Below are 144,179 nucleotides of genomic sequence, written 5' to 3' on the forward strand. Positions count from 1 at the left end.
TTCATGACCAGATTGAAAAAGATAAACAACCAGAAAATCAATTCAAATAAAAAGGATGCCCTGGGGGTGTTTCTCGAAACTGAAGAGGGAGAGTGTAAGTATCTTTTAGAAGGGTGGGGTAGGAACTGAAAAACACTCAAACCCAGAAATCTCCTCTTTCACAAAAAAAAAATCCCTAAGAAACATGAAGCAATCTAGTTCTTCAGACACCTATTTTGATTATACTCCAATGCACCATTATCTTAAAACTGGGTGTACTGGCCAACACTAAAACAAAGAAAAATCTCTATTTTCAGTTTTGCTCATAAATCCACAAGAAATTAAGCTCACAGGAAAAAGACTAATTTACATTTAGACCTCAGCATTTTACAGGAATACCACTTTGGTTTACTGGACTGTAAGTAAGATAAATTTTTTGGAACCTACATATCAATCTTCAACTCCAGAGAGGCACTACATGGAAATCTTTGTGCCAATCCTGATGGGAGCTCTTTTTTAGCTAAATGCAGGCCAGTATCTGCAATCTTGAAGATTAAGTATGACTTAACGGCACTGTTTTGCAGAGTAGACCATCTGTTTCTTTACACGGAATAGAAAAGAACAAAATTTCGAGTCACAAAGGAACAGGGATCACAAACCACAAAGGAAAATAAAGGACCACTCCTCAACATCAGAGATTCCACTGCAGATTATGTGGCCCTAATGAAGCCATATTTTTTCCCTTGAACCTTTACATCTAGGCCAGGAACCAGAGACCAGTGAAGAGGCTGGCAGTTTCATTTGGCAAGCATGGAGAAGAAGGGATTTCTTCACTGGGTAGATAAAATAATAATTTCAAAAATAGGTTTTAAAAAACCTCTCTCTCACATATCTACCCTATTTTCAAAAGAACTAGAAGAGAGACTGGGTTAGCCCTGGGTCAGCACCAACTCTAATGAGCACTGTCCCAGTAGTGCCACATCATTTTGCTGCAGCTGAGTGTCACAATGGGAAAAGCACAAGCCACACAATCAGGCCTGCAAAAATTGAAACAGCACACCATATAAAGGTAAAAGGGATGATTTAGAAATAACTTCTCTCTTTTAGCTATCAGCATCTTATATTTTGGGTGAACAAAGCATCATCACCATGCGGGACAGCAATCATTCCATCCCTGGAAGTCCTTCACTGCAGGTTACCAAAGCCAAAATACAAACTTTGAAATGAAAGATTTCATACACTACAGCCTAATACATATTTGATTTGCCACATTATGTTATTTCTCTTAGATATATTTTGAAAAAGCAGCAGACAGAAGAAGAGAGGATTTGTATGAGAAATTCCTTGATCTCTTTCTGTATCTTCTTCAAGTGACTTCCAAGGTTCCCCTATTTCCTAGCTCCCATTTCTTCTGACATAGTGCGTACATTAGGACCTCCTTACTCTCCTCTGTTCTGTCTTGTATCTCTCTCCCTCTTCCGGAGAGTTCACCAATTTTTGTCCATTATTTCTTCTCTTCCACAATTTTTAATGCTCCTAATTTTCCTCTTGCCATGGCTGGTTCTCCATTCTCTTCCACATGCCAGCACCTGCTCAAACATTAGCAGCCCCTTGGGATACTTCAGGAAACCCATCACTGCCTTCATGCAGAGGTTTACAGAGTTTGTGTACTCAGACAATAACCTTCCTGAGAAGCAGCACTAGTGAATATTGAAAAACTGGTGCTGGAAAAAAGTTCCCTTTTCTGAGACATCCCGTGCTACATTTGAGATGCCGGTGCCAACTTTGTAAATCAGCAATTACAACTATCAATTACTCCAATATCAGAAGAAAGATCATAAAGTCAAACACAGAATTCTGGAAACACCAGAATGAACATTTTTCATGAACCCTTATATCAACTCATGTGTACACAGCTGATCCTTTGCATTAGCACATTTTTTTCCACATCTGTATAATGTGAGACTCCTATACCTTTTTTTGCTTTTGAAGTAATGGCTATCAAAATCATGCTGCTATTGGGGATTATTGATAAAACCTCACAGTCCTCACAGAAGAATCAGAATTGTAACAAGCCCCTAAATTTCAGGACACTTTGAGAAAGCTGTCTTTTCCTCCACAGGTTTCTCATCAATAAAAGACATAAAAAGGGTCACCATTAGGAATAATGAGGAAGGGCACAGCATACTTACTTGAGGAAAAAAAACTGAATCTGTAATTTAAGATTATAGAACACATGTTCAATTTGATAAACCATTCATCAGAGACTTTTTAGAGACCAAGAATTCATACCAGGCACTGCCAACTTATTGTTCATGTCTAACGATGCTATGAAACAAACAAACAAACAATGACATGATCTTCAGAGAGGAATTTTATTGAAATGTGGTTGACTAGCAAAAAACTGCATGTCAAAGTTTTTTTAAAATAGCTTTTCAGTAACTTTCCTTTAATATTTTCATCTTCTTATTCTGAGGCTTTCAGTCAACTGGATTAAAAAACCCACAAAAACTTGTTCAGTTGATTGCGGTGTCAAGGGACTACCACACTTTGTACCTCAGCATGGTGGAGTTTAGCACAGTGACTTCAGCACTGGAGCCAATACACATAGTCAGTGTGAGAAAAGCTTTCACAAAGCCATGTCAATACAAGTTTTCTACTTCAGAAAAGGCCTCTGTTGCAATAACCCGCTGTCAAGCACAAGAGAGATAAGAGAGATGCAAGAGATACACAAACTAGACAGATGCTGCACTCAACCTAATATCATAAAAGGCTGATGAAGGGAATTTACCAGTACACCAGACAAACTCCTATCAGAGAATCAAGCTTTCCCTCCTCTTTTATAGGTGAGGAAGAATACACAGATTCTTCAGTCACAGCTCTTTATCCCACTCTTCCTATCACCTCCCAAATGTTCTGCATTCCAGCTTCACAGAACAGTAATATTTAGGTTTGTGGAGAATACTTTAGTTGCAATGGACAGCCTTTGTCAATGGTATGCAAAACTAGCAACTGGCATTACTGTTAAAAGGGTAGAAATTATTTTAGTAATGTGATAGCTATGACAAGCAAAGTAAGGCAGGAGTTGGGAGGCAGATCAGAACAACATCAACTCCGATAACAATCTGTTTCAAACCTGACCCTCATCAGTTGCTGACAAAATTCAATCCTTGCTGATGCCACAAGCCAGGTAAATAATCATCTAACAGAGCAACAGCTGCACTGGCAGGCATTTCAATTCAACTCTTGCAAGTATTTCAAGTCTTGCAAGTACAACTATTCCCAGAAAGAAGGCATCACTCCTGCAATCCACAGAACTATACATTCAGAGGAACAGGATGGTTCATATTGCAGATAAATAAGTAGCACTATCTGGTAACCCTCAGTTTAGGCATCTTTTAATTACCAGTTTTTAATCAATAGTGTCCCTTCTTGCCTAACTCTCTTGAGGGAGCTCTGAAAAAAAATGCAGTTTTGATATAGCCTCAATTTGCCTTTTGAATGCAAAGGTATTTTGACACTTTCTTTTCTTCCTTTTATAATTAGAAAAACTGGCTCACCAGTCCATGCCCACATCAGATGCCTCAGGAATGATGCTGACATGCTTGGTCTAACCCTGCACTTGATACGCTGAACTGCACTCAGATCCTAGCACTTCACATCCTTCTTTCACACCCTTACCAGATTATGAAATGACTATTTGGCCTGAATTTACATAGGAATTAGTAGGATATCATGGACTTCATTATCAGTAAGTGAGGGAATGGAAAAAGTGAGGGAATGTGGTGGAGTTCACTCTGTAAGCCAATTACTAACACAGATTCCCTAGGAACGACACCCTTTTATTAGATTCCCTCAGTTTAAGCAAATGCTTATCTACCACTCAAATGGCAAACAGCTGGAAAACCTTACATTTTTGGGACTAAGTGGTGTCCCTGTCTCTGACAGATGAGTAATAAATAAAGCAATCGTTACAGAGAATTGCTCTTACTCTGAGTCAACTGGTGAGTTTTGAACTTTACAAGGACCACAGCTTAACAGGGGAACAGAGCAGTTTCCCTGTAGGTTATTTTGCTTTTAGAACACATGTAGCTATAGCTCATATAATTAGCTGAAAGTTAGGAAAGGTCTTACTCCAGCTTTTTCCCAACATAAAATAATAAATACACAGTAGTAATCCAGCAGCATTTCTGCCATACACAGTCCCACCATTAGTTATTTTGTATTTGTTGCATTGATTGTACCAACCTGCTTTATTGCCTTGTGGAGAGAAAGCCACAGAAAAAATATCAAGTTAAATCTCAACACTTGTAAATACTAGAGAACCATAAAGGAATTGACATTAAACCTTGGGTGAAATCCTGGACTCACTGAATTATACAGAGATGCCAAGAGCTTTGATAAACACTGGTTTGGTTGAGTGTGTATGTACCATGATACAGAGTAAGTTTTATCATTACTGTTCTCTTCACGATTTTCCCCCCTGACAAATGCATGAGATGGATAGCTAGAATTTGTGCCTTTTGTGCCTTCTGAGGATAGCTAGAATTTGTGCCTTTTGAGTATTTTATTTTACAACATTAGGAATGTTTCAGTGTATGGTGTGTCTATATGTGAGCCCAGGTTTTTAGAAATTAATCACAGGAGCATTTTGACACCTACAGTATGCAACAGAGGCACTAGATATTGGATGTATCACACCTATTTAATTGGAGACAGCTGTAGGAGGTGACTAAGCACACAGATTCCACAAATCCAGGTGTTAAAGCTGGTTCTTATCCAACCATCTGTGTATATAAAAAGATGCTACAAGTTATTTATTTTGCAAAAAGAATACATTTAAAGTCAGGGAGAAGAAATCACTGAATGGTTAGGTATTCTGGTAAAAAAAAAATACTACAAATGGAACACTCAAGAAAGAGAAGGGAGACCTCTGAACATCATACCTGGTAATAAACAAGATGCACCAAACGGGTCTCCTCAGTATTTTCGCACACCAGTTCTCTATTTTTTATATCACCACCAAAAATGAACTGTTACAACTCTGCATCAAGATCTGAGGTTATGACAAACATAGCCTGAGTGTCCTGATGTCATCACAAGTAGAATCTCCTGAGGTTGAGGGTTACTGAGCTATGAATAACAAGAAGATCTAACACAATCATTCCACTCAGAAAGGAAGGACTCATCTGGCTGTTGTTACATGCTGGTTTTATTCCATCTCCTTCAAAAGTCAGTATCATGATACTCCATTGTCCAAGTGAAAAGAGTCTGGATGGATTTACCTTTAAGTTGACTATTGACTAAGCTTAGGTGTTCCCAGCCTTTGTTTTTCCTAAAATAAGCTATATAAAACACATTTGCTGTAACTAATTAAAAGAAAAGGAATTTGTTATGCAGTAGTCAAACTATTTGATAGTTTGAGCGGGGGTTTTTTCCAAGTATCTGCCGCATCCCATTCAATTCTTCCTGTAAATTTAAATCAGCTCAATATGATCTGGATGAATAGGAGGAAACAAAAAAAAGGAATGATGTTGAAGAGATCTGTTTTGAAAATTGCTAGGAAAAAATAGCTGTTGTCTTTTCAATATGATTTTAATAACCCATACCAGTTACCAAAACCAAAAAGACATTCCTATAGTCAGGGAGACAAAGGATTCATAGTTACAGTTTTTAATCTCAGCCTTACATCCTGAAAAGATAAATCCAAACTGAAGTGCAATATTCCCTGTCTCTCTTGTTTTTACTGCCTCATTATATGAGTTTATTTTCCACACATGTTGCTGTGTTTCTCAGATACCACAATGTTGACCAAAGATTTGCTCCAACTGCAGCACTTTCCTTGTATCTTTTGCATGTAGTAACAGTCAGCCTTGATCTGATGCTGATTTCTGAGGTCTGGAAGCTGTGGATAAGGATTTAACCACAAGAATATTTAGCACCTTCACTTCTATGGCATCTTTTCCCTGGGACCTTCCAATACCAGTTTAGCTATTGCTGCAGGGCATTAAAACCCAAGATTTTGGGTTTAAAGTTAGATAGAAAGATTTTTATCTTCCTACTGTCAAAAACTCTGGAAATTCTGGAAGATGTTCTAAAGCAAATTTGAAATGGATCAAGAAACAAGAAGGAAGAGAATGATAAGTTTCTTAGAGACAAATTGGACAAAATGGAGGATTTTTAAGTCACATTCATGACCCAGTGCCACAGTTGGGCAGTTAATTTACAGCAAGCCAGCCTGGAGATGAAGAAAGCATGGGTCCTTGTAGTCATGTTTTCATCTGAAAGAAGAAAAAGTAATTTCCTATGTAAGGAAAAAAGGAATAACCTTTATTGAGCTCTATTTTAATTGGAGACCCATGCACAATCTTTACAATCAGAAGCAAAAGTGCTTGCAATTAATTTCAACTTTTCGTTTTCAGCATGTGCACTGTAACAATGCTGTGGAAAACTCTTATCAACAGGAAGAAGGAAGCACCAATGCATGCATTAAGTATTAAAGGATGGCTTACATCATGTGCATATTACACATTTCCGTGTTTCCTGTGGTCCTGAAACCTGAACACATCACCAACGGAACAGAAAATCAAGCATTTTAGGTGGAAAATTTTTATACATTATTAAATATTTGCATGGGATTGTAACGCAAAGACCTAGGCATGCACTTTGTTAAACAGATCAAGAACCAAATGTCAATTAAAATAAATCTTCTCTAAACCTAAACCAATTCAACTTGAGAGATATATTAGTTATGCTTGATTTATCTGATGCATGTCAGACCATTCAGAGGCTTGGCAACACATGCAGAGAAGCCTGATGTACCCATGCACAGCAAGAAGGCATCCCTCCATTAAAAGATACAGAATTGGACTTGTTGCATAGCAAGACATAAAAATGTGTCATTAAGAAAACTGCAGCTAAAGCACAGTGAAAAGATATTATTCCATAATTACAAAATGCAAGGATATCCTTGTATTTTGAATGTTAGCAGCAATAATTAAAGAGTAAGTGCATTGTTCACAAACTAAAATTAGAGCTAGTGCCTTATCTAAGCCACTTTTCATTTATTCTTAACTACAAAAGTTTCCAGAGATCTGAAGTGACGTGCCACTTAAGAAAACTCACTCACAGCAAGTGATTTATTTTTTCAGAGCCAAGAGAAATACATGCCTATGCCTGGACCACGAATAGCTCCAGCTTTCTGGAACAGAAACCTCAGGTATGTATTTTTTCTCCTGGTACTAACTGTCAGAAACAATAAGTTCACAAGGAAAAAGAAAAATTAAAGCCAGTAAGGATCTGAAAGTGCAGGTTGTTATTTGGACATAAAAGACCCAGAATATTTACAAAAACATTTCTACTTGCATCCTATTTTGCTGAGTAAAACACAGATTACCTTTTATCCTTGATTGCTTTCTTTATAATACACAAGAGATAAGCCTTTTGAATACCACAAATTTTTTTCATTGCTATCATTCTGAATTCGGACTGTGGAATGGGTCAGAGAACATGCTGATAAAAATCCAGCAAATGCACTGCAAAAGCCACAACTGGGGTAAGTCACTTCAGTCCCCCCTCCTTGTCAGAATGGTGGCATGGGTTGACAAGACAGAAGTCAAACTGGAGATAGCTGTGATCACAGTTTACAAGAGTTAACTAGTGACAGCCACTTCTTTGTGTATCAGCTGTAGGTATGCACCCTTTGAAAGCCCTCAGCAGCACATCTTTCATATCAAAAAGGTGCATATACTGAGTGTCTTGCTAAAGTAGGAAAATGAGCTACAGAACACAGAAAACAGCCCAGTATGCTGAAATAGAGATAACAACAAGAAAAATCTATCAACTTTGGACTATGTGTGAAAATGGCTAAAATAGAATGCAAAGCAAGTGACAAACAGGACTGATCCATGTGAGTGCTGACAAGGAGGCTGTTGATGTTAGGGAAGGAAATTACTCATTCTCTCTGTGTACAGGAGAGGGTGAGTACTACAAGCTTGCCTGGTGCACCTTTTTGTTAATTTTGGATCAGTCCAGTGAAACACCCTGTTTATTTATGTCCCCCTCACCACAAGGTGGCACATACGTACTCCCTGGGATTTTTTAACTGCCTCTACAGTTCACTTGATTTTAAATTAAGAGGGAGGAAGGGAGTGGGGATGGGATAAAAGCATGGAATGATAAACTGCATTGTATTATCTGGCAGAAACTATTAAACATAAGTAAACTATTCTTAATAACTGGAATAATTCCAAACTTTCCTTGTTGATATTACTTACTAAAGGGACTCAGGTGTGCTCACATCAATAGTGGGGCAGTTAAAAAGAATAAAGAGCTACTGAAAACTTTGCTTCAGTGTGTTTTACAAATACACTCACCAGAAACTCAACAGGATTTAGGGGTGAAATGGAACATGGGCAGGCTGGTGTCAGAGAGGGAAACAGGTACACAAGAGCAGAAAACCAGGAGTATCCACTCATTATTTTCATCCTCTAGATTTTAAACCCGTTGCTTGGTGTGCAGTATTAGGGGTTTTCTTACATTGCAGACAGTTTTCATCCTCCCTTTGCAAGTTTCCAGAACTAACTACATATGCTAAAAAAGGCAGTTCCTTAGTAGCAAGTTTTCCTTAAAGCTGATAAAGGTTGCGTTTGAATGTCAGACTTTGAAACACCCAAATATATTTTCTCATTTTCACCTAGTGGCTGATAAAATAAAACCTCAATGCAGTGGTTCCTCTTTTCAAATCCATGGTATAAAAATATACCTCATAATCTCTAAGGGCTACAGCACACCCTTCTCCACAGCATGTAACAGATGCACGTTTCATATATCCTTCAGAAAGGCACTAAGCAGACTATGAATCCACCAAACTGCAGAAGAGATTTGAAAGCACACTGAGATAAGCATGTGAGTACAAAAGAGAGGAGGATGAATTTTTTAAGGACAGAAGAATACTGACCTAAACCAGAGCACAGAAACCCTAACCAGCATGTGAAGCGATTCTATCCACGCAGCACAAAATATACATTTTTAAAAAGAAGATTCTTGGAGATTTAAACCATAAAGTATGTACATAGCTCCCTCTGATGACCATTGGACACTATACAATGCAAGTCTCCTTTTACTTTTGTTCGTGCATTCAACTGACAGCTGACTGGTTAAATTCTAATTGCTTCCAAGTGAGGTCAGCAAAGGTATTTATCGAAAAGGACTGAACAGGCTCAACACACACATGCACGCGCACGCATAAGCACATACACACCATCTCTCCAGCCTGTTGATTTATGGAAACAATTATAATTCTGGTGGAGTCTTTCTGAGCTGAGAAAGTTTGTAGCTACAGTAGAGCGTCTCATGTTGCAAAAAGGAGACAACAGAAATGGAGTACTTGGGTATCCAGCTCTTATCAACAGGAACAAGTAAGTTATCTGTCCTTCACAAGATTATTCAACAGTTTCTAACAGCTAATAACTTACTTTTATTTCTATATGCTAGATGCTAAGAAAAGAATTAAGAAAACTATTTCTACTAATAATCTGAAAAGGGGAGGAATAAAAACACAGGGCTAAAGCCATGAGGTCTGTTTTGAAACATGAATTAGAGAAAAGTTGTATGATAGGTTGTGCTAATAGTAAATATATAGGTATGAAGTAATCAGGAGAATTGTATCATACATGAGAGTTGAAATGAATCAATAGGAGATTTTTGGAAGGACTGAAAACTGAAGAGCACTGTGTTTACAATCAGTGTAAATGTCTGGTTATGTAAAAAGTTGTATGAGAGATATCTATTGTATATGCATTAGCATGTTTTTAAAAATGAACTCAGCATGTCATGTATTTCTGTGTAGTACTTTTCATTAGTATAATGTATCCTTGCAGTTTGTAACAATTGAGCATAAAGACTTACACATGCACCTTTTCTCACAGATCTTTTACTTTCAGTGCAAGCAGCAAATTCAAGTAGTAAAGAAGGTCACAACAACAAAGGTTTTTATAACTTGTGTCTTTAAAGGATATTCTGACTGAAGAGATATTTAAGAAGCTCTTCTATTTCGCCATTAACTATTAAGGAATAACGATCAGAATTCTAGAAGAGGGAGCAATCTCACTTAAATGAATCTGTAACTCGTAAAGACAGAAGGCAGGTCGGTGACCTAAGAGCAACAGTCTACTTGAGATTTAATTTTCATTATGTTGTTCATGAACACCCAGAACACTGCACTATAATGCACAAATGGATACTGACATGGATCCTGCCAATTTTGCTCTACAGATCATACTTTTACATTATCTTTCTAATGGGCACTATATCTTTAGCTTGCAATGACATGACTCCAGAGCAAATGGCTACAAATGTGAACTGTTCCAGCCCTGAGCGACATACCAGAAGCTATGATTATATGGAAGGGGGGGATGTAAGAGTGAGAAGACTTTTCTGTCGAACTCAGTGGTATATGAGGATTGATAAACGAGGCAAAGTGAAAGGGACAAGAGAAGCAAACAACAACTACAGTAAGTACTATTTTTGCTTTTCCTAAGTTTCTGAAATTTACACATCATTGTTTACTATTCCTTGCTTTACCATAATTCCTAAAGAGTTTTGTATCATGTACTGACCATTGTGTAAAACAAGTTTTCCAATTAATCGTACAGCAGGACATTTGCTATTGATTTTGAAATGCGTCATTTTAAATACTGCATTGCAGATCTGTTAATGTATTAGTTACAGCTGGGAACTATTAGCAAACAGAGAGCCTATTTTAACAAGTGAACTAAGGTTATATCTACGAAAATGTATAGCCACCAACTCTCCTCATAAAATACTCCTGAAACATTAAACCACATTTATATAGAGCACAAACTACCTAAAAGTTTGGTGTGTTTGAGTTAACAATTAAAACATAGAAATACTAGAAAGTTCAATGGAAAGAATTATGTAAAGTCTCTTGCAAAATCTTTTAGATAGTTTGCCAAGCCAGGAACAAAATCTATTATAGTTTCTGCAGTTCATTATTACAATGATCATAATGCTGAAAAAATATTCTCCCCCTTTCTTCCAAAACCATGACTCATCTAGAGAGAATGGACATACAATATTTTATGGAGCTCTACCAAGTACAAATTCTGATCTGGAAAATTAATTGTTGTACTAATATGTATTTTCCACACAAATACCTATATAATATTTGATTAATATTTCAAGACATCAATTTTTACAGTCACTATTTTTGCCACTTTGTCTTTTGTGATGCTACAAATGCATTGTTTATTTAGAGAAACATGACATCTACTTGAAAAGGCATTACTTTATTAAGATGTAATGGGAAAATACATAGGATTATACTGCACATTTCAAAACAAAAGTATAACAAAAAGGGGCCAGGGACATGCTGGTCTAGTGTTTGGAGACAAATAAAAGGACAAATATATTTCCAAGAATGCTGCTTAAAAATGATTTAATTTGTTGTATATAATAGTGTGCTTTTTATAATAGCAGCAGCAAAAGAAATCCATAAATCAAACTTCAAGAACTGTTGGTGTGTCTCAGCCTTCAGCTGAAGCTGAGGGCTTGTGTTCTAACAGAGCAGCACTTTCGCGTGCTACGCGCCTGGCTAGTGGGCTTCATAATTTATTCCTTTGCCTCATGACTACATTAAGTGCTTGGCAACTTGTGTGGCTAAAACTGCATTGACTAATGTTACTGTTTCTTTTAAAATTTGTTTCCATATGTCTCCTTTCTTCCTACACTATTACATAGTGTAAAACCATATTCCTCTGAAAGACAACACATGGCCAGCAGCCAACTAAATTATTTGGTTCATGTTCAAGAAGACTCCCTTGGAGTTTCAGGAGGGCATTGCTACAATAGAGATCCATAGGACTAATTTTGAAGTGAAATGTTGTTCCCATTAAAAAAATCACTGTCAAACACGTTACTGATTGCTGAAACTGATTCTTCTGAATTAATGAAAATAAGTGAATAGTCACAATACCCATTTTTTTTCTGTTATTATTTACAAACACATTATGACAGCATCTAGAGCTAAGTAATTTTTTATACAGAGTTGCTTTTTAGTTCCATGACACTTAAGTAAAATTTTGTTAGTAATTTAGCATTATTTCAAATTCAAGCAGAGGTTCTCAGTTCTCTGAATTATCTCATTCTGCTTAAGCACATTAATGACACCTTTAAATATTCTGTAGTGAGCCCATTAGAGAACACCACATCCTCTTATGCCAATGATGTAGCCTCTTGCAGTTTCCTGAACACCTCATGATAATTTAGTCATGGTAACTAACTATCACAAATTATAGAAAGGCAAACTTGAGTCACTAAACCCTTACGTTTACATTGTAGTGGAAAAAAAACCCCAATCCTCTTTCTGGAAAATGCAATGAGTATGAGGAGAAAAACCAAATGGAATTGTAACGGTTATCTGGTAACTGATGTGCACTGTGATGAACTGTCTTTAAACTGGCAGAAGTATGTAGGAAGTTCCCACCCTCTTAACTTTAATACTCTAATTTATCTATTGCATCTTAAGGAATAACACCCAAATGCTTTTGTTACACAAGTAGGCAAATATAGACAAAGAGGACTAGAAAAATGTGAATACTGATAATCTGGATTTTGTGAGAAACGACAGAAATTAGTACTGTAGCAATATTACAGGAACACTTTGTCATACCCTTTGTACAACAAAAGATGTAAACAGCCTTTCTGAAGATGTGCCTATGGCTCTCTACTAAAATCAATAACCATAAAGAAAATTATACTATATGAGGGGCAAAAAGCAAAACAAACAAAAAACCCAGAAAAAATAATGCCCACCTGGACTAGTACACCTTCCCTAAGGAAAAAAAATTAACATTAGAAGTTTGAACAGGCTATTTTTATCCAGGTTCTTTGAAAAGCATAATTTTAAAACCATACAGATGAAAAGGACGTATTTCTGTGTGTTCAAACATTCTTGTTCCATGATTTCTTAAAGTTAGTAAAAGGTAAATCAAACCTGCTTCTTAGGATGGAATGTCAGAACTGCTGCAAACTAATCACATCGGCAGAGTGGACATGAAAAGTGTTGCTTCAAGAGGTTTCTTCTCATTTTATCCCAATTTTCCACTTACATAATAAATAAAAGGAATTATTTTCCCTTTTGAATTTGCTAATTTGTGCTACTAAAATAAAATGAGAACAAAATCATATTTTTACCTATCATAACTTAGCTTCATGAAGGAAGCTGTCCTGACAGTTTCGTAGATCAAGCGAGCTACTTCTTTTCAGCCCATGAGGTGTGAAGCACGAATATTGTGAAGAACAGTCTTCACACTGAGAAATGTCTGCAGAAGGATAACTTCCTCACAACTCTGGCAAGTGCCAAAATTCATAGAGGTTCTCTTACCAGTTGGGACTATAACTATAAGAACGCCAAGATGGTGAGGAATTAAGGTCTTTGTATTTCAAACTTCTCTACTTACAGAATAAATATATACAGATATACTGTGAAAGTAACAGCATAAATAGTGAAAGTGTTAAAATTTCTAAGGTTTTCAGTTAAAAGCCATTGTATTAAATGTGTGTGGATTCAAATTTCACATCAGAAATAAATACTGAACCAAATCTTAACTCACCAATTGTAAATAAGCATTTATTTACAATATTTATCAGGTTTTTATTTCTTAAAAACATTGGAATTTAATTGCTTAGTTACAGAAATACATGTGTGCTGTCTCAGTGCAAGCAAATTGCCAAATCCTGTTTACAACAGTGCTGACCTTGTTAGGTATCCAAAGAATATGGGTCTGTGCACATTTCAGAAAGCAGTAGAGCCTTCTGGTGGACATAAAGGTGATAACTCAAGAGTGAACTAATCAAATCAGAGGACAGTGATCTCCACTAAGTAGGGGAAATCAATTTGCACCTGACAGCTTTGCTTTCAATCTGAAAACTAAATGGCAGAGGGAGAACTGAGAGTCACCCACTGAAAAACTAAAGCAAGAATTAGGCAGGAGCCAAGAGGTTAGGTCACCCAGAAAAATCTGTCATTATTCATAAAAAAATTTCTCTTTTACAAAAACTTACTATAACTTGCTAAAACCTGAACCTTTTTAATGAAAAATAAATTCTGCATCTTGTTCAAGAAAAAGAATCTCAGTGTGCACACAAAATGCAGTTTTTGAATTCCTGATTGTGAAACGTGAGATTGACTGAACAAATCTTGGCGATAACAAGACAATTTGCTAACTCTTAATCTTTGATAGAAAAATTAATTACTCCTTATCAGTGTTTACTCTTGCCTTCATTTCAGTTTGCATTTCAGAATTTTGCCAGATTTAGTTAATTTTGTTCAGAAAAAAAGGCAGCAAAAATCAGAGTTTGTTTTGACTCTATCCAAGAGGATTTTTAACTATGACTGGATGATGCTTTAGGACTTTCCATGCTCTGTTGCCTTTGGAATCTCATTTTAAAGACTTCAAAGGGTCTCTTAGTTACTAGGAAAGCCTTCCCGGAACCTGAATCCTAACATGTCTGATCCTATCATATTCCATGTGTGCTCTAAACCCAGAAAGTGCCTATTTCCTCTTTTTTTTTCAGTGGGTAAAGCCAACCAAAGAAGAAGTAGAGAAAGTAGTCTAGTGTGATCATGACATAAAATGGCTGAAATCTTGATTAGAATTTTATCTTGGAAACCTATTTCTATTTTGACCAGAATTCAGCAAGTCAAAATTTTCAGCAATTTTAAATGAACTTCAACCCAGTTTTGCTCAACTATAAACCCTAACTGATGACAAAATACACTTCATACACATCTTAGTGGTTAAATATTCTAACTTGCTTAGAAATCAGAATTACTTCCACTAGCATTTTATATAAGCTTCTTAGCATAAAACAAATATAAGTATGGTGTGTTACTGTATAAATTTTATTTCTGTTGCTTAAATACATATTACATAGATGAGCCAAGAAGATTCAGCTCCTGAAAATCAGGTATTTCAACAAATATTGATGGACTAGATGCAGTTAAGGGTTATGCATGTTCCAGACAAACAGAAAGTCTGTCTCTGCAACTGCATTCTTGGTTTTTCAAGAGGTTGTGGTTCAGCCAACACTTTGGTGCCAGGAGAAGACAAACCTTCACTAACATGGAAGTGGTTTTGCTTCACATTAGTACTCTGCTAATCTTTCCAATTATAACAGAAAGATTTAATTCAAGTGGAAATATATACATATCCGCTCAAAACCTAACCCACAGCACCAAGGATGACTTTCTCTCCCACAGTAACTAACCAAACCCAACATACCAGACTGCCCTGTGCCTCTCCAGTTCTTTGTCTGGCACTGAGGGTACCCTCAAGCGTCAGTCAGCAGAGAGATCTATGCCTATCCCTCAGTCTATGCCTTATCACAAATCCCAGGGTTTCACCCTCAACAGCTGATGAAGATGGGTTTTAGCTAAGATGCAGATAACAGAAGCAGCTGAGTTATACCTGTCTTACAGCTTCTATTGAGTTTTTTGGTGAGCATAGCCTTTGGGGAGGTGAGAAGAAAGCAGGGTGTGAAGCCTTGAATGATTGCAGCAAGATTCTTCAGTCTCACCTATCAACATCCAGATCACTGCTCAACTGGCATAGTATAAGAGGGGTGCCACAGAACACAATTAAAACTGTTTACAACTTCTGAATTTACCTCCTGAATCTTCATCACCTTGTCTATTCTTAGGCATTTGCCAGCTGAAAAATATGTGTAAAGCCAGACGGTAGCAGCTTACACTCACTTTCTTCTCACTCTCATGAACAAAAATGATTGCATAAGCTCTGTGGGGGAAAACTCAAACCTCTGGCCTCAGGCCCAGGCAGCAGCTCCACAAGCTAACATACACCAACAGGGCTATGCCTGCCTGGGGGAGCTTCAAAACTGAGCTACCATTAGTCTCAGCAGTGAAAAAATCTGAGTCTGCACACACTGCCCTTACTGATTCCTTCCACCTTGATATACCCTTGTAGTTCAGCTGGGACTTGGCAGTTTCTCTCAATACTGAAATTTATTAGAAATGAGAAATAGTGCACTTTTATAGAACGATCAATCAAATTTAGCAGCCAACTGCAGAAGCAGTCACAGGATACATATAAAGATAAATTGCAGCTCCTTTTTCCCCACAGCTTTCTCCCCCACATTGTTTACAATTTCTGAATCTTCAAAAAATTCAGTGTTGTATCATTAAATATGTTATTGCTCCATCCTGAAGAAAATGTGCTGAAGTGGCCCTGACCTGAGACTCAAGAGACTTGAGGCTAATCCAAACTTCTAAGCAATTTGCTTACAGACTTTGGGAAAACTCTTAAAACTCTCTGTGCCTCTATGAAAAAGAATTATTCACCTCTTTGTAAAGAGCTTTAAAAAGTGTTAGCAAAAAACTTCCAAACCACAAAAGAATTGTGTGTTAATATTATAAACATTAAATAATTTGATAATAGAACATTAATTGTCTAACTGAAAATTAACTAGAATCCCTGAAGTCAATAGCCAGACAGAAAAACACAGAGTTCAGATGAATCTTAAAGAAGCAGCTTCCCTACAGGCAAAAAGAATTTGGTATAAAATTTAATTCCTTATACAGTCAGTCTTGCAAAATAAAGCCCAAATCCAGATATTCCCATTCACAGCTTCCCACTTTCTGTATTGTTTGAGTATCAAAAAGTGATTGTTTCAGATTTCTAGGATCCTGGAATACACAACAGAGTTGGCTTTCCTCCCCATCTTCCTTAAAGCTTAGGAAGACCAAGACATCCTAAACCATGTAATTACACTGTTCCACACAACAAGATCTATCAACTAGCAGTATATTTTGGAACACATTTCTCATCAAAACAGAGTAAGTTTAGGCAAATGTAGGCTGTTACTCTTCATGGGTGGCATACTGCTTTTGTTGCATAATTGACTGTCTATGACTATATTTGGCAACAGTATTTCAATTGTCTTGTTTGACCTTTGACATTATTTTTAAATCTGGATATGAAAGAAAGATCAAGTTAGCCTTCTGGTGCATGCAATTTAGAAACATTATTAATAAAATGTTAATAGTGAAAATTTTTATGGCAGTAACATAATAGAGGTTAACAATCATAGCACTGAATTGTCACACTTTAAAACTTTCATAACACATGACATCATTTATTCAACTGGAAAAAATTCTTTGTAACAATTGGCGTTGAAAAGTTAGAAGTGGATATTCAAGATGTGGCCCACAACTTCATGAAAAGACACCAAAGAAGCAATAAAAATACCAATGCAATCAATAGGCTCTTTTGACTATTATTTAGCTTTTAAAACAAAGAACAAAACCAGTTTGAAGTTATTAAAGGGTCTAGATACTCTATTCAAAACACTGAAATATTCCTTCTGCATCCAGTTTTTCAAAATTAAGCCCAGGCAGAATATGGATAGATCAACTCAAAACTATAAAGGGAAACAGCAAACATGACCATTCCATGGCACTGATAAACACAGTGACTTCAACAGGGATCAACACACACCACTCACGTCCACCTCTTCAATAATGACCCATTTTGAATACCCCCATAACCTGGGGGATTTTTCTTTTTAAGGTGTTTCTTAGCATTAGTACTTCCATTTTAGGTAAGCTGGCTTGCTTCCTTTTAAATGTGTCAGCAGACACTGGGAGGTGCTATAGACTATAAAAAGAAGGTGATCAGACTCGTCCTTGGCTATTTTGATACCTTGCGTTTTTAATATTTGTCTAACTAGAAAGTACTGTATTTCAAAGCAGAAAAAAAAAGCCCCAAAAAAGAAGCATATTTTCCTTAATAGCCTTGCTCATTTTATATGTTTTATTATTAACTTTAAATGTCACGTGGGGTTTGATATTTCAATCAAAAGTAAATGTTTACAGAAAAAAGAAGAAAACAGGAAGAACTTTATGACCATTAAAACACAGAAATTCTCTTAGATGAACTTTCTTTATATTATCTAGAGCTGAAAAAATATTAGTGGGAAAAAATAACCCCAATCAACATCAAATTTGGAAAAGGTTGTATGTGAATCTGCACTACAGTCTCTGAGCTGCTCAGGTGAACTGGTGCCATTGTTTAGTGGCCGTTTGTGTGCACAGCTGGAATGCAGTGGCAAATGTGGAGTTTTACATGCCAGGTGTGGGGAAATTCTCACTGCAAGAGCTTGCTGGCTTGCTGGGTTCTTGTATAACACATTCACAACATTATATGGTGATGATAGACTTGCCCTTTGAGTGTTCTGCACGAACTCTTAAGGGTGGCAATGTTCAGGCTCTCTAGCTAGTCACTAATCAGATGGATTTGGGAGAGAATGCTGATCTAGTCAAGGGAAGAAGGCAGCAAAGAGTGGAGTGATTCCATCCAGTGTTTGTGTAGGTCCTTGTGAAAACAAGAGCTGTACTCCCTGACTGAAACTCTGAAGTAAACCAGAAAGGATAACTGAATCCTGGAGAGTGCAGTCAGTACTAACACAATAGGAAACTGCAACTTTCACCAGCTTTCAAAAGCAACTTTAACTCCACCAAGCTAATTTATTTCCTTTGGAATAGCCCAGGCAGCTTGGGGACTGCACATAATGTGCAAGATGATACACAGAAATCCAAGCAGTTTCTGAGTGCTTATTGGTGACACTTTACAAGGATTTAGGGAACTAGCTATGTAAATCCATCACAGAGTGATTTAAATAATGGAACTTGCTTGATAGAGCTGCCTTACAACAAGGGAGATTTATGCTGTGGGAAAGACTGGCACCAGATCTCCCTCAGCAGCAGCCCTTTATGTTTGCTCATGGGAAAACTGCACCTGAGAAGTCCTGAAGTCATCACAGCCATGTCACTTCCCAATGCTACAGCAAAAAACTGTAATAGTACCTTTACATGAGGACAGGGACAAATACCTGCGTTCAGAGATTCATCCCTACTGAATTCCACACACAGCAGACGTGCCTGCATTAGTTCAGCACCATCTTAGCAATACCATACTAGAACATAGCACAAAAAGAATTCTCTGCCGTGTACATCTCTGACCACATCTGAACTACAAATGTGACAGAACTCACACAGCACTCTGCCTACAGACATTGCTACTAATCAAAAACAAAATTGTATACAAATACTTTCAAACTAACTGGTGACAAAATGCCACTCTTCCCATTTAAGTAAGGTCCACTCTTCTAACCAAACTTCTTACATCTTTCACTGAGCATGGAGATTCCACTCTATTTCTAACAAAGACTGAAAACCAAAACCAAATAAAAAGGTACATAATTCCCAGGGCAAGCAAGTTCTTTAGAGCACTCTAAATGACTGCAAACCAGTCATAAAACAAAGAAAGAAACTAATTTATGCCCAAATGATGATTCTAAAAAGCCAATTCATCCACTCAGAAAACAAAATACCTACCACACCAGGTAAGGGACAACATAAGAACTGTGGCGAAAACCCCAGCAGGAACTGGATGGAGAGCCTCTTCCCTGTAAGGAATCCCCTCCTAACTGCTGGCCAGCTACAAGGGCCTGCCTCTGCCCTCCTTCTTCTCATTAGTATGTAATCAGGTACACAGGGGCTTTGAGTCTCTTGCTCTGTTTTGCATCCTGCCACCCCATCAGTACTGGCACTGTTTCACAGAGCTGAGCATTTTCTCTGAGCATCTGCTTCAGCAACCAGAAAAGCTTTCTTATTGAGGCTGTGAAAGATAGTCTGGCATGTTCTTTGACCTTACTAACAGTGCAACAGCCACATATTTGGGTGAATTTGTGTTGGACTTTGTAGTAGATAGGAAGGAAATCAAATGTTACATTGACTTTGAGAGTAGCCTTAGGAGTCTGCTCAAATTATAAAGTAAATGGCAAGAGTCCTAGGCCACTTAGACTCATCCCTTTAAATGACTTTTAAATTGAGCAATGAAAATAACACAGCTATTAATAAAATCAAGCTTTTAGATTATTATACACCAATTTCAATCAGAATGTTTATATTAGCAAACTGGCACTCAGCCTCCTTTACCAAATATCAAGCTAAAATTACTGAGCATGCCTTCATTTCTGATTGCACCCTTATGTGACTTGGGAAATTCACTCTATATTACTGAAGAGAACTATCATGCAACAAAACTAAAGAAAAAAAATTACCACATCTTTCTAGGAAACTATTACCACATATTTCGCAGAAATCATGCTCTGTTGATTTTTTAGCTAAGTAATACAGTGTTTTGAATTTGAATTCCTCTAATTTAGTCATATTCTTCTAGGACACATTCTGATGAAAACTTCTGAAATGGCACTTTCATCCAGAGGGAACACTGGAAGCAAAACCAGTCTATACCAAAACCATAAAACTACTATTAGACCAAAAGGAGAATTTTCAATTTATTACATGCAAATTATTCAAATTATTACATGCAAGACAAACCCCGTTATTTTAGTTCGGTGATGAACAGCCTAACTCTGATCCAGGGAGATGATTTAAGAGAAACAAATGAGCAACAATGGCTATATCATTTAAGCAGAAAATGATCTAGTGATAAAAGACATATTTATCACAATTATAGTGAGAAATTATTGGAGAATTATTCAGAGCTGTTCAACATTTGAAATGGAATACACTTCTATGATTGTCAGAACAAGACTTTTTCTTCTTATATAACAAAATATTCCATTAGCACAAGTAGGTATCTGTACACTGTCCTTTTCACATAGGATCTGCAGACAACTCAGAGACAGTTCTCTAAACAGGCTGACAACTACTCAAGGGACACTTCAAGCTACCTTAAAAAAGGGCAACAGTTAAGCCTAAACCCCACAGCATATATAGGGGCTTACATTTCTACGTCACTTTAGGTGGTATCTACAAAAATGAGCAAGTTGCCACTGTTATGCAACTGTGTGAGACAAAAATAACAGAACCCATGTTTTCTGACTTTGTCTTAACCACTTGTAAGTGATAATCTTGATACATAAGATAAAGACATTTTTCTCCTGCTCGGGCTCAATTAAAATCATGACTCCCATTACGAAAATCTTTTTTCCCTTTCTTCCTCTTCACATTGCGGTTCACTCTTTTCCGTCCATGACATAATTTTGTTTAGGGTATCCTTATTCATGTATGAGGAAACAGAATAAATATTAGTTTTGTACAAGCTATTTCCTTAGCAGACTACCCAGATTCCAAAAGTGGTCACCTCTTTTAAGGTGATTTAGGAAAATGAAGAATATTTCTGTCTGCATACAGCACTGTAAATATTGAGGATTTTGGATCACAATTTATTATATTGTCTTGTTCTTACTTCAACAATGCAGTTCTGGGTGTTTTCAGCTGAACTGAGCTTAGCAAGGAGAATTGTTTGTTACAGTGCTCGTTTCCCAAGTTTACTCTCCAATGCCAGACCCGTCACAGCAGGATGGTTCCTTTCTTTGTTTTCCTCTTAAGAGCTATCTGGCAGCACCCCAAACTAGCCTCTGTCAGTGGATTCCTAAAGAATTCTGCATACAGCATCTCTTGTAATCACATGTGCTGCAATCTACATCACAGGTGGTATTGTACAAAAGAGTCGGATTTGAGCCCTGTCAGACCGTGCCATATTTGTTTCATTAATTTTGATTTCTATGTGGAAAAAAACAATTCCCTCTCTGTTTGCATGGTATTTGATTGATATAAATTCTCAACAACACAGAGATGTAATCAACATGAGAAAGTAATTGCTAAGAAGTACAGCACTAGCTCTTTCCAAAAAAAAATCAAAGTATGGCTTTTCTACTCATACTGACTGAAAACTATCACTGATGATCTAAATAGCTGCTGTTGAAAGTAAAGAATATTGCACAGCTGTGGATGAGTTAAGTTACTGACTAGTGGAAAAGCTATCTAACCCTGTGATTCATTAGGAAAAGTTTGCTCAAGAGTTGAAAGACCCATATTAGGAAAGAGACAAATACATGCCATTTGTAAAAGTCTGGCTCTCCTGAAATCAGTAAAAGTTTTGTTACTGATGCCTATCCATGGCTGAGGAGTTTATTTTAAAATATGGCAAATAATAACTACTGCTTCTCCAAATCCATGTGCTTTTACTTTAAGATACTGTTTCATAACATTGGTAAATAAATACTGGTCATAAAGGAAAATGAAATTCCTGTTCCACTATTAATCTCTTCCTGACTTTCACGTCAGAATGACTTCTCTATCTCACCAATATCTGTGTAGGAGTAACACTGCTATCACTATTTATTCTACTTAAGATATGGTCTGAAAAGCACAGGACATCAGAATATACCAATTTAGGATACTCAAAAAACAGCTGTCACTTTTCAAATATACGTGCAAATTTCTATTTACATATGAAAGATATAACTGGAAATTTATTCTACATTTTTCTGACCTATATTAAAATCACAGATTCACATTTCTATACTGACTAAAAACTGACAGCATTATTTATAGTGAATATATATTCAATAGCAGAAGTATAATTTCATTTTGTGAGATTTTTTTCCCACCATAGAACATTTGTATTTACATATGAATCAAGAATATATTAATACTCATGGGGGAATTAAGGTGGCAGAAAAAGACGGTTAAGAACACCAGAATTACTTCGTTTCATTTTGTGTGGTAAAAAACAACCCTCATCTCAGTAAACCTGGGTAGTGTTTCCCCAGCTCTTTGCTGCAATACAGCTGAAGTCACAGATATTTTATGCAAAGAAAGAAAAGGTTTCTTCACCACTTTAAGTGCTTGGAATAGCCATAATTGCTTCAGTCAGAGCAAAAAGCATAGCAAATCCTTTACTAAGAACAGGTTTTCTTTATACATTTTAGAACATACCACTACGGGCAGAGCCAAGCCCTGTGCTCTTTTAACTGTATAGACTTCAAGGCAGTTCAAAAACTTCCTGCTAAGTTCATTGTTATGGAGTCACTATTCTTTTATGTTGCAAACATTAGGAGAGAATAGTACCATAAGGAGTAGAAATGATCATAAATACAATGCAGACTCAAAAAAGGCTGTCAAACTGAGACAGCCAATCACAGAATTATGCAAGCTTAATGCAAATCCACCACAAAATAAAAATGTAAGAGCTGCAAGCCCTTTACTTGCACATGCAGCATCTGCTACCCAGTCCAGATTCTTATATTAAAACCCCACTAACAATTACCTGAGTCATCTAATTTTATAAACCTATGGAAGAAATCTCATTTTACTCCACTTCCTTAAAATGAACATTTTTCTTCCCTTCTTGAACAAGGTCCTTGTTCAAGCCCATTACTGAAATGTATGTTTTCAAATATCTACAACTCACAGACCAGCTGTTTGTCAGATTTTAAAGGGGTCCATATATTCTGCTACAGGTTGCTTATGTAGTATTTCTGTGGAGCTCATCAAACTTCCATGACAACACTATGAATAAGAACAAACTGTAGCAGAAAAAAATTGAAAAGTGGAACATTCTCAAAGGCTCCTGACAGAAGCTGTTCTCTAATGCTTGGATACTATGAAATCTGCCATTTGCTTCAAGGTCAACAGAAAAGTATGTCTTTACACTTATGCCAATGCACAGCACTGTTGTCTATCAAACAGGTTGGTTGATTATCATCAGCGATGGAAATTTGGAATTCTACCAATATAACAATATGGATGCCAGAATAAACCTGAATTTAGGTCATTAAATCCTTTAACAGACTGGTCACAGATATCTTTATTACAAACAGTCACTGTATAGTGATACAGCAGTCCCCATGTGCTTTGAGAGCTGAGAAAATGAAGTACTGCAGTTTGCAGGCACAGGAGAGCTCACATTCCCCCTTAGGGTGCTCAGGGCCATACAAAACTTTCCTTAGTTAAAAGGAAAGGTAAATGTAAATGTAAATGTAAATGTAAAGGCAAAGGCAAAGGCAAAGGCAAAGGCAAAGGCAAAGGCAAAGGCAAAGAAAGTGAAGTGGTTTCTACCATATTTTACATTTTTACATGCTCTGGTTAATTGAGAGAATACTTCATGTGGGGTTCTTGGTGATAATGCAAAGGAACACTGGGTAAGACAACAGGGCAGCTTTCTAACTTCATAGTTGCCATTTTTTATGTTCCCTCTATATATCTTTAGCTAATATAAGCTGATAATTTAATGAAAATAAATATAACTGTGCTGATTCACACATGGGGATATAAAAATTAGAACAAAAGCAATAGGAAACTGGATTATGTACAACCAACAATATACTAAAATGTGTTAATTAAAACATTTAAAGAAATACCATGTAATTTGGCTAATCCTATGCTCTATTAATTGTTCAGTACTTATTACTTATTCCATTACTTTTTTACATTAGCTATGACTGATAACTTCTTGTTATAATATAACATCATACTATTCTGTCACAACACACTGGAATGTGAGTACTAGAGCTCTGATTTCTACTTTCAGCGTACAATTAACTGTCACTGAAAAATCAGACCACTACTCCTATTTAAGGCAAATAAAGCAAACCACAGAAAGATGGTGGCCTCTAGAAACAGAATATGTTTACATTATTCTAGTTGAAATAGTTTTTTCACTGACTTCCTGATATTATGCACATGGACAAAAGTAAGAGTGTGCATGGATACTTTTATCACCAGATTCAAGATGGTAACTCTGCATCCTGGCATTTGCAGCCAAAACTGAAAAGAAGTCCAGATTTTCCAACTGGGCAATTGAGCTGAATTTAAAAAGGCAGATTAAAAAGTCACATAAATAAATACAGAATAAAAGAGAAGCTTGGCTGCAGCTCCTACAGTCTATTTGCTCTGGTAATAGCAACTCGTCCTGTAGCAGAGGAACAATTTTCTCCGCTGGTGCTGCTGTTTTTCTCAGTTTTGGTGTAGAATTGTAAAGCGAGACAAAAACTAAGGATAACAAGTGGATAACAATTACACATTTACAAATATCTGGTCATGTAAACAGAGAGGTTTCAAAGTGCAGTCTGTGTGTAATGGCAAATATTCTACTGATTTCCCTAAAATCAGGCTTCCAGTCAGGTTTAAATTTTAGATTGGTAAAAACAGGGTGCTTACTTGAAGGAAGGAAATTAATTACTTTAGGCAAAATTAAGACAAGGAATGACCTAAGCTATTTGAAAAAACAACAATAGTAGGATACTTGACACAAGTTTTGATCCATATACTGAGCAAGACAGGAGAAACATTTGCTACAAAATCCCAATTTATTTATCCGAATTGAATTAGATTATTAGATTGATTTTGATTTTAAGGGGGTTTTAATTTTCTCCTTCTGTTAGTTTATAATTTAGTCTCTGGTCTTATACGGATTTTGAAAGTTCAACTAAATCTAAATTATTTGTCAGCAGCAAACCAGAACGACTTGAGCGGCCATACATATAAATATATGTCCAGTAGTGTTTTGAAGGCAGGAGTGAGCCAGCTGGTTTCTATCAATTCCCACTCTGCGAGGCAGCAAGGGGTTAGTAGAATTTTCTTAGCAACTTCTTGCATTTTGTACCTTGGAAGGAGTTACGTAGTGCCTGCCCGTGTTCTTCTAGACACTGTAATTGATATATTTAGATATCCAGCTTCAGCTGTTCCTGCACAAAATAGCAGATCTGGTCTGGAAATGGAACTAAAATCTATGCAGTTGGTTGTGCTTGCCCTACATTTTACATAACTGCTGAGAGTGGGAAAGATGTCTCTCTTCAAGGGGGCTTGCAGTGTTTATGGCTGAAATGAGCTCTTAACTACATGAAACAAAATTTAACTTTCTAAAATTTCAAACCATTTAAAACTCTTTGCTTCTGCTCCATAGGCCACTCAGAATATCTTCAAGCTCTAGAATACTGCAGCCACCTCCTTTATTCTGCAACCACTTTCTGAGTTTTACTTATTTTAAAAAATTTTGGTTATTAGCTACTTCTGGGACCATTTTCACTGTTAAAAAGTGTTGTACTATATATTTGAACGGATAACACATTGCAGAATGTCATTATGATCAATCTACAGGAATTAATATTTGCTTTTAGTGATTTGTCTCAACTATGTATAATTTTAAGTTCTCCTCAAAGACCACAGGAAGGCAGTTCTTGATTCAGTTTGTCCCCAGAATATGGCTCTGCTCTTCCTCTTGTCAAGCCTGTTTCAGGAACCAGAAAAACTGCCACAGGAACAGTTGGAGACAATACACAGAACAAAACAGCAAGGCCTTGAGCTCAGGGAAAATTTCATATAAAAAGATCAGATTTTATGCTGGATTTATTTTTGCCCTGTTTAGCTGAATAAATCCAGTACCCCTTGCCATGTTATATTGAGGCTGATTTTGCAATTGCCTGCAGCCAGTTCATACAGGTGATATACAGGAAATGCACCTGGATTTTATGTTCCTCAGAACATAATTCAGATAATGAAATATTGTACATGGAAAAGGCATGTTAACATGCACTCCTTTTTTTCTTAGAAAAACAGAAGAAAAAGCCTTCTACAGAAATGACATGAATAATTTTATGTCGACTGCGATCATTAACTCAGGAAAGGAGCAAACACAGCTCATTACAAGATGAAAACACAAAATAGCCTAATAACGAAATCTTTTTTAAAAGATAAAGTAATCTATTTAAAGACTTTTGCATTATGGAAGAATTTGAAAAACAGGAGGCTGTGGTCTCATGTGGAATTTTCCAAGTTCAGATAATCAAAATAGCTGTAGACACTGAAACTGAGTCTGGGAAGTTTTCTGCCTTTAGTTGGATATATCTTATTTTGCTTTGAAGAGGTTAATAAGCAACATTTTAGATTTACTTTTGGTATTTTGAGTCTACATTCTGAAAGTCTGCAGAGCTTGAAAACATCATTTATTCTAGTAAAATTGGCACAAAATATTTAAATACTAGAAATAGCCTTCATCTGAGCTGTAGGGAAAGCATTTGTTGTACAAGTTCAACTCTAAAGTATTAAATCATTAATTTTATTACTGCTTGGAAACAATTACATTTTGTAAACAGTCATTCCACTCTTTTTTTTTCCATTTTTCATATCAGTAAATTATTAATGCTCTAATAAGAGATCACTTTTTCAGACTGAGGATTAAGACGTGAATTTTACATGACAGTATTAATTCTAAAAAATATTATTCTTCATTATAACCATATGTTTAGCTTCAGGGCAATTTTTATTGGAGGGAAATGTAGTTTCCTGCAAAAATGAGAAATGACTACATGCTGTCTAAGAGGCTGATCAAGAAAATATTTATTTAAAGCAGTGGAGATCAGCGAAGTAAAGACTTCTAATAAGTTTAATGAGACATTCCCAAGAGAAAGACTGCCTGGGGCAGCATGTTATTCAGTTGTTACCATGTACTGCTATTCACAAATCACACCTCTAAATTGAAAAACTCCATAACTTTGCAATCTACTTCAGTGAAAAATCTCACACCCTTTGGTTCTAAAGATCAAGTCAATAGAAATATTGGAAATAGAGTGGTCTGAATAGCTAATGGTCAACAGAGACATGCACAGAAGGCATCAATTTAGAGTCAGAACATTCTACACCAACTCTTACAATGCCACCATTTTCCATGAAGAATAAAGCATTTGACTTATAAAACTATCTCCTAACTCAGCAAAATTAACAGAGAGTTAACACAAAACTGAGGCAAAACAGGTTGTACAATAAGGAAAAACACTTGAAAATTTTAAGGTATTTCTCTTTAGCAATTATTAATTGCAATAGGGTCAATGAAATTCTCACTACAGTAATTAGGGGAGGTAGGATTTACAGAGTGCTGTAAACTGATGAGCGCTGCATTACATTTATTCATTATTATATTTATTATTGTTATTTGAAAAATGACTAAAAATAGGTATCATGGCTCTTAATATTTCCCATAGGATAACAAATTTGTAAAGTTTAAAGTAAAAAGGAATGTCTATTTCCAAGCATAGTTCAAACCACACTCTCCACTTTACACTATAGTATCAGCCATCCATGGTTGGAAGGGCAGATTATACAGCTGATGATGCATAAGAAACTGCGTAAATACTTCGAACAATGCAGACTTAAGAGTGGAACTCGGCTTACCCCTTCCTTTTCTGCAATAAAGGTAAACACCCACAAGTCCAAGTACACATGCAAAGAACAGATCTTGTAAGTAAAATAACAGCATTTCTAAACAGTCATTTTAGTTTCCCATTATTTAGTTCCATTATGACTATTCCCTGTATCTTCCCTCTCATTTTTGGTTCTTGTCTTGCCTTTTTTATACTGTTTTCACAGAGCTATCAAGTTAGCAGTTTCTTTCATAAACTTTGACATGACTCATATTCCATAACTAACTTATCTGTCAGCTGTTGAGTACCACCAGGATAATGGTTTATCATAAAATTGTTGCATCTAGCAATGCATGTATCAATTAGTTTGTATGACTGGAAAACAGTGGAGACATTTATGGATAAGGTAAGGCCAAATAAAGAAAATTTAAAATTATAATGTAATGGAGTACAAAAAATAATGGACTTCTGTTTAGCACTTAGTTGATTTTAATATAGTATGCCTCCTTTTTGGGCCTAGTGAAATGCAAAAGAGTAATTAAACATCAGCTACTTATACTTTATCAAACATTCTGTACAACTAAATCTTGTAAGCAAATCCTGCTGCTTGAGGATGCTGAACCCTGAGCTGCAGCAAGTCCCCAAGGAATACCTCTCTATCGTTCATCATGTTTCCTCAGACAACTACAATTTTTCCTGCTTGGAAATTACACACAAGACAAACCCAGGAGTTCTGAGCATTTCTCCATGATATCCAGATGTCTGGCATCTCACTGAAGCAGTAGCTTCAACTGTTCTGCTGAAAATCCTTGACAGATCCATTATTTCTGTTCAGATAATTTTTACAGCCATATTCATATTTAAAGTGCATCAGAGACTCTACACATGCACAACAAATGCACACACAGATACAGCAAAAAGCCCCTGAAGATCTTTTTTAGCCTTCTATGCTGTAAATAACAACACATTTGTGTTTATGAGATAAATCAAAATTCCGAGTATCACCAGGAGAAGACAGAAGAAAGTAATAGTGAATGTATGTACCAACTTGTTTTCTGTTAATTTATTCTTCATTAAAATCACATCCACAGAAAATTCCTGTGGATGAATCTCTTGCTTTATAACATATTGTAACATATTTTAACATATACCTGTACATTTATTTCTACTGAAAAAGCTTATGAACAGGAGTTCTGTGAGGCACCATCTAGGAAACTCCTTCATTCTCTTGCTAAGTACTCAATACAAATGCAAATTCTACTTTCTATCAATTTTAATTTAATAATAGGGAAAGGTAAAAATTAAGTCATATTACAAAATATCTTAAATCAAGACCTTTATTTGCAGTAAATTTTTTTCCTGTTAGTTTTTATATTTGAGAGAGAAAGAGCACACAAATTGTTTTACCTAAAAATGAACTTCACGATGCATCCATTTAAAAATATTAAGACTCCAAATAATTTAAATTGCACAAATATTTTACAATATAGGAACTATACTTAAAAAAAAAGACAAAAATATTTTCTAAAACAAATTACTTTCAAAACTATCCAATAAAGTATTCATTTCACTGATAAGATTCCTCTGGAAAAACATTTAAGTGTAATACACCAGCTATTTACTGTGCTGGCTTACCAAATGCACACATGTACCAATAACATCATGAAAGTCTTCCAAGACTGACCATGATGAACCACATTTTCTGGCTTTAACAGGCAAAAAAATTAACTTATTAAGTGCCAGAACAAAAGAACAAATTACATTACTTATCATTAAACAGCGTCTTCTAAGCAAAGACGAGATAATTTTCCTTGGCCTTTAATCATTTGCAAAGGTCATTTGAATTCATAAATACGTGCTCCAAATTCAATTAATGAGAAACACAAGTTAGTGAAATTTAGAAGTTACATTTTGTTTTGACTCATTTTCCATCCAAGTCTTTTCTGCCCCTCTGTCCCTATTTATGATTTCACATACTTTATTTTTAAAGACAATTCTGCTGAGGAAAGAGTGTTTCACAAACACATTCCTCTCAAGTGCTGAGCTGTCAGTGCCAGCCTCCCTACCCCTAAAGATCAGCAACAGACTGCTTTTTTTCGACTTCATTGCACAGAGAAATAAAGTGCTGTACGTATCATATGTGCTCCCACAACACATGTACCCGGCAGAAAAGTACTGGCATGAAATTGCTGTCAGCTTTCTCAAAAACGTAATGGATTCCTAAATGTCTCTTTGAATGCATGTCTACAGACACTGTGACTCTGGCAAACTGAGGAGCAGTGACCAGAAACCTCATGTGAGAGACATTGAGGGGATATCTGCAACATATGAAATGTCGGGAGACAGAGCCAGCTGACAGGGGACTGAACTCAATGTGTACTTCCCAGAATCTTCCTGAACAATCCTGCCATACTGGGGCAGGTCCCTAGAACACGAAAAGGGATGGCCCTCTGTGGTTCTGTTGCCCCTCCTCTTCCAAAAGCCCCCTGAGAGGTTATACCTGCCCGTGGGATCCTCAGACATGAGCAGCACTTACTGGATTCCTCACAGCTCTCAGGAGCCAGAGCTGCAATTGCTCTTTCAGTTTCTTAGCTGACAAATGAGTAAAGAGAACTGCCCAGAGTTGGCTAAATCACAATGCTCTTGCTACTTTGTTATAGATAAGATACTTTTATCAAAGGGTATTACGGGCAAACACAAAGAAACTGCCTATTCAACTATGCCTCCATACTGATGGAAATTACTTTAATATAGTCTGCAAACAGATTGTGTAACAATAAAAGCCAAGATCTGTTTTAACAAATACAATGTCAGTGTGCTGTAAAAGCAAAAAGGAGTCTAACAAATAAAAGGAAGATGAAAATGCTGATTTGAAAATATTGAATCAGAAAACACACTTAGTATCAGGAGATAAAACAAAATTATCAAATACTACTTGCCAGGAAAGAATTATCTCATGTGACAATGGTCAATTTTATAGCAATCATATAACTAGATGTCATTTTTCTGCACACATTTCCAGCCTGAGGTACTGTCCTGCCATTCAGGCTATGGTTATGGAATAAGTTCTACACATAAAAGTGTCTCCTTCTAAGCTTCTAAGTACTGAGGAACTGTCATTCTAGACCAGAATGCCAGGAAACTCACCTCATTAATGACATAAATTTTCTCCAAAACCTGATACATATTTCACCCACTGAAACTGTTATGTCAGCCTAAAGGCTTGTTTTGTTTATTTTTCTTTTTTTTTTTTTTTCTACTGGATATCAACTTGTGTTATTTAATTTGCACCAAGTGGTTCCAAAGTCTGCTGCCACCATCCACAGGCATCTTTTCTGAAGACAAACTATAGCCCATCTCTGCTGAGCGTCTTTTACATTCACCAGAGGAATTTCAGCTCCGTAGGAAACTTCATTCACTACAGGAATTTTAAGCTACATTTGATACACTGACCATACAACCATATAAAATTGTTTGGAATGTCATGCTGATTTTATAGGAAGTGCACTTGTTTTCAATTTTGGATGCCCATCTCTAAGTTGTTGTTTTTTTTTTTTTTTCTTTTCCTGGCTTTAATCTGATTTCTTTCCCAGTTACTTGTGGTATATTAAGTCTTCTCTTAAACCTCCTCCAAACTTCTCTGGGGATGCTTTAGATAAAGCAACTGAAGAACATAGCTTACATTTTAATTTTGAAATCAGGGATATTTAAGACCTTGTTGAAGCTTGGCCTTCTGAATTTCCCCTCATCAACATCTTAATAATTTAAGCATGCCTTTAAAGTAATTTTGGTTACTAGAGTATGAAAAAAGTATTTCAATGAAACAATTTATGTATAAGAATTTTCTCTTTCCCATCTCAGCTCGGTGACTTTTTTCTTTTCATGAATAGATATTGAAAGGATTAAACACCTTTACTTCGAAAGGAAGGACGTATGAATAGACCTTCTCATTTAAAACAAGGAAAGACACTGATGTCTCAACTGTGAATAAAGTAGAAAAACAAGTACCCCAAACCAAAATAAAGTAACTCCAACAAGTTAGTTACAACCTATTTCAGGCAAAAAGAGAAAAACTAAAAAAATAATGTAAAAATTGTAACAATAATGAAATTGCCAAAGGAAGGACAAAACCTTCTGGCATTTCCTTTTTTAAAGTAATAACATTTCTTACTACTGTAACTTCAGCCAACGTCAGCTTACTCAAGGAAATCTCAATTCCTATTAGCATGATTTGTTTTAAAAAGTAATTTTAAATCTTTCATTTTTTAAAATTCTTTATAAATAGAAAACTCAAACACAGACTTTTTTTAAAAACTCCCCTTAAGTTAATGGCCAGCAGAGGCAAAAGAACAAATGGATATAAGCTGTCACTGAAGAAATGCAGATTGCAAATTACTATGAAGTCTCTAGCCATTAAAATAAATCAAACTCTGGAACAGCCTTCGGCAGAAACACTAGGGGCAAAGAAATAACAACTCCAATTTAGTATTGGCAAAGTTTATGAAAAGAGAATTATCTGATGCAATTCCCAGGCTAGCAGAGCACTGGACTTGATGACCCAGAGATCCCTACCACTGTTGTGTTCTTTGTTAGGCTAAATGCAGATGTTCAACTGTTTGTTAGCCTCACTGTGGTTTTTCTAAAGTGAAATTTAAATGATAGTTAATATAATTTTTGTAAGCTTCGGTTACAAATTACCCTTTGTTAGAACTATTGCTAGGCCTGCAGAAGAGTGGAACTTGTCAAAGAATTCTAAAGGCTTTACTTAAAAAAAGCCAGCTTAGCATTATAGGGGAGTAGAGAAGTATAAACACTCTGAGCTGAACACCCAGCGGTGCACACACCATGAGAAGAGGGAACTGATCTGCTACAGAAAAAAGGATGAAAAATACACCCATATATTCTATGACTGATTCATCAGTAATATCAAGGAGAAAAGCAAAACAACATGAAGGAAAGCAAAGGACAAGAGGAGATTAAAATGTAGAGGAAAGGAGAAATATCATTTAATGCCTTTCTTAAAACCTTGACTAACGAAAAACTATTACCGTGAGGCTGTGAAAAGCCAATGCCAACTTGAAACGGAAAAAAAGGAAATGTTTTGTTGAAGAGGAAATTCAGGTGATAATCTAACACATGCCTCTCTCCCTCCTCCCTCACTTGTCTCCCCCATACTTAGCTCTTGCAATTTGCCTCAAGTTGGCTGCCTTTGAAAAACCCCATTTTGGAGGAGTCACAGTGCAGTTGCTATGGCAGAGTTCTGTCAGTGACTCAATATTGAAAGAAATAGCTCAAACTCAGATATATAACTCTAAACTACAGCTGAAGAAAACATTAATAATGTTTAAGCTTGAAAAAAACCTGGTGTTTCTTAATAACTTGCATAATCCCCCTGCCTTCACTTTTTTTTTAATATTAACAAAAGAATCTTTTTTATGTTGCAGGTAACTTAAATGTAACTGAAAAGTATTGCTGATGTGTATCAATGAGATGAAAATAAATCAGGTTATAGAAAACAACACTAAATGCTTTCTGGTTTTGCATAAAGAGGCTCTCAAGGCAGCCTTTAATGATTTTCAAATACACGTATCTTTACAGCTCCAATCAGTCTTAAAAGCACACAAAGGTCAAGCAAATACTTTATCTTATTTCAGACACTGTGGTCTGTTTTCTATCACTCACAAGTTCTAAGGTTTACACTCTTTCAAGGGGATGATACTGCTACACAAGACTTCAAAATAAAGGCTTTACACAAATTCTGTGAACCTTGATGGCTAACTACATATTCCAAATGAAACCCTGATCCTGATAAACTCTAAACGACACAGATTCTCTGAAAATAGAGGAATTACTTATACCGACATCACAACTTCAGTACCTACTTAAAAATTATCACCATACAATTTTAAAGTGACTCTATGCAGACATGATCACAGAGGGAATTTTTAAAGTCTAGACATTTCTTTACATGAATACACTTCAGTTTTCTGTTTTCCAAGAATAAATTTAACAAACATGGAAATATTACAGAATATTAGTTGAAGGAAACCTTCTGAGTGAACTGGAGAACAACCAACCATTTTACAGCCCTTGCTGTGTACCTTTGCAGGTATTCTAGAAATCCGAACGGTGGCAGTTGGAATAGTGGCAATCAAAGGAGTGGAAAGTGAATACTTTCTGGCAATGAACAAGTCAGGGCGACTCTATGGAAAGGTATGGATGCAAACTTCTCTTATGTGTACATCCCTACAATCTTAGAGGTATTTTGAGATGCAGCATTTGAATAGTTTTCTGTAAAACAGATTCCTAGCTAAGTAAAATGTATTCTGGACTTATTCCATGCATCCCATATTAGATTTTTATGTCCATGTAATGAATTCAATGATTAGGTCTTATATACTTCTTCAAAATGTGGAATACTAAGGGGGAATATACAAAGCTAGACTATTCAATACTCAGATTTCAGAGGCCAAATTCATTTATTAAAATTTACCTAATATTCAGGGTCTATAATGCCAATTCTTCTACCATCTTCCCTAATCTAAGTATTAAAAAAACCACTTGTACTTGCCTTACCATATTTTATTATTTACTCTCAACAGAAAGTCTGCAATGAGGACTGCAACTTCATTGAACTGATTGAAGAAAACCATTATAACACATATGCTTCTGCAAAGTGGACACACAAAGGGAAAGAGATGTTTGTTACACTAAACCACAAAGGGGTTCCAATGAAAGGTAAAAAAACAAAGAAAGAACACAGAGCATCCCACTTTCTTCCTCTGGCAATATCCTAATCACAAATGATCTATAAAGAACTAGTTCCAGCAGGAAGATTAATTTTAAGAAGACTGTTTGACAAGATACCAAGAGAGGCTGGAATACTACTGAGAAACTGAACAAGCTGGACTTGCGCATTTATGTTTATTTTTAAGAGACTACATGAAAAAGATTTGAAAATATACACAAAACCAGATTTACTAACTAAAAGTTGTAAAAAATTCTAAAGAGTTGTACAATCATTATCTTAGTCATTGTAACTGGGTAGTTTCTTAAATTAATTTACCCTGAAGAATAAGTCATTACTTGATTATCTGATAATATTTTATTTAAAAAAACTATCTGCTTCTTAAATATGGCTGCTATAATAATAATAAGCAGATGATAATGTTGTGTAAAATATGTCAGACTTTAAGGCTGCTGGAATGAGTTGTCAGATTATCAAGTCAATAGAAAATGTGGAGGCTGAGCAGTATTTTAAATACTTCCCCCAAGAAACTCATATCCTATACATAAACTATATGATCAAAAAATATAATCTTGTAAATTTTTATTGTTGTATTCAGATAAGAGAGTTAGTTTGGACAAATTAAGTTTACTCTAACACAAAATGTTCCTATCTATTAATGAAACAAATACCTAATGCTGCTCTAAAAGATGTTTCAAATAGTGTATGTAAAATAAAAATAGGAATAAATAATGTACTTCATCTCACTTTTCACAAATTAACATTTTATATAACAATGAAGCAAAAATTCAGACATATTAAGGTTTTTTATGTAACATATCCTATCTTTTGTATAATTCCTGTTAGGGCATACAGCTTTCAATATTGTTTTTCCATTCTTATACATGCTTTTTCTGTTGTTACAGCATTAAACTTTATTTTAAGTTGTATTTGAACTTTATTGTTTTAAGTTATTTAAATGTTATTTATAAAAAAAGATACTTATTAAGCTGCATCTGTTTCATATGCCTTTAATTCTAAAGGAATAACAAAATGGTCTGGCTAAGATGCATGAATTTTTTTCTGTGACCAGACACAAAGCCTAGTACACAACCTTCCTGCCAACATACATTGGATGGCAGACAAAAATGACAGCCTGCAGCAAATCACACAATGGACATCTCAAAAGAAACAATACAAAAATTTTAAAAATCTATGCCACATACTCTTGATAATTGAATTACTTGCATGCTCAGAGTTATGCCAGGTAAAAGAAGGTTACAGTTCCAGCAGGCATGGTAAATAATCCTAAAATGGTAGAACCTCCACTCACAGATACAGAAATATGGGCAAGCCTGCCTGACTAGTTTGAAACTACAGCTAAAATCACTGTGACCTGATGAAGAAAAGACATCCTAATTTTCTAGCTATGAAAGTACTCAACTAAGCCCTACTTGACTTATGCCTCATTTAATTCAGTTTCCCTACACTTTTTCTTGGGTTGTGATAACTGCACTTAGATAAAGATCACCAAAAACTAGCTAAAGCAGCGGCGTGACTGGGATAGAGTGATGTCAATTAAAAATTGTCTTAAATGTTTCAATGTGATGCATTGAATAACAAGTGTCTAGAGTCAACCATTTCTTCGTACAAAAAACGTTTTCATTTTAAGAGCACTCACAGAAAATGGGAACAATTTCCTTTGACAAATATTTACTTTTTAACAAAAAATCTTGTTTAACAAATAGTGCCATTTGAAAATCAATTCTGATATTTGCAAGTCAAAAATCAAAGAAGATATAAACAGATCCATGCAAAAAAATGGGTCAGTACAGCTCTATCAGTAAACCTTCACTGTGCTTTTGCTACTTTATTTATTACTTGTTCACTGAACACAACAGACTGTACTATAAAGGAAGCTTTTTTGCTGGAACATCCCTGCACTATTTTCTGTGAATATGTAAGAGTGAAACAAAGCTCACACTTATGATCAACATTAACACACTAGCAGAAGTTTCTATATCTAAACTAGGTTAGCATAAGCTTTGAAATGAAAATAACAAAACCCCATTAGGATTGTCTGTGCTTAAAAGCTTTACTGAAGTTTTAATTAAAATGTATGTATGCACGTTAATATATAAATATATATGTAAAAAATCTTAAAACCAGATGCAGACAGGCTCTTTTAAACAATCTTTTGATTCTGTAATTCAAGAACATAGAAATGCAATCAAACAAATCCTGAACCCAAATTGTATTTAGCCCTTACTGCTAAATGCTTTATATTATGAATCACAGTGTTACCACCATTTTCAGGTAAGCCAAGGCTGCTTTATCTTTTACAGCTGCCACAACTGAAGTGTGTTCTGTGAGGGAATTGTTCCCAGAAAGACACCTGACTGCAAATGCTGCAAATTCATCAGTACCACACTCATATGTCCTTACAACTGAGCAACTGTCAATGTATCTTTTATCTTAAAAAATCTATTCTCAAATACTGACTCAAAAAAAATCAGTTTAGCACTAAAATCAGAAAATAATAATCAGAAAAATTACAGTGATGATCTCCAGTAGCAAACTACTGCAAGACAAGTATAGTAAGAATCTATTAGATTTTAACAGCAATTCAGAAAGATGCCAGAAATCTTCACAAAAGCCTCTTACATCAATTACCTCACCATCCAAAACAATCATAGCACCAACACACAATATACCATGTCAGAGGGAAATATGTTTATACATAAAGAAACTGATACACACGTCTGGAAATGGCTCATTACTAACAGGTACAATACTAAAAGGTCAAGAAAACCCAAGCAAAAAGGGTTATAAAAGCCAACCTCAAGTGTAATTTCTTTGCCTTCCCTTCAGAGGCATTGGCTTTATTGGAGCTTTTTTCTGTTTCCCACTGACACTACACAGTGTGTCCAGACTGGGGCTCAGAAGGGAAACACAACTCCTGTGGTCAAAGCAGCACCTACAGCAGCCACTCCCATCTCACAGAAACTGCACATTACACAGCAGCTGAAACTTACTTAGTTATGTATTACTGCTGATAAACACTCTGGGACACAAATGAGCTAATCTCATCTGAGGAATCTCAGAGAAGACTGCAGCTCCATTCTTGGAGGGTTTTAAATTACAAAGCCTAGTACAAGCAGTGTGGGCCATAATTTGGCCAGGAGATTGGACAAGAGACCTACAGTACTACTCTTCCTATTCTAATGAGTCTAGGATTCCATAAGAAAGTAATTTTTCTTGAAACAATCCCTTCAAACAACTACACAAAACACATCTCCTTGTTAGGGAGATACTTACACATTTGTCTCATAACTTGTGAGTCTTTAAAGGTATGCAAAATGGTGTAAATACATTTCATACACAATAAAAATGACAATTGGACAATATCCATGACCTTTAAAATATATTATATGGTACAATACAGTCTCACTTTCAGTTCTGTTGCAGGTACCTTAAAACATGGCTCTGCATAGCATCTGTAATAATCACATTACTAAATGGTTCATCAACTGACTATTAAAATACACTTGCCTGTGTTTTAAATTACTTTTTGAAGAAAATATGTATATTCTCTTTTAATAAGCTGAAGCAAGATGTAAGTTGACATTAAATCAATAAAGGAATAAAAACATCAGTATTTCATTGCACTCAGTGACCAGTATCTGAGCAGTCTAAATATTTCAAAAATCTATGAAATCTGTCTTCTCACTACTAATTTTTCAAATACCATAATGATTTCATAACATTTCATATGTAGAAAAAGGAAGTGAAAGATTAGATAATTTTCCAGAAATTAGGAAAAGTCATAATCAGAGGTGAGATCCACACTTAGAAATATTTTTTTTTAACATTTAATAACCAAAAAAAGGAAGTACAATTGTTTACATCACTGGATGAGTTTTAAATGGTTACAGTTATTTAAATCACACATTTACTTAATACAGCGGAGAAGGGGAATTTACTAGCAGAAAAAGATGCTAGATTATCAGCTCTATGCTGATAATTTTGAAGATTAGGACTGTACTCAAAGCAGAAACTACGTGGGAAAAATATTCAAGGAGTTGCACAAGGTTTTTAACACGACATTTATACTAACTTTATAAATATTGCCCAAGCAAAATTTCTAAAAAAGCTTTTTAACACTGAAATTCATAAACCAGCAAAATTTAATTTAAAATATTTTGGGGTTGGGGGCTTAATATAGCATCAAAACTACCAAGTGTTAAGTCTTGAGCTCTGTAAATAACTTCACAATACCTGTCTGAGGAAAGCTAGCTTGTAAATCTTAAGCATTCCAGACACTGAAATTCCATAACTACTTACATTCGACGCCTAAAATGGGAGATTTTTTTTTCCATTCTGCCTGGAAGGCCAATCCTAGCTCACCAAGATAGATTGTTTCATTAGGGAAACACTTTTATTTAGAGGTCTGGCACTTGAAAAGATCAACCCAATACAGAAGGAAAAACAAAATTACTCACTTCAGATGAAATTACTTTCTCATGAAATTACTTTTACTTCAGTGCTAACCAGAAAAGCAGAGGAATTAGAATGAAGATGCATAAATTTGTCCCATAAGGGTTAGTGCCACAGAAGTTAGCCTGGCTCAGGTCTCTCTGCACCTCTCCCTCCAGGAATTTATACACAACGCTAAGTTTGCCCCTAAGCCTTCCATCCCCAGACTAAACAGTCCCAGCTCCCCATCCCTCCTCATGAGAGATGCAGCAGCCCCCAATCACCTCAGTGCCACTTCCCTGGGCTCTCTTCTGTGCATGTCTCTCCTGTACTAAGAGCCCAGAACTGAACACAGTACTCCAGGTATGGTGTCAGCAGCACTGAGTAGAACAGAAGATTCACCTCCCTTTGCTTCCAGCTAATCTAGTAATATCTTCACTGCCCCTAGAAATGTTCTTTATAATGTTATATCATATAATTTTAATCAGAATTCAGGACCAATTCCCTTTACAATTACAACTGGCTGTCCAAACATAAACACAATTCATTATTACCTTGGACAGCACCAGTTTTGATGGATAATAATTCAGTCCTCAGTTAGTGACTGCTGAGTTTTCAGGGTTCATTTATTGGCCTTTGAAACCTTGCTCTGCTACTGATTTCTTTTATAACTTTCAGCAAGCCACTTTCAATGTCCTATTTGATAAGAAAGACAAACAAGTTCGAGTCTGGTATGCACTGCTAAAACATTAAACATACATAAATTATCTAACTTATGAAATTACCTGACTAATCACACCAGGGCAGCAGAGGAGCTGCAGCTGTCTGTACCACATTCAAGTGACCTCTGCTGCTACCAGGACACCCCTGTGCCACAGGCAGACCAGTGTCTCTGCTCACCCCAGCTAACAGGGTGAGCTTGTTTATATCTTCTCGAGTTCCTCTGACGTTACTGCACAGTACAGAAAAATGGAATGAGACTGTGAGAGGAAGGGGAACATCTGAAAGCCATGGACACTCAATTGTTATGTAAGATACACTAATAGTTCAGCTAACTTGCCTAGGCACTTTATTCCTATTGATTTCACCAAAACCCAGGCACAAAAGTGGATTTGAACAAGTAACTAACTTCTCAGTGGCCATGAAAGAAAACAAGTGATTATTAAACAAATCTGTGAGCACCCTGAAAGCGTAAGGTAGATCACTACTGGAAGGGCTAAAATAGTAAGGCTTCTCCCTTTTATTTTAGTGTCACAGGAAAAAAAAGCCATTGTATCTTGGCACAAAACATCAAGATAACAGCTGTGGTGACTTCAAAATTATTGTCATTAAAACAGGCTCCCTGAGGTCAGAAGTGTTAATCAACAGCTGAGGTGATTTATTGATGCGGCTTCACAAATAATCACTTTCTACTTGTTTTCATATTCTTGTTTCTATATACTAGTAAAGTACCAAGCTCTAAAAGGAAATATGATTATACTGGAATGGAACCACTAGATTTTATAAAATCAGGCAAAAGTTTCCACTGAGTTTAGATTTTTGGGTTTAAAAAAATACCCAAACGTTCCTGTGTTTAAAAACACAGATACATTTCTGTTTCTAAACACTGTACTGCAAACTGAGCAACACACAAAAAAAGGATTCTGTAAACAAGAATTTCCTTTCAAGACTGTAACTTGATGAGACTTTCAATTTTAAAGAAACCACACTAATTGTACTCATAAAGAAACATTAAAGTAAAAAAGTAAAATTATTCAGGAAAGTTAACGGGCAATACACAATGACAGTGAAATAGTTCACTTTATTAAGTGAACTGTGCATAGGCAATCTATACAAAGATTCTATAAAGCCATACCCATTTGTAGACACTAAATCCCTCAGCTAGGTAATCAAGAGGAACCCTCCACCTTGCTTAGATAGCATCACAGAGCTCTTTCACATCCACATTACAAGAGAAAACTTTGTGGAAATCATGGCACATGACAGGACTCCTCCCATCCTCTGATGTGTCTGCAGTACCCCATTAATTCAGGATTTCTGAGTATAGCATGTCCCAAACCTCCTCTCCTTAACATTAACAGACACAAGAGACAGCCCACCATCTTCTCCTAAGCATTTAACCTAATTGTAGAGAAAACACATCAGAGTGGTGTCACTGAAAACTGGGAATGCAAACTTACAAGTTTTTGCTCAGTTATTTTCCTCTGAATTATATGCAACAAAAATAAGGTTTTCCTATCTTGGATGGGGAATGATCTAAATTCACAAAAAGCACATGAGCCCATGAAAACAAAACAAATGATGGGGGGAAAGAGGCAAGGATAGGAAAAGTTATAGTTACGGTTGGTGCAGACTGACAAAAGGGATTAAGAGAGCATTGGTTGCATAAAATTGTGGCTGTAGATGCTTGAAGGAAAACAGTAATTTCAGGAAGGGGGAAAAGAGAAGAAACTGGCTACCCTGAAGGAAAAAAATGCTGGAATCAGAAAGGGAGCAAGTTAGAAGCAACATCAACACAAGAAGGTCGAAGAAAAAAAGTTAAAATAGTGGCCACGAGAAAGAAGAAAAGGCTAGACTAAAAGAATAAAAATCAAGGTCTGATCTATCAGGACAGCGAAAACAAGAGGGTAAAAGAGGCTGCAATGCAAAACATACTGAAAATGGGATCCAGATACCAGAGAGGAGTGGAAAAAGAGTAGCTGCCATTAGTATAAGAAAACTGAGAAATCAAACCAAGATGGATTATCAGCAGCTCCTCTAAATGCTTTGTAATACTGTTCACAGCTTAATCAAATTGACTTATCAATATATTGGCAGGATATATGTTTAGAGTTGATCAAAATTCACATTTAATTTTTAATTGCTTTAACATTTTGGATTTGTCCAATATAAACTGAAAGTATTAGTAACACCTTATGTTGACAATTAAGATTTTGCAGTGTACCATAAGTTTCATTCCAAAGTCTATGGTCACATGGTTTATGCTGTTTAAAATATTTACAAGACTGACTGGCTGCTGCAGAACTGGCAGATGCACAAGCTTGTATTTTAGCAGTAGCATCTTTACTAGTATGAATTACTGTGGCAGCCTTAAGGCTTTTGAGATTCCATTTATTCCACACACATTTCCTTGGTTTTAGACCTAAATTTTTTTTTTAAAAAATTGATTTAGAAAAACGTTTCTGTGAATTTTGAAAAACACCCTATGAATATCCCCAAATGAAATTAAAATTGCTTTACTTCCTGTCTCATATGTGCAAGTTTTTATGCCACTGTCAACTTTAGGCATGAGATCCAAACCTGTTAACTGAAATAATTGCATTCATATACTTAAACAGTTTCTGCTATCTCCCTTCTGCTTCTGCTTGGGTTTGCACATGGGTGAATATCCTTACTTTGTGGTTGTTCCAGTTCTGGTAATTTAATACATTTGCATATGTTTTGTTGAGGTTGTGAATTACTCTCGCAGCAATACTTAATTTACTTTATTCAGTGGTTTTCAGTCTTCATTCCACTCAAATTTTACACTGCTCCCACACCATAAGTTTCATGCAGCCACAGACTCTGTGCCATAGCAGCGGTCTCCTAGAGTTCTGGGATTTTTTCTGCCCTGACTAAATTTCACTTAAATCCATCCATTATCTGTTTATAGTGGTTCCACATTACAGAGAACGCTGTGGGCTTACCCAGCTCTTCCAAGTTAAAGGCCCTTTAGGAGTTTGGAGCATGCATAACTTTGATGTATATAAACCTTCTCTAAATTAAATTTTTCAGGGTGATCTTTTTCTACATACAATTTTCTCTGTCTGTAACTAAAAAGAAAATTCTGCCCAACTTACAGTGACTGACACAGAGAAAGGTTTTGAGAAAATATTTCTGTATTTCACATTTACTTCAAAAACATTTTTTTTTTGCATTTGTCAATCAGTTTCAACATATAAGATAATGAAATCCACATTGTCATGAAATCTAAATAAATGAGCACTAAAGAAATCTGCTCTAAATCTAAGTTTTGGAATGGATATCAAATGACATATGCAATCTAAAAATCATAAACTTTTACTGTCAAAACATGCAGGTATTTAATGGTAATATAATACTACTTCCAATAGAAATTTCTAGGACCAGAAAATTTCTAGAAATTCAGTATAGTCTGAATTCTGTAAGACTATTTGTAAAAAGTGGCTCTTTTTTATAGAGAGATACCTTCAAGACCACCTAGAAACAGCTGCTTTTGCAAAAAACATTTTGAGATGTTTGATACAGTTTTGTTTTTCTTAAGGAGAAATAATGGATAGTTAGTTCAGATTCCTTTCCAGGGAACTGTTTTAAAATACCTATTCATATTTATATGCCTACAATCAGTATGAAGAAATCATCATAATTATTATTACTGAGCAGAAAAAGCCAGCTTTGACATCAGTATTTCTAGTACTGCATTTTTTATGTATGTATGCATGTATGGCATTACACACATAAGGCAACAGATAATAAAGGAAACAGAGTCTCACTGAAATGCACAACTGGTACCCTGGACAAAATATGCCTCAGGGAAAGGAAAAAAACTACCAGTACCTGATACCCACTGAAAAACTAAGTCTACCAATCCCTCCTGAAAGTCATCATCAAAATATTTAATAGATTCAGGAAATACTGCCCAAAAAGCAACGCAATGACTTGTGACAACCAATCAGGATAAACCTGACAAAATAACCATATCCAAGAAGTCTACTAAAAGGACTCCATACTGTAATTTTTTTAATTAATGTAAAAATATTGAAGTGAACTGTCACAATTGCAATAAACTTCTGTTAGAGAAAAAAAAGCTTCTGAAAATCACATCATTTAATAATTTCATTTTACTATTCACATATTATATAAGCCAAGAAAATTCCCTTTAATGACTGCCCATGATAATTTCCAGCTTTTCCTCACCAGTTCTGGTTGTTCTCTCTCTCAGGTACTTACATGCAAGTGCTTCCAGCTGTCTTCTGGAGCCAAAAGCTGCCAATCTGGATGCAGGTACATTGGCTTTTGTGTCACATTAATACTTTTATGTGCCAAAATGCAGCAGCTACCCATGTATCATCGAAAATGCTACTGGTACTCTTACCTGGGAAAAAGCATGTTTAGCATGTCTGGGAGCAAGAAGAAAATGAGCCACAAAATCTGCCATTCTGTCAAACAAGTGCTCTTGGTTAAGCTTCAAAGGGGAAAAAAATCAGGGCAAAGATATCTACATAAATTCAGATATGGCTGTGTGCAAAATAGTGATGCACAACACTGTCAAACTCACAGATATCTGAGGTGAGGCACTGCCAACACAAAGGAACAACACCGAAACATATATCCCTAAATTACTGCCCTCTCTTATTCCAACACATCATTCTTCTAAACATTTTAACAACTTCTAAGTGTTTAATCAGTCTTCAGTATATTGAAGTAGTTCCTGATTCAGAACAGCACTGAAAAACATGAATTATCTGAAGCATATGTTAAGTTTATCAGCCAACAATTAAGACAGAATCTAAGTGATGTCCTGAACCAAAGCCAGTGCACATAATCACAGCCTCCTGCCGCAGGAATACTTTCCTTCTCTTCTTAATAAAGAACATAGCCATCATCTGAGGTAACAGAACCCACACACTTTTGATTTATGCTCTTAACCTAAATATTCCAAACTCATACCTTTTATAAATTTTAGCACCATTACACAAAGTAAGCAAAGTAAAATAAACAGTCAATTTCATCTAAAAGTTTATTTTAAGCTTCATGATACGAACCTGCTAACTAAACTAATTCTTCATACGCTCAACTACAGCTCCTTGAAGTTCCTACAGCTAATGCAGTTGAGCTGCATGAGTAAAACACTTACATTTTTGTACTTGTGGGATATGCAGATTTTTTGTTTGATAATAACAGCTATAACAACACTTTAAATTAATTTATATGTTAAACTTCTGGAGAAACCATGACCACAAAGAATCCTGAAGCACTGCAATAGATTATTTTGAGAGAAACAGACTTCTCCAGACTTTGAGAACAATTTTCTATCAAAACAACAAAAAAATATTCAGTACAATGAATGCAGGGATTTAAAACTCCTAAAACCACAAAGCAAATCATAACTAGACAAAGGTAAAAAGTACCAGGATTTTAATTTGAAACACGATCCACAAGCACATAGGAACTTCTTTCAGCTTGCAGAAGTACTGCAGGAAAAAACTTGCAGGGGGAATGTTTAGGTTTTACTGAGAGAAACAAAAGCAGCTTCTTTGGGTATCTCAACATTAGGCTGTCAAAACACAGGGACTGATTTGCACTTGCCAGATACCTGCAAGTCTCTCAGCCTGTTACTGATTTTTCTTTTCAATTTTCAGTAAACCTAAGACTAAAAGTCTACACATTTAAAGTTTAAACCACAAAAATGTTCTTGTTTGATACAAAATTAGTAAGGCATCCAGTCACACCTGCTGTATTAAATCTATAACATAATTTAAAAATATGTAAGAACAGAAATATTATAAATAACTACCATTAAAAAGTAGATTTAGACACTGGACTAACAGGTTCTAGGAGACAAGCACTGATCCTAAATGTAGCATTTATCCACACGTTTTGTGGCAAGTGCTATCAACAGTTCAGTGTTCAGATACAGAGTTTATCAGGGCAGCTCAACCACCTGAATTTTATATCTGTCCTTCACTCTGCACAACTTGTTTTTATCAGCTTGACAGTATTTGGACTTGGACAAACAACAGGAATTAGGTTTCTTTCATTTATAAATGTGAAGCAGTCAAAATTCACTCAGAATATTTACAATATTCTTAAGCCTTATCGGCTAGTACCTATTTCAACACAGATTGTGAATTCAATCAGTAAAATAGTATTTGATGATAGGTTAATTTGCAAAATATAATAAAATAATTTTTATTAATAACAGCAACTTAATACGCAAAAAAGGTGAAAAATCGACATTTCAGAGAGATTGTTTTATGTTGGTGGTACCAATCTGGTGAATACTGGGAATCTGTTCCTCCTTACATATATTTCTGAACAAATATAATGCTACTGATTCTACAGCATAAAGGAAGTATTTTTTGATAGCTAATCATAAAATTTACAAATATTTTTGTAGTGAGAATTCAAATTTGTTTGTAAAATATGGTTTAATGGTTTTATGGCTTACTTATGGTTTAATTTATACTCTAAGTAGGTACACTTATTTAGTCTGCATTTTATTACACGATGCATTTACATGTGAAAGAGAAATATTAATGAAGGCATTACACATTTCCAATTCAAGCTGAAATTATAAAACAATGCAGAGCCTTGGCTCTTCACAGAGCCTTGAATTCTGACCCTACCCCACAGTGACCTTCCCAAGGAGAAAGCTACCCTGACCTAGCAGTCACCAACCTGCTCAGGAACAGGGATCACTGCCTGAAGCAGATCACAAAGACAGCAGAGTCATAGCTCAAAATCACCCCTCGTTTTTTCAACTGTTATTTAAAATCCTGAATTCAAAGGAAAAGACAGTGACTTCTCATTGGCCTTTTCCAAAGTATTTAAAGCCATAGCTAATTGCCATTGAAGTTGAGTAAAAAACCCCAGAATTTACACTTTTTATGGTGAAGTCAGTCATGGTATCTACACAGTGTTTGGAATTTCCATTACCCAATATATCTGAATTCATGCAATCTTACAAAAATTGAATTACTTAGTTTGCTCTCAGAGATTTTTTTTGACTTCCAAGTCAAACCATACCCATAAGAGAGAATGCTGTGTGCTTTTTTACATGCAAGCTAAAGAAATTCACCTCTACATTTCCACCATTTGACTCTTCAGTAACGTATTTGGGAACCTGAGAAATTTATAAATACTTGTTTCATAATTAATTCTATTTCACACATGAAACAAACAGTATTTCCAATTATGACAATTCACACTATGAACTGTGAATATATTTCAGATAAGGAACAAAGTTGTAAAACAGATACTTTAGGTGTCTATAAGATACTCTTAGAAATATAAAGAATCCGAAGTAGTTTTTCAAAATGGGCTTTTTTACCTCCTAAAAAAACATACAGAGATAGGTGTAATTCCATTTCTGTATCCAAGGAAAAAAAAAGAAAATTTGATTTTTCTTGTCTTACCCATAAAAAGAATTAAAAATATTTAATACTCTGCTTTCCACACCTCGTGTCTCAATCAGAGCTCCCTCTGTAGTAATTTACTCAGTAAAAATGTCTTAAAAATTTAGGCAGGTTTGGCAAGAAGTAGGGGCTGGACTGATTATTTTTTGATTAAAAGCTCCAAACAGGCAAAGCCCTTACATATATCTGGATCTACACCTAAATGTGTCTACACACAAGGCTTAACACACTGTACAGGCCCCCTGCATCACTGGAATGATTGGAAGGGTTAAAAGTTACCATTTTAAGCTCATCTTTCCTTTATTAACACCACGATCTGTGGAGAACAGGCTTGCATAGAGTTTTCCCTGCACTTTGTTTAGGCCTAAACAAAATGATTCTAAAAGCCAGGCAGACCTTAGTTTATCAGGTTTTTTCAAATTATGAACTTGACACTTCACACTCACAGACAGAGGGAAAGCTGTAAACACTGATCTGGCCAATGCCTGTCATATGCTCTGTTCAAGGGCAGTAAGATGTTCCCCTAGATACACAGGGCCACACTAGCATGAGAAGACCTTTTGAGCACATTTCTGTGCTTCAGTGACATGTGTTTATTGTCTTCTCCAAGTCTGAGTGTGGTCTGATGTGCATACAGATATTTACATACAACACTAAAGGAATAATCCTTTTGTAACTTACCCACCAAAAAGTAAATGTCATTAACAGACACAACTCAGCCACTCCTTCTGCGACCAGTACACTGTAAAACCAGCTTGTTCTGAAAATTATAGAAATGTAAATATTAAATTAGGTAATCTGTGAAATTAATTTTGCATAAGGAATTGCAATGCAAGTATAAATGCATTCTACATCCAAGAATCTCTAATTCTGGCAACATTGCACAGACTGTGCTTTCCTCCTCTCTCATGTACTGCATTCAGGGAGGATTACATCATCTCAAAGAGCCAGAAAAACAGAAATAGACCAGGGAGGCCCATTACAGCAGACACAGAGTAATTAAAAAGACTATAACTTTTTAGTTAGAGAAGGAGATAACTCAAGAAAAAAGGGTCATTATGTTTCTAAAGAGACAAATAAAATCATGTGCAATTTAAGTTCTCGGAAAGGCCAGTAATGCCTTCCATCTGTTGAGAACGGCCTTGGAAGCACAGGAGGAAACTGATCCTTGATCTAGCAAAGAATTTAAATTAGCAGCTTAAATGTTTGAGCAAATTGTTGGAACCAAAGGTAGTTGTTTGGCCTTGATCATCAAATTGATCACTTCACTGAAATAACTCAGTAAGCATTAAAACAGAGTAATCAGTGTGTTTTTAAGCACCCTGGTACTGCTGAAGGATATTGACATGCTCAATTTTAATAGCAAGGCAGCAAGACAAATTATGTCTTTAAAAAAGTAAATCAGTGAAATGTGATTGACTGCACTGAAACTATTAACACACACATGCTCATTCTGTGATGCTGTGATTTCTGGGTAAAATGGTTAAGTAACGCCAACTTTAAAATGTAAAAAATTCAATACTTTGTTTTGATATTATCCTAAATTTAGGTGCTTCTATTTTTATGTCAGGTTCTTCCTCCTAGATATCTACTATTAAAAAAAAAAATATTTTATAATGAAATGTTCCACATCTTTTCAAGCATTTTTTGTTTCTTTGTTCCAGTGGGGAAAAAGTTCTGGTTCAAAGCTCAAAAGAGCAAATTTTCTGGTTTAAAATATTTGAGCGAATTAATACTTGCAAATAATGTAGGCAGGTCAAAAGGAATGTCCTACTACTTCCAAAACGAATGTCATTCTGACAAATCACTGGTAACCACATTATACTGAATTCTTCAACAAACCAGAAAGGCATATGTTGTCAAAGATTTCCCTAGCAGTCCCGCTAGTGTAAGAAAAGAGAGAAAGGTAAAATCAGAACCAACTATTCCCCTTTTCATCCTCATCAGAATCTTCTGCCTCAGGTTCAGGACTTTCTCTTACGTTATTAATTGCATGGCCTGATGAAATCTCTTAAACAAAGCTTGATTCAGGATCATCACTCAAGCAAGGTTCCGACCAAAGAAAATTGCTGTACAGCTCACAGGCATTTTCCTCCATGGTGTAAGTGTAAGAAAAACCAGCAGAGTCTGCTCTCTTAAAGGCGTGTCATTTCTACAAAGCTCTTTTGCAGTGCCCAAGAGTCTTGGAAATACAACCTGCACTCAAACTCAATTCTCAATATTTACATTCCTAATCCACAAAATACTATTTCATATCCTTAGATGTTAAGAAACATACTAAATACATGAAAGACTTGTAAAGGCACTGAATCACAAAGACAGAACTTCCACTTCCAACTCACTACCTCCACAATATTACACTACTATTATTCATGCACTTCTAAAATGCACACTGAAGAAAAAAATGACAAATCTGCCACTATTCTCAGGTATTCAGTATTTTGTTTACAAGCTGGAAGCTCTGTGAAGGTTGCAGATTAGCCGAAATTCACCCTAAAGGCTGAATATTGGGTAAATGCTACAATGGAGCAGCATCCTCAACCACGCCAAGGAATGCCACGGAAGAGATCCCATATTCCCTTTAGAGAGAGATGCAAAACAAGCAGAGAGGAATGCGGCAGCACAGTTCCTCCAGCCAATAAATATGCTCTAAGGATACTACTGCGTGCGGAGAAAATATACAGAGTAAAGAAAAAAAATAAAACTTCGGATCGCTCTTTCCTGGAGTTCTGATGGGAGTCAAAGCGGCAGCCTCACACCTCAGCGCCTCCCAGGCAGTGCCGCCTCACGGAGAGGGCAGCGCTGGGCAGGGGACGCAGGGCAGGAAACACCTGGCGTGGGCCCAGCTGGGCACGGCGGGATTCTCCCCCTGCCTAGGTAGCTGGAAGTGGTTTCTGGCCAGTTTTTTGTGACCCAAAGCAGGGAAGAGCCGATGCGGGGCGTGAGGCGCCCAGACCAACACAAACGCCTGAGGGAGAGAGAGGCGGCTCGCAGGAGCCGCGCTCAGCCCCGGGCTGTTTCCGTTCCCCGCCTCCCCGCGGCGGCCGAGCCCCGCACTTTCGTTCCGGGGCCTGCGAGGGCCGCGCGGGAGCCGCGCCGGGCGGCGGGTGAGGAGCGGGCGGTGCGGGGGGGCCGGAGCCGGGCGAGGAGCGGCTGAGGAGCTCCCGCCCCAGCGCGGCGGTGGCGGCAGGAGAGAGGAAACAGCGCGGCTCGGGATCACCGAGGGGCCGCGCTGTGCGCGGAGCGGGCTCGGCGGCCCGCGGTCGGAAGCGGCTTTGCGCCCTCGGGGGCCGCGGTGCGCTGCGGCGGCGGGACGAGGTCGTTCAGACACGGCAGAACCGCGCTGTTATTGGGGGGCAGAGGCAGCGGCCCAGGGAGCGCCCTGCGCTGTCCGCCCGCAGAAGCTGCAAGCGCTGCGCGCCGAGGCGGCCTGCGCTCCCCCCGCTGGGCTGATAGCAGCGAGCGGCGGCACGGAGCGGGGCTCTGGCCCCCATGAGCTGTACACGGCCCCCCGAGATGCACCGGCCGACGTGCTGAGTTGCCCTAGAATTGCGGCTGGAGTGTGGAGGGTACCCTCCGCCGGCAGCGATTTACCAGGGGTTCGGAGATGAGGTGCAGATGGAATTGTTGTTTAGTCTTAAAAATATCTGTCTGAAATGAGATTTGGATCTTGAAATTCTAGCCGGTCATTTTCTGAAGTGTACTGTACTGTAGGTCTAGTGCTGCAGCGTGGGCACAGCTATTATTTTGGGGCCACAGCGTATCCCTGTCAGCATGGATAATAAAAATGCTTCAGGGTGTCACCGTTGAGCGCCACAGAGTGTAAGACATTACACTGAAAAGAATCAGTTTGCAGGCTGGGAATGCATGTCCAATTCCAGGGCCTCTCGCCCTCTGCTTCTTGAGGAAACCTGATAATAGCACAGGTTACTCTGAGATGTAAAGTATACTGGCTTTATCTCAGAGAAACTTGAAAGGAAATTGCACTAGAAAATATTAGATTTTGTGTTTATTTGAGTGGACTTCCCTGACCTTTCAAAAGTTAGACCTTGGCAGAGACAGAGGGGAAGGTATCATAGCATGCATGAGTATTTAATTTTACCAGAAAATAACAATTTTTTCTGGGATTGATTTTAATTTGGTGTTGGAAACTTAGCTTAGTTTTTTGGTTTTGTTACTTTCCAATTACATTACACTTGATTTTATTTAAACGCTTCATTTTGGATTACATTTCAGGACTTACTGTTTGTTTGTTTTTGTTAAACATGACTTTGCTACATGATTTTATAAGTGTGATCCTTGACATGAAAAAGTAAGTTAAATTAGTTGAAAGTAAATTCTGAGAATAACCTCTTTCATTGCATGTGATGCAGCACAAAGTGCCAAAGGCAGTTTATAACTACTGCAGGCTGTGCAGGCTCCTGGCTGGGGGCTGCTTTGGGGATGAGAGAGCGCCCCGAGGCATCAGTGAGAGGGGGTTGTGACAGCACAGCAGCACTTATTCTGTCTGCCCCGGGGTGGGCATATGGTCATGTTTCTCATGCCTTGCTACATGATGAAAATTCTGTGCCAGCTGCAGAGGGTGAGACAACAGCTCTCCCGAAGAAAGCCTGACAAATATCCATCGATGGTACTAAATAAACACAAAGTTGTGGAAGTCTAGACTGGGTCAGCACTTCCTATATGGAACATGAGGCACCAAAGCCCTTTATAGCTGTTACTTTGCAGCCTCAAGCTCTTCTGGAAAATTTCTTCTGTTTCACAAAGCTCTGTCCAAAAGGAATTTCATTCAGGTTATTTGGTTGGCCCACACGCAATAAATTTTAGGATAGAGATCTAAATTAGCACAATAAACTTTTCACTTACAAATTTCTATCCTGTAGGCATATAATTCTGTGTCAGTGGTCATGTTGGAGACTAATGGGATTGCTCATCCAGGTAAACACTGCTTACCAGTGTTTCCATAAAATTTTAGGCACAGATCTTAACAGAGAAGTATAGACTTCTGCAGGACTTAAATGAGTGGATAGTGAATGTGCATTAAGGATGCAGATCTCAAGTTCTTTCCAGCTGTTTATCTCATACTTTCCCTGAAATCTCTTGAATCTGATTATTTTATTATTCTTTCTGTTGTAGGAAATACCTTCTTTAATGAGATGATTTTGTTGCATGGGATAATACAGAATATTTTCCAGTCAATTAGTTCATAAAATAACATTTTGTCTGTTTCAGCTAACCATGTCTTTAAATTCATCTCCATTTTTAAACGAAGAAAATGCTCAAGGAGCAAAAAGAAATACTGAGTGCTTGGAAAGCCTACTGCAGACTCCATCATCGATTCAAGATAATCCACTTCAACAATTACAGTTAGCATCCCAGGAAGTACTGGAAAAGGCAAAAAAGAGTGGGAGATCAAAATGCCCCCGATGCAATAGTTCAAGGATGTTTTATTGTTATACATGCTTTGTTCCTGTTGAAACTGTCCCTACCAAAGAAATTCCAACTGTGAAGGTTAGTATTGCTTAATGATTTTTTATAATATCTTTGGGGGTTTAGTTACTGTGGACAGAGAATAGTCTGTCTGCAGCCATTTCTTTTTCTGACTCATTTTTTACAGACATTCATTTTGAACACAGCTATAAGTATGAATAAACTACAGTTATATAAAATTACTGTTCTTACTTGAGGAATTACATGTACAAACACTGAAAATGTTCCAATCCTCGCATAAACATTTATTTATCTTCTAGATGAGAATATAGGCTGAAGTCACTCAGCTTCTCATGCAACTGTGTTTCCACTTAGTTGTTGAAAGTTTCTTTATGGTGCTTTTGCACATTCTTCAGTTTCTAATAACTCTGGCCAGAAAACTTTATATTGTGAACAAAAAATTTGTCCAAAACCAAGGGTGAATTTTACATAAAATGTGACCTAAAAGACATTCCTATATGTCATGGTTCTATAATTCAGATAACTGCTGTTAAAATATAAATAGTGTAATGCCTTTCAGCTGAGTTACCTGGGGAAACTATCAGAGAGGACTGAGACATTTTGCAAAATTAGTTAGGATCTAAGATGCATTTTGAAGACAGTGGAGTTTGAAAGCATCATAAAAATACTTTAGAAGTACTTTTGAAATTTGACCTAATAAACTGAGGTATATTTTCATTGAAATAGTCATTTTCACAGTTGAGTCAATACCTAATAGAGATAAGTATTCATATTTAGAACTATTATATTGCTCAAATTAAGAGCACATCCAGCTTACCTTATTGATTCTATTTCTGGAGATTTTACCACACTACTCCTGGCAGCATTCCAAAGTGCATCACTGCTTATTTAGCTATTTGCATGAATTGAATGTAGTAGGTGCTTCTTCTAACTTGTCTCTAGTTTAGTTCTAAACCTAAAAAAAAAATCATCACATACATTTTAATTACACACCCATAGGAATTTTTTACAAATTTTGAATAAGTTCTTGTTTGTTTCTAATAGATAAGTTTCTAAGTAAGTTCTAATAAGTTCTTGTAAGGTTCTAATAGATGTTTGTAAATATGATGATAAATACTGCTTTTTTTTTCTTTTACTGTAGTTACCTTTGAAGATTGACATTATTAAACACCCAAACGAAACCGACGGCAAAAGCACTGCTGTGCACGCTAAGCTCCTGGCACCTGATGATGTTACAATTTATAAATACCCTTGCATTCCAGAGTATGAAGAGAAGAGACACGAAGTAAGAGATTTTCCAGAGATAGCCAGGCTTTACCCTGGGGAGGTGCAGCTTCCTCCTGCAGTGGTAGGGCCCTGTTCCACTAGTGCAGTCCATCCTGTGCTCTCTCAAAGATTGGCTCTGGAAACACACAGTTCTGGACTGTAACCTTTTCTCCAAAGCTGAGAAAGACTGCAGCACTATTTAACCACCTTGAATTTTCTATGTTCATCTCCTCACATAATGGAGAATTCGATTTACTGTGTATCTGAAGAAATATTTTGCCTATAAATGAAAGTATTCAACTTGGAGCACGTTAAACAGCAGTTGAATATTGTGCTCATATTAGTAGCTGCAATATTTAAACCTCCTTAAGATTTTTAACATTGACAGAGGAAAACAACTAAAATTCAAGTCTTGTCTCTCATGGCACAGAGCACAAAAAAAGTGAGTTATGAACTTGGGTGTATATGTTCATTTAAATGGTAAGCTTTACTTTTTGGCCCTCCTGCCCCATATACTGCAGTGACAAGTGACATTTGACCTAACTTCCTCAGGGCTGACACCAGTGTCTTGGCTGAAAGATCTTTTTATACAGAAGAGTTAGAGTTGGTAGTAGAGGCATGGAAGTAACATTAATTAAAAATCTCTGTTAAGGATCTCAATTCATTAACATGTTTTCAACATGGATTTAACACTGTATTGGACAATAGAATATTTTTAAGAGATACTATTTCATCTTGTCCTGATTTAAATGTTTATAGACAGGGTAGAAAATGTCTGTTTAATATTAGATTTTATTGACACTCATCTCTTTGTTTTCTTCATTCAGATAGCGCTTATATTTCCTGGCCCCAATTCAGTTTCAGTAAAAGATATTGCTTTCCATCTCCAAAAGTACACCAAGAAAGACGTCTGTTCCAGTGATGATGACTGTTCCAGAGAGCCAGTTCTTAAACAAGCAAAATTAGAACCTGAAGCAGAAAAAAATCCAAATGAATGCATCTCAAGCAGCAGGAGTGAAGGCACTAGACTGAAAAAAATAATATTTATTGACAGTACCTGGAATCAAACTAACAAGATAATAACTGATGAACGACTTCAAGGTAAAAAAATACAAGTTGATATTGAGACATTATTGCTGCAGAAATGATTAGGGGACTGTCTGTAGGGGATAGGTCTGTAACAGACCTGAGCACAATGTAAGCTTGTATGTACCCCTGTCTCTGAGTGCGTATATGAAGGATTCAGCAGCCTGTTCCAGGGCTGTGAAATACTTCCTGAGCCAGACTCCATTACTTTTCATGTCGTATAATTTATTTTCCAAAAAGATAATACTAGTACTAAGAAAGCATTTACATTTATTTGTCTCACTTCTCTGTTGGAGCAAATTTCCTCAGTCTCAGAGAATGGGAGCTGTCATGTTAGACAGTAGAACAGTAGTTAGAATGGCCTCTGAAGGAAGCCAGGAAGATTTTTTTGCAGGTGGCTGTCTGCTTTCCAGAAATCACTGGACCATTTGTGTACGTTTGTGGCAAACAGGCCCCAAGAAGGTAAATTAGGATTTAGGAGGTTCAGCCCAGGTTTGTCATGGCTTGGGTTCTCTTTCTCCTCAAGTTGTTAATGGACATTTCCATGATCTCACTACTCCAGTAGTGAGATCATTCCCAAAAAGAGAATGGCTGCTTGCCTTCCACACCCTTCCAACTCTGAGAGCAGAAATTGGTAATTCTGCAAAAAGTTTTTGTCTTAGGTTCTTTACAAGAAGTTTACATTTAAGCATTCTAATTAAAACCACAAAAGACAAAACAATTTAGCAATAGCATTCCATTTCCTTTGAGATGAACAGGAGTTTGAAAATACTTTCATTAGTGCAAAAAGTGCACTTAGCTGGGAGGCAGGTTGTCGAGTTTATATGCAATATACTAATATATACATACACATATACACTACTACTGCTTCACACTGGATCCTACAAGGAATTTCACAGACTTTCTTACATAGAAGATGGATGTTGCCTCGCTGTCTAGTCAGTTTATTAAAGAATTCCACATGTTAGTATGATGTATTGGCTAATTAAAATCCTGTTATAAGTATTTAGTTTAACACAAAACATGCTCTATCAGCTACATTGAAGTATTACTGTAAAGATTAGAGGAAGTGCACGTTGCATGTTAATGTAAGGCATTTGAAACTTATTTTAAGAGGACAAATTCAAGGAAAATAACAGGCAGCCAGGGGAACTGAAAATTTCCATTGAAGCCTAGTGCATATGTTAGTCAAAAAGTCTTAATTGGTGTTACTTTGGAGCTCCTGAATAGTTTCCAGTTTCCCCATGACAGTGCTGATTTGGTGTACTTCTCTCTCCTTTCTAGAGCCAATCTCAGTTCCAGCTGTTTTCCAGCTGTTTTGCAGCTCCCTGGGTTCCTGAGTTTCAGGATTGCTGTGAGGTTTAATAGTGTCATGCAAGTCAGTTTCTAGTATGGGAGAATTTTACCCATCCACACATTGGTTATAACAGCCTGTGCATGTATTGCTTTCCTTACTGCTTGTCATAAAGAACATAAATTGTATTAATACCCCTTTTAGAGATTGCAGTTTTCACTTCCAAGATGAATGGGGCAGAGTTTCCTTAGGCATAAACTGATGACATTTTTATGTTGTACATACATGAAAAATAGAGAACTGTTTTCATTTTTCAGTTAGATTGCAAATGAAGTCATCATCCAACAAAATATCCATCATATGTTAAAGTTCAAAAAGGAGTGTTCATAATTCCAAATAAAAAGTAATTGCCATACTTATTAAGATTAAGTTACAAGAAATATTGAATGAAAACATTAATGAAGCCAAGAAAATGTAAAGAAAAGCAAGAAAAGCCTTGTGTTTTGTAAGCTTATATTTATATAGACAGTAAATCTAGTAAATTTTGCTGCAAGAGAAAGCAAATGAGTACATCAATCTTAAAATAAGCTGAGAGAACTTGGACAAAAAATAGTTCTCTATCTTGGAAAAGTGTTAATATATCTTTAGAAAACAAAATGAAATCAGGTAAAGACAAGAAATACATGAGAGTTGGTAATGTCTAGGATTGATTACTTCATTAAAAGTGATCCCTAGATCAGAAAACAAACAGTTGAATCTAATGTTAATGATGACTTTCTCACGTTAGTGATGGAACTTATTGGCAACATCACCATGATTGTTAAAGAAACTGATTGCTTTGGGTCTTTTTCTCTGTAAGTTTGAACTGCTTTGTATCAGCCAAATATTTTATTAGCTTGTTCATTAGCATTATGGGGTTTCATATGAACGGTGAGTATTTGTAAGCAAACATTGCCTTTGGCTGTATACAGATCCGGTACAGATGAAACATGCTCAGTGAACTTTTATCCTTAACCCCCTCTGGTTTTTGGGGTTTTTTATGAAGGGTCCTAAAGTCTTTTGTCTGAAAGTAACTGATACTGCACTTGTGGTAAGCTCAGTAGTGTCCGTGGTCCTGCCTTCAGTGAACTTTTGTTTGTATTCAAACCACAACTACGTGGGAGTTTATGTTGGAGAATCATCCCTGAGATTTACTTCACTGCTTTTAGGGTGAAAGCACTGTGGATTTGTTGGAAGCTTTCATTTTGGTTGGGCCTGAGAATTCAAGTGTTGGAAACTTGAGGGCAACAAGCTTAATGCAGTTTCCTACTGCTATTTTAAGTTTCACATGTGTAGGATTATTAGAGGTAAGAATTAGACCGTGTATGCTATTTTGAGGTTTTGGTTCAGAAATGTCAATAATAACATTTAAATGCAGGGACTCTCCTGTTCAGTTTTTTTTTTTAATGCTGTAATTGAGATTTCTTCTACAATGCAGGATACCATACTTTACTAACTGCAAAGCAAACAACTGAATCCCTCTTGCAATTACACTGAAAGAATTAAACACAGTTTGTAGGCTAAAAGTGTACAATTACAAGTGCTGGGCTCCAGCCTGAATTTGGACCTTTCTGAAACTACCCTGTCCATAACTTCCAAGCAATTCTTAGACCATACTGGTTTTTGTACTGTTACCTGCATTAAACTGCCCCATGAGACAGAGTATCAGATTGTGATAGAAAAAGATAACTTTACAATCTGCTTCTGATATTGTTGACAGGTGGGTACCCTGTTCTTCATGATCCAAGTGCCCATCCTGTTTACAAAGTGGTAACACACTGAGTTGGTTTCAGTTTTGAATAGTTTGTGCATCTTAGGAAACATAAAAACTAAGATACCTGTTTAAAATTCATCTGAATAATAAAATAGTTACAGGGACTACAAGTAGATTAAAGATTGTTTTTCTGCCATACGGACACCAAATTCCCTCTTTCATCTTAAGTGGGAATGCTTTTAGTATCTAATAAACTTAATTACAAGATGCTGTCATACTTAGTCCTGAGTAATTTCAGTGACATTTCAGTTACTTAACAAGCATAAGTTAAAAGTTCCTGGCTCTTGCAAATAGTCCTCTCTTCAGCAACACTAATAGTCTAAAGGATTCTGTTTTACTTGAAAAGTATTAACTTTGCAAAAGATGAAATAATAATTTTCTGAACACATGAGTCTTGGCAGGTGTGGGTTTCACTCTTGCCGTGTGAAGCGACTCTGCAGTTTACTGAGGGGCTGTGTGGCTGTTTGAATGAAAGGATAACTTGTAATTGACTGCAGATTTGAAGGTTGTAACCTAGGACTTACAGCACTTCATCAAATTCCAAAGTGGTCCAAAAAGGATGATAAAATTATTGTCTCAGTTTTACAGATGAAAAGTGTAGGTACTGGAAGAAAAATTATTTTCATGCAGGCACCGAGCAGGCTAGCAGCAAAGCAGAAAACAAAACTAAAGTCTTGGTGCTAAAGTCTTGTTTGACATTCTGGCCACCAATCTACATTGTCTAATCTAGGTCATCGTTTTTCCTTACAGGGTTACTGCAAATTGAATTGAAGACAAGGAAAACTTGCTTTTGGCGTCATCAGAAGGGAAAACCAGATACATACCTTTCCACAATAGAAGCAATTTATTATTTCCTTGTGGACTATCATCAGGAGATTTTGAAAGAGAGCTACAAAGGACAATATGATAATCTGCTTTTTTTCTTTTCATTTATGTATACATTGATTAAAGATGCCAAGTGTTGTGCAGGAAAAGAGTAAGCTGTCTGTTGGTGCATGACACTACTTTTTTTTCTAATAATAAACTGCACAAACATAACTAAGATTTTTTTTTTGGAAATAGACTGTACTTTAAATAATGTCCAGAAGTGAGCTGCAGACCTCCTCCTGCACGCTTGAGGTTGTAGAACTTCTCACATGAGCAGTCTTATTAGAGTTACTTATTTGAAAACAGTTACATTTTCCTAAATATTGCTGTACTTCTACCTACAGGCCTGATGTGCTCACTGTGATGAGCACATTTCCTGAGATGGGAGTGGAGGACCTGACCCCTGTTGCCATAAGGAGTGATCTCTTTTGACTGTAAGAAGGAATTAGCATACTGGCTTTTCATTGTTACTAATACTTATGTCACATGTTTTCTTTGTGGTTTACACAGCAATACTGATTTTGCCTTCATGGCATCAAAGGCTTACTGAATGAGCAGATGGTTGCCATAGAGCAATAGTAGCAATAGAGAATGAAAGAGCACATTAATTGAATATGAATTATATACTTTCAAGTTTAATTCTGGAAGACTCTTCTAGTATTAAAAAAAGTGGTCTCTTTAAACACTGTTATACAATGTATGATTTCTGTAGTACCATTCATGTACTCTTATATTAGGATTATTCTCAACTTCTTGGGTAATTTTAGACTTCTTCAAACAAATTTAGTTAAGTGTTTATTACTGTTACATAGCATTATTTGGGGGAGCACTGACTTAACAAATGTCACTATGGCGTATTGTAGGCACCACAAATGGTGGTTCTGACCACAATATTTCTGACAAGGCTTCCTCAAACTAGGCAGGCTGGGAATCTGCTTTGTTTTTCCTTTTGCAGTAATGGGGCAGATTAGAACAGTCTAAGTAAGACTTTGTGCTGATGGGAGTTTTGTCATAGCTGTAAGTGCTGCTGTCAGAGTCATCATGTGTGAATGTAGTTTTGCCAAGCTACACCAGCACAGCCAGTGCTGGCAGAGGTAATACACCTGAGCTTTAGAGCAGAGTTATATGAATATATTTTAGGTCAAACATTGATAAACGTTATATTCCTAAGATAGAAAAAATGTTTCATTAGAGCTACAATATAAGATGGATAAATATTTCTAAATATTCCTAGAAATTTGTTACTTAAGACAAAATATGTCTTGTCAAAGTGACAGACTGAAAAATTACAATAGATTATTTTTTAAACAAAACATCCAAGTTTTTGTTCTCACTTGTAGCATACTCTCTAGGAGGGCACTCACACACCCTGGTGAACATCGAAATAATCTCTTGGAAAATACTTCAAGAAAACGTTTTTATACTTACACAGCAGTCTATACAGGCTCAAATAGCTGGTTTGTACTGCGTTTTTAATAGTGAAAAAAACCTGCATTTCAAGGTGAAATCTTAATATTGCTTCAAACACAAGATAAAAATACACTCTCTTACATCATATCTCATATTGGTGTGCTTATCTGCACAGGCACAGATAAAAATGCATTTCAGGGGACAACAAAAATATATCCCCATTTGCAGAACAAAATGCTGGTTAAGTTATAAAGTTATGAAATGTGCATGAACTATAACAGCACCACAGGAAACACAGGCTTGAAGTCAGAATGGAAAAGATAATTTTTATATCTACCTATATATTGAGTTCATATGCCAAGCAATGAGAAAAATCAGCAGTCGTGTCTCAGTGCTATTGAAACAACACTGCCTACTCGTTTGGTTCTTATTGCTATTGAGAGGTTATTTTGGCTTTTTAAAATGATTAATGTTATTTCCTTTGGTATGAATTTTGATAGTCTTTTGACATTTCCATCTGTTCTTGTATTTCTTAAACAAAGATTGTTGTGTTTTTTTTTTTTAAATCACAGAAGTATAATAGCTTGAGAAGGAAACTTTCACCCACTTTAAACAAACAAAAATAAAATTAACCCACTGACCTAATGTTTTACAAGAACCAGAGAGAAAAATCTGGGGGGAGATGGGGAGTTACTTCCAAGACACATTTCCCTGAAAACATGTTTTTTATTTAAGAAGCAGAGGTCAGATAAAAGCTTGTATAAGCTGTTCTTCGTTACTTTTGGAAAATAGTTTCATAAGGTGAAAAATTGTTTCCAAATTTAAGTTTTGTGTATCTCACTTTATTTGAACAATGGGAATTAAGAACCTTTTCCAAAAGAAAATTAGTTTTACTTCACAGAAGTTAATGTACAGAAAGGATTTTACTTCTGGCGAAGTGGGTTCAGATTCTTTTTCTTCCAGTGCGTCCTCAGTGTAATGCAAGAGTCATTTGTTACACCAAGGACAAAGGCACACCTAATATCTGTAATTCTTTGCTATCTGTTGCTGCTCCTCTGATAGCCTTTTATGGGGGCAGGAGGGAGGTTTTTGTCACTTCTGCTGCAAATCTGTCCTGTCTGAGCAGCAGATGTAGTTGCCCTTTCTCTCATATGTATAAAAATATTTACATCCTCTATTTAATTTGGATGTTGTTATAAGAAGCCGAACCAAGTCATCCATCTCACACTGAAAGCATCTTAGTACAACTGATACATTTCCCCAGCTTTGAGACTAAAGAAAAATTTTGTTCCACTAAATGAAAGCAATCAAGTGGTTAATCCTTTCAAGTGCAATTAGCAGCACTGACCTCCCTGTTCTTTAAATTGAGGGTCATGGGGAGGTAAAGGCCAGTTCTGGGCCTTTTCTTTCATATCAGAATACCCCTTCACTATCTCTTCTGTTTCCAAAAACATCAGAGACCAAGAGAGAAAAACAGGCTTCTGCTTCCATTAGCAGTAACTTAAACAGCCATAAGTTAAAGGGGGAGGAAAAGGAAGAGCAGCTCTATCTCCTCTCACAACAGGAGACATCTGGCCTCCTGTGGGGAGGCCCCAGATAACAAAGAACCTGTCAGTGCAAACCTCCACGATGTGTTCAGAGAACCATTTTACCTGCAGTCTGGCTCATTCATTTCCTGCCACTGAAGCCATCTGCTTTTGCTTATTGTGGGTATTTTTGTTCTTTGTTTGGCCAGGAGCATGAAGTGGCTTCACTTCAGCATGCCTGTAAGCTTGGTCAGAGGGAGTATTTAATCCTTTTCTCAAAATGAATAAGAGATGGAGCTGCTGCAAAAAACAATTCCTTTCCTGGAAGGTAGCAGAAATGTCATCCAAGCCGAGGTTGAATAAAGGGTCATGACAGAGCATGGGGTAAAGATACATTGAGATTGAAAAGAGATGCCAACTTGGAATCTACAGCACAACCTCCCAAAGCACTTGTAATCTTACCTGATTTAAATCCTTTGCTACTGCTTCTTGCAATTTTTGAGTCCATCTGGTTTTCCACATAGTGTTCCTCAGGCTTAACTGCAGCATGATACAGGGATCTGTTCTTACCTTGCCCTTGCAATGTGTTTCAGTACTTTGCCTGAATGCTCTAAAAATCAGTCTACATAAATGATGGTTATAGCTTACTTGTACAAAATGTAATGTGATATGAAAATCCATCCTACTTACCTCTACCTTCAAAAGTGCCAAAAGAAGGGATGGAGGGAAAGTTCTATTATTCCCATCATTTACTGTAACACAGTTAATAAACTTCCAGGTGCCATTAACTTGTGTCTCAGAATATTCTGCCTTTAACAAAAGTTAATGGCGATTGCAGCACATTTCCAACAGGAAAACTTTCTCACTAGGATCAAAATATGTGGCAGTTAAAACTCCTGATCTACTGATACCAGAATGTGAGGTCACCTACTAAGGTACTGAAGGACTCAACATAGTTCCTAAACTGTTATTCCTAGTCTTGAGGGACACCATTTTAGTAAAATTCTAATGCTGTCATTGAGAATGTTAATTGTGACTGATCAAACTTAGTAATACCAACATTAAAAGGAAGTGTTTATATGAACAATCTACCACATTCTTCCTGTTTGCTTGTTGGGAAAGGCAACACGTAGCTGCCGTTTTACGGATTCAGAAGAGAAATGAGATGTTGTCGAATTTAGAAGTAGTCTATCACATAAAACTACTCATAGTGGAGTGATTTCTTCACCCTATCTGCCAGAAATAAATTCAAATAATTCTGAAGTTCCAGAGTAAGAGGTGGGAACTAGTTCTCTAATGCAAAACAGACAGCAGACTGTATTTTCACCTCATGGAAAGTGGAAATTTTTGTCTAGCTTTAGCAATACTGGTGCGGTTGCCACATGATTTTACTGCTGACTTCTCAGACCACTGGTGTTGCAATAGGATGTTTAGAAACATACCACAGAAGAGTGAACAGAAGAGAATGTGCTCCACCAACATACCCCAGACTGACTCCTGCTCCTCCTCTGATCCTGTGTACTGTGCTTCCCTTACTTGTAAAAGTAATTTCTGCCTCTGCATAAAGTGTCTATCCATGAAACTGGGCCCATAAGCCAGTTTAACTGGCATGAAATCTAAAAGCTTTAGTACAATTTCTGAAATTATTTGGAGATGGATACTAATGAACTGGAGAGAATCAAACTCCTTTAGATTTAAAAAAGCATCCTTTTGTCTTTCCTGCAGAAGAAAAATACGTTCCAGCAAAAGAAGCTTGTTCAAGCTGAAACTCAGCCTTCATTTAATTTCCAAATGTTAAATAAAAATTCTGTATTTCAAGAACATCATAATGTTTTATTCCTTTCAAAAATTATTTTTGAGGCTTCAGTTTCATGACTAAATTGTTTGCCAAATGCAGCATGATTTTCAGCTGACCTGAAACTGCATTTTCTAGTGATTAGTTGATGCAGCTGAAACACGCAGTATAGTTTTTCTGTTTGCAGGTTTCCTTTGGGCAGAATTAATGCTACAGTCTTTTTCTTTTTTCATGTTTACAGCAGACAAGGAAGCAACTTGATACAGCTTCCATTGTCAGAAACATCACATAACACACCTCAGTCTACTTGAGGCAGTTGTATCACGTTACTTCCTCTTTTAACCTCACATGTGTCTGAGTGTGGTGTGGAGTATTGGCTTTGCTCTGCATACCTGAGTTAGTTAAGAATATAAAAGTGCTTGCATTCTATTCTATTGTGACTGTGTTGGAAAAAAATTTAATATAGAAAGCTTTACATTACCAAAAGTTTCCTCTTTTCTTTGAAAATGGCTTACTTTTTCCAGAAAACTGGTTTAAAACCAATGCCTGAAGCAGCTGCCAGGGAATTGGCCAAAAAAATTATAGTGTCAAACTCCTGAATGCAGAATGCTCTCTAAGGTAGGCATGGCTGAGCTGATTCTGCTCATTCTAAAAGAATTCATTGAAAAAGGAATGGAGGAAGAAACAAAAAAAAAGCTTGAATTTTTTGAAGCCCACGAAAACACAGTAGATTCAAACAATCAAGGTAACATGCAATGCTTCAGCTGTTCCACCATATGGATGGTCTGATGGCAATGGCCAGGATTTGGTTTTCTAGGCCTCTGCAAAGTTCTGCCCTCTCTATATAGGCAGTGGTCATTTTCGGCTACACATGTGCCTATGTATATTTATCTTTGAGGCATTGATTTAGAAAATACATTTCTAGTTTATATTTCTGTATGTTGGGACTTTTCTTGTAAGAAATTAATATATCATAACTAACTCTGTACTAAACTCTGTCATTGTCTTTCAGTACCTTGTTTTGTTTTCCAAAGTTCCAGCGTTGGCATGCTACCGATAACAGAATTGGGATCTTCCTGTGCTGCTGAATTTACTGTGTCATTTGCACCAGTGACCAGAGCCAAGTCTGTATCTCAGACAAAAAGGAAATATATTACAAAATGTGTTATTATAAAAGGAAAAGCCACTGCTTCAAGTTATCAAGACAACACCAAAGCACATTAATCAAGCATACAATAAATGATGACAGTTTGTTGTTTCATCTGAATGAAAAAATTAAATCCATCTGTTGGTGTTCAAACCTAGAATCCAATCTTGGCAGTTCCATGTGCTAATGAAAACTATTGAAAAAATTTCATGCATTCTCTATGCAAGATATCATAAAAATAAATACTCCTAAGACTTAGGAGGCAGAGTTACGCAAGGCCGCGGTGAGGTCACTACACAGAGCACATGGTGGGATCGAGGATGACGTGCATTATGTTATACCACATAGAGTATTTCAACACTGCTCACTTACAGGCCAAACCTCCAGTATCTGTTCTGATCAGCTCCTCAGTTCCATGGCTCTGCATGCAAGAAGCACTCCATTTACACCCAATCCATTGTAGCACCAGGAATGAACTTTTTAGTTATTTAAGAGATTCTACCACTTTAAAATTGCTTGTAATTCCTACAACCTCGAACCATGCTGGTCATGAAACGTATATTTCTAGAGTAACACTATTGATAAAAATACAGGGTTTACTTTAGAGCTTTAGCACTAGCAGTATCAAATAGATTTCCCTTGTCCTCCTCATGCTTATTGAATCCTAGGGAACTCTTGTGAAATACCTGCAGAAGCAGCACTACTCTGTCTGCCCAACATACTTACCCATGTGCCTACCAATTTTTTTTTTTTCCAAAGTTGTTCACAGTTTGCCCAGTAAAGTCAAGCTTAACTGCCCATACATTTGTTCAGTCTCCTTGAGTCTGTATTAAAATCAGTACCCTGTTAGAGCTTCCATTTCTTCTGACCTTTCCAACTGACAGGGCTGGCTATGCTTCCCAGGAGCACGGCAACCTGAGAAGAATGGAAGAATGCTCGGCTGTACCATTTTTCTATCTTCTGCAAGAGTCCTCCAAGTGACTGAGGAGCATAAGCCAAAGGAATTTAGTGTACTGTTACATGGAGAGCAACATGGTCTAGGGCAACCATAGGTCTACTTTGAGCATAGAAGGGAATAAAAGCAGTCTAATACAAAAACGTCTGATTTCCCTACTGTTTCAAGTTCCAAAGTCCATGCAAATGTAATGTCAAAAAACTTAAAGCTTCGAATACATCAATGCAAGCAGATTATCCTCATTGACAGCAATGAAGATACACCTATTTCAGATGTTTATGAAACAGATACATAATCTTGTCTTTCCAAGTCAGAGTTTAGAGGATAAACAGTGAGTCAAACATTTTAAGATTGTCAACATTTTAAGATTGTCAGCTGAAAACATTTGACATTGAGCCTTCTAGAAGCAGTAAATCCAAGATCCCATGGTACTAAACTTAGCTTGTAAATCTTCCTTTATGATCTGTCTCCTGCATAGTTGCTTAGAATGAAGTCAATCTAGATTGACACCCATCCATTAAAGCTGGGTCCAGCGGGGCAAAGCAGTTCTCAACCAGATAAAGCAGTGAAGAATTTTGTGAGGGAAATACAGTGTGTGCAAGGTGATACAAAGATCTGAAAAGATGCTGTTTAAATGACCACATCCCCACCTGTCAGTGGCCTACATAGTCTCTAGTTTAATAGTAGACAGCCTCAGAAGGAAGTGAAAGGCAGAGATACTATAGAGCCATCTTTGCCTTTCCTCCTAATGCTGCGGCTCATATGCATCTCCGGAGGCATTATCACAGCTCTTACAGCCTTCCTTACTTATGCAGTGTTGAATATGTTAGGAAATACTTGCCATCCTTACAAACTTAGGACTTATACAAAAAAAAAAAGAATCCAAAAGAGACCATTAAGTGAGTGAAAATTAAAACCACAAATCATTTACACCCTAAACATTGAAAATTTTATGTGCATATTTTTAACAATGCAGCATTCCACTTGGAATTCACAATTTTATTACAAGCCCCTGACCCTTTTAAAAATAATTTTTTTTAATCTTCAGGGGAAGAGTATATCAACATTTCTAAACATTTCTATTTTTATCAAAATTTCCAAGACTGAATGTTTTGAGTGTTTTCTGCTGGATTTTTTTCATGGGACTATACCAAATGAACTGCACTTAACATTACTTTCTACATCAGCCTGCTTTGCTGGGGGAGGCACTTTGGCAATTCTCTTCCTTTTTTCCACATCCCTCTCCTCTCAGAGGCCCATCATCGTGATGACCCATTCATTTGGCTACAGGCTGCATGCAGCTGCCTCTGAAAGAAGCCAACTGTATTCTTGGGTCAGCTGGAGAAGTCAGCTTCATTCCAGCTGTAGGGATGTACAGCCCCTCCAACGCCTGTGACTTAGGGCACAGAAGACACAGGCTTCCCCTTGGGCTTCAGCAGAGGTGCAGAACATTTCAGCTGGCTACATAGCAGCTGCTCAATTGCTTCAGGCAATTCAGTGTACAAAAATTATTATATTTAAGGATTTTCTGCTACATATTTGGAACCATTGTCTTTTGTTCATATGCCTTCATAGGCATTTGTAATTTTTTATAATGAAAGAGGGATGATTAGCTGGCACATTTCAACTTAGTGGCTTATACTGTGCTGTAGATGGGATGCATGAAAACAATGTTTCCTGATTTCCATTAATATTTTCCATGTTATGCTACAGAAATTAAACTGTCCTGAAATGCCATGACACAAGCTTTTTTGTTATTGTTGCAATTGAAAATGGATGTTGGCCAAAGCTTGCCATTCTTAGAGAAATCTCAGACTGAGTAGCTGATTACCCTGCCTAAATCTTGGCAGTACTGGGTTACCCATTTTTAGGAAAAGCAAGTTTGGGAGGGTTTTTTTAATGAGAATTAACAGAATGAGGGAGGCCCAGTAAAGTAACATCAGTGACCTCATCACACATATCTTTGTTATAAACCACTACTATTCAAAGGGTAAAAAACCAAAACCATTTAGGTTTGTGTCCAGTTCTTTGTATTTCCACTATCCCCAGTCCTGCACTGAAGGCCTTCATTATTTTTTAAGATGAGGAAAACTTCCAGAAGAGTTCACAGACATCGAGTGAGTCATTAAGGTCTAATCACAAAGAACAGGATTGACTTACATGGGAGGTGGAATACACATCAACTGCAAAACCTCAAAATTTCATGATCTGACAGATTGCATAAACTTGATGAAAGTCTTGGGGGCTTGATGAACCCTTTTGCCTTATGCTGTATTACAGAAGAATGAGCACTGTAGTACTATTAAGATGTAGGCTCTGAAGCTGACTAATAGTTGTAAAGGTCTGTATCTATGGGCAAAACCCAGAAAGGAATGACTGCTAACATCAGATGAGATACAGATGACATATAAGGAGAGAAGAGGTATTTAACAATTTTAATATTTGGATTACAAGTTTGAATTGGGTAGATGCAAAGGAAGCGGGAACAAGACTTTGACATGATTAATATGAAGTGAACAGTGAAATATTCAATGTTACTCAAGACGTGAGGTAGCTTGGAAAGCCTGCTGTTGAGTAATTTGAACAGCAAATATCTGAACTCTCACCCAGGGTAACAACAGAATCAGGCTCCTCTATCTCTTCAATAACTTGGTCTAAGCCAGCTTCAGTGCAAGTTCCAACAATTTTCATAGGTTTCCTTCCTGCTGTAGATGCTATGCCATATCCACCCAAAACTGACATTTGGCAAAGATCAAACCCAAATGTGAATATATTAAATGAGTATATTGGTCAAAACTACAGTTCCAAGTCCATTAAAAGAATCCCAAAATAAATAGTTCATTTGTTCATTTGCTGTAAGTTCCCATGTAGTTTGTTTGGGAAGTCAGATTGCATTATTTTTCAGCTCATTAAAGTTTACTTTAACAAGCTGTGAAGCTGATACAGAAATAGTTCAACAGTTTAATATTACATTGCCTTTTTTTTTTTTAAAGCTTCAGGATCCCACTTGGCATAACAATTACATTTCAAACAGATTTTCAGATATGCTTTGGAGAAAACTTTGTTTTTCAGACATTTTAAAATTATTTCTTTTCTCCTCCTTTTAAATTATTTCTCTTCACCTTAACATTTTTCCCTAGTGAAACAAAGATGTTCTTTGTTTCAATAACATTTCCCATCTTGCATGTTATGAAACAGCACATTTCGCACTTCCTCAAGGCCAGTTGCTGGGTGAGATCTTTCAGTGAAGGCTATTCAGTGTTTTATAAAATATTAACTTACATGGCTGGTTTCACAAGTAAATCACATTGCTGTTCTTGTTTTTTCTAGTTGTCTTTAAAATTCAGTTGCCAGATTTAGTGTACTAGGAACTGTTTACATAGAGCAGGGCTAGAACTCATGCAAAAATGTGCAAGTTCTCTTATAGCATAAAATCACCACTTCAACCAGAAGGAATCTACTCTCTCAAAGCCACTGGTTTGTACTCCATGCCAACATGTGAGTGCCAGTCATGACCCAGGGTGTGACCAGCCAGAACTGAACTGATGGCACATTCACACTGTTCAGTGAAGTGCCATGTGGAAGTGCTTGAGCTCTGGGTAAAGGAGCTACTAAAAAGCAGGGTAAAAATGAGGAGGAGCTCTCCTAGTGCATATATACTGTTTGCAATCCTTCAGTTGGCTGGGTATCTCTACAGTGTTACACATCATGCAACCCAGACATACTTTGGTTTCTTTGCTGTCATTCGCATTTTAGGAGTTTTTTTGCCAAATTTTAATTCTAGAAAACCCACCAGACATATATATCCATTTGTCATAACTTCATTATTTATACTACCAATATGAGCAAAATTCTGTCACAGAGCCAGTCCAGTCATCCGATCTCCTGCAACATCTTATTTGTAAAAGTTTCCTAAGTAGATGCCTTTGTCTTTTTTCACACAGAAAAGAGGACAAACTAGTGGAATTTCCTTACCACACACACAATGCACAACAGGATAGCTCCATCCAGAGGAGCCAATCAAGACATCCACAACTGTCAAGACTCATGTCAAGAAAAGCTTCTGCACACAAGGCTCAGCCAGAGTGACTGTTTGATATTCTAGTAACAGGCATAGCTGCTCTACCTACAGCTGTCAGCCCCTGCAATCTAGTATGCACCACATAAGGGAAATAAAAATTGAACTAATATTTCAAGAAATGATATCATTCCTAAAATATTTACTAAGTGAAATAAAAGCAAATAAAAATTCATTTAATCACCCAGTTAGCAGAAGATTGTTACCTATGACCTCTATTGGGTTTGGTCATGTAAGCAAATATGCCTTTAGAATTTTTGCTCAAAGATTTTACAGGCATAATAGGAGCTGAAATAATTTGTTACTTTGCAGGACAAGACCCTTACTCACTTATTTCTTTCCAAAACCAGTCCAGAGTTAAAGCAATGGCTAAGATTACATATACATCTGACTAGATAAACATCCTCAGCTTATTTTACAGCATTTGCTGCTGGCTAGAAAGTTTTGGATCTCTGCAGTGTGGTTAGTGGAATTCTACGAGGTCTTGCAGCCTTTTTAAGGAATTTCCATAGGGCTAGATAAACATTCTGCAGAGTGCTTTGTTGATTCCTCATAGTTTATGCCAATTTTTTCCGTTGACATGCAAGACTCCCTTGTGGAGAGTACTCAGCAAGTGCTGGATGTGCATGCAAAAATCATACATTTGCAATGAAACAGTTCAAGTATTGCCCTCTGGAGACCAGAACTGAAAAGAATCCTGTAACCCCAAGAGAGGGTACTGAGCCAGGGGTGCAGCTTGGACCCAATGCAAAAATTGATCATATAGCCATGGATGCTGCCAGCAAGGCAGCTAGTGGTGCCCAAGGAAGAAATGGTGCTGAGTTCAGCACCCCTGGAAGGGAGCATGGCTGCTCTAATGCTGTATTGCCTTTAGCACTAAAATATTTTTAATGCCAAAGCACTGGAAATTAAGACAAGGTACAGTACAGAATAAAAATATCTAAGATATTGGTCTTCTTGGTGATTAGTTAAGCTGAAGAAAAGATCCACCAATTTCAGGTAGAAGACAAAAAGTTATGAATTCTTTCTGAAGTAATTCTCAGAAATTGAAGTGCTCCACTCCTTTTCCTGTCACAGTCTGTGACTCCTTCTATCAGCCTTGTTAATTATGAGAAAACAAAAGCAGTTTGATATGATTTCTTTGTAATATCAAATAGAACATCAGTTACACAAAACATGAACTTTGAATAACTGTATAACTTCACAGTAGGAAATAATTGCTACTTAGGGACCTAAAAGATCTCTTTCTACAATTCCTCTAGCCAACAATTGTTCACATGAGTCTCTTAGGAATAAAGCTCTATGGAATCTAAGTCAGATTCTTAGTTAAACACCGTTTTGCAAATCTAGAAAAAAAATCCTTGAGACCAGCATCTCTCCTAATCGACACAACCCCTTTTTCCTTGTATTCCAGTCCTACCAAATTTGTTAAGCTAAATTGTGTAAGACTGCTTCTCTTGTAAAGGGCCTTAGATAATTATGCCCTCCTCCTAGGAACCAATTGGATTTTGAGGAAAACAGAAAAGGGCCTCTAGTGAACTGCATTCTAAATTTCATATGACAGACTACAGTAGAGTACCCAGCAATTTTACAAGAGTCACTAAAGAAGCACTGAAACGACAACCCAATACAGTGCCCAGATTTGCCACAATCTTGAGAACACTGGCAGAAAGGTGAACATTCAATTCCACACTTGTCAGTTCATGTAAGAGTTGCTGCTGCCAAACCAACCAGACTGTGAAATACAGCTACAGGCTGAGGAAGGTCAGAGATTTCAATTCATTTTGCAATGGTAAGACCTGCAAAATTAAATTATTTAGATCCAAAATAAAATATTACATTGTGTTTTCATACTCAAAACATAAACAGACAATTGAGCAAGAAAGGACTGTTTACTTATGTTGTTTTCCTCTTCATACAATGAATTAGAAATATAATAGTTATAGGAAATTTTAACCTAATTTAAGTCTTTTCCAAAAATACATTGCTAGAACATTTTGGGATGACAGCTTGTAAGAAACAGAGCCAGAGCAGCTCCTTTGAAGCCACTGTTTCTCATGGATGGGAGAGAGTTGTGTGGATGTACCCGCCAGAGTTTCCAAACACATTTTGCCTACAGAGAATCAAGGCAAGCAAAACAGCTCTGGATGCTTTAGAAGACTGCCACAATCTAAGTGACAAACTGGTAGACTAGTGCCTTCCCCTCTTCTCTCTTACCAAATTTCAGGCTCAACTTGTGAGAATTTCTATTGGCCTCCATAGTATTGGATACAAAATCCTCCTTAACTAAACAGCATTAAAACTAACTTTAAATTTTCAAATGTTTCTTTTCCCATAAATTTATTTTAATTTAGAACAACTGAGGAAGCTGGCAAATTGTTTCATGTAAGACAACAAATGGGAAGTTCCAAAAACACCGAACTAGATTGTTGCTTTTTCAAATACCAATTTTTCATTGGTGAACAATTAACAATCTTTGATTTGAACAAAACAAACTTTTTATCAGCAATTAAGATCTTTTGCCCCTCAGAGGCAAGTGCCACCTTTACGAATTCATGTCTTCATACTATATATTTTTGTTTCTTCTCAAAGAACAGTAATTAATCAATAACAAGGATGCTGTGGATTGAGCACATGGACCTTACAAGAACTGCACATGCCCATTGTGCCACCCAGAGCCACGCCCAGAACTTCTGCTGAAGATTTCAGCGCTTCCACTGCTGCTTGCTGCTGAAGTTTTGACACCTCAATGGTACCAGGGGTATTCCCAGGTCCAAGAGTGTTCTGAGTAGACAGCCCTGCCATCCCTCCTGCACAGCACACAACTGAGCTCAAATACATTAGGTGAAAAAAAAAAAATCAAAGGAAAAAAAATTCAACTATGTAGAATTTATATACTTTAAACTATTTTATAATTGCCAGGAGGACTGAGAACAAATAGTTTGTCTTTAAAGATGAAAGATTTCTTCTTTGCTTGTTATTGTGAGTGAATATCCGTTTTTGATTATTAGACTTCTGCACACTCCTCTCAACATTTTCTGGTTTCTGTATTTTTTATGACACTAATTCAGCGAGCAACTATGAAACTAATTAGCATCCCAGCAATTCAGCTCCAGGATCCATTGACATATATTTGAGTACATGTTTTCAATTATCATCAACACTGATGTATTGTTTTCTAATATTAGTTTAAAATGCCTCAATTACTGCCTTAGTCTTTACGGTTTTCAGGCTTATTTCTTAATACTTTGCCCTTATAGAAAAATCCTTAGCACATTAGTTCAAGTTGAAAGATGAAAAAAATACCTTTACTAGATTAGCCCTGCCCTGCCCTGCATGCATTTAAAAATGTTGCCCATTATATTCTTCATGGGTAGAATATTTATATTTTATCAAGGTAAATATGAAGTTCTGATTCTCTCACATTTTGATTTCAGATATTTTGATATTAGAAATTCTCTAAAATTCCTACATGACCTCATTTAGTAAACATGCAGTCATCCTTTTGATATTTGAAGAGCACATGGTGAAAATTTTAAATAAAAAACTGTCCTTTAACCTACATCACTGAAGGATTTGAAAGTATGATCCAAAACAATATAGTTAGAAAAATCCATGATGCTCAAATTGTAACCATTCAGCAACATTCTTGGAACATTTGCAAAGGCCAAAGACCATGTGTTGGCTGGTATCTGCAAGAAATATTTATGGGCTTTTCAGGAGTCTAAGCCCAAAGGCTTCAAGCTGAGAGAAGGGAAACTGTCACATAAGGATAGGAACAATCCTGAGATGGAGCAGGTTTATAGATACTGTACTCTGAGGAAATCTGGGGTTAAACAGAGTAGCTGTATGACTGTATTGCCCTGGCTTTTACTATGGCCTGTGGAAAGGATGCAACACAAATTTCCCAGAACACCTCTCAAGTATCATTTGTAAGACAACTGAAAAAAGTTACCTTTTACACCTTATGTAACCTTCTGACAAGTCCCACGACATCCATTAGATTTTTTTCTAGTGATGGTACCATTTGAAAAACTTTAAAGAATTAATGAAATTCAACACTTCATTTCTTCCAGAATAAGTGCTGAACAATTTTCTAAGATGTTGGGAGCCTTAAGGGCAGGTAAAAAACAGTTCAGGTCTGATTACTGTCAGATTGTTGTCTTCCCAAAATACTTCCTTTCTCTGTATTAGTAAAGATGAATGCCAGATATGTTCTACCTGTAATAAGAAATATCTCAGTTTTAATAAGTTTTGAACATGTGCATCTGGATATGGATTAAAAAATACAAAATAAATGCATGAGGGGATGGATTTAAAAATAGCAAATAAAGGTAAATATGGTCTCCTGATAAACTCTAAAGTAGCTAGAGATTGGTACCTGAGCAAATGAATTAAATTCCTTGATGAGTACTGCTGCTTTTGTAACTGACCAAATATTATGGAATTGGAAATGCAAAGCTGTTTTCTCTTGAATGAAACAGCACAGTCAAAGGAATATGCTCAAATAAGGAGTGTAGAAAACAAAAAGGCTATAAAATTGTTTCCCTGGCCCTAGGGATACCAGATTCCATGGTCTAATGAAGAAGGATGACAAATATTTGCCCATATAAGTGAATGGCTTTCCTAGAGGGCCGTTTTTCAAGAGGGCCTGATTCTGCACACACGCCTTGTTCCTCACTGCTTGTAGCACTAATATTCCACTCAGGATCCAGCTCTTTACTTGCTCATATTACTCATTTTATTAGCCAAGACCACCCTGGTAGCTTTGGGTTACTTAGCTATTGAACAAATTCTACCTTTATTTTATTTTGAGAGCTACAGATCTTCATGCTAGATTATGTTATCTAATTTATCTGCTTTTCCCAGTCTTGTGTTTTGAAAACTACCCCATAATCTCTTTAATATGTCAATAGTCTTCCATATTCCAATAAACAGAACCCATACTGCTGCTGTAAGCTTTATCTATTCCATAGGCTTCCCAACTCTTTCTTTTCTGTGGTTGCAGACTTTGTCTCTACATGCAGTTTTGGGGAGTATTTTAGAGAAATGCTAAAATGAAGTTTCTTGACTTTAATCACTGAAAATACTAAATTGTGATTCAGGGTCTCTTTTTTCACCACAAATTATGACTCAGAAACCAGCTAGTTAGCTTATAAAAATCTGTTACATTGGCTCAAATAACAGACAGGTAAGTGTGGAGTGCTAATCAGCATGACAAACCCATCCTCAGATGTAAGATTTAACCTAGTGGCTTCATCAACTGATGAAACACTCTCCCTTATTTGGGAGATGTATTCTTTTTTGGACTAATCAGGCAGAAAAGAGCTGGTCCTATGCAGAGGGAAAAGCAAAGGATACAGATAGACTTACCTGAGGTTGCATCAAAATTTATCATCACTTCTCACTATTCCATAAATTCTATTAAACTTTTTCTTCTTTTGTCATCACTCACAAAATTATGTATATTTACTGTAGAGACAATGGGTATAAACATGAAGTTGATGCTTATGTTGGCATTCCTATATGATTATTATACAATCCTTTGGTTGCCAGTAGATCTTTGTGCATGAATATGCATCATGAATTTAAAGTAAATCTGAAAAAAAAATCAATGCCAGAAGTAAAAGTTTTGAGGCAGGAACTAAAATTGTAATTTCATTTGTAATTAATTTTGGAGAAGTCATTAACCTAGTTTTGATTTCCTATAGGTCCCTTTTAATGAAATTGAACTCAAATCTGTCATAGTGAAGCACATGAGAGAAGAAGGCAGCAGACAGTACACTTGGGAATAATAAATACATTTTCTGGTATGAAAGGCAAAGGAAGGCCAGGTGTGACTCCCTGGGTAGTGTGATAACCACTATTCCAAGCGAGAATAAATCTGCTCACAATTTGATTTTTAAAAGGATTGAGAGAAAGAAGCATCAGTACTAAAATACCTGCCAAACCTATAAAGAAAAAAACTATGCACTTAGAGTAAAAAAACACTTTTCTTTATTAAAATAAAAACAGGCGTAGAACCCAAACCCTTCTTCCACAGAAGTTGTCACCGACACCCATGATAGCAGAAGGCATTTCCTCCTCACGCTTTTGCATGCATAACTTGTGTACATTGTTTTTGCCAGAAAGCTAATTTTGGAATAAAAGACTCTTGGCCAATGTGACAAAAAAGTGTGTACCCCAGGATTCAGCAGATGCACATGGGACTGCCAAACTAAATTTATGAAATAAAAAATATTCCATTTGGGCAAATATGGAGAAATTGTTCACAAAAAAACTACAAAATCAAATATGTCATAAATTCCCCAGTGGCTTTTCACAACCTTTACTGCATTAGTAGAAATAAAGACCACAGTGTAGCATCTGAACGTTGTTAAAAGATGCAGACCACACAAACAGTTCAACAACACTTCCTTGGGAGAAAATATTATTGCTTCCAGTACTAGTCTCTTTGACCATATGTGTTAGTGGTTTAAGGAAATGTTTTTCCCTCTTTAGGAAAAGACCAGATCATTTCATTAATCCAAGATAATATGATATTCTACTTGGAGCCATATTTTGTCATCGCACAAGGTTTCGTTAAATATACCCAAGTAAGCTCTGAGCAAATCATTGTGCAGAATTAATTTTTCTGATCAAGACAAAGCCTAAAATAGCAAGATATTCCAATCTCACTCTTAGAAATGACAGTTTAATTTTCACTTGTACTGTCATTTAAGTTTTTAACAAAAACTTTAAAATATATACACAAAATTGCCCACTGTTAATCTAAGAGAATAGATTTTCAAACAAGGTTGATACTGTGGACAAAACATGGAAAGTCCATGACCCTAAGAGAAGACAGTAAGGGAGGACTTTCAGCTGCTGTACAAAGTTTGGTTAAGGAGTGAGTGAAACAGACTTCCTTCTCTGCTTTCCCCCTTTAAAATCAACTTTTCATAGTTCCAGAATTTGCCTTTCTTGAACTAATAGGTATTTCTACTGTTACTCATTCAACTTGAACAGGAGTCTTGAAGGTAGTGAACCCTTGAAGAGCTGGGCTATACATATCCTTTCCTGTTATCATTTGCATTATTCTTTCATTCCATCATTATTTTTAATGTAAAGCGCAAACCAGTCTTGTTTATGAGAAGAATACTCTTGAACATAATCAAAACCTTGCTATATGATTCATTTATCCATTCCATACATATATTTCAGCACAGATAATGACATCTGGAGTTATGCAGTATACACAGGCCCTGATCCAAAAGCTTTTGAGAACAGCCTACATTCATTTCAATTGGCCCTGGGTTGGGTTCCTAGCCTATACTATACTGGCTCTTTATTTCATACATAATTAATATCAGAGTAAATTTATTGGTAACAAAAGGCATATGGTGATTCACCAAGGACCCTAAAAAGTGAATTTTTAGCCTTTAATTTAATTGAAAAGCAACAGGACACATTAGCAAACCTGACTTACCACTGTCTGTGGCTTTTCAAGGTTAGTCCACATTATCTTTCAGAAGCTCTCTTGATTTTTACATAATTATTCTTAGCATGGCTCATCATCAAAATGCCAACTGATAACAAGAAATATAGATAAATTCTTTTGTACCTCTTACGTAAATTCCAATTATGTTCATTATTTTCCTAGATTATAAGGATATGACTCTTCCTGATCTTGTGCTAATCTTTTTTTTTTTTTTTTTAATAGAAAAGAGTGCTGCCCCTGGAAAAGGTGATTGAAATAACGCTTCACACCTACCTGTTGCAGAAAAATAATCATGATGGGTTCCTATTGTATCTTACCTTTCTTTATATGATGGGCTGGCTGTTTCAGCAAAGTTCTGTCATGATGATTTATTTGTCCTTCTGAAACCAGTGTATGAGTAAATAGAATGGGATTTGGCCTTTACCTTTTATTGATTACTATAACCCTTGATCTGCAAAATACTACCAACCACTAAATGCAGACAGTTGTAAAAAACAATTTTTTTGTGTTTCTACTAATCCAGTCTTGGCCTGATATATATTTTAGATGTTATACACTTACCACTGAAGGAAGAAGAACAAAAATCAAACAAAAAATTCAAGAAAAACTCAAAGCAAACACAAAAGAAAGCACAGAAAACAAGCATTAAGAAAGATAACATACCTAAATCTGAGACTGTGTTCCTTAAGAGCTTAACGTGAATATGCTTCTCTTTGAAAACACTTCCTTAGCTGAAAAGTACTTCCAGTCTGCCAATACCTAGATGTTTTCTATGTCTGTACTTTGCTTTAATGCTACCTGCAGGCAAATATGGATTCCTGTCAATCTTCAATTCACCCTAACTACAGAAATTAATTTTTCTTCTTAAGTACATCCAAAATAAACTTGACTGAAAAAGAAACAGTTTATCTCAAGAAACATCTTGCATACAAAAAAATTGCAGTCAGCCCACAAGTAATATCAGTTTTTACAGACCTTAAGGCTGTCTCCTAATTTAACTGTATATTTAGTTCCTTTTCTCCTCCAAAAGAAGAGGCTGAAGGCTATAGGAAGGCATGAGGGCTGCTGTTACTACAATGGAGACTACACAGGGTATAGTTAATGATGTCATATCAGGGTCGAAACATTGGATATTCTCAGGCTAAACCCCTGGTTGTTTCAGCAGAAAACCACTGTATCTTTAGCAATGCTCCACCTCTCCTGACCTTGGGACAAAGATGTAGTGTCACCAGACCATTTGGCCTTTGAAGTACTTGCACTACTTGAAGTCCTTTTGTTGTGCATCACACACACAGCTCACCTATTCCTAGTTATCAGCTCCTGTGTTCAATACGTGCTCATTTGTGTCCATAAACTCTAGCACTTGAAGTTCAATTGCTAAGGCAGAGCTCAGTAGCCCAGGAGATGGGCTGATTCTCAAAACACATCCTTTTAAAACACGAGTTCAAAGGACAGAAGTAATTTTAGAGTATCGACATTTTTATAAGTATTTTTGCCCCATATTTTACTGCTTGAAACCAGCAAGAAATTCCCCTCCCAACATTATCATGTAGACATTGAATGATAACATTTCCTCAGAATGACTAAACTCCCTAACAAAATCACTGCTTTCAGACAACACATTTTATATGTTTTTTATCAAAAATGTTTTAGTGTTGAAACTTACCTTTATTGCCCAAATTCCTCTAATGACATGATCAATAGCTTTATAATCTAAATCGTCCTTTTGTTCAAAGTGAAAATATTCTTTCTCAGGAGAAACAGCTTTAATAATTTCAAGATGTTGTTGGAAAAAAGGCTACTGGCTTGAGTAGCCATTCTACTTGGCAAGTCCTTGTAACCAGTGTTCACCACACCCTGATGAGAAAGCAAAATAAATAGTTGTCAAAGCTTTCATGTGTTGGAAACTTTTCACATGCCCTCCACAGATCTGATGCCTGCTTTATACATGCTTGTAAATCAAATTTGCATATTACTACAGACATGAGTTACTTTCTTTTACAAGTTAAGTTTTCTGTATAAAACTAATAGCTTACTCTGATGCATGACCAAAGAAATTCAGCAATTTTGTCAGGAAGCCAGAGATTAAATGAGCTGAGAGGCCAGTCAGGGAACTGGTTACAAAACCATATGGTGCTTATTTTTGAGAATAAGAAATCAAGTACTTCTTCACATGAAAAAACACCTCATGATTGTCTGATAAGAATCACATTGCACAATGTGTTTCACAGATTAACTGCACTCTAGACAATCCCAAGGAAGAAGATAGTGATACCTTCAAAACTTAAATTCCTTGCAAGTACATCTGGATTAATATCATGTCTCTAATATCCCTTAGTGTTATTATGAAAGCATAACATTAAAAAAACTCCAAACAAATCCTAATGCCGTGCCCTGAAAACAATTTACATTGAATTCTGACCTTGGACACCGTACCCTAAGATTTTGTTTCTTTCTATCATTACACCATTCCAGGATAGCCATCTGGACACTAAACTCGCCAGTTTATCTCATATCAGGACACACATGTTGGCTTCTAAACACATCCTGGAGTAAATCAACATTCTAATGAAGTATGGCAGCCCCAGAAGTCATCAATACAAGGGAGAATTGAAATTCTGTAGCTGGCTCTCCAGAACAGGCCATTGCAGGGATCTACTACCTGGGGGAAAGCGGCAGCAAGAATTCTGCTTCACAGCCCACAGCCCAGGTTGGTTCCTGGTGAGACTTATCCTTCTTGGGTGAATTCACAAATACTGAAATAACAGCAGCATTTTAAACTGCTTCAGCTAATGGGTCTTCACAAACATATAGCTGCATCTTTATATCATCTTACCATTATACACTGCCCGACTTTGCTTTTCCATATCACACTGGAATTTAGTCCTGATCTGAAAATTATATTATTTTAATGGTAATCCCATAAAATCTGCCATTAATATTAAAAACTATTCTATACCACTACTTTAAAATTGTGAAAATAGGCAAATCTCTTAATTGGTTTTTCTTTTGCTATATCTCAAATTGAACACTCAAAATTCTTGTTAATGAAGGATTAGTTTAAAAGCATTTATGGATGTCATTGTTTAAAAGGATGTTCCCATGCTTATAAAAGTAACAGTGCATAAAACAGACAGAATTATCTCTGACTAATATTCCAATTTGTGGTTTTATTACTTATGAAAGACTTTGCTTTATTACCCCATAACACTTTTAAGGACTCCCTGACAGACTTGCAGTGACTTCAAGGAAAGACAATCTTTATTACTGCAATGTTGACTACTTTTTAATTTGTTAGAGCAAAACTGATGTTATTTGTATTTTCCCTGCACATCAGTTGTTTCTAAATGCTAGTGTATAATCTTCACCTGAAAAATGTCAAATTCTGCAGGACGAGTAATTTCTACTTACTCCTAAGCCACAGCTCCATTTAATTACTGATCATTATTTCACTGACTCCATCATACTCCTACTGCTTAGAATTGAAGATTTCTTCCCCAATTTCACATTTAAGAAAGCAAACCAAACAAGTTTAATAACTTTTATTAGAAATGGTAACTCTTACTACTAGAGAGGGTAAATAGGGAGGTATATCGTACACATGGGTGCTTTCAGAAGTAAATATAAGAAATTAATTACTTTGAGATGGAATTGAAAATTACTAGGAAATCATTAGCAAAGCAAATACTCTAAATCACTGATTAAAAACAGGTAAAACAATCATGAAGCCATTACTTACAAATAGTTTTTAGTAAATACCTAGATACATGCATATTTCACTAAGCATTTTATGCTAATGGGGACATATGTTTGAGCTCTCCCATGCCATAAGCAGAATCTTACCTGCAATAGGATCTGAACTAAGACAAATACTACTTTTAAACTCTGTACCAGGCAAATCATCCGTGGTACATGAGGGCCTAATCTGTTCATGTGTGAGCAGTGCCTGTGCCATCCAGCCTCCAGCTGGCTCCAAAACCCACAGAAACAGCCTCTCACCCTCCAAAAGCTGCCAGCCCAGCACAGGGCACCCCTCCTCACACATGTCAGCTCCTAAGGCAGGAGATGGGAAGAGATACAGAGGGACACATGTGGAGACAGGCAGCTGGTGAGGTGCTCCTGGAAGCCTGCACTGCCTATCCAAGGGAGTTCTCCAGGTGAGGAACAGGAGCCCAGGGGTGACTCATGCTGGGGTAGGGACAGCCATGAGGGCTGGGGGTCAAAAAACTGCACACAACCCCACATTCAAAGGGACTGGGATGGATTGAGTATAATATGCAGGGAAAACAGAGGAAGGTTGAGTCTAGGAAGGAAGGGGGAAGATGATGCTTTTCTTAAATTGGACCTGGGAGGCAGCATATTTTAAATGATGTTCTCTTTTTCTGGATATTTAAATCAATAATTTGAATTTTGCGTTAATTATCAATGAATTAACTGCAATTTCTGGTAGCCTCATGACAGAAAGGAACCTTAAAGATTGTTTTGAATGACAATGTTTTGCTTCAGTGCAAAACAAAGCAGAACTTAAACTAGAATGTTTTATAAAGTGTTAACAGTGTTCTAGATTCTAAGCCTTATTTTCTTACTCCACCTGGTATCAAATCCCCTGACAGCAATTTCCATTGCTTTGGCAGCTACTGCTGCAGTCAGCCCCACAACGCCACCACCAATTATCAGCATCTAGAGAGATCAAACAGAGACTGAAGTGCATTCTATGTTCACTTATTCCATCACATGCTGTGTCTGCAATATGCCTTATCTTCAAAAGCACTTGAACCTTAAAGAGCATCAGAGGCTAAAAATTGTTAAGTACTTCAGAGAAATAAAAAAGAAAAAATCTTATCTCAACAATACAACATTGTTAAACAGCTGGTTTGGTCTATAAGAGCAGGTGGTCATCTGTACAAAAGGTACCAGATGTAGAAAATAAAAGAAAAAAGTTAGAAAAAATAAGTTAAACGAGACATGAGTAAAGGCACTTTTTCTGTTCCACAGGACATAGACCTTAACTCAAACTTTGGTATCAAGAAATGCTAACATTATTTGTCTAGTTATGCAAGGGCTTTCCTTTACTCAGCTCTTCTCAGCTATGAATTCTGACAGGTATGCTGCAGCAGAAATCAAAGGGCAGGGCTCAGTCTCAGAATGAAGAAATAGACTGGTATAAGGTCCTTTAAAAAACAGAACATGCTTCTGATGCAGGATGTGACAATGTATTTTTTTACACTGAAAATAACTGATCAAGCATTTGCCAAAAATAAATAAAAAATGCAAGGCTGAACTTAAATGTACACAATGCACTCACTACAAATTTCAATTGCCCTTGGCTGCACTGTATTAAGGCAGGTGAGAGCAAACAGAAGTCCTTGATGTTGGTGTCCTGCCTAAGCAGAAGCAGGTCAAATAAAATGTCTTTTTTGGGCCCATCCTGGGAAGAATCTAGTCATGAGCCCTTGAGGAAGTCTTCAAAGGTTCTGATCAAGTAAATTCTGCATTCAGAAATGCTCAAATGCATTTGAATCAACTTTTAGAGGATGGCTTAAATAAGACAGTACATTATGGCAAACCCAAATAAAATCCTACGGAATCAAATGCTATTAGGTGTCTCTTGGAAAGGTCATGTAGGAGAGCTGATCTGCCTTGTTACATTAGTAATCTATCTTTACAGTACAAAATTTTATTTTTTAAATGCAACTGTACTTTCACAGGAGAAACTTGTTCTGCTGTCCCTATCTGACCACTAAAATCCCTGCCAAAGTCATTAGATACCAGCACTACTGATTTGTACCTATAACAAGCAAACAAATATCATTGTAGATAAGTTGTGATACCATCAGATAAAATAACATTGAGGATGACACTCCCTAGGGTTCAGACACAACTTAGAGAACCAGAACCAAACCCATAAACCAAATCAATTAGATAATTGATAGAAGTCTCTCAACAATAGCATAATGAACATCTTAAAGTAATAAATTTTCAAACAATACATTCAAAAGTAATTAAAATTTATACCAGTGGCTTGAAACTTAATAGTTTGTTGGAGGACAAATGCTGGAAAAAATGTATATCAAAAGTAGTGGCTCATAGCATAAGGTGCTTCTTGAGACTGCAGTATTTGAATTATTTTTTACCTCTGTGGATCAGCTGACAAGCCTGCACTTCACTACCAGCCCACTTGCCTATAACATGGACAGTGCAGAGGGCTGCTCATAGCTATTTCAGGAATTTACAGCACAGATCCCCTTGGTAAAGTAGGGCACTGATGAGCATATACTTTACATGAACTGGAAAATAGGTCCAACATTTCAGCTCCCTTCAAAAGAAAATATGTTTGAAACAGAGACTCCCTGCATTGTTAAATTGTACAAGAATGCTTAAGTAGCATGCATCTCTCCCACTAAGTTACTGCTCAAAAATACTTTCAATTTATTGTTCCTCATTCAAAGAAGTAGAGGTAGCCCAAAACTATTCACTAAAAGGATGTTTTGTGTGAACTTTGTGTTCACTTGGACCCCACTAGAATATACCTTTGTTACAGGCTTTTTTTAGATGTTTCCAACATCTAATACTTGTAGGATGTTTCTTTGCAGTTTTTGTTGGGTTTTTTTACTCATTGTGGAATTAAGAAAATAATTACTGATTCCTTCAAAAGAGTTATGTAGGTATGTAGTAATTTGAACGAGAGCTGCAGCTGTTTTGTGCTTGTTCTGTCAACAAAAGATTTTCAAACCAGATAACTATGGGTTTCTCAGTCCTTTATGGTATTTGGCCTAAAGGCCAAGCAACTTCAAGACTTCACTTAAGAAAATGGAACAATTTGGAAATCCAGTTTATACTTTGGAAATCCATCTTTATACTATTCTTTCTTTAAACCCTTTTCTCCTTTCAAAGCTTAAAACTCAAACCAAAGTGGGCAAGGAAATAAAATCCTCTTTATCCCAAAGGAGTAACAGATACAAAACCAATTAAATATCAATGATCTAAATGCTGAAGCAAGGTGCACCCAGGGCAACTCTCCTGATTCCTTGGTTACAGACAGCAGAGAATTTAGTCCACTGTCAGTACTGCAGGAGAAGACAGGCAGTCATTCTGGGAATTCCTATACAACTCTAGAAAATTAACATTTTGTAGCTGAAGGTATGTAATAATTTTTCCTTACTGAACTTAGTAACAAAATTTTTACTAGCTTTACTGAAGTGAAATTTCACACAGCGGAAGGAAATGAAAGACTGGCAAAAACAAGAGTTGCTAATATCCAAGCTGAGCCAGAGCAAGACAGCCATTGTATACACATGCTTTCTGTACTAGAGAAAAAAACTGTTTTTCTTCTGTGGGTACCATCTGATTCAGTGTCATAGCCATATAACTGAGGTAATAATTTATTTTGGTACACAGGCAAATAAAAGGATAAATGTTAAAACCAAATATTTTAAGAGAAGTTGGTATTAAAAAAAAAAAATCAACATTGTTTAAGGCCCTGTGTTAGAACATTGGAGGGAAATCAGAGAGTTTGACACTAGGTTAATTAGATTTAAATAGTTTCAGGGAGAGAGAGAGAATGTGCAACAGGAAAATACTATTCATCTTTGTAGCCAGATTGCTTAAATTTACCAGAGCTGTCATCGAGACCTTTTAGAGACTAGTTGCATGATTTTGTTTATGATTCTGTAAAGAGAAACAGTATTGACTGCTGACATTTATCACGGCTTGTAATTTTTCCTCCCCTTAACTTCACTGTGGTTTACTACATGGAAAGCAATTTGTTTTGCTTCATCTTCTTCATCAAGAAAAAGAATACCCCTTTTAAGAAGATAAGATGCAAGTGAAGCCCCCAACCTAGATCATGAGGCTCTTTCAATTGCAAACACCCCACAATCTCCCTTCAAGATGGAAAAAAATAATGGTAGATTGTTTCCTATGATTTACTGAAAGTGAGGAGGGCCAGACCAGGGAGGATACATAATAGACACCTCCTTCCATCCACTTGCAAGCAGATGGGTCACAGAAAACTGCTTTGCACCGTTGTGCTGATCTGGCCAGGGTCAGAATTGGCGCTTAGACAAAGGGGTCACTGCCACCATCTGCACAGAGCTGGCTCCATCTGAACCCAAGTGAAGTTTTTCATTGGGATGATGTGAGGAAAACCAGAAAACCAAAAACATCAGACCAGACGTAACTTATTCTTAAAGCTCATCAAAATCTAAGGAAAGTTTTTCATAAAAGTATAGATGTTTAGCAATTTAACACTAAAAGTTAAGCTCATTGTTTATGGATTCTCAAGCCACTCAAAGTATCCTGGACAGTTTTTGTGTAAATAAAAATACCGGGAAACAGTTCTTGTTGTTTTACATATACACACACACACACTCAGCAGAGTGGCCCAGGGAAGAGCTCAAACATCCTCCTTGCTATGAAAGGGCACTTAAAAAACTTTTCCTTTATACAGAGAGCAGAAGATAAATGCATAAAATTACTTTGCTACAGCCTGTTATGCATGATGTGGAACACAGAGGACTACATTCAGTCTTATCTCCACAGTGCAATGCTATCTCATACACAGTGATATGAAAAACTCTTTTCAGAGGATTTATGGATACTACAGTGGCAAGGCAGCAAGTGGCAGGGAAAATGCCTTGTTTAATGAAGCAGTTATGTGTTGGATACCTTTACAAAATTGATTCTGCTTCAGATGAACTGGTTCAAATTTTAAACCATTTCAATATGCAGCCTATGTACATAAATAATTGGTTCAGTATTCAAACTAGTTGTTTGTGTTTGGCAGTTTTTTTAAAGAATTCCTTATAGAAATCTAACTGCCTTTGAAATCAGTTCCAAATCTGAATTATTTCAAAATGTGTCTTATATTGAATGACAACTGCTCTTGACTATTGTTTGGCCACTAATGCAACATGATACTACATGGGGAGCCAGAATTCAGAACCAGCAGGGAGAATTTTGCACCTTTAGTTGTCAGAGGCAGCCGTTTTGGGAAGGTAACAAATTCTTTTACCAAATTCATACTGTCCCTGGGGCAAGGCCTCAAAATAAACACAGTAGCTTCAAAGACAGTATTACTGTCAGCTCCAGGCTGCAGACAGTCCTGTTTGCATGTTGTGATCAGTTCGCACTTCCCATTGCAAACAATCTTAGATTACAGCCCTATTTATGTGAGAGATTATTTTGGAAAAATAATAAAAAGTGGTATGTTAAAGCTATGCCAAATATAAGACACATTTATCATGCTGTCAATGGAATTTTTTACCATATGTCTCAATGGATTTACTAAAATTAGTTTTGTTTTATACCTATAATAGCTATAGGTCTTAGGCCATATATAACGTATTTCACAAAAAGAAAGACTGTTGTTCAAGCAGCAGGAAAAAACCCAAAACACATGACATATGTGCCCTAAAAATAAGGAAAGCTCAACTTTTTGGGAAAGGAGTCAAAACCACTTTTGTGAAAAGGTGAAGCTAGAAAATGAGGGAATATCCCTAAAACTCAAATTGCTATAGTTTCTAAACTGATGATCATATTTAGTTGACACAAATTAGTCTTCAGAATAAATATGGTTACGTTATTCACAAATTACAAACTTATCTTTAATTATATATAGTTTTCAAACATTTATTGTTACCCTGGCTTGTCTGCATTGTTCAGCAGAGAATTTTGCTTTTTGTCAACTTATGTTCCACTTTCCATATTAGTTGATGTTTTAGCAAGGACTAGACACGAGGAGGACAGTGCTACCAACTTCCTACCATGACATTTCTTTGGTAAATCCCACACTATAGGTGTTCACTATTAAGTTATTCTAGTGAACACCTCTAAAACAGAATATATAACTAAATACAAAGGCTTTCTTCCAGTCCAGATCATATAAATTTAGTTTTATTTACTTTCAAAGGCCCAAATTTCAACATCCAATGGATGTCTGCAGACAGGATTTCTCTGAAGTTTGAAAATTCCATCCATATATCCAATCCAGTAAAGTTTTATGCACTTATATTATTCTTAAAGAGGTGTAATCACTGGTTGACCTCAGTGGGATGGTTAGCGTGAGAGAAGGTGGCAGGATTGGGCCCCAAGTTTTCATAAATAACACAGAATATCTCCAGATGAACATTCCACTGTTAGTTTTTATAGTGCCTTCCACAGCCAGCCCACATGGTCTCTCACACACATTCCTACATGCCAGAACAATAACAAATTAAAGTTTGGTTTATAAAAGGGCCTTGGCTCAGATGCTGCTTATACAAGTTTGCATGCTGTTTACTCTGAAAAAGGTGTGGAACTGACCACAATGAGGTGACAACCTCAATTCCACTCACACATGAGGTGAGAAAACCAATAACAAAACTGCAGGATTAGGAAAGGACACTTTGTTTCTCCTGGCTTGAATGTGAATAAAGTGCATTTTATTAAGAAAGAAATGAAGCCTCTCTCTGAAGCAGATGAAGGAACATCTCTCTTCCTCCTTAGTACACATATGCATACAAACTTATATATATATGTAAATATATGTGTCTGATTGTACACACATATCCCTACTACACATGATGATCCACAGAAGGAGGAGTCCTAGATTACTATTGTCCGACCTTGAAGTCAGTATTAATTTGGTAAAAGAATTTGTTACCTTCAGGGAAACTGGATTTTAAAGCATTACACTCCCTCTCTGCTTTCAAAACACAGTTCGAGTGATTGAAGGGCACATTCTGCTTCCCTGAACTATTTCAATTTACCTGCCTGCCTTGATACTCCAGAATACCCTTAAAATCCAGTGCTGTCTGTTAAAATAGTAGGCACAGAGAATAAGGAAAATACCTTGGAAGTTGACTCTGTTTCATCTAAGTACTATTTCTGTCCAATTCAACATGAATGTTCTCACAAATATCAAAGGGACCTGACATTTAGCCCCAATTAGAACAATTTTTAAAAGGGAAACAAATATTTCACCACACCCACATAACTTCAAAGGGTTTTCTGTAATGCTTTTTAAAAAATTATATACAACCAAATGCATGATTGCAGACATCATAAAACTTGGTTGTCCCCCTAATTAACTGGGGATACCCCAAGCTACATTAATTACTAGCAGAGATGCAAAAACTGAAGTATGTTTGCTTAAACGTACAGTCAGTTCAATGCCAGAAAACATTCTACAAGAGATTACACAGACCAAGCAGATACATGTGGCAGGGACATTTCTATTAGAAACACTCTAAACAAAGCCATTTAGTACAGAGTACATTTTGCTTAAAAGATATACACATGGCATTAGAGCAAAACTGGGAACAACTATAAGAACTTTAATTGCCTGAAAAAAATAACTGCCAGTATTTATAATTCTACAAAGAAAAGTGTCATAATGAGTTCACTGGAAAAAAAAAAAAATCTCAGTTCTATCCTGCACGTGTGCACATGATATTTTCTGGCCATTAAGGCAGCAAAAACTAGAAGAAAACATTTTTTACAGTACTTTTTTTGTGAAGTACTACAGAAAGCTGGAAGGTTGTTTTTTACAATTCTGAGACGATACATAATCAACATCATTAAAGAAAGAAAAAGTGCTTCAGATACACAAGTAATAGCTCTCTCCTATCTTTGGGGAGAGAGGCAATAATTCCTCACTCTCAGCAATTACAATGCACTTGCAGTATCTCAGCTGCTTGGTTAATGAGTAGCAGGTAAAGTAAAGCAAAATCTCCCTCTAATCTCTGCCCATTTGCTGTAGGAAGGAAAGAAATAAATGCAGAATACCTCTGATGCGAGTTCTAAGTAACGCAAAGGAGAAGCAAAAAGATTCTGCAAGTGCTTAACCTATATCCTGTTCTACCCCATAGGGTTAATGGAATTATACAAGTCTAAGAAACAACAGATTTAACTCACGGTAATTTTTGTATTCTAGATTCTTCTAAGGTCAGACAGAAAGGCACTGTTCTCATTTTATTTATTAATCCCAAAGAACATTCTAATATTTTGCACACTGGTTGCACAATATAGGAAGAATTGGTTTTCAGCACTAGCCTTGAATCTGTAGTCACTTCTATACGTCATCTCTATCAGCTTCCATTCTTTGATATTATGAGAGCATTACAGACAAGCATCTGGTCTTTGAATTTAAATTCCAGTTTTATATTGGGAAGGGTATTTTCATTTATATTCCAAATTTAAAAATGCTTAATCCTCAGATCTCTTGCACAACCTATCACTGCTTCAATACCGTGCAAGTCACAAACACTACAGCCCAAAAGTGAAATGCTATTCTAGACATTTGTGCAGAATAGACCACATTGATTACAAAAACACCTTAAACCTACTATTTCTGTTAATCCAGTTCTTTCCATAGCCTTTTTGGGGGAAAGAAAAGGTCATTTTTTTTATTATCTCTATATATGCAAAAGCAGTAAAAGTTCTGGCAGACCTAGAATCAACAGGATCCAAATCTCCATTAGAATTTTTTGAAAATTGGCAGACTGTAGCTTGAGACCAAGCCTGTGAAACATATTTTCAGACTCATACTTCTCCCCTCAAGTAAACTTGTCATTGTAACACCTTTATTCACAGCCTAAACCTGTGTACATTTCTAAGCTCACTAATGTAGCAACTCTCAAAAGAAAGAAAAAAAAGAAGAAAAAAAAAGATTCTTAGATTCTTCAGAACCATAAATCAACAGCCTAAAACCAAAACAACTCATTCTAAGCCCAAAGACAGGCTGTAATCAAGCCAGAATGGGATCTGAAGCTGAATGTTACTGCTTTCTCTTATATTCTCTTTGTTTCCATTACAAAGCTAGAGATTATTTCAAGTTTTTGCTAATGAAACACAGCATTGTCTAAATCTGGAGCTTCATGAGCTCCCATGAGAACCTTTCACTTGCAAACTTACCTATTTTAGGCCTGACCCTCCTTTGAGCCCTCCTTTACCAGATGGTCCAAGTTACATCGGGTATTATTAGGTACAATAGACTACAGTCACCACATCCAGTTAATGAGCTGATTAAAAAATAACATATTTTGAATGCTTGCCTAAGATAATTAACATTAGCATAGAGTAAATTTAAGTCCTCCATTTGTAGAACAGAAAGAATAATTACAGGAAACTTTGCTACAGCATTTGAAGAATTCAGATACATTTCTTCCTTCTATGGTTTTAACTAGGATGTGAAATAGGTAATTAATTACATTCTTTTGGGTGCCATAAGCAAAACCACAGGAATACTTCTGAATTTCATGATCTTGGAAAGTTCTAGTTATGTAAATAATTTTGAATAATATCATGCTTTATGTCTTAAAACAAATTTAAAAGTCATTGAGAAGGTGAGTGAGTAAACTCTTTAGTGTACATGTATAAAGTTAGTTACAATCATGCTCCTTCCTGCAGGTCAGTAAACTCATTAGTTACATGTATTTTCTGAATACATGTGCTATGTCCATTAAGAAAGGACAGATAATTGTAAATTACTGAAAATCATTTGTACAAATATTTTGGTTTAAAAGCTTCTTTAGCTGCTTCCCATGCAGTATGCATCCCATATAATTCACCATATTGCTGAACTTAAACATTTGGTTTTAGGAGATTTTGCTTTCTGCATCTATATTCATTCTCCTAGTAATAACAGCACTAGTTTTATTGCTTCATACCACACAGATCATGGACTCTGCATTCAACCTAATAATTTATAGTACTTCCTTTCTGACACAGTATCTGTTGGACACTTAAACATTTAAAATCCCCACACATCCAAGTCTAACCATCTCCAGAAAATTAAGAATTTTCCACAGCTCTTCTCAGACTCAGTATAGTTGGCAGCAATTTAAACTACATCCTTATGTCTTCTTATATTCTCAAGGAACTCCAACAGCTTTGTTTGGGACAAAAATATTTATAAAATACACACATAGCCCACTCTAGGTCAAAGTTTCCTGGATAAAGCAATATATTTTGCAATAAGACATTAGACCCTTTTAAAAATAGCAGATATTCAGTGTTAGCAGCTATTCAGTTAACACACTTGTGTTATTTGTCCATAGCTGTTCACAGAATATACTAACAGTTTTCCAGGAATGCAGGAAAAGATAGCCCTTCATTGAGGAGTTAATAGCAAAAAACAGCACAGCACAAAAAGACTTGTGAGGGAAGATGGGGGCAAGGCATTTTTAAAGCATATTTCCTTTCTAGCTGAACAGTGGCATTCAACAATTTACCAACATAATCTTCAGGGACTTGCTATTGCTCTCAGAGGAAAGGCAAATGTATTTGAGGAATATGATGAGGCACAGACCATTTTAAACTCATTTCCATACAGGTGGAGTATACAGCAAGAAAAGGCACCATCTTTTCAATCACAACAGTCGATGAAGTCTAGTCTAAACATGGAAGCATTACGAGAATGAAATGCTTTTGCAGTCTGCTTTAGAGAAGGGTTGGCATCTCTTGCTGTTTGTTGGGTTTTGGGGGTTTTTTAATTTGTTTGCAGGGCTGTCACTATCTGCAAAGCAAGGTATTTAAAGGCCTCATTTGAGAGCAGAAATTATTGTGATAAGACTTAGGAAAAGTGTTTAGACTTACAGGTACTCACACAATTGGCCCTGGCTGCAGGCTCTTGTTTGTGTATTTACTCTGCCTTTCACAAGTCTGCTATGGATAACAGTGCAGAATGCTGCTCATCTAGGTTAACTATGCCTATAATAGTCTAACTAAAAAAACCAGCATACACACATGTACCCAAAAGCACACACACTTAACACCACACTGTTGTACAGGTCTAACTCATTCAGTTCTAAGAATAGGAATTGCCCTTAAATGATATTCCTCACGTGATTCATTACACTTTTGTCTCTAAGGCTTCCCTACCATAGGAAGTCTTTTAGCTTTGTCATTTTATTTTATTCTTTAATATTCCCTAAGCACTTCAAATGAAAAGAAGTGATTAAATATGCCTTCATGGCAACACAATTCCCATATTCTATTGATTTCTCTTTGTTTTCTCTAATTTTTCATTGAAATCTTCAAAGAAGGTCCCTAAGGAAACAATGGCTTATTAATTATTGTTTGGCTTATTCTTACAAGAACAGTAATTTAGATTATTTTATTATGTTCCAGACAATGATTGCCTAACCAGATAATGTAAGCAAAGTAAAGTAAACTGGAAACTGAGTTTAATTACAAAAACAATTGCTTGGATTGCATTTGTGGTTGAGAAATACCAATTAATTCAGTTCACAGTGCAGGGATGATTATTGCAATATCACAGTGATAAACAAGTAATGCAGAAAAAAGCTTTCACCAAGGAGTAAATTGTGCAATTGAAAAGAGTTTGTAAATAGGTGCTGTAGTATCTCTGCAGAGACTCCTAATCTTGGGTTTATTTGCCACAAGACTGTGGCAGATAAAAAGATTACAGAGGCCAAATGAGTGTTTTAACTTACAGCAGATACATTGTTCACCAGGAAATAGTGACATTTGGAAAAGACAGACACACATAGTCTTACCCTGTTCTTATTGGCATCACAGTGATAAATCTGTGTCAGAGCCATTATTTCAGCCCAACATACCTGAAAGATGATCTTCTGGAACCACATACACAAGTCTTAAAGGCAGCATGAATCACTCTTGGCATAAAAAGTAGGCACTTTAGAACTCATAGCTTGTGTTCATAGAAGTAGATGCAGATAAATCAGTTTCATACCATTCAGAAAAATGCATTCCAGTAGCTATAAATTGTTTAGCATCATGAAATATATTTGGTAGATTGTAAGTAGATTTTAAGAGATTGTGTGGGGTTGTTTACTTTACCAATTTCCAGTACAGTACATTTATTACTGCTCCTGAAAGACTCAACCTGAAACCATGAGGAAGGCAAGATGGGACAGACAGTCTGAGAAGGAACATCCTCTAAAATGTTTGTTCTGTTTTCAACTCCACTAATGACCACACATTTCAATTCATTCCACTGACTGCTTAATTACATAAACAAGCCTACTGGACCTGATGTGATGCATCCCAAAGTCCTGAAAGAATTGGCTGGTGTAGTTGAGAAGAATTTCTCCATCATATTTGAAGTCAAGGCCATCAGGCAAAGACCCAGTAAAAGTGGGATTATCTCACCCATTTTAAAAGAGAATAATAAGGATCCCCATGGGAGCTACCAGCCAGTCAGCCTCATCTCAGTGCCCAGCCACATTAAGGAACAATCCTCCTGCAAGTTATGTCACCACTTAGGTCAGAGTCTGCAGTGAGAAGACAAAGGACAACTGATTTAAAGTGAATGGAGATAGACTGAGATTGGCTCTAAGGAAGAAACACTTCAGTGAGACACTAGAACAGGTTGCTCAGAGAAGCTGTGGATGCCTCATCCCTGGAAGTGCTCAAGGTCAGGTTGAGTAACCTGATCTGGCCTATAGAAGGGGGCTGGACTGGAAGATCTTTAAAGAATAATTCCAATTCAAATAATTTTATGCTTCATTAGCTAAAAAAAAAAGCTCTGTGGATCAGCAATGTTTGTGAAAGCACATGTATACACTCATGCTTATCAGGGAGATTCATGACTTCATTTTGACCTCATTAGGAGTCCAAACACATTAAGCATCCAATCCAACTGGTCTTTGAGTAAATAAAGAATTTCTTATAAATTCTTACAAATAGCATGCTTAGTGAATTCATCTTACATTTATTTGTCACAAAACACTGACTCTACTTTGATATCAAGTTCCTACAATTGTGACTGATGTCTACATTTCTCTGGAGTTTTGTAGGATTTATTTACTTTGAAATGTAATCTTTCTGTTGTTTCAGGTAGTTTCCTTAACCACCACCAGTATATTAACTTACTGTGGAAAAAAATGAGCACAAATTTTCTAAACTCTCTATAAGTTTCCCTTTAATGTCAGTTTCATCATTTATTTCATGTGTTCCACTGAACAGGAAAACATCTGAATGAGCTTCAGGGCTGATAGCCTACAGAAATCATAAGAGTAGTCTCTGTCAAAAATAGAATTAGTAGTTTTCTTTTACTTTGGACTAGGCTCCCTAATTCTAAAAGCCCTCAACTCATTCTCTGAAGACACAGTTCTGCTATATTTTTAAATAAGCTTACCTAACCTCTTTTTTTCCACAAAAAAAAATCATGTGTTACCACTCCAGTTTCCATGTAAGCAGTCTAGTGAATCCAGCAGCACCTTTCATCTAAAGCCTACCCACATTTTTCTCTCAAGACATGCACAGCTACATTAGGATATTACTTTGCTATCAAATGGATTGCTTGCATGTCTTTTGTATATGGCAACACAGTGTAAGAAAACAGTGTCAATGAGCCAGATTAGATGTCAGAAAGTGCTCAGCCTGTAAAGAAGATGATGATCAATCCTTCCTATTGCAATCAGTTCCTAGTCAGTTAATGTTAATGTGCCATTAGGAAAAGATATTTTTATATATATATAAAAGACTTTTTAAAAAAAGAGAAGCCACTGGTAAAGCAATAGTGTTCAAGTCATTTTATTCTTCACCTAACCTGACAGCTGTTTTGATCACTTGCAAAAGTCTTCTCTTGTAAAAATAAAGAGCTTACTGACATTTGAGGTTTTAGCTTTACTCATCCATCCTCTTCCTGCAGCCTGAGACGTTGACGTGACATTAATCCTGAGCAGCTGCTTCATACCACAAAAGGAATTTGTTATGGAATTATTTTAAAAGCGCAAGTAGCCAATTAATAACCAAATGTATAATTTCAGAAAAACTTTACCAATCGCTTGAATTTTTTCCTTATATAGTCTCATTAATTTTGATGAAAATTTTAATCTGCAGAAAGGGCCAAGTGATTTATCTGACTTTATTTCTTACATGTGAAGACACTTTACAAAATAAACAGCTGAAAAAAATTGGGTTTTTTCCTGTCAAAGTCAATGTTTCAGATTTCTGTCACTACTAGAACAACTCAGTATCTCTATTGTTCCCTTAAGTAAATTATCAGTACTAGTGGTGTTCTGCATGGTTCTCAATAACCCTGAGGATAAACGTGACTTACTGACATACATATTCCTTCCAGATGTTATGTTTCCCATAATACTCTTGATAAGAAAAAGCATAAGAGATCTTACTCAGCTGGATTTTACCAATGTCTTTAAATATGAACAAAGCGGGAAAAAAAATTGTTAACTATGTCTTGTTTACAGTAAATTGTGTTTAACACTAGCAGATAAGATGCTTTTCACCCCCTACATCTCATACAGGCCAAAAAGGTCTCCAGTAATGCCTGTACTGTATCCATTTATCACAGAACAGGAGAAAACAGGGCAATAAAGTTATATTGTCATCAAAAAACTTTAAGAAAAATTGTCCATAAGTGAATTAAGTGTCAAAGCAAGAAGATCCGAACATGAGCAGCAGTTTCTTCTCTTGCACAGACCTTCAGAACAATGTGCAGCTGCAATCATCAGCTAGCAGCACAGCTTACAGAATGGTCAGTGTATTCAGTGACCCCATTTAAGCAGTTACAGGGGCTCTCTCTCACTCCAGTTGATATTGCATAGTCTTGTCCGCAGCAATTACCTCTAAGTCTCTGCAAAGAGCCCTAGCCCAAGCTAGCTGTGTGATGGGAAACAGTCTGAATCCAAGATGTAAAACTAATCCCCCAAGTGCCCAAAGCTGATGTAACAACATATCTGCTGGCCTCAAATATTCACTCAAACAAAAGTTGCAAGTTTTCATGGATTCAAAGTCCTTAATGTTTCCTGAATAAAAATGCTTATAGAGCAAGCATAAAAAAAAAGTAAGAAACCTAGGTAGTCTCTAAAAAAGCATGAGATATCAAGACAGCTCTTTAGTAGAATTACAGAATTACTTACTGGATATCTTCTATGGTAGATGTAGTTTAGATAGGGGCAGTAATTTTGTCATGGCTTATCTACACACCCCTTGCAACCACACAGACAATCCCTGGGATTTACCATTAAAGCACAACATATGGTTCTCTTTTCTTTTTAAGTATGAGGCAGAAGTGTATAACACATGAAAACAGTATGTCTCAACAAACTGGGAAAATGAAGGAGATCATTAAGTGTAGTAAGTACAGTCAGATACATCTATGTTTTCAAAACAGAAAAAGAAACAATAACTATTTAACTTCCACAACACTTGTACTCAAATATTTAGATTGCCTAACTCATTCTTCAGACTTCCAGTAACATCTAGGTATCTAAAGAGTACAAGTCACCGTTTTGCTCACTTATAGACTTAAAAACCAGAAACAAACCTGAGTAGAGATAACAGAGCAGAAACACAGCAGTGTAAAAGCAAAATTTTTGTGGAAGAAAACATAAGAACTTGCATATTTTCAAACAGCAATGCCTGCCAGGAATCTCCAAGAGCCTCTGGAGGTATTTGAACTGGGCTGTCAGTCACTGGCCAAGGCTGCTTCCATTCCTTCCTAGCCACTGATGCCAACTCCTATGTGTACACCTGCAAGCCAAGAGAGGAAACTTACTTCTACAGAACAGCTGAAAACCAGATGTCAGGGTATTAAGCTACTGCATAGACAGTTTCAGACAATAGATATAATTACTGTCAATGGAAAGCATTATCTTAGATTTCAGGAAATTTGAAATAAGGGCCAGAATGTTCATCAAAGTTCACATCAACACTTGCCTTTGCGACTCAGTTTGTACAGTCCCTCTCATCCCACAAGGGATTGTTAAGAAGCAACCTATGCAAAATAATTTATTGCTGTGATTACTTTTTATCTAAGCCACTGTCTCTTCCTTTCCTTACACATCCTGTTTAAATCCCCTTTGCATTGTTTCTTCTTCCCACCAAAACAGATAAGAAAATGCAACCTGACTTGATACTAATTATAACACTTTCCAGACCCAGGTGGCCATAGCAAAACATAAAATACAACTGTTACAGAACAATCCATTCCTTGAATATTTTGTGGAGGCCTATTGTGCTATTTCTCTTGCTTTAACAATATGCTGTTGGAGTTTAAGGTTCTGACAAGTTTATAGGGCAAAGCTAGTAGGAGCAAGATGAAATAATGTAAGCAAACAACTCAGGCCATTTTTCATCATGAAGTCATCTTATATAATTTTAAGAATGCCCATCAATTATTTAGAAAGTTACATTTTACTGCGTAGTCTCATGTAGCTATTGTTCTATAAATAGGATATGACAGTTAAATAACCAGCAGTTACAAATATTAACTGAGTGTAAATCATTTCTATGCTTAATAGTGTCTGATATTCTAATCCCACCACACTGTGTTCTTAGTATGAACATCAGTCAGCTGAGAAATTTTACAGGCTATCAAAACATAATGACTAATCCAATAGTCCCCTGCTTTCCTGAAACATTAATTCTGAGCTGCTTGCATGCAATCAAGTGAGCCCTAATACAGATATCTTGTACTACATTCTGAGGCTCATGTTGCCCCTGAACAGTAGAAGTTCTATCAGGTCCAGCATTGAGGTTCAACTCACAGTGGGTAAAATAACTACATCTTTATGCAACAAGCTTGGATTATTTTTTTCTTCCTAAGACACAGGCATGAGTAAAATAAAGCCATGAAAGAAACCCCAGCTAATAGCAAAAGATGCACCATTTCTGACCCCCCCAAAAAAAAAAATCTCCTTAAAGAACAAGAAAAGTTAAGCCTTTAGGATGGCAGTTGGAAGGACTTGATGCAGTATTCAATAAATGAATTAAAAGGATGTCCAGGATAGCAGGCAAGAACTCTGCTCATATTCTCTGTTGCTACATGGGCTGTACCTACACTAGAACAATGGGTGGTAAATAAAATGGGCAATAGCAACAGTTGTCAGCTCCCCCATTTGAGAAACACAGCAATAGGTTCAAGTCATTCATAGTCCATTATTTATGTTTAATGCGAACATTTGTAACAGTAACCACACATTTTAGGAAAATAATAATAATTTCGTAGATTTTGTGGGAGCTATAATTTACCATGATTTTAAAATGTGACCAAAATTTAAAGAAAAACAAAACGCCATCAAGAAAAAAAAAAACACCCCATCAAGAGCTAGTAAACAAATAAAACACACATCTTTCTGAGACACAGAGACTGGAGGAAGCTGCACAAGGAATTTGGAATGGTTGTCCTCTTCCTTTGCTCTTTCCTAAGCACCTGCTCTTGGTCACTGCCGAAGACAGGACCTTGGATTAGACATTGGTTTGACTCAGTTTAAGTTCACCCCACACAAACTAATTAATTTCTTTGTCAAAGGTCCCTTCAAGTGCCAAATATAAAGGTCAATCTGAGTAGTAGTACTCTTCCATAAAAGGAAGAGTAATTCTTTAAATTAAAATGCAATAGGTCTGTTATAAATACAAATTCATTAATAAATCACAATTTGTATTGACATTTTAAATTCTAAATTTGCCCTTACTTTTGATCATGCTGATGTCATTAGTCTATCTCCTGTTGCCAAAGTAACTTCTTTCCTGTTTCCTAATCAGCTGTTTTTAAAGGATTGACTCAACAGCCAGGCACGCTTTAAGACAGACAGTCAAGTTCAAAGAATTTTCTCCAAATCAGCCTCAATAGCAAGAGCTTGAAAACTTTTGGTAAGTCAGTTGGTTTTGTAACTATTATAAAACAATATGATGTTGATCACTCCTGGAATTTAATACGTAGGATATCTTTTTTTGTAAAAAATTCAAATTTTAAGCAGCGGAATCCTATTCAACATTATAAATTGTCCTCTTGTGTGTACATAGACATATATAGCATATATTGTCTCAACACAAGCAAGATTATAAAACACATTTTCTTCAGTGGTAACTGATTTCACTTTTACCTACTAAATGCCAAAAAGAAAACAACTCCCTTAACTTGGCTACTAGAGAAAAACATTCTGTTTTCCAGCTGACTCTGAGGATTAAAGAGTAAACAAAGACTTACTAAATTGAACTATCAACTCAATAGGCCTTTAGTACAGGAATGTGTTTCTCTGACTCAGTATTTGGAAGAATGTCCTGTTGTAACTTCTGAAGTTATCATTACATAACCTCCAGCAATCCTCTGTAGGATTTGTATCTAATGTTACAGCTAAACACAGAGAATGTGGCCAGAAACACAAGTTCTGTAGCCCTGCATATATATCACATGACTTAATTTATCCTAAAAAAGGATTACATCAAAATATCAAGAGCAAATTTTCTGAAAGGAAAAACTAGGAATACCAGAAGTCCTGAAATGCTGTAAATCACAGGATATGGCAGTGAAACATGAAGAAAAACAGTCAGAAGTGAGGAAAGCATGCACTGCAGAATGAAGAGTCAGAACAGGCCGAGAGTAAAACTGCCATCTTCTAATGCAGCTACATCCTCATGAATGAAGCCCAGAGCCCTATCAATTAAAAAAAAAATTAAAATTTAGATTTTTTGTGAAAGAGTTCAAACATAAAAGGAGCAGAGACTTGTTCTTACAAGAGGAACCAAATTTTCTAATCAAATCAAATTGCTTTGGCATGCTCATAAAATGCTGGTGTTTAGAAAATCCACTAGGAGGTAACAGTGACATTAATCTGACATAGTAACGATTTTAAGCACAAGATCTGTTCTTAAGAAAAATGAGGGAAAAAGTTGTACTACATGTGCTTACTTAAACTCCAGTTAATTTGCCTTGGTCCTGTGTGGCTGCTCCCACAAAAGCACTGAATAGCAGCAATGGCACATTTTAATAGGAATGGAAAGAATTGTGTGAAACATTTTTGACTACATGACCCTCTTCAGCAAAATTTATTTTAAAAAGCTGTACAGAATACCATTTTGTTTCTTTTCATTAAAAATTTAGGATTAAAGCAGTTCTGAGGAAAAAAAAACAAAACAAAACAAAAAAACCCTGTCTTTCCTGAAACAGAGCACACAATGGCATTGGGAATGGAAGTACAAGGCAGGACAAACCTACTTACCAGACCATAATCATTAACTGCTAAGGGATTTATTAAATACCAATGACAGACTTGTAACAAAATGAGCTCTGGTTTCACTTTTGCATTTTTTCCACAAAGTGACTGAGAATTAAAGTTCTTAATTTTGTCAAAATGGGTATTTATTTTTTTCCTGAAAGGAAGCAAAAGAAGGCAAGGATGGAAGATGGCCACTTGACAATAACTATTAGGTGTCATCAGAAAGTCTGTCAGCAGATTCTTCTTGCTTTTAACTTTTTTCCTTTTTTAAATTTTAGTATTAGAAATTTTTTTTGGCCTGGAATGCCTTTGGTTTTGCTTTCTAAATATTTTGTGGAAGTTTAAATTTATGTCTGAGATAAAGCTGTTCAGAAGAAATGTTTTAAAACTAAAAGCTAATCTCATTGTTGGGGTGTGTGTTGTATGAAAATCCTGGAGTGCTCTCTAAGTAGGAAAGGAATAGGAAAGGAGAAAATTAGAAGTAGAAGTAAGGACTGTAAAACAAGCACTGAGCTTGTTTGATAACCTTTTGAGGCTATTACACTCATTTTTGTCCAGGAAATTTTCTCTCTCAACACCAAGGAAACACTGCTAAGTTATTAAACTGCCCACCAAAATCATACTGGCACTACTCCAAATTAAAGTGTTACTTAGAAGCCCTTCTTGGATAGAACACTATTACAGACAGGACATGCATACAGAGGGATTTTAAATAAGTTTTTCTAGATGTCATAATTCCCATGGCATGACAGTAGCTTACAAGTGTTTTGGCATGACACCTTTGCCAAACTACTCTGTAGGCAATAGAGTAGATTACAGCTGTAGGGCACATCTGAGTGTGCTCATGTGTCTCCCGAGGGAGATAATCAAATTAAATCGGTATCTTTTTACCCCCCTTTGCACCTTTAGTAACTATACTACTGAAATAATTAACAGGTGTTACCAATACCCATTATTTGATTTTAACTGGTTTTATTCTAGAAATTATTTCCGTTTACTTTCTTAAATCTTGATACAGATTTAAAGGAAACTAGTCTCAGACTATCCAACTTATAAAATGGCCACAACACATGGCAGATGCTATCTTCACTGATGAGTTCTTGATGCTTTGTTCCAAAAACTTATACATGTTTCAGAAGGTTGTTCAGGCAACAATGAAAAGAAGGCAGTAGCACCAAGGCTGAACGGGGGCAGCAGCAGTGGCCAGGATCCCCAAAGGAGCGGCTGCGCGCTCCCGGGCCCTCCGGGAGCCCCCAGAGGAGCGGGTGCGCGCTCCCGCCCCGCGGTGCCGGGCCCTCCGGGAGCCCCTAGAGGAGCGGGTGCGCGCTCCCGCCCCGCGGTGCCGGGCCCTCCGGGAGCCCCCAGAGGAGCGGGTGCGCGCTCCCGCCCCGCGGTGCCGGGCCCTGCAGCGCTCGGGGGCTCCGCAGCGCGGGCGCGCCCCAGGCCCGGCGCTGCCGCTCCCGCGCGCCCCCTGCGGGCCGAGCCGGGCACTGCAGAGCGCGGGGCAGCGCTCACGGGCACACCGGGCACGGCCCGGGCGGCAGCGGGGACAGGGCCACCCCTGCGTGCGAAGGACAAGTCGGACACGCCTCGAGACACAACGGGCACCAAAGGAGGAAAACATTAAAGAATGTTCACGTATTTCCAGTCCTGAATTCGAGAGCTGATAAGATCGTAGTTATAGTTATAGTGATCTCACACTCTAGGAAGATGCAATGTCACTAAGATGTAGCATTCACTAATAACAAGTTTGAGATGGATATTTCAGAATGTAGAATCCATCTTTGTGGTAACTCTAACAGTGGAATATACTTTCAAGAGAAAAAGAACAATTTTATGTTGTTCTTACCTAATTCTGAACATCTTTTTCAAAGGTGTTAAAATAGTTCTGAAGCTCCTCAGCAGCCAACAGGGAGTGCTTGACACTCAGACAGAATCTAGTGTAGATGCTGCAGCACCAGTCTGTACAAATCAGCCAAGACTGCCCTCCTGCACCCACAATCACACTGGCTGGCACCAGGACAGCATGCAGGGCACGACGAGACAGCAGCCACAGCAACCACACAGGGTGAGTGCTCCTACCACTGATTAACACAGCACCTCAGCACCACTGCTGGTAGGGAAGCTGGATTCACACTCACCCCAAAATAAGGCTTCATCACCCCTCACATTTCGATTTTTTTTTGCAATAAGTGAGGGTGACTCCTAAAGATACAAGGTTGTACAAAAAAGCCACAATTCACTTGTGGAAAAAGCCACAGCTTTGTGGAATTGTCCTATCCTTCAAAATTCATACTTCAAGCATACTGAAAATGAAACTTGTATACAAGTAATTACATACTGTATTCAGAAAGAGGTAGAACACAAACTTCATTTAAGCAATGACAAAGGCTTGCAGAATAATCTCAAATTACAACACTTGACATTGCTGTTTCATGGCCAAGTCAATTATGTTTTCCTTGCCATAAGCCCCCAAGACCATTTTAAGCTTTAGTGAACACCTAGAAAAATAAGGATAAAATTAGATAAAAATTGGCCAGGACACATACATATAATTTACTGCCAAATTACAAGACTTCCAAGCATATTAATAAACAGATGTGACTGTGATTTTCATTTTTTGTGATATCCTAAAGATCTATGCCCATTTCAGCTGCACTGGGTAAAGTCCTAAGAAAGACTACTGGACTCAAAAACTTCAGGTAACTTATTTCTTGAGTATCAATCTTCATATCTGTGGTGGCATTCAAATTTTGTGCTTTTACTGTACTCTACTACATGAGGCATTTTTATTAAGAAAAACATACTTCTGTAGTTATAACTTGAAATTTAAGTGAGTAAATGGCTTTGAAGTGCAAAGATCATGAGGAGCTTCATTGCGAAAAGGGAAAAAATGTTTTTGCAGAAATGTTTTTCATCTTTAACACACATCAATAGAACAGGCTCTTGTATGCTTTACCACTAACAACAAAGTATCTTGATTTTTCCATAAATTCTGGTATACGATATTACAATGAAAAGAACATTAAAAACATTAAAAATAAAAAATTAATGAACTACAAAGAACATTTTGTAACTGTATGAATGAAGCATTAAAGAAAAACTCTACTTGTTTGGGGAAAAGATGTGCAGAAGTGTGAGGGGGACAAGCAGAATGAAGGGAGAGGAGAAGAGAGAAAAAGGAGAGACAGTGACTCTGAAGTCACAGGTGCAACCTGACAGAAAGAGGTTGAAGGAACACAACTTGCCAGCACCATCATCTAATTCAGCGTGTGAGTGCTGCACTGCACACTGGAGTTTCAGCCACACCAATGCCTTGTTCCCTTACCCAGACAGCAGCTCTACCCTGGCCACACACAAAAACTTAACCTTGCAGAGGAAGAATGAAAAGTCAAGGTTTTATCATCTAAGGCAATGTTAAAAAAAAAAATCATCAGATGCTTATGATTCCAACTTTGTTTTCATATAAAACATGTTGGCCTTCTGGAAAAGATTAGAAGAAAGCCAAGAAAGCCCTATTACAGAGAGGAAAACAATAGTTATGTTTGTAACCCATATTGAATATATGTTATGATGGTTTTGTTATGTCAGACATATTTTAAAAATCATGGAATGGTTTGTATTAGGCAATGACACAGAGAACATGAATTCTTAAAGCAAGAAAGGAAAACTAGGTAAAATTCTTATTTAAGCTCACATTAGGGTAGACCCCTGAAAACAAGCAGAGAGAATACTTATTTTAAAATAACATGAAACTGTATTTATATTCACATTCATAGACATTCACAGATTTCAAGCTAGGAATTCTGAGCTATGGATTACTTGCACAATATAGATATTCTAAGTGTTTGAAATATTAGCATAACCCATATTATTTCAGTAGATTTAGCTCTAATCAGAATTTGGATTTGCCTACCTTCACAGCAAAACATTTTAGTTCTGATTCAACAAGTTCTCCTGCATTTATGCATATCTTTCCATTAAGAATAAAATTCAAACCACATGATATTTTAAACCTCTATTTCAAAAATATGCTGACTGGTTAATGAGTTGTTGAATCAGTATCCCCAGGAGAAGCACTTACACCAAAGCAGTTGGATGCACCCCATTGCTGGATTGAGCTGTTCAAACACAATGCTATCTGTCCCTTTACAAAAAAGCTTTATCTGATCATTGGGATTTCTAAAGGAAAAAGACAAGAATTTAAAACAAAACCCCCTCTTTGTTAGCCATTGTTATTGGGTTTTTTAAAGGTGGTTTGAACTCCCAGGTCTAATTGTGTTTTATTGTACATACCAGTTTTAAAAACAGCTATTACACAGAAATAGCCCAAGTGTATTTTTAACTCCACTGACTTTGGGGCTTCCTAGCTCAGTTTTAAATTATTACATCAGGTGCCAAATTTGACTCCTGGGAGTACCTCCTAGGCTCCTTGCATTGGTTGGCTTAGAGAAGACAGCCCACAAAAACAACTCTAATTAAATGCACAGACAAATACTAATAAACAGAAAGTTTTAATAAAGATTACACATAGCAAAGAAAAAATCTCATTCTTCAGAGCTCAGTTTCCAGATTCACCTGATGATGGTTTAGCCCCTAGAGAAACATCACTAATAACTAAACCTGCTGCTTACGCTGCTCTTGGGATTAAATGGACAGCACTGAGACTGAAATTATACTACCAGTCCTTTGAGATATCTACCTATCAAGAATTTCCCTAAAACCTTTTCAGAGTGAAATATCCTTATTTTTGAGAAAATAAAAGGAAAGAAGTTTTTAAAAACTTCACATTTCTAGTATTCTCCCTCTGATGAAGCTCCAAATTCTGTTGTGTTACAAAGTCAGGCGGCATTTTCAGAGCCTATATAGTAGAACACTTCTTATTTCTCTAAATGCTCTGGCAAAAATAGATATCACCCCCTAGATAAATGCTATATACTGCAGGCAGAAAACTAAGGCTCAAAACAAGTACAGTGCATGAAACAGCTTGTGTTTATTTAAAGATTATTGGAATGCCAGTGATTTTTTTCAGCTGTCCCAATACTTTTTCCCTCCTCAACTTTTGTTTAATTTTTTCCATGGTCCTAATTAGTTAACGCTCAAATTTGGAAAAACGAGCAAATGTATAGTCCTGTGCAGCAGATGGCAAGATATTCTAAAGACATGCCACAAACAGTAACTTGGACATCCTTTGATGCAAGACAAAAGCAAACACTTGTAGCAGCCAACTGGAATCAATTCTTTACAGTGACAGAGATGGCTTCCTACAGCTTGTAGGAGGAACAAGAACTGAGTGTGAAATCACTGGCCACCCACATATATAGAGGTGACATAAATTAAGTACCTCAAGCTTGGTCCCTGGTTCCAAATTAACAAAACATTTGTCCTTAGTTCACATAACCTAAATTTTAAGAGTGTAAGGCAATATAATAACACCAGTTAACCAGTTGCTGAAGTTCGTAGCTCAATTCAATGTGCAATAATTTCCTGTTACACAATACAAAGCACATTTGGTTTCACACATCTCTCAAAGTATGTGCTTAATTTTGATAGATAGAAATTCTTTTATATTAAAAATCACTGCAGATTTTGTTTTCACTTTTCACATTTTGCACAGTCAAAACTCCTCTACCATGAACTACGCATTTTGTATTATAGGTACATCACTGCTTACTTATTTTTCTTATTACTACTGTCAGTGTTTTAAAGCTGATACTTAGACAAATAGATAGAAAATTCACATAACTGTTTAGTAAATATGAGTGAAACTTTAAAAATACCAATCAGATCATCCTGCTAAAAGTTCTAATTCTATGTATACCACACTTATCACACTGAAATCTAAATATAAAACACAAGCTTTAGAACTTTAGTTTCAGGCTCAATCCAACATCATTCAGTTTTAGACATTTGCATTGTCTGGCTCAATCAGATTTTAAAGATAGAGGAGTTACAGGCTTTCTCTTCACAACCAATGTAATTCCTCTGGAGAACTACATTCAGAGGTGATGTTTAAGCTGTGTGCACTGAACAGCTTTTTGGAAAAGTCTTAATTTTTTTAACCAGAAAAATAATCTATGGAGACAAAGGGAAATCCAAAAAACATGAACATACTGCTTTGACTATCATTTCCCTATTTGAGTGTACTAAGTAAACCTGTTCATATATTACTATTTCTTTCATCTATTTAAATTTACACTGGCTAATTACAGTAAAGACAAAGCCCAAAGGCTGTAAAAGTTTCACTGAGCTATTGCTGGACAAGATTGAGCAGCTGACTCCTCAGCCACGCTAATTTCAATAGTCACACTAAAATTTCAGTTTTGTCCCACTAAAAAAAGAACCTTAAGTAAATGCCATTTAGTATACAAAAGTCTCAGCTATTCAGTGGCTCTTTTTACACCAACATTATGTGAAAACAAGTAATTTGAGGTCTCAACTCTAGAAGACTGTACAGTACAGCAGAATAAATTTAATGGGGTCTGTTCACAGCTACGATGGGCTGACTGCAAGCTAGAGTTCCTGGACTGCAATCCTTGCTCCTTTGAAGTGTCACACAAATAACTTACCCTACCTTTTTTCACTCTAAATTATTCACTTATAAAATTGGGGTTTTTTAGATACAGCTTATATGCAATGTATTTTGGGCTAAATGCTTCCACCTTCCCATAGGAAAGCAAAGAATTAACTATGAACTCTTGCAGGTTGGGGAACATGACATTAACTTATCCAATCTCATCCTTGTCACTTAAAAGAGCACAAAACTCCCCAGTGACTGGTGACAATAGGCAGGAATGATGACACAATAGTGGGATTTACAAGTAATATCTTGCTGAAGTCCCACTTGAGTTTGCCTTCCCTATGGTTTCTTTTTTAAAAACACGGATTTGAGTCTGAAGTTTTTTATGTCAGTTCTTCATTTTGCAAACTGCTTTAAATGAAGAAAAACATAAATACACTTCCAGCCATGTATGGTATCAGGAGAATTAAGTACTAAACCATGGATATTTCACTAGGCAGATCACAGAATCACAATGTGCTCAGTTGGAAGGGACCCACAAGGATCATCAACTCCAACTCCTGGCCCTGCACAGCACCATCCCCAAGTGCCCAAGGTTGTTCAAACACTTCTTTAACACTGTCAGGCTTGGTACTGTTTATTTTTCTCCTTTTCCATTTCATAAATTGTCAAAATGACCACATGGTATTGGATGTTTCCTTGTAAAGGACTCCTAAACCTTTTGCTAGTATAGAATTTAGTATTAACAGTCATGAAAATATGTAAACTTGCCATAAGTTACATAAAACAGATCACAACAACAGTCAAAAATCAGACTGCTAGACAAGACTGTATTAAATGCACAATGGCATATACTGTACTTTCATACAGAAATAATACCTAAGTATGCGAGCTTCTGATATTTTTAGATTTCCCTTACTTGGTAAATTGTAATGCCTATAAAATTCTAATAAGAGACTAAAGAAATGAACTCCAGTTCAGTCTAAATATTTGTTCCAGTGTTAAAGTATCTGCACAAGCTTAACAGTTGTATGTTATTTCAGAAAAACGACACTTTCTTTTTCTAGATCAACAAGTGAGATTTATTCAAGATAGCAGTCTCATATTTTCATTATTATTAAAAGGTTGTAAATATGCCATTACAAAAAACCCTTTGTACTGGCCAGCATTGACTTAGATCAGTAAATCCTAAAAACAAACCTTACAGGTTTGGGGACTAATAATTTAATATTCTTCCCACAAAATTTGTTTTTGAACTCATTCATGAGTTTATAAGTCAAACACTTATTTCACTGGCATACTTATCTACCTAGCCAAAAAATACACTTGCAACTTCCTGACCCCTTCTTTGGGAAATTCCAGGATAACTTTTCATTTGCCAGCAACTAATAAGAAGCAGTATTTAAGAGGGTGACAGACAGAAAAATTACATTTCTGAGTGAATCTTATGATAATCTGTTGTACTGGGATCCCAGTGTTTGTCTCTTTAAAATGTATTTCACAAGTTAAAGAAACTTCAGTGCAGCCAAAGTGTAAATAAACAGGAAATTTAATGGGAATACTAGAAAAGGACTCATAGGAAATTATCAGCCAATAAAAACTATCACTAAAGTCTACCTTTTCCATTTCACAGTTACAAGCAGACATGTTCCTGAGAATGATTGCAGTAGGACCTAGCAAATAATTTCCATGGTCAGAGTAGTGGTGCAAAGGCTGTAAACAGAACTAGGAACATATTACAGTTAAAACTGAACAACTGGCATTATGTTAGGCCCCTTTCTGGCCACAGGGAGTGAAATTTCAAGCTATTAAAAGTTTAGAAGACATCATTGTCCCAGAGAGTACTGCATTATAGAACATTATGAGTCTGAATATCAGAACAGCCATTCTCTACTCAAGTATTACAACCTTGTTTTTCATTACAACTAAGTACAGGAGGTAAAGCATTACCAGCATGGATATATGGAATGGGTTTCATTTGCCAAGGGTTAACTGAGGATGTGTGTTCACAGCCTATTCGTGCCTATAATGTATAAACTCATATCAGCATGAGTTTGGGTAACAAACCAGCATGAGAGCACAATAATTCTTTCAATCAAAATACAATCTCCTGACCAAGAGTTTTGACCCTACAGGAAAAGAAACCCCACCATATTTTTTGCAGACAAGATATATAAAATATTTATTGTGGAAGGCAGGTGATATAATTTTGCATTTATACTATGGAAGGGTGAGTTATAACTGTACTCCAGTATAAAGTATACAAACAGTGATAACTTTAAATTAGTACTGTAGAGTCTGGAAATTACTAAACCATTTTTGTGGGGGGAAAAAACCCAAAAATGAAAAAAAAAAAATCCCTAACAACTACATGTAAGCTTGCTCAATGACAAAACTGATGACTACTACTCTGACCTAAGCAACTGGTTCTCTTTAGAGTTAAAAACATTCCAAATTTGAGTAATAAATACAACTTGTATTAAATATTGTTATAGTAAAAGGTCACCAAGCATTCCAGAAAGTTTCAAGACGACATAGAACAAATATAAGACTATCACTTAGACTTTTGAGACATTCCAAAAGTTTAAACTTCACCAAAAATTAAATACTTCTTGTTTGCATTGTTTCTCTACAAAATATTAGAAGACAATATAAGTGAGAAAAAAAGTTAAAAGATTAACAAAAACATTGCTTTAACATTTGGAATTATAATAACAAAATCGTATGTGTTGACAGAGCAGTAAGTCCTATTTCAAACTGCACTTGTGCTGCTTTTTGGGGACTTCTTAGAAGAGTGAAAGCTGAACAGTTTGCTTCCTATTTCTTGTCAGAGCCAAAGAGTTAAAGCTCAAGATGGTTTTGAGTCAGGAAAAGGTTGCTTTAGATCATTAATGAAAAACAAATGAGGGGATTAAGGGAGAGAACATGAGAAAGGAATAAAATGTGTAAAAACTCCTAATTTTTATTATCCTCCAGTGTTAATGTTGAAAGCAATCCCTTTTTTGGGCGAACCTAGTTGAGAGTATTGCCCAAAAGCTTATTGCATTTTAAAGACATTATTTTGTAATTATTTCATGCCAAACTATCAAACTAAAACAAAACACAGTATCCTAGGATGCAAGTTTTTAAGAATTATTGCTTGAGAAGACTGGTTAAGTTTCACATTAAGCAAAAAAAAAAAAGGGGGCTTTTAGTATTTCAAATCATTTATCCCTTCACTGAGACCAATAAAAAAACAACACAGAAGTAAAACCAAAAGGAAAGCAAAGAAAAATAAGGTGAAAATGCTGTCAGTAAACAAATACTTGCCTAGAGTAAAGGTGTGGCCAAAACCTGACATCATTGACACCAATTTATCAAGACACCCTGATTTGTGACAAATATGACTGCTACATTTGTGAGCAGACCTGCAGCCTTTCTCACCTGTTTGTGGTAGATCTGCACAAAATAGCAAGTTCTCTACACATTTCTACACATCCATGTAACACTTTCAAGACTTTACCTGGATCATATTGGTGTTTGATCTTTTTTTTTTTGAAAAAGCACTACTACATATAGAGATGTTTGAGGATGTCACCCTTACTTTCCTCCTTTTCCATTCTGTAATTATGTAAAAGAAAGCCCTTTCAATTACTAGTGGTTGAAGTCACAGATAGTTATTTAAACTTACAGTAGTACAGAAATCTAGTGCTAAAGTACCAAATGGGTGCTTAAGATCCTCTACAGACATCAGCTCATTTATTACCGGCCTTCTTTAAAAGAAGGTATGAAATTTCATGTTCTTTTATTGGTGACATAAGTGTTTAACTTCTTCCACAAGATTATTCAGTGATTCATACAGACTAAAACAGTCTTTGACAAACCACTGCCTGCATCAGCACAGAGCAAAAATAGTGGTTGACAGAGAAAGGAAATTAAAACAAGCAAAGCAATGTGAAAGATGTAGATAAATGAAATGAAAGCAGAAATGAGACAACAGTCTTTTTCACCTCCTTGAAAAGTATTTCCTCTTGCCAGTATTTGCAATGATCTTCTTATTGGTATTTGTTATAATGGAGGAAAGACCTGCTCATTGCTAAATATCACTTTAAGAAGTGAAAAAGTGGAAGCCTATTAACGTTTTTACCTAAAGGCACAGTGAGTGTAACAATGCAGCTTTGAGGGGCTCTTTAATGTCAAATAGAGGAGCATGTCACATATCTTGTTTCCTGGAATCATTCAGTTAGTAGCATGCTTCCCTCTAACAATAATATGGCAGCTACTGGAGTCAATTTCAGAACTAAAATACTTAAGGCAGACAGTTTTCCTTTACTTTGAGCCTAAATTCTAATTTACTTGTTTTATAGACTGAAAAAAAGCCCCAGTTTAGGTATTTATAGAACTGTGAAATATGCTCTGCACTATCAATGCACTAGGTCATTTGGCTTAGACATGCACAATACTTCCCTTTAATACTGATCCAAGTACATGTTGTTCTGGAAACAGTTCAATAGCAGCATTTTCATCGAGAGCCAGAATGCACTCATTTTCCATTTCTATTGTCTTCTGCACTTTATCTTAAGTGGGGAAATGTATATTAGTTGCAGCATATTTAACTTAATTTTATTGAGTTTTACAGGTGCTCTAATGCATTTGGATACCCTTTAAAGAAACAGCTGTAGGAAATGTAATTATCTTCAGTATTATTTCTTCAGATAATTTGTAGACAAAAGCCCAGTCAAGATAGACGTTTCAAGATGGAAGTTTTAATCTTTACTAGTGATCTAAATGGGATCTCAGATCCACAGTCTTCAGTTTTATATCCCAAAAAAAATGCTATATATCTTAGCTCACTCAGATCTAGATGAAACTGCCTTGACAATCTACTATTCATCTATTAAGTATGAAATCAACAATTAAAGCAAGTGTTTGGCTACTAAATTGTGCTCAGTACAGAAATAAGCACAATCCTATTGGTCCTGTAGGGAGACACTGAATTGTGGACTGTCTTCCTTTGAAGAAACAAGTCACCATGAAATGTTGTCTGACAGACAACTCAGAAAGAATCAATAAGCACGATTAAAACCCCAGCTCCCCCCTAGCAACAGGTATCCATGACATCCTGTAAAACAGAGCCAGATAACTCAAAGTCACAGATCCCTATTTGGTACTGAAATAATTTTCTTACAGATGGAAAAGGAGAGACCTCTTAAGCAGTGAAACAGTGTCAGGCTTCACAAAAAAATTACTTGTAAACAGTAACATCACTGTGGTTTACAAAGCCTTGCATTTAGTTTCTAAAGACTCTAGCTTGAGGAAGACAAAACCAAATTAATGTACTAGCAAGCCAGACTTTTCTGCAGATAAACACAATGCTAAAACTTCTTACTGTGACTTGCCGCCTGTGAAAGAGCTTTTTCTTTCAAGGCCTTTTACACTAACAGTGGAAGAAGTCAATGCAAAGCCTTTACATGCACAGGTTCAGATTAACAACTGTAAGGGGCAAATGTTCATGCTCACTCAAAAAGCAAGTCCGAGTCTGAAGCTTACTATGAAAAACATTTCATAATATCTTATTTGCCCTTTTTAACATAAAATTCCACAGGAGAGTCAGGCCAGATAGCACTGCATCACTGAAACATCCACATTGACTGAGAAAAGTTAGACACAGCAGCTTAAGTAAGTAGAAAATCAGTATTCCTACATGTGAAATACCAAATATTTTGAGTTTTTCCACACAGGAAATTATTAGGCTCCTGAATAAGACATTCATAGCTCAACGCAAGCCATCCATTCCTTTTTGTGAGAGGCAGAACAACACAGTGCTGAGTAGAGATATTCTAATGAACTGCTTCTGTAGTGATCCATATTTAGAAGCAGTAAAGTTTAATTTCTGGAATGGCCTGCACAGGTTGCTTAGCCTATCCACAGTGCTGTATACAGATATCGCTCATTACAGCATCTGAAGATTCATTTTCCTCATCTGGTATGATTTTCAAAGCTTCAAAAGATTCTTTACACCTCCCACCTCTGGAAACACTTTCTAAGCAGTTGGTTTTCAGTAAGCATTTTTTAAAGCCATGTTCCTTTAAATAATTAAGAAATATTTTATATGCTGGACATCTACAGATAACCTTTAGAAATTTACCTAAACAGTAAGACCTCTGACTATGAAAGCCTTTTATTCCTAGTAAAACCACCAGTTTTCCCTTGGTTAGTTTTGCAAATTCATTGATAACCTTTTGCAACACAATATTTGGACTGCTTTGCGCTTGTGATCCTGGGGTACCAACTATATCCAAAAGACTTTTTTTGTCATTCTGCTCCATTCCTAAATGGAATGGACTCAAAACTGACTAAAGGCACTTCCTCATCTACAGAACTTACAGTATATGCTCAAATAAGTTCTATAAATCCTAATTCATTCCAATATTTTTATGGCTTTTAACTAGCTGTATACCTATTAAATATATGCAGCAGACCAGTTCTTAAATCTTTGATCTGTTTATAGCCCAAATGACACTCCTGTTTATTCCAGCCAAACTTCTACCAGAAAGTAACAATAAGCAAAATACAGTTTCATGAATGCCCATAAAATTATAATGTTCCAGCACATAAAAGAAAATTAAAAGTATACAGAAACATCTTTCATTCCTTTTCTGGTAAAAATTATAAAAAGGCCACATGCAGTTTAAATCAGTCTATTTAATTTATGTTACAAATGCAATTCCTCCTATAGCTCTGAGCAAACCTGCTTTAGTACAGCAAGAGAGGATTCAAGTTTACAAGAGAAGGCCGCCCTTTCATATAATAAAACAGCTTTCTCCTAAGTTTTCAAGACAGGCTATATTTTCTGTGTTTTATTATTAATTCCCCAAAGATATCTGGGGCCCATCAACCTCCTACAAACCATTGAAATAGGTCCTCCATTCCAAAAGAAACAGGAAAAGCAGTAGGAGACAGTACCAGTGATATTCTGTCCATGATAAAGCTGTTATTTTCATTCCTCCTATAGCGTAACCAGACAGTCTAAAGCTGTCAGGGAGTTGGAGTGAAAACATAACAGTTGATGTGAAAATGAAAAATAAGTGTTGATGTCTCATGAGCTAAGAATTTGGATCAAAGAAAACCCAAAAATATCAGCAAAGCTGTCTGTATATCATCAAGATTCCAATGAGCAAATCCTCAGCTGGAGATCTGCCCCCTACACTTCATCCTGTGTACCAAGCACATTTGGACAAGGATTCTGTCTCTCCCCAAATCACAGTCTTCCCTACAGCCACAGAGGAGAAAAAAGGCAATGAACTGACCGATGCAAACCCAAGCAAACTTTGGTCAAGTTAAATGCCTCACTATGTAAATGCCAGGCAAAAACAGCACTGGTGCTATCAGGCATCCCAGCCCTACTAACTCAAGAACAAAGAATTGAATGTTTTTGCAGAATGGGAATACTTAAGGGCAGCTGAATAACTTGGAGCTTTTAGCATGAAACAGGACAAGTCAGAAAGGTGTTGGCATCTGGTATTAGTATGAGAATCTATTCTGGGCATACTGCGTCCCAGATTCCAGCACTCTAGAGATCTGCAACCAGTCATGTTTGAGACATGAAAAAATCTACAGCAATTACAAAATTAAAACTTCAGTTTTAAACACAAATAAAGTTTTACCCGTTCAATATCCAATTACAGACTGAATCTTTTCACCCTTCCTCATTTCATTGATTTCATTTTTTGATGTCAGGTGCCCTTTAACAGGCACTGTACAAAGTTTCCAGCTTTGAGACATCAAGAGGACAGTGCTTCTGCTCACCTTTTTTGAGCATTCTTTAAGAGTCAGAAGAGTGAGCTATAAGTTTTGAATATTTTTGGCTTAAGTCAAAATAACTCTAAAAAAATTATGAATAGCCTATCAGAAGAGCAATGGGAGATGATTACAGGAATATATTCATAACTGTCAATATTATTTACCTTTTGGAGAAAAACTTTTAACCCATATACAATGTAATCAAGGATGGCAATTTTCACTTATGCTGTGTTTGTAAAAAAACCTATCTCTTCAAGAACAAAAATTAAATTTAATGCTAGAAAAAGTATTCAAAAATTGCAACATAATCAAACCCTTTAATATTTTAGGGTTCTTAATTGAGAGAAAGTCATGACAAAAAAAAAGTCTTCAAGATATTTAAATTCTTTATTGTGGCTTAATTCATTATTAAAAAAAACCAACCAAACAAAAAACCCCACATTTGAAGAAACTAATATGAATAACCCTTCATTCAACATATGCCCTCAGTATGAGGATTTTTAGGCAAGTCCAAAGGAAGCTCTGCCCAGTTACTTGAGTGAATTCTTTCCCCATGTTGAGCATATTAGGGTGAAGTGAACCAGGCACCACCTCAGGTCACTCTCCAAAGAAAATTTTGGAAACAAAAAGATCTGAGGAAGATTCTGAAAAACTCTCAAATGTAGCATATGTACATATGTACAAGATCTTGCAGTGAGACCAGCGAGTTTAACTTTAAGACTAGTGATTTTAATTTTTATCTTTAAGTGGTTGTACACCACTACAACCAAGAAATAAATCCCATGTAGTCAAAATTATTTTAGGAGGTATCGAGTCCTCCATGTGAACAGAAACTGCTGAACCACTCTTCCAGACACAAAACTGTTTCTGTGCATCTCTTGAATTATGATGCCTTGTAAAAATGTGCATGACCTCCAGAAGGCTCTTCCCCAATTGCAAAGTATGCATAATCTTTGGTATTGCCAGTGATGCAGTTTTATTTACTTAATTGCTTCTGATTACAAAGGAGCTCAGTCTTATGACAGATATTAACGCAATCACTGAATGACACAGTACTATACATAAAATACTTCAGCAGAAGGACAGTTTCATGTGAAATCTAATGTCCAAGGGCAGTGAACAAAGGATCTTGGTTCTCCAAAAAAGAGTATTTTTTTCTGGCACTGTTTCTAGGTCACTGCAAAATTAAAATTTCTAAGATACTTTGATTAAAAACTAAAGATGACCTAAAACCAATAATACTGAACATCTGAAATCATAATCTTAAATCCATTCCCATTCTATAAAGAAAAAAAAATTGTATTTTGAACTTTAGTGTACATACAAATTGAAGTACTATTTCTGTAAGTCCATGATCAGTCACCTTGTTGGCATTACACAAAATATAAGAAGACATCAGCAATTCTGCTTTGGTTCTACCTTTCTGAATCCCAGAGACTCGTTCAGCAGTTAGGCACTAAAAACACATTGCCATGTATAAAGCTGTTCAAACCCCATGGAAGAACACAGAGGGCAGAATGACACAAAGAAAACTACTCATTGTAACAGCCAAGCATCAGTTCAGCTTTCACACAGATACATCTCCTCACTAGAGGAGAGCCACTCACCAGAAAGGGAGCCAGTCTCAGGTAATCACACATCTGTCATAACACTGAGATGGACACCAAAGTGATGAGAACAGTTAAAATTAATAAAATGAGAAACTATCATTATCTGAATAATGCACTGAATAAGAGGAGAGTTAGAAAAAATTCTGTCTTAATTGAGCAGATGCACTTACACCACAAATGCATGTGGACAGATGTTCAAATACACTCACATATAAAACTGCTTTTGAAGATTGAGAACTACCCTCATCATTTGCTATATAAGGACAGTGGATCTAAGCTCTGTATTATTCAATTTTCAAACTATTTAATAAGAGAATCTGTTGCTAATGAAAAAGTGAATGTGTTGCTATTTCTGTCAAATCCACTAGACAAGATGTTTGAGAAACACTCAAAAAGAAAGAAAAGTACAGGAATAAAAACTGTCTGCAATATTCATCCCAGTAAGGATCCTATTTATTCCAATTTCACTTGTATGATGCAAAGAATATAATTGCAATTATGACAGCATGCAGAATTCAAAATTGATTGGACTGCTTTTTATTACTGCTCAGTGTGTGACTTGCATGTGTCAATAATAACAGCAGCATGATTTTAGTACAGTATGCTGGGTAAAATGTTTTAAGAGAAGATTTGAACAAGAACCACCAACATCTGTTTATAAGCAAAAGTTTTGCAAATAAAGCAGAGATGAAGTCAGGAATTTTGATCTCACTTATCTGGTTATGACTAACTGCATTGATGGATGCTTTGTCTGCTGCATGTGGTGCACAAGTGGTGAAAGATTAAGGGCAAGACATCAGAGAGACAAGAAAAATTGCTGCACATCAAGCAGTCCATCTGCTTTGGCCATACAACAGTTACTATCAAGTGACTAAGAGGCCAAATCTTAGTCTGCTTCTGAAACTGGGCCATCTAAAAAACAGCTTCAAATTCTACTCACTAATACACATTTAAGACTTCTGTGAATTCTCTGTGGATACATTGTTTCACATAAATCACTGCCAGACAAAATCAGTAATTTTGGTTTATGTTTAAACTCATGCTTCTTAAAATCATTTAAGATGGGGCATGTTGCTTTATTTTTATATCTGACTTTAGGAATAAAAATAAAGACAATGACCACAAATTTAATACTATGGACTGTAATGCTGAGTGTTAACCTCCTCTATTTAAAAAAGTTTATCTGTAAAACCTACACAAATATGATTCACTATAGTGCATGTAAGGCACTAAAAATCAAGGACAGCCGAAAAAGGACTGGTGATACCTCTCTCAAGAAGTTTGCTTCACAGGTTTTAGAAGTTCCCCCTGTTCAAAGCACACTGAAATACCCAAGTTTAGTTAAATAAAAATTCCCAGATGCACATAAAAAATGTCTGGTGAGATGAGGATTGTCACAAGAGCAGCAAGATGTGAATTAGCTCCCAAACTGCAATCTCATTTTTTCACCATGGCATTGTGCTTGCTAAGATGGGCATTGTACCACACATATCTGTGTTTGTGACTCATTTTTGTAGGAATTCATTAACAGCCTTAAAATTTATATAAAAGGAAAATTAAACATGGAAAGCCAAGTGCTACCAGCTACATTGCTGTATATATTGGAAAAAAGATTTGGATGGTTTTATCTTTTGGAAGAGAATAAGGCAGGGTTATACACAACACACAAAAATACAGCAGCTCCACAGCACCACATCAATAATACACAACGGTAATGAGAGGTGCCTTAAGCACTCAGTTCAAGAGTGGTAGCATCACACAGACAACTGAAAATAATAAAACATCTTGGATTTTAATCACCTAAAGTTAGTTCTCAGCACAATTGTTTTCTAAACTTGTTCAAAATTCAAACTGAGAAAGCATCACTTAAAATTTCAAATGTATAACTCAACAGTACAAAATGCAAATAAATAGTTATTAGACTTGTAAATAAACTTACAGTTTAAAATTAAGTCATTAGCTGCAATATTGTCACCAATGAACACTTCAGATTTTTAGCTGTTCACCTGGTTATCAATTTATGGCAAAATTGCAACACTAATCACGAAGATAAGTGAGCATGAGCATAAGAAAAATATTTCAGCAAGATGCAGCACTACCATTAAAGACAAAAAATCCCATCCTATGAGATGAAGAGTTCATTCGGAATGTAAACCTAAGGACATCAAGTATTCTAAAAAATTACTTAGTATTTTTTAGATCATCAAAAGCACCTCTCATTTAATTAACCTACAACCAAGTGTTTAGAACACAACTTAGGTTTGCTATGAAAAACACACCAAATACCACATTTTCCTAACTAGTTTACTACTATTATTTTAAAAAAACCTTGACATTTCTCAGAAGCAGTTTTCCACTCATCATGCAGCCCAGTTACAGGTTAAAGGGCTAAATCCTTTTTAAGTATTCAGGCTATAAGCCTGTTTTTGAATAACTATACTGCTGCTTCCAGCATTCTTTGAACTTTGGCTACAGTAGGCTTTTTCCATTTTTAACATGCATGTTGTCAATACTTTAATTTAAAAACAATAATTCTCAGCCCAACATCCAATAACCATTACATTTTTATTACTTTTTTGAAGCTGGCACACACAAAATAACTTTTTTTTTGAGAAACCATTTGCTAAAACAAGCTTTTCCTCCCAAAGTAATCTATTACTATCAGTCTCTCTACATTACCATTATACATTAACAAAATGGAAGGCAACCCAACTTTTCAAATCAGTTGTCTTTCTTTAAAAAAGATACAAAGAAAATGGCTTTGTCTAATTTATTGAGTTTTTTTCAATTAAAAATCTCTATCAAAACCAATGGCTCACATTCCCCTCAAATACTTTAAACGTGTTGTGTCAGAAAACTTGGTTTTGACATGACTCTTACCATAATGTTACTCTGCAGTTCTCAGGTGAAACATTTTACTGTGACTTTAAACAAAGCCTTGACCTGGAAGCTTACCAGCTGCAGTATTTCTTTCAGGACACAGCATTCAGAAGGATGCTCTGTGGTGGGGTTATCATTTGTGGTGCTCTGCAACACTAACACAGAATCTTCACAGATGGCAGAGACAGAACCAGCTTCAGTATTTCCATGTGTGTATTTTTCCTGCCTCCTGCACAAGAAACAATTCTGCTGTTTCCACCTATCCAGCACGTACATTGAAAGGTCCTAGGGGAAGTTTACATTATAAATTCAATTCATTATTTAAGTTTTGCACTGAAATAATCATGCTGGATTTATTAAACTCTATGATGGTGAGCTAGATAATGCAAGATAAGTACACTAATAACTGATCCCACAGCAACTGCAGCTGTAACAAAGGGAGCTTGTTTGAGTTTCCTGTCAAATTAAATGTTCTAAGTCAACATAATTTTATTTAGTAGGCACTGTTAGTGTAAAGCTCTCTTAATTTAGCCATGGGAGCCAAATTCCTAAAATGAACAATAAACTCCCTAAAAGAAGTTTGGCTGTGGAGACTAGGTGGCTTCTCATGAAATTCATGTGCATCTATACTGCCTGTGTGTAGCAGCACAGAGAATTGTTTCTGGCTTTCATTTCATGCACAGGACTCTATCCTGCCACAGCAAACCTGATACTTTTACATATTTTGTCTGAGATTAAAATTCATTTGTGCTGCTCACACTACACCTTTGAGACCCCAACTCCTAACTACCCATCTTGCTGCCAAGAGCAATTACTTTGTCTCTCACCAAGGGCACAACAGATTCTCCCACACTGAAGAGAAACAAATTCTCTATAACCAGGGAGGAATGAACAAAAGACTTTTTTCTTCCCCCTAATATCTTAAAGTGTCTGATTTTTCTTACGTCTTGCTGGGTTTTGTTAGGTATTTTATTGGTTTTCAGAGGCATTCACAAGAAAACATGGGGGAAATCAAGCTCAGTTGTTAAAAATCTCAAGCACGTCTAAAAATTGGAGCAAGTTAGAGCTATCTGTTTATATAAAGTCCAGAAAGCTCCATTATGATCACATAATGTAGGCATGGCCAATTTGTGGTTCTTGAGCCACATGTAACCTTCAGGCAGTTCAAGTGAAGCTCTAATGGGGCTAAATCACGCAACAAACACATGTCTGCCCTGAGCTGCTGAACAATCCAGACCTGCACTTCTGGGCTAGCATTCATGGTCATGCTCCTCATCTCTTTCATCAGACAGAAATATCTGCAAAGCTCCAACAGCAGCAGATAAAAGCAGGCACATTCAAAGTATTCTCATAGTGTTACCTCATAGCATTCATAACTATCTTCTTCTGCAGCACTTCCCCCTTTAAAGTAGCCATTTCCACTATTTAAAATACCACTATAATTTCATCAGGTTACTTGAGGACAGAGAGCACTCAAATTCTTGTCTCCATCTCAACACACTGACTGCCTACCAAACATGGCATTTTTCACTTTTTCATTTCTGAAATTCTCCTTAAAAAAAAATAAAATAAAATAAATAAAGATGTCTCCTCTACATCACTCAGATTTTTCCCTTCTTGTCAAATAATTTTGGTGTTAATTTGGCACAGGTACCACCACATAACAGAAAGATTCAGAGTCTATTCAGTCATCTGTAAACTACCTTTGAAAATCTACTTATCCCTGAACACAAAAGATTTTTGTTTAAAGCACTGTGTTAAAGCTACACAGATATAAAACAGATCAAAATTGATTAAGAAATATCAAAACATATTTTAGGAAAAAAATGGCGTTATATCAACTGTAAATTTGAGGGAGGAAGCATTTCTTTGAGACATACATCAGTATGGCAATTAAAATATTTTAAGTCGTAAGATTAGTTTTATGGGTATTTTATAATAATTCCTTAATATGTCAACTAATATATATGGGTGTATATAAGAAATAAAAAACTGCCATGAAAACTGATTTGAGTTTCATTTAAAATTCAGTATCGCAATTTTCCATATTACTTACATCTCTTCATGATACCAGATTCTTTCATAGGGAAATATACGCATGCTTGGAAAAAATATACTTACATTTTAATTCAGATTAACTTTCTTTCCAAACTGTTGTAATTGCAATAATGGCTTCCTGCTTTTCCCAGCAGATGTCACTGCAAGGCAGGTGCAGAAAAGGCACATACATTGAAACATTTGCAAAGTGCAGCATATACTGCACAGGTTCCCTTGCCCACACAAGATGCCCATTACACCATCTTGCTTCAGAAGATGATTCCTCTGGTCTCTAAAATGTGGTTCATGTGAAAGCTAAGTTTAATTTCTAATTTATTTCAGAAGTTCTGATTTCTTAGAATTCCCAAAATGAGAAAAAAAGTTAAGTTTCCTTAGAGAATAATTGAGATATTATATAGTTTCTCTCTTCAAACTGCAGACCAACAAAAATTTCCTAACTAAAGAATCGAGCTTATTGAAGAAAGACAGCAAAGATGGTTTAATTGATGCATTAGCAATTTCAATAGTCCTGCTTTGCAGGCTACACCGTTATGAAAAATGAACTAAACAGTATCCAACTGCATTTTAGAAAGGAAAATATTCATACTCTGCTAATCATCAACTACAACAAGGACATTTGAAGTCATAATTCAATTTGCTGTGACTGGATGCAGCTCCACCAACCTCAGGTTAATTATTTCACTGATATTGCTTCACAGACCTACATTCACCACAATAACAAACAGCTGTTTACCATTAACAAGAGTCAATTTGACAAGTAGCTTTATTATTTTTTAATTATTCACTTTGATCTTTCACAAATTTTAATCATCATTTTCAATTACAATGAAGTTACACTTGACAAGAATCTCCTTTGGGAAAACATTCTAGAAAAACAACATTTCCTTCAGGCTACTGATGTTCATGGTCCTTTTCTAGCTGCCCCATCAGTTTGGGTGATGTAACAAACTATGCCTATGGCCACATTGTTGGCTTGATAGATTGAAATACAAAAATCAGTCTCTATTTCTGTTTGCACAAGCAGTGCAAGTTTTCACTGTAAATGATCTATGTAACATGAATTTCGAAGAGCATTCTTAAGCTTCTGACTTGATATTTCAATGGGTCTACTCATTGCGCAGTTTAAAAGGTTTAAACCTTTGCAGAATAAGGTATTTCTATTGCAAATACTTCCAGCCTGCCCCTTTTTCAGTTCTGCTAACTCCATGCCTTCCTGAACACATAGGTTGAAATTTTAAAACAATGTAAGTAATGGAATCAAATAATCTTTTGCACAGTTTTAGCCAGCCAGCTCCCTGAAGCACAAGGCAAGGTCCCCAAACTGACACCATCAGTAGAACGTTGCTTAGTTACTTCAATGAAAAAAGTTACTTGAGTTAAGATCAAAGTCTAATTACAACATCTGCATCACAGCACAAAGTTGATCTCATTATAAACAGGATGAGTTTGTAATTCTTACACCAGGAAAAATTAAAGGAAAAGAATATTCCCTTATTAGGAAAAGGAAATCCTCATTGCAGTTTTTCAAAGTAATACATTGCTACCGGTCTTGCAAAAGACCAGGGGTGACCCTTGGTACCACCTGAACACTGACATAAATTCAAAGTAATTGCAAACTTCATGCCTTAAAATCATCAATGCCTTCAAGTTATTCATGCAGGCAGTAGCTCATTTGTTCTTGAGAACATCCCTCTCCATCTTGCACTCTTGAATGCCAGAAAAAAACCCACACAGAATTCACGTTATTCCCAATGCCTTAAATACATTCTCTACACACACACTGACAATGTTGATTTACAAACCTAAACATTTGTTTCTATTTCTTTGGTAGCTAAGAAATTCAATTTCCACAACAATAGCTAAGGTAACAGGGAATTAATTTTAGGCAATATAACCCAAGTACTGAGGAACTTTGAAAGAGAAGAAATGGGAAAAAGACCTTAAAGATGAAGCAGCATGAGCAATAATTGAACTCTTTTCCATTCAGGCCCACTCTAAGGAATTTTATATCACACCTAGGAATGTAGAAATATGACTTAGTCATTATTTCTGTGTGAATCTTCAATTTTTTCTTGCTAGAAGAAAAAAAAAAAAAAAAGAAACATCTTCCAACTTCCAAAGTCAGAAGCTAAGGAAATTAGTCACTGAAAATTCTTGCTATGGTTTTCTTCCATTTTTGCTCATGGCAGCATTTGGGCGACATTACTTAACCACCAGCACCTGAAAGTCAGTACATTACAAGAGAAGATCTCATTCTGTGAAATATTTTGCATTGTAAAGTTTTCTGAGGTTGGAACTCTTCTAACAACATAGAAACCATTCCTATTCCCTTTGTCAAGTTGTAACAGTCTCACATCAGTAAGATCAGTCATAAAAGACTGGAGTGGGAAGTACAAAGAGCAACTCATTCCAGTAGCCTTAAATATCTTAAAACCTTAATAGACAAAGCATCTTAAATATAGAAATGCAAAAATCCAGACAGTGAAGTGAGAATTCATACAAGTTTAGAATAATTAATCTAATTAAGGGATGATGACAAGGAAAGACATGTCAATATTTGGGCACGACTATGCTCCAAGATATTTGTTTTAGCAAAGAGGAATGCTGAAGGCATAGGACCCCTCCCAAAGGCAGATACTAAAATTATTATACTCCTCACAGACAATTCCTCCTACCAACAACTGGACTGTCTCCCTAAAGTTCCAAAAATACCTCTCCAGCTAAAGTATAAGAGATGTGCATAAACATGGATAAACCACTCAGCTATTCTGATATATAACTGCTCAAAAACATCTGTAGAATTATTTCACATTCCCAAAAGGAATACATGCATCCCTGTAAAGACAGAGAACGTGCAGGCTTCAGTTCTAAGAATGCCTGCTTTTCCATTCATACTGTCTTCCCTACTTTTTACTACCCTCATGGAGCCTATTCCAAGGTTCCCTAGTCACAAGTCACTGACCTTTTTGCTTAGTCCCTTTCTACTTTGTCATTTGCTCCTCTCAAAAAGCACAGATGACGTCTAAAAATACTGCAGCATATTTGATGCTTTAAATACAATTTCTTTAGCAGAAAAAACAAATATATCGCACTTAGTTGAGAACACAATGGTATAACTAACAGAATTCAAGACTTACCACTGCATAGGCTATGACTGTATGAAATTACTGGTGCTCAGGTGAAGTCAGATTTTGCCAACTTCATCAGCATTTCTCAGATAATACCAAGATCTCAAATGTCTCAGAAAATTAACGGTGCTCATATACCTTTCCACAGAAAGAGAACTGGCTAATAGGTAAAGAATAGTCCCATTCAGTTTATCAAAATTATAATCTAGATACAACTGCTAACTATGACCCTTCCATAACAAAATTCCTGCCCAGTGAAGAAATATCATATTAATCCTTTCTTCTACTCTCCCTCACCCTTTGTATAAAGGCATAAGTAAAAGACTAAAGAATTGCTATGGCAAGTATGAACATGCTTTGTAAGGCCTCTACACTAGGGAAATGACACAAGTTTCAGGGTATCTCCAAAAATAGTAATAATAACATTTAATCACAAGTACTTCTTAGAATGTATTTGTTTCCTTATTTTTGGAATGGAATAAAATATTCTACATTCCACTAGATAATTAAATTGTGAATAAAAGTAGGCAAAGAGGACTCCACAACAATAAGTTACAAGAGATGACAATATGTGGTAACTACTCAAATAGTTTCAGAAACCCACACCAACTGACAGCGGTTTATAGAGAACTTGGATAGCATGCAAGTAAAACACAAAACCTTACAAGGAAACAGTTCCCAAACAAGGAAGGCCTTGCACATAAAGAAAAGTTCTAATGTGCACGTTGCTATTGCTACATACTATGAACATATAAGCAACACTACAAAACAGATTTGGAGAACAACAAGGAGCAGCAGCTCTGGAAGGGTTCAGAAACCAACAATCCAATTTGATAAGGACAGCGAGGCACACCCAAAGAAGCCTAAGCCCAAGCAATACAGGCCTAGGAACAATGCCCAAAAGCCCAGGCCACTAGGCAAAATGGTACCAAGAAGAACAGGTCCATAAACAAATCAGCCACTCCAGAGATTGCTGTAAACCCCCCACCTCAAACCATCCAAGAGCAAAGCCCAAGGTCTGAGCTTAAATACAGCTTAGGGCTCATGGGCAGAGGTGCGGGTGGGGAGCCCAGGTAAATGTGGTCAGGGTAATTAAGACCCAGAATCCTGAGAGGGCTTAGGAACAAAAACAGTGAAACAAAAGGAAATGAAAACAAGTGCATCAAAGGCTTTCTAACATAATTAAGCACTGAGCTCCCCTCCTAAAAGCTGATTGTTTCCCATGATAAACCAAATGGATTAATTGCTAATGCATTTACCTAATTTTACATTCTCCAAAGGGAAGGGATTTCAAATTTCACAAAAATATTTTAAATAAGGGCATTGAACCTAACCATAAAAAACAATTATTAGGAACCAAAGCCAAGTAGAGTGAGCAAAACAAGTACGTTAAAAAAATAATAACCTGAGTGCAGGTGATGCTGACCAGGGTAATACAGATGTTTCACATACATGTTATTCCTAATTACTCTAATTAGCTGCTGATTTAGTATTTAGTCTTTGTGCTACCTCTATATTAAAATATTTGTTCAGAGATCAATGCATTTAATTGACTCCTATCAATAAAAATCATAAATTATCTGATCTTACAGGAGTTTTTAAGTTAAGATTCAATGACATACACATTCCTGCTCTAAAAATCAGCCTAAGCAATAGTCTAACATGAATACACTGTGACTGTGCAAAGTGATAACAGCTGTTCTGAGGAAAGTAACATGGCCTATGACAAAACCTGAAAAAGATATAAAAGAAAACTACCTATCTGAATTGGAGGTAAGGAGAGAAAAAAGTACAACACATAGCTGTGGTGTGGAAGAAGGGAAGTGTAAAAAAATGGTTAAACATTTTTCAAGCTAAGTTCTAGGTAGGAAAACAGATCTACTGAACAACAGCTTCAGGCCTAAAGCCTTTAAGATCTGCTCCTGCTCAAAAAGCTGGCACTGCAAGGATTCCTAGAGTGCCTGGGTAGAATCTTTAGATAGTTCTGGGTAGATTCTTGGAATGTAGGAATGTTCCTGCAAAGTAGAGAGAATTCCTAGAAATTCGTCTACAAAGACTACCCTAGAAGGCACAGACGGGATTCCTGGATGCACCTGGAAAATTCCTAGAAAACATGGGGCAAACACCAGACAAACTCCTAGGATACACTCAGAAAATACCTAGAAAGCAGAAGAGAAAATAGAATATTTCTAGGAACCATTGGCAGAAATTCCTACAAAGCAAGGAAAGAAAACTTTCAGAAAGCACCATAAAAATTTCTATCAAGCCTAAGAAGAAATTGTGAAAATTCTTTAATAGCACAAGGGAAATTTCTAGATACTACAGTGGGAATTCCTTGAAAGCATTTGGGAAAATTCCTAGGAAGCACTGGGAAAAGTCCTAAAAAGCTGCAAGTCCCTCAGGTTTGTATGGCCCTTCTCTAATTCTCAGCCAATCCACTCTCCTTCCTGTACTGAACACCACACAAGGATCTCATTATTACATATTCAAAAGAAGATTTAGCGAACCACTAGATTATGTATTTTGCTGAAACAGATAACCAAGCATCCCTAAGCAGTAATCAAAATGTGTTATAGACAAATACTGACAAATTGAAAAATATATCCTGTAAAATTATCTGCAGCTGTCCATCCTCCCTTCTTTGAAAAGCTTTCCCCCCAAAGTTTCAAGAGAAGGGAATGTGCAGTTGGGACTCCAGTCACTCCCAAAGAAATGTAGAGCCTGAGCATAAAATCCTTTCCTTGGCAACTCAAGACAAGTGAGTTTCCACTGGCAGGCTCCAGGTGCAAGCAGACATTTTTCCTGATGCATCTGCCATGATGGCAATGACTTCTGGTAGAGATGCAGCATCAATGGTATCCACCTAAGGTGCAGTGATTTCACCAAAACTCCTGTCAGCAGGCAGAGATTTTCCACACTGTAAGGCCTGGGCCTAACCCATCCACCGGGCCTTGCCCATCCAGAATTCCAACTGCAATGGAACTTTTTCCATGTAAAGATACAAGACTGGATGCTCACTAGAAAATTAAGTAAACACATTGAGGGTGGCCCTCCCAGAAAGACATGCAGACACACAAAAGGTCTCTCCGTTCCATTTTTAAGTATGTCTTTACTATTTATTTATAACAAAGCCTGGTGTTTGAAATGTGCAATATCTGGCCTAAGTGTAATAGAGCATTTATACCTAGTCAAAGAACCTCTGCAAATACGAAAATACTGCCCTAAAGCATACACATGCCAGCTACTCACTTTGAACTATCCCTGTTTGCTTAATAAACAATCAAACCCCATCTTCAAATCCATCTCCCATGAAAAAAGACTATGTTAAAAACATAGTTCACTTGTCAATTTAAAATGAAAATTTCCATTCCAGTAATAGATAGGGTAAAACCTACTAAAAAAAGAATCAGTTTAATATTTTATTTACTTTGTACGCAGGGAATTATTGTAACAAGACAATTATTTTATTTCTTGAGTTATAATAATTGGGAATTTTGAACATTAGCCCACCAAAACCCACTACATATATTAAGGGGGGAAAAAAAGAACAATGAAATATTGTTCTTTCTTTTAAGAACCTTTAATAATTGTACTCCTTTAAAAGAAGTTAGTTTGGTGCACTAAATATGAAAAAAAAAACCAAAAAAAGGAACATGATTCCCTAGAAGTAGAGAGCAACAAGCCCAACAAGAAAAAGTAATGAAGCTGAAAATTATCTGAACATTCACTGTATCAGTTTTTCAGTTTCATATTAGAAATGGAGTGAAGACAATGCTGGATAATATCTGATTTCTCCAAGAACTGATGACTACTCCCTCCAAATTATCAGATCTGAAAGGAGAAATACAGCCATTCTTGAAGATCAGCTGCCATCTAGTGAACAGTGAGAAAACTGTTTAAAGCATTATTCCCGGGTTTTTGTCAATTTAAACTAGATTCTTGGAGGAATATTGTTTGCCACTCTATAAATTTTGGGGTCTGAAAATTATTCAGGAGCATGGCTACTAAAACGCATGCATTTGACATGAGAGCAATGTCACTCAGCAAAGTTTTCTAAGAAAATATATAAATAATATACATGTGATTCCACAATTTGTTCAAAATAAGCCAATCCTCTGCTCTTTCAATAGGACATATTAGTTTTTTGGAGGCTTCACTTCACTATACTAAAAAGAACTGAACTCTCAGTGTCTTAAAGTAAAACAATCAGTATTACAACAATAAAACAGTAAAAACTTAAAGAATTTTGAGTAAAAATTTACTGAATGTGCTCATCAAGCAACAATAGCAGAGTTTTTACATTGGACACAAACTTTTGTTACTTTGTTACTTAAGATTAGATTTGCAGGTGTTTTCCTTCTCATAAGAAATCAGATTTTCCAGATGTTACAATAAGTCTGTTAGAGGGATCCACTATATATGAATATAAACCCCAGAGCTCATTGCAAATATTCAATTTTCCATACTTTCCTTTCCTAAACACAACTAAAACCAAGCAGAGGGTCTACCACTTAGAGTTTGAAACTCTGAAACACAAATCTGCCATTTTAAACAGAGTGTGTTTTTTGTTTAATCGAGTACGTACTTGAGGGCACTCATGTTTATGAGAACCTTTGATGGAAAGAAATAAAACAAGAGAATGTGTTTATAAGACATTGGCTTGAAAATACATTTGCCTTCTTGGAATGAAAGCTCCTTATAATCTTTTGTCTGTACATTCTCTGGACAGACATTAGTATGTCCTACACCAAAAACCTGGTAAGTCTACATATTCCATATGAGTATATTCCATATAAACATTTGCATATGTGTGCAGTACAGAACCGTGCCATGACAAGAAAGATTAAGTAGATATCCAGGAGAAAATAAACACTGAAATGAGAAAATTAGGTGACAAATTGAAAGGAAATCTAGGCCCTTGCATATAATTAGGCATATATAAAGGCTCTTTTGCACATAATTAGGCTTAAAGAGAAGGCTTACTGTTTTTCACACTATGCAGCCCAACAAAATTTTGTGAGCTCCTATTCAGCATTTAGAATTATTATGAACTGATTCTCTTAACACTGCCTGCTTTTATTCATACTGAATATTTTGTGCAGAGCCTTGGTTCAGTAAGGAATGTGATTAACCAGGACACTATCACAAAGGTGTTCTTACACTGCCCCTCCTGACACTTTCAGAATACAATGCAGGACAGGTTGTAGTTGTGCTGTACCAGAAAACCCTTCTCTGGGTTTTCTGTGAATTTAACTGTGTCTGACTAGCATCAAGCACTTGACATCCCAATTCTCATATGTCTGTGGTCTCAAAGTGTGTGTGTATTCAGCATGTGTGACTTTATTTAAAACAAAGCTACTTTCAAGAATAAAATTATGCACATACTAAATTCTATCTTGTAGCCCACAACACTGACAGACCTCCTGGAAAGTTTTTATAAAAGCACCACACAATTCATGGCACGAGCTAAGAAAGTGGGGGACCAAACCTTTGCTTAAATGCTGACTAAGCATTTGTCAGACTACGTACTGCAACAGGTTTACCAAACGTTGAATTAATACCTGTGTCTTAATTACTTGTATCGGCAGCTTCTCAAGCCAATGGCATGGCTCCCCACAGTTTTTTAACCAGCGCCCACAGCTGAGTCAATGGTGACAAAGGAGCGGAAGGAAGCACTGGCAGGGGCACAGGAATGGGGACACCCAACCTTTGGGAACGTGTTTCAGAAGCACCGAACAAATGGCCAGTGCTGAGGAGACAAAAAGAGGGCAAAGAAACGAGGGTGGCAAACAAGCCCTGTCATGACCAGCTCTGTGGAGAACAAGCCAGATGACAATTAAGGGGGGTCAGTGTATTTGTCTGTGGGATGAGGGTATAAGAAGTCTCCAGGGCACAGCACTCAGCTCACAGGTATTGCTTTGACAGCCCTTCAAAAGGGAAGGCCCAGGGCAGTGGCTGAGGGAGGCCATGAGCGAGGTGGTGGACATCAAGTACTGTGGCCATTTCTGGACCCCTCAACTCAGGAAGGACATTGAGGGACCGGAGCAGGTCCAGAGAATGCCAAGGAAGATGGTGAAGGGCCTGGAGCACAAGTCCCATGAGGAATGGCTGAGGGAGCACAGAGAGCTCAGCCTGGAAAAAAAGAGGCTCAGGCAGGACCTTATTGGTCTCCACAACTCCCTGAAAGGAGACTGTAGCCAGATGGGGCTTGGCCTCTTCTCCCAGACAGGACAAAAGGCCACAGTCTCAAGCCGCACCAGGAGAGGCTTAGGTTGAACATCAGGGAAAAATCCTTCGCAGGAAGGGCGACTAGATATAGAATGAACTGACCAGGAATCACCGTCCCCGGCTTTGTTTAAGGAGAGACTGGACATGGCACTGAGTGCCACGGTCAGCCTGACACGGCGGAGTCGGACACGGGCTCCATTCCCACCGATTTCATTCCGCGATTCTGAGGGGGCTGAGGGGGAGCGCAGTGCGCGTGCTCCGCTGTGGCGCATGCGCGGCGCCGCCTGTCAGCGCGCGAGCGGCGCGGCTGCGCTCCGGCCCGTCCGCCGCCTGCCCGAGGGTCGGCAGTGCCGGCGGCGGAGCGGGAGCCCCGCGGGCGGGCCAGACGCGGTGAGTAAGGCGCCGACGGGCCCGCGCAGAGCAGGGGATTGCTGCCTTCCCTCTCGGAGGTAGCGATGGAGGCGGCAGTCTTAAAGCTGCTCCCCCTGGACCCGCGAGATGAGGGCACGCAGCGGTGCCGCTTGGGACCTGCCGCGCTCTCCTTGCTGGGAGCCAGGATCGGCGCCCCGCTGAGGATCTCCTTGCCCGGCGGCTGCTGTGTGTGCACGGCGTGGCCCCGGCACGACCTAGCGGACGGGTACCTGCAGGCCGACCTCACCTGCAGCACGGCGGGGCTGCCGGCCCGGGACCTGCGCGGGCTCTCGCTGAGCGTGGGCCGGCTGCAGCTGCTGCCGTACGGACAGCTGCGAGCGGCGGCTGTGAGAGTGGTCCTCAAGAGCGCCGCGCTGAAAAAGTCGACTCCCAGAGCGGTGTTGCAGGAGACGATCCGAGAGTTGCTAAGAAATGTGTATGTTTCGCCTCGTTATGTTGTTACTGTTGCCCCAAGTCCCGAAAATCCCGTGGTGTATGTTGAAATACTGTCTGCATCTCCTTTGGAGGAGGGAGCTGGATTGATAACTCCCCAAACAAGCATAAAAATTAAGGAGGTGATCACTTTAGAATGGTACAGACATCTATCAGAAGACACTGAAAAAACTCCAATTGCAGGACTGGATGATGTGGGGAAGTCTTTGAAAGAAATGATTGATCTGCCTTTCCGCTTTCCAAAAACTTTCAGGAAGCTGGGTCTTTCTGTCCCGAATGGGGTGCTGTTAATTGGGCCCCCAGGTGTAGGGAAAACTCTAATGGTAAAGGCAGTAGCAAAAGAGCTGGGTGCATATGTGTTTGGCATCAGTGGCCCAGCCCTCCATGGCTCAAGACCAGGAGAAGGCGAAGAGAATTTGCGAAGAGTCTTTGAAAAGGGCAGAGAGATGTCAAACGAGGGCCCAACCATTCTGTTTTTTGACGAGATTGATTCTTTATGCCCAAAGCGAGGAAGTTCAAACAATGCTCCTGAAGATCGTATTGTTGCTCAGTTGCTGACGCTGCTGGATGGTGTAGGGAGTGAGGGCAAGATGGTCATTGTGGCAGCCACAAACAGGCCTGATGCCTTAGACCCTGCGCTGAGGAGACCTGGCAGATTTGACAGAGAGGTAAATAAACCCTGCTGCTCATACACTCGCATTTTTCTTTCCTTATTGAGGTGGAAGGGGACTGTTAATAGTTTTTTTTAATGTCTTCTAGTCATGTTTCATAGTGGGATTCTGTGGGTTGGGATAGGTGTCTTGTTTCTGTGTGTAGTTTGATGCAACTTGGGTATGGTTGTTTTGGGATTTTTTACTCAGAACACTGAGAGCTCCATACACTTGAAAATGCATGGGAGGAGTCTTTTTGTTTCTTTATCCTAGAGACATTGACCTGATCTTTAGGCTTGTTTGCTTACAGATGCTTAATTTTACAGGATTGGATTTTTTCTATTTAAATCCTGGATTGAAGATTTGTGTATTTCTCCTTAAAAATTTATTGTGACAGAGAACGAGTAACCTATTGTGTCAAAACTTCTACTCAGCTTTCAGTAACAGAGGTTGGGTCTACTACTAAACTTCCATTAGCCTAGTAGTCCAAAGAAGAAAAACACATGCAGTTATACAACACAGAGTGCTTGTATTGTTTATTTTCCTGGCTAAACTCACTCCTAGGTCACCAGTTTAATCAAGTTCTTTAATTTTCTGGGATTTATAGATTGTTGAGATGTATTTTTATGATAATATCTCCAATAATGTATGAATGTTCATCTGTTTTATTGTTTTCCTATCATATTAGTCTAATTTAGTGTTTGTGATGTAAGGAAATTATTATTTCAGTGTTATGGGACTTGATAAATGCTATCTGACAGTGTCTTATCAAAAACTCTTTATGCAAACACTGTTCCCTTGGAAAGTAAATGGCATTTTAAATACTTGTCATTTGTATCGTGCTGGCAATAGCATTCCTGTAAAACTCTTTAGTTGGGATATAATTATATATAAATTTTCAGTAGCCAATATAAAGCGAGACAAAATTGCTTGCTTAGGTCTATAAAACGAATAAGTATGGCAAATTATCTACTTAAAATGTTTGTTTATTCTCTTTGGTTTAGGTTATTATTGGGACCCCAACAGTTACACAGAGAAGATCCATCCTGCAGTTGCTTACATCTGGCATGCCCATTTCTGCAGAGGTTGATTTGGCTAAGCTGGCAGAAATGACGACTGGGTATGTTGGAGCTGACCTTACAGCACTCTGCAGAGAAGCTGCCATGCAGGCTGTGTCCCACAGCTCTTTGGTATGGTTGTAAATCAGTCAAGAACAATGTTAGTAATATTGGTACTACCCTTTCTTTATTAATACTTTACTTGAAAACCCTCAAAAAGTTGAAGACTCACACCAAGCTAAATATAAATATAAATATAAATATAAATATATTGGCTCATCCTTTAAGTTCTCACCTTAGTTCTGTTACCGCATCTGTGGTTTAATAGTGGCATTTTATAGCCTGTTTGAGATAAAATGTGTTACATTCTTCAGTGTGTGGTGAAAATGGATTTTGTAACTTTTTTATTTCTATTCATAAGATTGTAGGATGTGATGTGTGTTAACCCTGAAAGCAACTATTTGATTTAGCAGGTCACTGTTTAATGAAGCTTTAATTTAGGGAATAGTAGTTTGCTCTGAAACATTAATTTCTGTTAAAATTGCTTTTTTCCTGTGTAAAAACTTGCTATTAAAAAGGTTATATTTTACTTTATCTTTCATTTTTGTGTCTGCAGTGTTTAGGCTCATTAGGTCAGGAATTTACTTCCTTATTAGTTGTATTTAGCCTTATGTGAAGCATTTTGCATATTAATGCAGCTTTTAAGTGGCATTAAAATGTTGTTAATATGCTCTATCTGGGCTTATTTTTCAGGATTCAACTGCAACTGAAAACATTATTAACATGGGAGATTTCCAAGAAGCTTTTAAAAAAATTCAACCATCCTCTTTTCGAAGTGCAGTTGGACTAACAGAGTGTAAACCTGTGACTTGGGAGCAAATTGGTGGTCTTGAAGATGTGAAATTAAAGTTAAAACAGGTAATGCATTAAACTAATTTAGATAAACAGCTAATTTCTAATAGGTACTCCAAGGTATTCTGTACCCTGCATTATGACAATTATTTCTTTTGCAAATTACCTGATTTTAAATTGTATTTTAAACATTTTTACAGTGTTATCTTGTAATCTCAAGATACCGCCACCAAGCATAATAATATGGGAAAATAGGCATGTTTTTAGTGGCTGAAAAACTTGTAGCCACATAATTTGTCATTTCCTGAATATTTATCCAGGGATGGCTCTTGGGTGTTATCTCTTCAGGTTTGCTTTTAGTTCTGTTTCAAAGAGAAATTTTAAGCAGGGGGCAATATATGAAGAAAGACTAAATCAGTATTCTCTGATTTCCAATTAATGTTTGTATCAAAGAGAGGAAATTACATACTTGGCAGTTTTATTGATTGCTTCTTGCTAACATTTTCATCCCTTTCTTATGTACTGCCAGAGTATTGAGTGGCCTATGAAATTTCCTGAGGCATTTGCCAGGATGGGCCTGTCTCATCCCAGAGGGATTCTTCTCTATGGGCCATCTGGGTGTGCCAAAACCACACTGGTGAAGGCTGTGGCCACGAGTTGTCACTGTTCCTTTCTCTCTGTAAGTGGTGCTGACCTGTTCTCACCTTACGTTGGAGATTCAGAGAAGATTTTGTCTCAGGTACGGTTTTTATTTGCCTAAGGTTCTGTAGTCTATTTTTGCTTTATTTTTGTAAAGTATTAGTTAGATCTTAATTTTGTTGTTGAAAAGATGGTAGAGCTCTCATCTGATTATAAAATAGAAATGGCTTACAGGTTCACATGTAGATGAAGTGAGAGTCTATCCCTAAAATTATACCAGCGTTAAACTTCAGGTTTCTAGCCTTTTGTTTTCAGTTCATTTAGGAAGATATAAAAAAGAAGCAGAATTTGGAAAAAGTAAATGTAAGCCAGAACGACTCTTAAGAATCATTACAAATGTACCTTTAAAGTTAAGTAAAATATAGAGTATATGTAAGTGGGATTCTTTTTTCAGGCATTAATGTTTTATTTTATTACCATTTGTTGAAAAGGTTTTTCGCCAAGCAAGAGCAAATACTCCAGCAATAATATTCCTAGATGAGATTGATTCTATCTTGGGATCTCGGGCACTCTGCAGAACTGGCCATGGTGTCTCAGAGCGGGTTCTTTCTGTTCTTCTCAATGAATTGGATGGGGTTGGGCTGAAAGTTACAGAAAGAAGAGGAGGCAAGCTACAGCTTGAGGCTCAGTGCCAAGAACAAAGTGATGAGGAAAGAAAGGTATTTATGCTCCCTTTTATGTATAGAAAGAATGAGAAGTGCTGTCCAGTTGTTTCAAAAATTTTAGTTGCTGGCATTCACATTTTAATCTTCAAATCCTTGGACGTAAAAACATGCAAGAAGCTGTTTTACTCTGTCATAGTTACTGGTTTTTAGAAGATACTGTATATAGGCTCCTGATTGTTTTTACATACTCTGTTCCTCAATGAGGCTTTGTTTGACCAAAATACCCACACAGGCTAATGAGCATTACTAGTTGAGTGTTCATCTTCTGTCACGAAAATCCTTTTCTTGACACTAAAGTAAATCTTTTAGATTGATTTGTGTGATTTTTACTCTTAAAAAAGTACTTTTTCTAAGTACTTCCCCTACTTCATTTGCAGCTCTTTCTCACACATAATGCATCCAAAAGCAGTACAATTATGATCAGTTAGTTATTTAAACAAAAACTTGTACCTTACTTGTCAGTGAATTGTTCACAACATTTAATATTTACCTGTTTCATACATAATTTTTTTCTTATTATGATAGTCTCTGGGGGAATAATAAAGAAAACAGTCCCAGAATTGTAGGATACTGGGTTTTTTGCATATAAAAAGTTCTTCGTTCCAGTCTGGTCAAAGGAAAGTCTTTATTTATTGCCAAGGCAGATACGAACTGTATTTCTTCCTTGTCATGTAATCTGCCCTGCACCAAGGCATTTTTTTACCTCAAGAAAGATAGAATACTAATATTGAAGGGAAAGTAACTACGTGTAAAATTACATTAGCTTTTTGCCCTTCCCCTCTTCTCATTTGTAGTTAACTAATATCTTTTGATAATATCTATCTCAACCATGTTGCACTAATTTGTTTACATGATCTCTTTCTCAGCTAGAGTTTCAGGAAACTTTGAACAAAGATTTCATGGTAGTTGCTGCAACAAATAGACCAGATATGTTGGATGATGCCTTGCTCCGTCCTGGAAGGCTGGACAAGATGATTTATATTCCACCTCCAGATCTGAAGGTATTACACATCCATATGTGGCTTTAAAGGGAGAGATATTATTTGCCTGCATACTTTAAGAGCAAAGGGGGCATAATTCTCTAACATACTTAACAAGTGATGGGTGTTTCACTGGAGATCAGTCAACAAATTCAAGGACAATGAAAAAATTTTAAAAGCAATGAAGATATTTGTATTTTAAACACCAGTAACATTTTAACTGGTGTAGGTAGTTATCATATTGCATATGGAAAATAAAGAAAATGTGTATTTACAAAATCAAGCTACAGTTCAGGAAATATCAAAATAAGTTGTCTGTCCTTGCTTCAAATAATTTTTGTGTACTGTTCCCAAGGCTAGTGTAGCTATTTGTCCTGAGCTTCACAAAGAAAGTTGTCCCAAAGCATGCCAAATCAGGCCTGTTCAGCCTAAAATACTGTGTTTTCCTGAAGCAAGCAGTGACTGTGAATAATAGACCTTAAATATATGAGACAATCAGAAGTGCATTATCTCTATTAATAGTATTTTATTCTTCCACCAAAACCAGGTAGTTTTGGTGCTTTTCTGGATTTTCCTTGGCTCTAATTTCAAGTTTGGTTCTGCTTTGGAGAAATATTAATTTTTGGTTTGTTGGTTTTGTTTTCTTGCATAAAATGCATCAATTTACAGGGAAGACTTTCCATTTTGAAAATCTGCACCGAAAAAATTCCATTAGATACTGATGTGTCATTAGAAGATGTGGCAGTCCTAACAGAGCTCTTTTCTGGAGCTGATATTGAAAACCTATGCAAGGAGGTAAGAAATATTCCTGCCTCATCTGTGTAATAAACTCTAAATAACAACTTTGAATGAAAAAAGAGAGCTAACTCAAATAACTGTAAGTTATACAATGTTGTTTTCAGATGCTTTAACTAATGCTTTTTTCCTTGTAAAATATTTTAGAATACCTAAAGTATTCTTTACAATTTAAAACATGATGATGATAAGGGCTAAGTTGTTTGTTTTTTTTTTTCTTTTAAAGGCTGCTTTGTTGGCATTGCAAGAAAATGGACTCGAAGCAACTGCTGTAAAACAGGAACATTTTGTGAAATCATTGCAGACTGTAAAACCATCTTTAAACATAAAAGACTTGGAATTTTATGAAAAATTCTCTAATCAAGAATTAGCCTCTTGAATCTATAAAGGAGTGGCATAAGTATTTTTAAATATATTACAGAGATTTTTAAAAGGTTTGCATCTTTCCTGCTTTTTTAAACTGTACTTATTGTAGTTTTCAGGAAGTGTGAAATACAGTAAAGTGTCACTTTTGAAAAGTTCTGTAATTTAAATAATGAATAATAAATTAACATCTTGTTTGCTTTGGGTAGGTTTACATCTGATGAAACTAATAATTGAAATACTTAGATAAAACACTATGGAACAGCTTAGTGTTACTGTAGATTTCCTACTTTTTAAGTACAAAAATGGCATAATAAGAAAATGTAAAATGTGTTGTGAAGTCTCCAAAAGACAGCAAATATGTAAGATATAGAAAAGCTTTCAAAAAACTAAATAGGAAGAAGTCCCACTCTATATAAAATGTAAGGTCTTTTATATGTCCCTATCTAGGCTTATATTCTTACAAGCAGATTCCAAAATACAGTGGCAGTGAAAGGGTTGCCAGTGCTTAACTCCTTGGTGTAGGTTTGGAAGTCAGGGGTTTTGGGAGCAATTTTGGATTAGTTACTGCTTACTGTACAAACGTTTGGATTGAGTAAGCAGATACCAAGTTTGTAATCAACTCAAAGTATAATTTCTTCTTTAGAAAAGGGAGTTTGCATAATGACAATTTCTGCAGAATTATTTTCCCCACCCAGCCATTCTTTGTCAATACATTTTTGTAGGTTGCCTTCTAAAATACACAGACACTTCTAAGGAAATTGGTATTACATGTATGTAAGTGTGCATTTTAACCTACTAGAGTAGGAAGGATTTTATTCTTTTCTATTACCTTTTCTTTTTCCCAGTGAAAATGCCTAGGAACAAAATACACCACCCTCAAAGACAGTTCCCTATTTTAGCTGAAGTTCAGAAATTATAAGCCCATTAACAATTTTTTCTCTCTCATAACAGGCACACTAGGGACTGCACTGAGTGTGGTTTATAGTGAGATGGATCACGAAAGGAAGTTCCAAAACAGTTGGTGGCTGAGGAAGGCAAAAGCCAGTAGTAAAACCTAGGAAAGGGTTCAGATACAGCTTGGTGGCTTTCATCACCAATTTATAGAAAGAACCATCCTGTAGCTTTATTGATGGCAACAAATGGATAGTGCTCATGACCTTCCCAAATAGACAAAGGTTTCTCAGCAGTAGTGCTGAGAAAAAGTATGAAAACTCTGTTTTGCTTTCCAGTCTTTGAGAGTTTCCATTGGAATTGCTGGATTTCAAAGTTGTTACAGTAGGATGCTGCCAGCTCCTCAAAGATACTGCTGCTTCATTTCCACACTTGCTCCCTAGGAGGACCAGCTGAGCTGCTTGTGCCCTGTCATGTGTGTTCCTTGCTGCAGGGAGTAGCAGAACATGCAGTACAGGCAGCCTCTCCTTCCTCTCACTGCTTTCCAGTGGGCAAGAGAGAAGGGGAGAAACCAATGGATGGGAGTCACCTACTCTCACCTCCAGCCTGCTCCTGGTAGCTTTTCTCAGAGAGGGATATTGGGAAGTGATAGGAGCTGTGGAACACAAGACAGTGCTGAGAACCTGCCCCTGGGTTGAGCTTTGCTGCAGCAGGAGGGGACACGGTGACACCGGCTCCTCTTTTGGTCACTGTAGGCACCTCTCCGGGCTCGGAATAGGCAGGCTCTGTCATCACCGGGGCGTTTGCCTGGACACCCTGTTCCTTGGGCAGCTGCTTGGAGAAGGGGACAGACAGGAGGCCAGAGGAGAAGCGGAGGAGCGAGGCTGCAGTGCTGCAGGCACGGAGAGAGAAGGGTCGGCGCGGGAAGGGCTCCGGCCGCGTCCCGCTCTGTCCGGCCGCTCGCTCTGGCACCCGCAGGGGGCGCTGCCGGCCCGCGGGCCCGCTCCGCGCCGGCCGCTGGGGGGCGCGCTGTGCCGCCCCCTCAGGGCGCGGGGCTCAAAGAGCGAGGGGCGGGCGCGGCCGGCGCCTCCTGCCGCAGCCGGGGAGCGCCCAGAGCCGCCGCCGGTGCCCTCCGCAGCCGCTGCCACCATGTACAAGGGCATCTTGCACACGCTTAGAACGAAAAGAGAAGTGAGTTTGCCTGAGGGGTCGGGGCTGTGGGATGCGGGGGGCTCGGGCGGCTGCACCGGGATTGCCACTTGATTTCCCCAGGAAATGGGACCCGCGTAAAGTTCATGTATGAAAAGTGAGGTGTGGAGAAGGGTAATGTAGATGTAAAAGCGAAATTCGCATATTAAAAGTGAAGTGGTGTAAAGAGTAATATAGAGGTAATATACAGGAACAGGTAATCCCTGCCTAGTTCTGTGTAACCCTTGCTCCCCCTACTCGTGGGTCTGTAGCTGGGACTTAAGATCAGCTCTGTTTTCTATTTTATCTTTCAGCTTATTCCCCTGGCCGGAATATTGTCCTTTGCAGCAGTTGGGGCGTTCTCTTTTTGTGTCTATTCCCTATTCCACAAATCTGATGTGATGTAAGCAAAAACATATTTCTTGGAGCTTCCCCTAACTTGTTTTATTCAACCAAATATTTGACCATCATGTTTTACACACAGAAAAAAAAAATAATTGTGCCAGGCACATGTTCAGAGTACTGGGAGTACTGATAAGGGCTAAAGCATCTGCAGATTGTAAATAGTAAGGAAATTAATTAATTAATTTGGAGTGTAGTCCAAGTTATTTCCTAACTTTTGATTTAATAATTATGGGGGTTTTGCTTTAGGTATAAGGAGTTTTAAATGTTATAATTAAGAATTTCATATAATCACATAGCTAGATGAGATGCACATATATTGCAACCAGGCTATCGACTTGTATATAAAGAACAGTGTTTGATAGTATTCCAATGGCTTGGCTGATAATTGGAGCCAAGTCCACTGTTAAAGGTTTTGGGAATTTATTTATTTATTTTAAAGTTATTAGAATAGGCATTTTAACTGTCAGGGTAAAAGTCCCCGTACTTAGTGTCTTTATTCAGTTTTGATTTTTTCAGCTTGCTTCTCTCACAAAGATCTGTGAACAGTGCTGGCTTGCTTGGTGCTTTGGAAGCTGCAAATAAAGCAAGCTATCACTGATTCCTATCCAGATTTTAAAATACAGTGTCCAAACCTGTAAATTTGTGTTTTAGGGAACTCCTTACTAAAGTGAATAGCTCTATTGACAATAGGCTGCTCATATGAAAATGTGTTGAAGGACACACCTTAAAACATAATACCCATTTTATCTTCTTTTAAAGCATTCACAAGATTGGCAGTTCAGAACCATGGGAAACTATTGATCCTGCCAAGCCTCAGAAGGTAATTTGTACATATATGTATAAATAGCATCAATTTCCAACATAATGAATCACTTCTTTTAATGTGTAAGAACTAGCAAAATGTGAACAAGAGAAAAAGTGTAAAGTTGATGTGTAGGTAAAAGTGGAAACAAATGCTTCTTTCATTGTTTTATGTCTTCACCCTATTAGCTAATGATAGGGATTCAGCTCTTACACTGTAGGTCTGATCTTAAATTCATACTGTACTTCTGGTTGTTGTCCCATGTCCATTCCCACCCCAAACATCCATTTACTCAATTCCACTGATAACAGTGGAAAGTTGGAGTATAGAGGAAGTGCTGTTTACCTTACCTTGTTACAGAATTACAAAATTAAGTAAGAATATTTGAGTACTGTAGCCTGAAGGAAAAATATCTTAATTTATTAGAGCACTTAGGATAAGGAAAAGTAAAATTATTTGACATGATTACTTAATTAATATCCAAGTGATTTGTTCAACAAATTATTGTGTCATCTGTTCATATTTCTGAAAGGAAAATGTAAAGCCACTAGAACTTCTTCAGCAATAAGCTGATGTTTGATATGGGGAGGTGTGGGCGTGGAGTAAATGCTCACTGGGGTTTTACTAACTTTCATATTTTCCATTTCTCCCAGCTGGTAACAATCAATCAGCAGTGGCAACCTATAAAAGAGCTGGAAGAGGTCAAAAAGCTGATGAAGTGAGAAGTTTCTGTTGCCTCAAAAAGGTACCCTATGAATCTAGTGGAATCACTTCTGCACAAACTTGACTACTGAAATCAGTGTGCGGAAATGCTTCTGCTACATTTTTAGGGTCTCCCTGCATTTTTTTGGCCTCTGGATGAGGAGTTTCATGTTGCTTTAGAAGCTGGCATACAGCATCCACATAGTCCAAAAATCTGAATCAAAATACTCATTTTCAATAAGCATTTGATGTAAATTTTTGGGTATTCAGATGGCAATTATGGATCAAAAAAGCCTTCATAGTTTTTGTAGAATTTCAGGATTTGTTTCAAAATATATTATTTTTTGCCATTTTATTCATTTTAATAAAATAAATTCTAAATTTGTACATTTCATGTAAATTCAAAAGCCTTTCTAAATTGGGAATTCTGGTCTCCTTTTAGAGATACAGAACTTTCTGTTCTGTATTTCAATGTTGTATAGAGACCAAAGTCATAGCCAGAGGATGTCTTTGTATGGCAGCATATGTGGTCATACAGTACACTTGCATTCCTTGTCTATGTTAGATGTGGGGACAGATCAAGTCAAAACTATTGTTGTGCTGCAAATACTGAAACTTACCCACTGAGGAGTCCAATGGGTTAATTAAGGGTGTATTTGAGACTCCAGATTTAGAGCCTCAAAACCTAAGAGTTAAGCCTGGCTAGAAGGGAAATGAAAATCAGATCATTTATTTTGTATTTAAATAAGGTTCATGATTAATTTAAGTTACTAGAATTAGAAAACCTGCATCATCCAAAACTACAAAATGTTAGTTTCTTCTTTTTGTGCAAGGTTGTTCAGGTGCAAGCTGCAATGTACTGCACAATTAACAATATTTTTAAAGATTTCTACGTGCTATTAGGAATATCTCTTTTATCAAATAGAAACTAGCTGATTAAAATTAGGAATGAGTCTGTGAAGAGACACTTCCTCTTTAAGCTTCTGTGTGTTTAATCATGGGTTGGCCAGGGAAAGAATGTAATGGGCAGGGTCCCAGTAAAATCATGAGAAGATAAATGCATCCAATGGCAGACCAGTCCTTTTGTAGATATTTTCTGTATGTGCCCTCTTCCAAGCAGTTTCTCAATCTATTCCACAGTTTATTTTACAATGGATGGTCAGAATTCATTCTTCTGTGAGGATGAAGGCAAAAGTGAAACAACTGCTAATTGGGAAAAGTCCCCTTAAATGCGTAATAGTCAAGTGCTTTAGGTTATTCTGCTGCAGCAAAGACAAACTTCATTTAGAAAAGCTGTCTTCTGAATTCCAATGTAGCTTGGCTTCAGAGGCTGTTTTCTTCCGCTGAGAAAAAAAAAATAATCTAAATGTTACATAAATATTTGTTTATCTAGTAAGGATGACTCAGCAGCATTTATATTTTAGAGTGAGAGGAGCTACTACTCTTCATAATAAGTCCTTAGCTTGCATTTAAGGAATGGCATTACAAGAAGATTGTAATCATAGAACCACAAAAATACAGAGCTCTGAGGAATACAAGTTTTAAGTATTTTAAAGCAGAAAATATTTAAAAATTTTTCTCTCTATTTCCATATTTCTACTGGACTGTAGCAAAAACAAAGTGCCATGCTCCAAGTGGGTGCATTAATTGTTCTTCAGTGTGTCACTTTTTTTGGCTGCAATTACTATGACCTAAGTATCTGTCAACATTGGGAAAATAAGTGTAAGTAAATTTTAGTTAATTTTTGTATTTAACCACATTTCAGTGATGTTTCTAGTAGCACATTAAGCAGTGTGACTGCTGTCACACTGTGTGACTGCTGTCAGTCAGAGGTTGTTGCTTATTTTATCATGTCCTGAAGCATAACAGCTGTGGTAATAAATCTGTTTTCCTTTGTAAGCTGTTCTGTTTTTCTTTATTAATATGGATTTTTGGGGAGGGCTTTCACACAATATAAGAAATCAAAAATTTTTTTGGCAGTTCAAAAAGATTATGAATATTATTAAAGCTCTTAGGGTTTTGTGTCTTTTCTGACTGTCCCTAAAAATCTCCTCTCCTCTCCTGCATAGAACATTTTTTTTTCTTATAAGTAGCATACACCAAGAACAACTACTGTGTTTCCCCAATCAACTACTCAACATAAATCCATACAGCAATGTACAAGTTATTTCCTTGTTCTACAAACAGTAAAGATTCAACTGATTGAATTTTATGAGCCGATGTTTATGAGAACAGTAAGACTTCCCTGATCTGGCATGCAAACCCATAAGTTTTAATTCCATGAACAATTTGGAGGCCATTGAAATAATGTAACAACTTTCATATTTCTCTCTATTTCATTTGCTGTCTTTAGTCTCCTACTCCGTTCTGCTCTTGATTTTGGTTTGGTTGATGTTGACTTTTTTTAATAATCACTATCTTTGCTCACCCTAGCTAGTACATTTACATGGAACTACATCGCTTCCAAATTTCATATTAATCATGAAGTTTAATAAAAATGGTCACTAAAAATGTTAGAGTTTCCACTATAAGTTGAAAACCATTAGAAATGTGTTTTAATAGTTCT

The 144,179-nt window shown here is 36.8% G+C and overlaps 4 protein-coding genes across 5 annotated transcripts; all 4 read left to right on the plus strand.

Annotated features, from left to right (window-relative positions):
• Nucleotides 1–10,207: 10,207 nt before the first annotated feature.
• FGF7 (fibroblast growth factor 7) lies at nucleotides 10,208–34,829 on the plus strand (the record flags this gene model as incomplete). The annotated part of the gene is made up of 3 exons (XM_084213772.1): nucleotides 10,208–10,493; nucleotides 34,142–34,245; nucleotides 34,635–34,829. 3 exons carry the CDS (start codon nucleotides 10,208–10,210, stop codon nucleotides 34,827–34,829), a joined length of 585 nt encoding a protein of 194 aa, XP_084069898.1.
• A 15,620-nt stretch (nucleotides 34,830–50,449) lies between these two features.
• DTWD1 (DTW domain containing 1) lies at nucleotides 50,450–64,058 on the plus strand. Of its 2 annotated transcripts, XM_084213718.1 has the most exons (7): nucleotides 50,709–51,003; nucleotides 52,624–52,902; nucleotides 53,984–54,127; nucleotides 54,936–55,209; nucleotides 59,052–59,277; nucleotides 59,364–59,420; nucleotides 59,513–59,531. In XM_084213718.1, exons 2-6 carry the CDS (start codon nucleotides 52,630–52,632, stop codon nucleotides 59,377–59,379), a joined length of 933 nt encoding a protein of 310 aa, XP_084069844.1. In that variant the 5' UTR covers nucleotides 50,709–51,003; nucleotides 52,624–52,629; the 3' UTR covers nucleotides 59,380–59,420; nucleotides 59,513–59,531. The 2 variants fall into 2 exon arrangements, with proteins under 2 accessions (XP_084069845.1, XP_084069844.1); XM_084213719.1 differs by lacking the exon at nucleotides 50,709–51,003 and adding an exon at nucleotides 50,450–50,498 and having other exon boundaries at nucleotides 59,052–64,058.
• Nucleotides 64,059–131,078: 67,020 nt separating this feature from the next.
• Nucleotides 131,079–137,683, plus strand: AFG2B (AFG2 AAA ATPase homolog B). Its single transcript, XM_084213901.1, has 8 exons — nucleotides 131,079–132,228; nucleotides 133,215–133,400; nucleotides 134,022–134,186; nucleotides 134,650–134,859; nucleotides 135,251–135,478; nucleotides 136,351–136,485; nucleotides 137,134–137,259; nucleotides 137,486–137,683. Exons 1-8 carry the CDS (start codon nucleotides 131,152–131,154, stop codon nucleotides 137,636–137,638), a joined length of 2,280 nt encoding a protein of 759 aa, XP_084070027.1. The 5' UTR covers nucleotides 131,079–131,151; the 3' UTR covers nucleotides 137,639–137,683.
• Nucleotides 137,684–139,621: 1,938 nt separating this feature from the next.
• Nucleotides 139,622–143,477, plus strand: LOC311158383 (normal mucosa of esophagus-specific gene 1 protein). Its single transcript, XM_084213752.1, has 4 exons — nucleotides 139,622–139,707; nucleotides 140,019–140,107; nucleotides 140,869–140,929; nucleotides 141,565–143,477. Exons 1-4 carry the CDS (start codon nucleotides 139,666–139,668, stop codon nucleotides 141,631–141,633), a joined length of 261 nt encoding a protein of 86 aa, XP_084069878.1. The 5' UTR covers nucleotides 139,622–139,665; the 3' UTR covers nucleotides 141,634–143,477.
• Nucleotides 143,478–144,179: the final 702 nt, after the last annotated feature.

The sequence above is a fragment of the Fringilla coelebs genome (genome assembly GCF_963513975.1).
Source record: "Fringilla coelebs genome assembly, chromosome: 12".
Classification (NCBI taxonomy): domain Eukaryota; kingdom Metazoa; phylum Chordata; class Aves; order Passeriformes; family Fringillidae; genus Fringilla; species Fringilla coelebs.

Excerpts from the sequence above, each read along its gene's own strand:
- AFG2B (XM_084213901.1), top strand. The coding sequence starts at position 131,152 with ATGGAGGCGGCAGTCTTAAAGCTGCTCCCCCTGGACCCGCGAGATGAG. Across the intron at positions 133,401-134,021 it reads CTGTGTCCCACAGCTCTTTG|GATTCAACTGCAACTGAAAA; the intron begins GTATGGTTGTAA and ends CTTATTTTTCAG. Across the intron at positions 136,486-137,133 it reads TTCCACCTCCAGATCTGAAG|GGAAGACTTTCCATTTTGAA; the intron begins GTATTACACATC and ends ATCAATTTACAG.
- LOC311158383 (XM_084213752.1), top strand. The coding sequence starts at position 139,666 with ATGTACAAGGGCATCTTGCACACGCTTAGAACGAAAAGAGAA. Across the intron at positions 139,708-140,018 it reads CGCTTAGAACGAAAAGAGAA|CTTATTCCCCTGGCCGGAAT; the intron begins GTGAGTTTGCCT and ends TTTATCTTTCAG. Across the intron at positions 140,930-141,564 it reads ATCCTGCCAAGCCTCAGAAG|CTGGTAACAATCAATCAGCA; the intron begins GTAATTTGTACA and ends CATTTCTCCCAG.
- DTWD1 (XM_084213718.1), top strand. The coding sequence starts at position 52,630 with ATGTCTTTAAATTCATCTCCATTTTTAAACGAAGAAAATGCTCAAGGA. Across the intron at positions 52,903-53,983 it reads AAGAAATTCCAACTGTGAAG|TTACCTTTGAAGATTGACAT; the intron begins GTTAGTATTGCT and ends CTTTTACTGTAG. Across the intron at positions 55,210-59,051 it reads AACTGATGAACGACTTCAAG|GGTTACTGCAAATTGAATTG; the intron begins GTAAAAAAATAC and ends TTTTCCTTACAG.